A 122,520-nucleotide genomic window follows, 5' to 3' on the forward strand; every position below is an offset into this window, starting at 1 on the left:
TCTCTCTCTCTGTCGCTCTCTGAATAAAATATCACAACATATATATGTTTACTCGAAATTTGTAAATTTTTGTTTACATTCACACATATTATTTTTATAAAACATTCGTGCCCCAAACATAATATATTTTAACATATTAACATATGTGTCCCAAACATTTAGTGTTAGTTTAGGAACATTACATGTTTGCACTTAAATATATTGTGTTTAAAAATTGTGCCCGAAACACATTTTGTTTATATCGGAACATATGAAAAACATATTTTTCTAACAGTGTATGGTTAATTACAATGGAAACTATTGCTTTGTACATAACTGAGAAATACTTGTGGTACCACGTGAAGTGAACAGAATGCATGTTGTACTCTTTCTCTTATACTAAAATTTTTATTGTTGGTATTTGATAAGCAAGTGTTCTCTTCACTTCACTACTTGTGCTCTGAGAGAATGAATGTGTATCTACCATATTCGACAGCGAATTGCATACGTGTAGTGAAAAGTTATTCGATGTATTTTGCTCTTGATCATATTCCCTCTCTGCGTATATTGGAGTGGGATGATATTTATTTAGAAAACGTTTGAACAAGGCGACAAAATCTCAAAATATAGACTCTTGAGGCTACCGAGGTCATTAAAATCCACTTTATTTCATATTTTCATTCGTTTGAACTCAACTTTTCCACCTCGTTCAAGGGCAATGCACCCCATTGGCATGTAGAGCCAAATGAGTGTTTTTGTAGTTCACACTTTAAACTCACTTTCACTGCCAGAGGACTCCTAAACAGCCTTTTTGACTTCCTGTGAAATGTTTACGAAGGTAGCAGTACGCAAGATGGGAGAACACAACGTTGGGTTGGCGGCATTACAAGTTTGGCGATAAAATAAACGACAATTCTTTTTGGCAGCACTTGACAACATCTGTTATTTGGACTTAAGTTTCAAAAAATATATGGCCTCCAGGAATTCTTGCTCAGCACCAGGCAGAGATATTCACAAATGCTCGTTGACATCGGTGGAGCAAAGTTAATAAACCCCTTCTAATTGGGTAAAAATGCTCTGCGAAATTACAGTTATCGCTTATTATACAGGCAGCCAGCTTGCATGGTAGTCCGCCTAGCAGCCAGACCAAATGTGGCACCATGCAAATGGAATAAATACCGGCATTGCTATCGAAATGTTCCTTGGTTCTGTGGAACTTTTCACCAAATGAACAAAAATGTGTTGTATTTTCTTCCATGGAAGAGCTCGGATCGTTTGTGGAATGTGTGTGTGTGTGTTCTGAGAATGTTTGCATATTGCCAAAAAGAACCACCTCCGCCCCAACACATAAGCTACCATGCAAACATCTGTACCAGGAATGGGTGAAGACAGGGGCGAGCATCTAAATTTGTAGAGCACAATAGAAGGCAGCAACTCTGTTTCGAGCTGATAACTACTAAACCAATTGGTGGCGTGTTTAGCAAATGTTTGTTGTGAGAAGCTGACAAAACAAACACACACGTCCTATTGTCTTCACACACACGAACACACCCACATACATGCCACCCAACAATGTGCATACATCCATTTAATAGTTTCCAACATCGATGCAAGTCAAGTGCATAGACTGGCCATTCGAAGTGGAGAGTGAAATCGCCCCTGGCCTCACTCAACGCCAAGATTAATGATTAAATGAGGAAAAATCAAGAGAAATCACAAATTTATTTGTATTTGGAAAAAAAATATATCGATGAAAATGTTTCTAATCGGAATGGCTCCGTTTTATAAATATTTATTTTTGGTTATGTTAGCAAAACTTGGTGATAATTAAAAACTCTGCTAAACGTAAAGTTTTCGTGACATAAAAATTCATCAATATGACAACATCTAGAGCGCCGTGGACGCTCCATACAACCAAAAAATGCCTTCCTATTGAAGGAAATTTTTGGCAACCGATTATTGTTCCTCTTGCGAGGGCTTCTACAAGAATATTGTATCTGTTTTTGTCGATACATATAATATACCCTTGTTATGATTTACTTTCTTTATGAAAATAAATATCTGCATCTGGCTCTTTACGAATTAAACCAACATTTCAGAAAATTAATCTTTGAAACTGATAATTTTGTTGTGAGAGAAACTGACAACATTAACGAAATGTTTCATTAAAAGTGAGCCAATGAAACAAATTCGTTAATACAATACATTTTTTCGTTATTATAACGAATTTTCTGTTAATCAACGTAACGTTTCGTACTGTTAACGATTTATTTCATTGTATTAATGAACATTTTTCGCTATATCAATGACAAATTTTCGTTGGCTCAATTTTAATGAAGTTTTCTTTGTGTGTAGTTGAGAAAGTGCGAACAAATGTGCTCTCTTCTTCTGCCCTTTTTATTTCTTTATGTACATCCTATAATTAAAGGCCCTAAATTCAGGAGCAATCTCGTTTGAGGTTTAAAAACAAATTCTATACGAAACTCCGTTAAAAAGTATTTATAAAATATATTTAATAATTAATGCTGTATTTCCTACACCTGGTAGGTTTCTATAAGTTTTCTAGCCCGGAGCAACACTTCAAACGTCTATGTTAGAAATCCTATAAAAGAAAGCTGTAGTTGTTTTTGTTAAAAAAGGAAAGCCAAACCCAAAATTCATAATCTGGACACCATTGCTTGGGTATGCACCAATCCCTCAGGTACTGTGCCCTCACCTTTTCGCGGGCAATAGCAACAGACCAAACATTACGACAATTATGACTCTACGGCATCCACAACCGTATAGCAGGCTTTGAAATAATGTGTCACCTATAGGGGAGCCCATGCCATGGCACACTGTACCACGTGTTTTTCAGTGGCAGTTGTGAATTTGTTAACTTTACTGGTCTCTGTGTCGTCTTCTGGTTTATTTGTGCACACAAAATTCCACATAAGCATTATTTAAATGGCAGATGGCAAAAGTTGATGCTTTGATGTTCCCAAAGAGTTTTCTAGCTACCTTAAAAAGGCTAACAAGGAAAGCAACCAAGCAGCAAATCGGCCAAATAATCTGAATGTTTACTTTGAGCATAAGCCCAGGAAGGTCTCCTTCAGCAATTCCATTTATTATATGGACAAATAATTTTGCAACTTCAACGACGGAAAAACATCAAAGGTAGGACAACACAAAGGGCTTTCCGAGTCCACTGAGCAATCTCAATAAATGTTGAGTTTAAACTTGCGTGCAATATTTGCTTCGTATCTCAATAGGGATGATTCCGTGGTTATTTGAAATAATTGAAGAATAAACAAAGCAAGTCGGTGAAATGGATAGGAAGAAGAAACATAATAAAAAAACCCTAATACATTTATGTTTTAAACTATTTCGCTTACAGCACTAAGTTTGTTAAATCCAACATGTCTCAACTGTACACTGAAGGAACACACATTTTTTCTTTTTACAACAGCCAATAAAAGATATCTTCTGCATATCAGGTGATTAAAACCAGTATCGCCGTCTTTCTCTACAAATTCATTGTGCACTAATGTTCCCTTAATATCTCACTAAACTAAAACAAACTACTACTGACTGACCGGACGCCTTTAGATCTGTGTTGTAATAAAGTGATTCCTCACACCCAGAAAAAAGTGACCACTTCTTTAAGTTAAAATGAACTAATTGTGAAGAAAGTTGAACTTCGTATAGCGCCAAAGACATTTTTATTTGTTTGAACGATGCGATTTTCGTAGAAATTAGGTAGAATGCATTCCATATATTAGTTAACATTTTCCTTTATTTATGGACCACTATACTACAGAATGAAAAAAATTAACTGAATTGAATTCATATATGGAATGATTTTATTGAAGTTTTTTTCATTCATTTGGATAAATCTTACATATTTGTGGTGAACCTTTTACTTCACAATTAGACTGCTTACCTTCTTTTTTAAATACAGTTTTATTTATTTATATAGACAGTTTTTTCTTAAATAAAAGAGATGTTTTATTAATATATTAAATATTGTTGTTTTTTTTTTTATTTCAGCTTAAAACCATATATTGACTAAACTACAAGTGTAGCTTAACCAACAGAGGAAAAGAATGTTTGTAAAATTTATTTGGACAAAGCCCTATAGACTTCAAGATGGTTGGATGGACGCACGTTTCGGAATTACCACATTCCTCATCAGCATCCTCTACTTGCAGCAAAACTATCAACCAATTATCAGAATAAATTCAGGCAGAATATCAGAATAAATATATTTATTAAGAATCAACAGCATAGACTGGCCTTGAAATAATAGTTTATTATTTCACTATTTCCAATTTCCATGTAATGTTATCAACTGTAAAACGTAATGGTTTTCTACTTCTTGTTCCTTTCACTTTTAATAAGATACAGCGTAACGATTTTGTCCTCATTTTACAATGTCAATTCCTAAAAATATATAAAAAATCATAAACCATTTTTTTCACAAAAGGTTAGCGTCACTGTATGAATGTTACCTGATAATTGAAGATTTCAAAATGAAATTGCAGATTTCTGTTGATGTTTTCTTTCTTTATACACCATCACGAACATTGATAGACTTATTGTTTGTTATTTATGTTCAATAAAACGAAAATTTTTTTCGGTCAGTGAGTGGTTCATTTCAAGTTCATAATAAATTACAAGTATTAGCTTTGTGTTGTTTTATTCATCCCACAAAAATACATACGAAAATAATGCAGAATATGTTATATGCAAAAAAAAGCGACATGAGTTTACAGACTGAAAACTATGAAAATGCCAAGGAAAGAGAAAATAACTGATGTAACGATTCTTTACCATATTTTTATTTTATTAAGTAGAATTATTCAAGATGTAATGTTTGGTCTTGGGTAACCTTCTCCTTTTGGAGAGATTTTGCTATGTTCTCGGCTATAGTTATGTATGAGAGTATGTTGATGGCCTAATATACTCTCTGTAGGCATATTCAATAGTTCTCATAAGGCTAACATACTTACACTTGATCATATCGATTTTCGTTTTTTTTTCTTGTACCGTTTTTTTTTTTTTCTTTACTCACATGAATGAATGTTACGATTTCCATATGCCTATGATCATTTGAATTTTAAAATCTGAGAGACAAGTTGTAAAGAAGTGGTACAGTTCAATACATATAGAAAAGGAGGAAAGTCAATTAATGAAAGTAAAATTATTTCATCCTTAATATTTTCAATATTTACTGGAAATAAGATTAAATATTGTCATAAAAATGTATACAGGATAGAAAAGAAATCCATACGAAAAGTTATCCTATTAGAGGTAAGATTTCTGAGAAAAGGTGATAGTGATCTCGATTCTAAATTGTACTTTCCTAGACCAATCTCAAGATAGTGGACACGGCCTTGATATGCCTGAACTCGTGCCCAGATACACTGTTACGAATATTTTTATAACGCCCCTACTGTTTTAATGGAGGTGTCCAACATTCCCAGAACTGGAAATATTATTTCAATTTCGGCCACTTACAACATCATGAAGTTTTACGATCTTTCCAAACATATTGTAAATATAATCCAAGCCTAAGCAATTGGACTAAATATTCACGTGCTTGTTGTTCGGGACAGTCGCAATCAGGAGTCGATTACGAGACCTAGTCTCGACAAACATCCAGTTAAATATCTATTTGATTATTTTTTTTCTTGATTTTCTTTAATTAAACCTAACTTGTTAAGAAACTAACTTCATAATATTCCAAAATTATATATTCCACAAGAATTGATTAATACCATATAAACATATTCCATTTTCATAAATTAGACTTAGCTTCTTTTATGATTAAGTTTTTTTTTCTTTAGTATTCACTCGCAACATTGTTGTTGTCTTACAATACTTTTGTGAATAGCCACTTCATTCATATTTTAATTGCTATTCATTACAAAATTTACTATTTTACGCATTTGATCCCATATGCAAATAGAAACAACAACAACCATCTTCATCCATTGCTGGGCCCATCAATAGAAGCTGATCGTCGTTAAAAAAAAAGGGATCGTGAGTTATTATCGCAACAACAACTACTGCTGTGAGTACACTATTCGTATTCTCCTTTATTTATTTTTTTTTTTTGCTTTTCTATCTCTTTATCTCTCTATTTAAGTCATGTCAAACAAATATTGAAATTGTTTTCTTTCAATGTACTAAAGTGAATTTAAAATGATATACTAAGTCTATTTTTTTTAAGGGGAATGATAACCAAAACCAAAATGTGTAAGTAATTAGGTTCTTGCTACATTTAGGGGCAGTTTGGAAATCATGGGTACATCGACTGCCAAGGCGTTTACTTATAAGGGAGGGAAAAGTGTACCCCAAGTGGCCTAACATCTTGCCACATTAATCTGAATAGGTGCTGGTGTAATTTTCTGATATTGTACCTACTCTTGGTAGTTAAGGGCATGAGGAGTAGGTTATATGTTTACGCGTCATGGTCCCTGGGTCGAGAACGTCACTACCCCACAATGTGCTAGCTGGGAATGAACTTTCATGCCACTTAGCCCACATCATATCTGAGCTCAATTTTTATCATATAGAAATGGGCGGCGCGTAACATATATGGCGCCCAACGGAAACCAAGCACTTTTTATTCTATTTGAGGTCTTCGTTTTGATTGGATTTATTTATTATTTATAACAACACCAAAACATTTTTCTTGGCTTTTGTCCTAGTAAATGAAATTTTTTTTAATTTCCTTCTAGTGGTATTGTCATGACAGTGTTTTACTTACCAATCAGTGGTTGCTTCATGGCCATGAGTCCGAAATTTTGAACTATTAGTTTGATTTTTTTTTGTTGCCATGGTATGAATCTGTCTCATTTTCCTGGAATTACTTATCACAGGCATTGTAGACTTCCATAAGTCTAATTTGATTGCTTTGTTCCTGGAATATCGTTGCCAGAATAGGATATTAATCGAAAAGTAGATCCGATATTTAATATGATATGTTGATATGTCGATGCACTTTTTGCAGTAGCATAGAACCTTTTTTTTACTTTTTGTATGAAGTTATTATTCCCCTTGAGAATATATATATATATATATTAATTATTTCTATTTATATTATTCTATTTATATTTCTATTTATATTATTTTTTTATTATATTATTCTATTATATTATATTATTCTATTATATTATATATTCTATTTATATTATTCTATTATATTATTATATTTCATTTGATATGGAGACAAGAAGCTCGGCTAAAGGTGCCATTCGAAAGACTGGTACAAATAATGAACCATTTTTTTTTAACAACAGTACTCTTACTGATCAGAATGCTGGTTCTAGGAGGTCGAACTTACCTCGCGTAGTTCACTCTCCTCCTACAGGCAGGGACAATATTCAACAGCCGGCAAACTCTAATGAGTTTCAACCAAACTCTTCTTTTAATGATAACATTGATATGGAAAAGGGTTCTCGTTTTAGTTTGGGTTTGGCTACCGGACTAGCCGCGACAGGGATTGAGTCCGCACAAGCACCTGTCACGAAAGATATGAGACTTCCTGACCCGCGTCCGTCCCTTAATCGCTTGGCGGAGCTTAATGGCAATAACCCTGCCACAGCGTTTTCTCTTCCCGTTTGTGAAAGAAATACCCAATTTGAGTTGCGGAATCCAAATCGTCCATCGGAAGGGAACATCTCCTCCTCACATCCCATTTTGGGTTTACCCCAATCTTCTCAAAATAATCAGCCAGTAGAGACAGGAAATGGGGCGATGTTTGAATCGTTAGTTGCGTTGATCGAAAGATCAATGAGAGAAACACGGGAGGAATTTCGAAGGGAACTTGCCGCTGTACGACAGAGCATATCGAATAATAGAGATTGTAGAAATCAGGTGACGCAGGCATTTCTTCCAAACACAAGTCACGCACAATCAATGCCATCTGATATTGGAACTTCGCTTCATAATAGATCACTCGCATCTTTTGATTCTCATGTTGACTTGGAAAAATGGAGAATTTCTTATGATGGGACAGGATCCGTTTCGGACTTTTTATTTAAGGTTGAGACCTTATCTAACCGTTCGAAATGTTCAGAGGAATATTTATTGTCCAATTTTCAAATTTTTTTGAAAGGTAAGGCTGAACAGTGGTACTGGCGCTTCATGAGACAAATCGGTTATGTAACATTTTCACAATTGAGGCTGGCTCTCAATAAAGAATTTGGACATTTAGAGTCAGACCATGATATTCGATTAAAAATTTCACTACGTAAACAGCAATTCAAGGAAACATTTGACGACTTTTATACGGATTTTTTACTATTCAATTCTGAACCAAGGTCGTTAAATGATTTTAGGGATGCTGCACGGAGAGCTGAGAAGGTTCTTCGTGAAGGGAAACTGCAGGTACCCAATATAGTCAGTAATCGGAATATTAGCGAAGTTGAGGCGCCTGATGTGGGGGGGGATTTAGAAGAGGTTGATCCGCAATTAGAAGCGCTACATATTTCAAGAAGGGACACACACGATTATTCGTCTATTCAGTGCTGGAATTGCAGCTCTTATGGACATTCATACATATATTGTAATGAGAGGATTAATGAGCCGTTTTGTTTCAAGTGCGGTTATAAGGGTGTATTGACACCAAGATGCCCAAAGAGGCATAATTTTCAGGGAAACAGGAAAATGGGCGAAATGGCTGCCGGGGACATTCGTCCATCCCAACAAACCCCGAGCCTGAATTAAATACTTCTTATGACACTCTAGATGGTTGTGAGATTAATTCCGAGCAATCAGAAATGTTTAACTTTACTCCCCAAATCGGGAAGGTCTCGAAACGGATTTTGAAATGTAGGCAACGATACAATAAACGGAAATTTATACGAAAGATTCTTGAATCGACAATTATTCACGGTGATGACGATCGCCCATTCGCACGTGTTAGGGTTTTTGATGTTTTTCTGATAGGTTTGCTTGACTCAGGTGCGAGTGTTTCTGTGCTTGGCAGGAATTGCTTGTCGCTTTTGGAGGACAATGGGGTAACGTTCAGGCCCATCAAGTCCTCGGTGCGGGTCGCGAATGGGGCAAATCAGGACGTTGTAGGGTTCTGCACTTTGCCGGTACAATTCAAAGGTGTTACCAAGCCTATTTTGTTTTATTTAGTGCCATCCCTTCTCCAGGATGCTTACTTCGGAATAAATTTTTGGAAAGAATTTGCTATAGCCCCCGACATAGTGCCCTGCATTTCTGAAATTAATGTAGGGGTATCAGAGAGGCATGAACAGGAAACGAAGCTTCATAATCTGTCTCATGAGCAGAATTTAGCACTACAGAAAGTTATTTTGGAGTTTCCATCCTATGAGAAACTTGGACTAGGGTGTACCGACCTACTGGAACACCATATAGATACCGGGGACGCAGTCCCAATAAAATGCAAACATTACCCCCTTTCCCCCCCACGCCAAGAGGAGGCATATAGAGAGGTCGATCGACTCTTAGAATTGGGATTGATCGAGGAGTCGAACTCACCCTGGTGTTCTCCAGTAGTGTTCGTTAGGAAACCAGGGAAAATTCGCCTTTGCATCGATTCCCGCAAACTTAATGCCGTGACGAAAAAGGATTCATACCCCTTACCACATATTGGGGCATTACTAAGTAGGCTAAAAGATACATTTTTTATTACTGGTATCGATTTGAAGGACGCTTTCCTTCAAATTAAGTTATCTGAATCCTCTAAGGAAAAAACGGCGTTTGCAATTCCTGGAAAACCTCTCTACCAGTATAAATATATGCCCTTTGGCCTATGTAATGGCCCCCAAACAATGAGTCGTCTCATGGATAAAGTAATCCCTTCACGGTTGCGAGAGCATGTTTTTATCTATCTTGACGACTTATTGGTGTGCAGTCCGGACTTTGAGAGTCATTTGGGTTTATTAAGGGATGTAGCATCTTGTCTTAGAAATGCCAGGCTAACCATCAATGTTGGTAAAAGCAAATTTTGCCAAGAGGAAATTCGCTATTTGGGGTATATTGTTGGCAACGGGTGCCTTAAGGTTGATCCTGAAAAGGTTTCCGCAATTAGAAACTTTCCGCCACCGAAGACACCTAAACAAATCCGCAGATTTATTGGCATGGCGAATTGGTATCGCAACTTTATCGATAATTTTGCGGATTTGTCAGGCCCCCTTACCGACTGCCTGAAGAGTTCGAATAGACCATTTTCTCTTTCGGAATCCGCGAGGATTTCATTTGAAAGACTCAAGGAAGCCCTTACGACAGCACCGGTATTATCGCAACCGGATTTTGAACGTGAGTTCATAATTCAATGTGATGCTTCTAAGGTAGGCGTGGGTGGTGTACTTTATCAAATAGATGACCAGGGCAGAGAACGGCCGATTGCATTCGTCTCCAAGAAGTTGAATAAGGCCCAACAAAATTATACCGTTACGGAGCTCGAATGCATGGCGGCTATTGTCTGCGTTGAGAAATTCAGACCTTATATTGATGGGCTTCCATTCCGAATAATTACAGACCATTCGTCACTCAAGTGGCTTATGTCTCTTAAGGACCTAAGTGGACGTCTAGCTCGGTGGAGCCTCAAGCTCCAACGATACGACTTTTTAATCGAGCATAGGAAAGGAACCCTTAATGTGGTTCCAGACTGTATTTCGAGAATGGATTTGGACGAGATAAATGTGGACATTTGTCCTTTGGATATTGATCCTGATTCCCCCGATTTTGACGGGCCGGAATATGAGCAACTCAGATCAACTATACTGGAGCATAAACACTCATTACCCGATTTACGCCTATCCGACAATTTAGTTTTTAAACGAGTAAGGTTCAGAAAGGGGATCGATGGGGAAGAAGATGATTTGTGGAGTTTGTGGATACCGAAGTCATTAACATCAAAGGTGATTAGTGCGTCACATGATTCATTTGCATCTTGCCACGGCGGTTTTGAAAAGACTTTGTTCCGTATTCGCCAGAAATATTTCTGGCCATCCATGGTAAACGACGTAAAGTCATACGTTAACAGTTGTGAGAGGTGCAAGAGTATAAAGTCGTCAAATCAAGTGACTAGACCCCCAATGATAAACCAGTTCATAACCAATAGGCCCTTTGAAAGGTTATACTGTGATTTTTTGGGACCTTATCCACTTACTAAGGCAAGAAACTCGGTAGTTTTTGTTTGTTTGGACCATTTTACCAAATTCCTTTTTTTAAAGCCACTTAGGGCAGCTAGATCTTTAAACGTAATAGAGTTTTTCAGGAATGAGATATTTCCTACATTCGGGGTCCCAAGATACGTCCATAGTGACAATGGGAAACAATTTGTTTCCCATGATATGGAGGAATTTTTTAAATCGTATAGTATTGTACACATTAAAACCGGCTTCTACGCTCCACAGTCGAATGCGGCAGAACGCTCGAATAGGGAAATCATTACAAAGCTTAGGAATTTCCTCATTGACCATAAGAATCATAGTGATTGGGATAAATATATCCCCCATATACTTACGATTCTCCGCAGCGACTATCACTCATCGATTCAGTGTTCACCATATTTTGCTGCATTTGGCCAAAATATGGTACAGCATGGTTCATCATATAAGATTTTGGATAAACTCAATTGCGCTAGAGGTGAAGGTCTTACTGTTACGGATAATACCGATAGAATCAACGGAATTAGGGAGAAGATCCGCAAAAACCTGGACATTGCATTCCAGAAGTCTTGCAGGACGTATAATCTCAGGACAAAGCCCATTGATTTCCATATTGGACAAGTAGTTTTCCGGAAGAACCATATATTGAGCAATTTATCGAAAGGAATAAATAAGAAGTTTATGCAGAAATATCTCAAGTGTAAGATACGAGATAAGATTGGAAATGCGCTGTACGATATAGAAGATATGGGCGGAAGGTACGTTGGCAGGTATCACGCCACAGATTTAAGGATTTGATATTGCCCGGCTTTGTGGGTCGTGCCACACTTTTGGAAACCAAAATGGTTACAAAAAAATTGAGATGGTCATGAAGTCCTAGAATCTTCCTGTTCGTCATTAGTTATTTTGTAACTATGAACGAAGCAGGTTTGTAACGATTCTTTACCATATTTTTATTTTATTAAGTAGAATTATTCAAGATGTAATGTTTGGTCTTGGGTAACCTTCTCCTTTTGGAGAGATTTTGCTATGTTCTCGGCTATAGTTATGTATGAGAGTATGTTGATGGCCTAATATACTCTCTGTAGGCATATTCAATAGTTCTCATAAGGCTAACATACTTACACTTGATCATATCGATTTTCGTTTTTTTTTCTTGTACCGTTTTTTTTTTTTCTTTACTCACATGAATGAATGTTACGATTTCCATATGCCTATGATCATTTGAATTTTAAAATCTGAGAGACAAGTTGTAAAGAAGTGGTACAGTTCAATACATATAGAAAAGGAGGAAAGTCAATTAATGAAAGTAAAATTATTTCATCCTTAATATTTTCAATATTTACTGGAAATAAGATTAAATATTGTCATAAAAATGTATACAGGATAGAAAAGAAATCCATACGAAAAGTTATCCTATTAGAGGTAAGATTTCTGAGAAAAGGTGATAGTGATCTCGATTCTAAATTGTACTTTCCTAGACCAATCTCAAGATAGTGGACACGGCCTTGATATGCCTGAACTCGTGCCCAGATACACTGTTACGAATATTTTTATAACGCCCCTACTGTTTTAATGGAGGTGTCCAACATTCCCAGAACTGGAAATATTATTTCAATTTCGGCCACTTACAACATCATGAAGTTTTACGATCTTTCCAAACATATTGTAAATATAATCCAAGCCTAAGCAATTGGACTAAATATTCACGTGCTTGTTGTTCGGGACAGTCGCAATCAGGAGTCGATTACGAGACCTAGTCTCGACAAACATCCAGTTAAATATCTATTTGATTATTTTTTTTCTTGATTTTCTTTAATTAAACCTAACTTGTTAAGAAACTAACTTCATAATATTCCAGAATTATATATTCCACAAGAATTGATTAATACCATATAAACATATTCCATTTTCATAAATTAGACTTAGCTTCTTTTATGATTAAGTTTTTTTTTCTTTAGTATTCACTCGCAACATTGTTGTTGTCTTACAATACTTTTGTGAATAGCCACTTCATTCATATTTTAATTGCTATTCATTACAAAATTTACTATTTTACGCATTTGATCCCATATGCAAATAGAAACAACAACAACCATCTTCATCCATTGCTGGGCCCATCAATAGAAGCTGATCGTCGTTAAAAAAAAAGGGATCGTGAGTTATTATCGCAACAACAACTACTGCTGTGAGTACACTATTCGTATTCTCCTTTATTTATTTTTTTTTTTTGCTTTTCTATCTCTTTATCTCTCTATTTAAGTCATGTCAAACAAATATTGAAATTGTTTTCTTTCAATGTACTAAAGTGAATTTAAAATGATATACTAAGTCTATTTTTTTTAAGGGGAATGATAACCAAAACCAAAATGTGTAAGTAATTAGGTTCTTGCTACATTTAGGGGCAGTTTGGAAATCATGGGTACATCGACTGCCAAGGCGTTTACTTATAAGGGAGGGAAAAGTGTACCCCAAGTGGCCTAACATCTTGCCACATTAATCTGAATAGGTGCTGGTGTAATTTTCTGATATTGTACCTACTCTTGGTAGTTAAGGGCATGAGGAGTAGGTTATATGTTTACGCGTCATGGTCCCTGGGTCGAGAACGTCACTACCCCACAATGTGCTAGCTGGGAATGAACTTTCATGCCACTTAGCCCACATCATATCTGAGCTCAATTTTTATCATATAGAAATGGGCGGCGCGTAACACTGAGCGAACAAACTGCTTAGTTAGCTGAACTGACAGGGTGAGCGAAAAAGAACGATTGATGTGAACTAGTTCAGTCCGTTCATTTCAGTGATCTGTTCAATTGAACTAGTTCGTTCGCGAACTACCCAACTCTACAAATATTAGTACATCAAATACAATTATACTTTTTTCTGTCAATTAGGAGATAGAAAGTGAACTACTAACACCCAATAAATTCATTTATTACAAGAAATCTGTTTTCTTCGTGCCATTAGAAATTGAATATAATTTTCAAAATTTTAAATTCGCTCGTTTTAATAGAACTTCTTAACAAAATGTAGCTTATCCCAATATGTAGAAAATATTGGGATAAGCTACATTTTGTACCACATTAATACTATGATATCTCCATCACATGTTCGCATTAACTGCTTAAAACAGTTGTGGCAATTCTGGACCAAAACAGACGCTATTGTGTATTTTAGCCACGTAACACTACGCTACCCACAACAAACGCTAATAACTCTTATGTGAATCTAAAGCTTTCGTGAATCTCAACATTCATTCAACATCAACTTACACTGAAAAACAAATTGACCTAATTTGAAAGATTCAACAAGCAATTTTCTAGGACAGATAATTTAAGCAATATCAAATTCTTTAAAAAAAAAAGAAAAAATAATTAAAACAAAGTTCGTAATAAGATTTTTTTGTTAAACTTGCATGTCTTTGAAGAAGGGCTAATTCCTCTTAATTTCATGAAAAACGTTTAGTGAAAAACGTTTAGTGAAATATATCACACAAAAAGAGATTACAAATTCGATAAATGAGAGCTCTGTTAAAATTTCAATTTTTTAGAGCCTAGATTTAAGGCTGGAAAGCTACCCAAAGATTTTCTTTACTTTAAAGAAACCACATTTTTGTCTCGGAATCAATACCAAAATGGAAGATTAAATTCTTTTGGCACAAGTAAACTTATTTTTGAGTGTAACTGTGGAAATTAAATACACAGACACCCAAGGTTGATGTTGAGGAGCATGAACGACAATTTCCATACTTAATTTTCTAGTGAAGTGGATAATATTTAAGATTATCTTAGTCCAGCCAGGTATTTATGAAATAAAATAAATTACTATTTGACTGAATTGTATCTATGACACTTATGACAAATCAAAGCAGTGATTCTAATGAATGTGGAATGCGAGCAATTGGGCGCTAAACAAAATAAGACATCGAACCTAAGTTTATTGATGATGCAATGCTTATATTGGAAAATCTTAAAGTTATTCATTAAATAAAAATGGAAAATCTGTAATTTGTTATAGATTTTAATGTGTAACCCAAAGTAACGTTCTTTATTATTTTAAATAAAAAGAGGGGCGAATACATATGCAATTCCATGTCATTACTTCTGACAGACTTATACCCCACCGTTTCAGCTTCGAAATCGCAACAGTTAATTTAGACTGTCATATTTTGATTAGTTTCAGGGAATGTCACAAGGATTTACGCCCTATTATATTTCATGCCCTAAAATGTCTAAGCTTAGTTGTTCATTCCCGTTTCACCAAACAAGCTAAAATGGAAACAATTCATGAGGGTATTAAATTCACTCCTCTGTGATAGATAATGAGATAAATTGTGAATTCTAACGCCACACAATCACCCCAATTTGATGAAATGGAATCCTACGATCATCAACCAAAGTCAAAAAAATGACAAAAGGATGGACAAAGGCTAATGAAAATAGCGCAACTTACGAAGAGTAAAGCGAATGTATTGTTTCGTAATTTAATTCTTTTGTTTGCCTCCACCTTGGATTTTAACAAACTTTGCCCAACAATTGCCCATTGCCAGCATCACCTGAGCCTTGTTCGGTGGTCATTGTCCGTACCTGTGGAAGTTATACCAGCTCAAACAGCTTTTGTCCATTTGTTTACTCTTTGTCGTATTTACTGAAGTGGGTCGACAGGGAGGCAGGTAGATTGCTTCGCCTGTCGGCTTCTTCTATGCAATGCTGCAGACGATGTTTCAGGTTGCAACAAAGCACAATCTCATAGCACTTGTTAAACTCTCCGGACATGAGAGCCTTCCGGACAATCAACCTGCCAGACCTACACACAGTCAAACATTTAATTAAAACTCCTTTGAAGTTAATGATAATTGCCTTCTATTCGTAACAAAATGAGAAATCCTAGACAATGTTTACAAATAATTCCACTTGGAGCAACAGAAACAATAGGCTATTCCAAAGTGGATTCGATTTCATTGTAGGTCCTTGCCACATAACTGAACCAAACATAGAGAAAGAATCACCCATTTGCATTCCAACTTCGGTGGTTTGGTCTCACCTCATTTCAACTATCCTGACATTTACTCTTGATATGCTTCCATTTAATACACAGCTCGCATCACCCAGTTTCTAACCAAAAATAACACTGAAGCATTATTTGGTCATGGCCCTGCGTATTCAAGGAACAAGGTATTTACCCTTGTCAACATGGATAACTCATTCATTTTTTTTTTTTTGTTGAGACATGCTTTCCTTACGAATAAAACATCCACAGTCAGGACGACCTCTCTGAGTGGTGGCCTAACATCTACTAACTGGAGTAAATTCAATAAGAGTTTCATCTCGGCATTGTGAGTAAAGTGAATATGCTCAAATAAAATTTCCCACTATTTAAAAGCTCCCATTTGTATGCTCTCTCGCCAACCTTTTTTGGTAAGAATGAGAGTTGAGAAATTTGGGAGACACAATTTATGTGTAACAACTAGACCGAAGAGAGCGAGAGAGCTTTATTCATATCCTGCATCGACAATGTTATCAGAATAACCGACATTAAATGTTCTTTCCACCGCACGATTGAGAAATTATGCATGTCCTTAAGCAAAGGAGGTGACCATATTTTTGCCTTATCTATACCTACCTCAACAATTCCATAAACGGGAAGGGGGCAAATTCAACTTCACATTCTTGGGATAATTTCTACGAAAAAGGGAAATCTATTGTTCATGGCGTGTGCCAAAATATCTTTTTAATATCAAGAATGCTTCAAAATAATTTGTACATGCTGATATATGTACGTCTGTCCCAGAATTATTCATAACTGCCAGTCAACATTCCCCGATCGATTAATGATGTACGTTACAATTTCAATTTATTGAAAATTAACTATCATTGGAATATGAAATTGCACAATGGAATGGTGTGAACGAAATTGAAAATTATTGTAAAATGTCCACATATTTTGTTACTTATATGAAAACGTCTCTCTTTTGGAAAGAAAACAATTCATATATTATACCTCATTAAGCAGAGGCAGGACTACGAATACTTGAATTAGCTTACGCAACACTCGTGGAAATGTGGAAATTTTACATTCTCTGTTTGAATGTTTAAAATTTTCGTCCCTCAGGTGAAGTTGTATGTTCTTGAAGTAATGCAAATATTCCTAAATGTAAAAAACAACAGTTTTGATTTAAATAAATGATTTTTAAAATAACTTAATAGACATTGAATCCTTGGGTTGAAGCTTAAAAGTATCAAGTGTAGGCTAACACTTAATTTGAGGATGTTTTAAGTTTAAGCTGAAATCAAAACAATAATAATAATAATTGAAGAGGAAACCAACAATAAGAAAACAAATGAAGAAAGAGGAATCAATATCAAAATAAACCCAGTCAACTGCATTCAAATCGATAATTTGGCTATGGCAAAGGAAAAGTAAAATGTTTGTGCAAATTTATGAAGGCAAACTCCACAATTAAAAACCTTTTTTTCGGGAGGATCGAGTGTAATTCACATGGGGTTTAGTGAATTATCCGAATTTATTCTTATACTTGATTGATAGTTTCATTACAAGTAGAGGTTACTGAGGAGGTATGTGGAAGTTCCGAAACGATCGTCCATCCAACCATCTTGCAGTCTAAATACAAACACGAGCTTATTGGACATTGCTTACTTTAAAGACGTGAACTAAAAATGGGAAATTAAGTACACAGTTTTACTAAATTTGAAAATTGTTCATATTTTCCTAAACTGGGCAAGGATTATTTAGATGGGTTCATAAGGTTTTGAAATGAGTAAATTTTCCTTACATTATATCTATCTTGAACTTCATATAGCCCCAAAGATATTTTAAAAATATTTATATCCAATTTTTCCTTCAAAATATTAAATTTTTTTTAAACAAGAAAAACAAATATTATTTTTAATACACTTTCTTCAATTTGATAAAAATTATAATCTTGTTTATGACATAAATTTTTTTTTCCACAGATTTTGTATTTACACTAATGATTTTGGTATTGATTTTGAGCCAAAGAAGCGAGGAATTGAATTAAGAATACATTTAAGACACAATTCCGTATTAAATTTGAGTACTTGATTCTAGGAAATAAATAAATTAATCATTCGTTTTTTTAAATAAATTAATTCATTCGTTTTTTACCTTTTTCCTTCATGTGCTATCAAAGTCTCTCAACAAAATTTTAACGGCACCTTAAACTTCCAAATTCAGACTCGACTTCAAGTAGAAATTATGCTTTGTTTCAAATAAAAAGTCTTTAAAATAATGGATTTAAAAAACATATCCCATTTTTTAACTCTTTTTGCTTTGTAGCCAAGATTCCAAAAAGTCAGCAAATTTAATGAAGATTTCATTAATTTTGAAGATTTTTTTCAGAATTATTAGAGCCATGTTGACCTTAGTCAAAAAAAATCTTTTAAGTAGAGATTCACAGTTTTAAGTCGACTCACTTAATTATAATGACAAAGCAACTTCATTTACAAGTTTATCGACTTTTTTAAAATGAAAAAAATCTTTATATTAGAGAAATGTGCCTTCTATGAAAATCTTTGGCCTCGCGACAATTTTTTTCAGTGTAAAGTTTCTTTCATGGTGGGTTCACTTTATTCTGGGTGGACATACCACAATAATAAGGTCATTCATTTTTGTAGGTCTTTTAGAAAATTACAGTTTCTCAAAGAGGGGAAAAAAGTTCATTAAAAGTTCATGAGGGTCCCATTTAAATCTCCTTCAATACAAACCTTAATCTATCCACCCGCACATTTCAAACTAAAACTTTTGCCGACCTACCCCAATGTACATGTGCATGTAGCACAAATTGCAATTCAGGAAGCAATCTTCAATTCATGATCTCTCGATGGCTATAGCCAAAGATAACCATTTGGTTTATCCATTTCTCTATGGCCAAGGACATTTGGCGACCTTTCAAACGAACGTTTAAAGATCGCCACAAAGAAAATGGACCCAAAATGACTCTCATTTGCTTGCAATTGACAACATTAAGCACTTTGTTAGATAAGTATAACTTCTTGTGAGAGTGTGTGTATGTTTGTTTCTTTGTGTGAACATGTATACATGTGTGTGTGTGTGCGTGTGTGCGTGTGTATTTGGATGGGCTTTTGTGTGTGCGTGTGGAGAAAACGGAGAAGAACTAAAGTAGACTTTAGAAAAGCGTCGGGTTTGGCGAAACCACATCTTGGGGTAGCAATCAACAAATGTGATTGCATGGAAGACAATTTCCAGCTTAAATTGATGAGAGTGATAACAATCGACATTTGCTAAAACCCTTTAAAGACATCATCAAATCCTTCTACCAAAAATCCTCGTATCACAAAATCCTTTCGCCTTGTACGAATTGCTTAAGCTCATACATCCACATCTTTGACTCTTGCGTGGGCTACATCTTCTGAAGCCAGCAATACGAATAGACACAACAAAAAGTGAAAGGGATTAGACTAACATAGTGAATGGTAGGACGAAGAGTAAATGACGTGTGTGTGTAAGTGATGTAGGCAAGTAAAGTGGGGAGGCTATATGGAAAACGTTAAAAAACAACTGTCTACGGTTTATCCTGTCATTGTTGTTGCCAATGTTTGTATGCTTTTTCAACACGCATCACAAGCAGTGGGAGGAGGTATGGAAAGATTTGACACACACACACACTCGAAGACATGAGAATATTTTCCTTATGGTGGCTATAATTCATTTTTAGCAATTTACAACATATTCTGTATACTTTACCAATTCTCGAAGCTGATTATCATCAGATTTTCATTTCATCTTTTTTTTTTGGGTGATGAATGGTGTGGAACGGTGGTTGTATACCGGCCCAAGCAAAGGAGCTAGTGAATTCTTCGGTTTTTCATTGGGAAATACTTAATAAAATGCAAAAAGTAACAGGAAAATATCCTTTTCCAAACATGGAGTTCGTTGCTCCAGTTTCCTACATCCAGGTTCGTCTTTTTGCTTGTTGGGCGACAACTGTCTCCGCCATCTCCATTGCTTCCGCCACCTTACTTACCATCCTCGAGATGTTGTTGTTGTTGAGACTTGTTTGGGCTCTGTTTCGAATGTTTGTCCCGGCTATGTCCTCGGCGAGTGACTGTCTGTCTACTTGCCTGACTGACTGAATGACTGTGGGAGCGTATTGCTTGTAGTTATTTTCCAATATCTCCTCTTTACACAACTTTGACATGACGTGACAGTGAATAATTCTACACGTTGTGATGATGATTTTGTGTGCGATTTCCATAATAACCATGTCTGTTGTCATTATTATGATTATTTTTCATTTCCACCAAATGTTGGATGGATATCTAAAAATACTCCGACAACCATAAAAACTGCGGCTGGCGACGCCTGCGAGCGAGATGTGTAAAATGAGTGAAGACACAATTCGTTTGCTTTATGGGCAATGTTTCCGAAAGCAACTCGAGAGCATTTTGCACTTTATATCGAAATTGTTAATGGACTCGCACCCGTTGGATGGGTGAGCTCATCGATGGCGGGGGGCAGCATCTTAAAAGAGGCAATGCACTGAACACAGGTAGTATCAGTCAATAGCCATCTGCCTTGGGTTGTGGAGATATCGCTGACATCGTTGCGTAAAGCGTTAACACTAAACCCGATTGGCAGTTTACGCGGAAAAGCCGTTTTAATGGCTCCAAGGGGAAGTCACGCGTCTCTTTGTTTGTTTACAAGTTACTCAGGCAAAACAACAGACTGTGTGCAAAATACCACACAGGCTGGAGAATCTCAAACGCCACCCGCCAAAAGTTACTTGCTTGCAAGCCGTACCCCATAGTCTTCAAATCCGGCAAATGTTTATTTTCTTCGTTGCCTTCATTGATAGCACCAACGATGCGAGTGTGTGTGTCTGTGCGAGTGTTGGCGTACTCCTACATAGCAACCTTGAACAAAAATTCGTCCTTCGAGAGCCTTTTACCACCCTCCGACCATACATCCACCCATCCATCGCGGCTTCCTGCCATCCAGTCAGTCATTCCTTGTATCGGAAGTAATTACTTACAAATATTTTGCCAGAGGAAGTATAGCAAATTACTAAAGCCAAACTTACTTAGCATCGCCTGCCGCCGTTCCTGCTACAGCTTCTGTTGCAGACTCTGGTTGCTAAAGGCTCTACTCGTATGTTTAATATTCTCTCCATTTCGCAGTTATTTTCAATTTTTTTCCTGTTTTCGTTTCGCAAAAAATTTGAGGAATTTTAATAACACGACACATTACACGCATTGTTTTCGTTTGTAACCACTTGCAGCAGAGAGTGGATGGGGACGGGTGAAACAGTAGTAACTTTGAGGCACACAACACACATACAAGTAAGTCACATGCATGCACACCCACACGCATATACAAATAACCAAGTATGTGTTGATAATAATTTATTAAATTTGCGGCGGCTATGTCTCCACGTACATGCCAATACTCGGTAAGTAAATCCAAGAATGTGAGTACACTTGGCACGATTACCACAGGGCGCAAGTGTAATGCCATTCTTAATATATCGACTTGATGGACAGGTGCAATAAAATTCCTTGACGAAGAAGATACAAATTCATTACGTATTTCAATATTGAATAAAATGTCTTATTTAAGATATTTTCTAAAAAAAACACTCAAAGTTGCTCAAATAGAAGTAGCGTAGTGTCCATCAATAACAGAAGGATTCAGAAAATTCAAATTGTCGTAATAGTAGCTGTATTACAACATTAACTAATAAATCGCCACTTGATCTATTAGTTCATTGTATCCTGCGACAGAAACTCTCATGAGTTTCTCGTTTTCTTGGCGTCTCATGGGATCCTATCTTAATGCGATATCATAATACGTTCAAGTTAGTTAGAATAAATTCAAAGCACTACCAGTTTCAAAATGAGTGTGTTTACTATTTATTCTAACGATAACGGAGTAGCAATTCTTCAGCGAAAATATTACATTTATTAATTGATCATGTTTATCTCAACATTCATTTATTTATTTATTCAAATAAAAAATAGAAAAATCAAAAAATAAAATATTTTATTAAAATAAATTGAGCTTACATGATGCGCTCATTGTTTTACGAGTAAAATGGATGCACGATATAGATTTTAAAACAACGGAGAGGAGGTGCTTAAGTGTCATCGCCCTAATGCTAATGCCCATAGGTGACTCAAAGTCTAAAAAATTTTGGAGGGAAGCGGACCAACTTGTTATGCGGGCTTTTGAAAATGGGTCAATATAGATTTACATATCGATAGAAGTTATTCCTTTCCATGCAAATTGTGTAAAAGTCCTGAATACACTGAAAAAAAAGCATACCCGGTTCCAAAGACTTTGTCTTTACTTTAAACATGTTGGTATTGATTCCGACCCAAAGAGAATACAAGTAAGGATACTTTTAAGACACAATTCTCTTTTAAATTTGGGTTTTGTGTACTTGCTTCTAGGAAGCAAATTTTAATTTTTCGCTTTTTCAGCTTTTTTTCTTCATATGCTATCAAAGTCCCTTAAAAACGAGTTAACGACAACTTTATTTTCAAAATTAAGACTCGACTTCCAGTAGAAGTTGTGCTATGTTTCAAGTAAAAAACGTCTTTTAAATAAAGTGTTGAAAAACATGTCCTATATTTTACCGATTTGCTTTGTAGTCAAGACGCAAAAAGACAACCAATTTACCCAGCAAAAACTAGGTAACCACGTCTCATTATAATTGACATTACCAGGAGTAAAGCTGTAATTACACGTTGCATTATATTGCGGCGAGTTATAATGACTAACTTGTAATGACAAAAATAAATACTTCTCGGTAATTTTCGAATTGTTATTCTATAATTTTTAGGCAGTTGGCTGTTAACGAATTAATAAAATAGAATAAATGATGGTACCATTAGGTATAATTATTCACATAATTACACAAAAAATCAAAAAGAATATGTAATGTAACGGTAATTCTGAAAATTTTTCCGTTAAGAAATTTGTATCACAAATATTTCATAATAATTGTGTTTAATGACATTATCATATTATGTTTTAAATAAATGCTTTTTTATACCTCATTCACATTACACTTCCAAAATGCGCTTAAACTAAATTTCAAATGCCATTTGCCTTATAAAAAAGAGACTTAAAATCCACTTTTAGTAGATTTCGAACCTTATGTTAATTGGCTATTGGATAAATTATAACGTAATTCACGAATCCAACTCCCTTAAACAACCTACATTTATTTCTATTTTAAGTGTGAAATTAATTTGCATCTTATTTAGATTATTTATTAGATTTTTTGTTTATACAATATTCGTTTCTATTCAAGTAGTTCTTCTATTACAGCATCACTCGCCATATTTTGATCCATTGTAATCGGCGATAGAAATCAATATTTTCGAGATTTGGTTGCCTGAGACAATAAGTGGCTATTTTGCAAGCTTTGGTGTATCTACGAATAAGTCATTACATATTGGGTGATTATATGCTTTAAATGCACTACTTATTTTATGGCCGAAAGTATGCCTGGGGAGAAGTACTTTCCTTCTAGGACATGCGTATGTAAATGTAATCTTCAGCGATGCCAATTAATAAGTGGTTATTAATTTTTAAATAGGCTTACCTACAAGATTACCGGGTAATGAGAGTTTTTGCTGGGTAATATTTTATATTAAATATTTTTTTCAGTGTACCATTATAATTATCACAGATGAGTTAGTTGTATATGATCCCAAAATCTGCTTTTGATTCTGCTTTGCAAACACGCATTCTGACAGAATACAAATCCCTGTTCCATATGTTTCTAAATGACTTTAATAGTACATGAAGAAAAAACGAACAAATTCAAATCAAATACGCAAAACTCAAGATTAAAAGACAAGGTGTCCTTATTTCAATTCCCTGCTTCTTTGGCTCGGAATCAATTCCAAAATCATTAGTATACAGAAAAAATCTTTGGAACCGGGTAAGATTTTTTCAATATAAGAATAAAGGTTTTCCAAACAGTGCTGCCGCTCTGCTATTCCAAGTCCTTCCTCTTATTATTTTGTTTAGTGAATTACCCTAATCAGTTACCCAAACTGCAAAGTTCCTGAAATTATTATTCAAAGAGGGCTGGCATAGCGACATTATTTCCTCGCACCGTACTTATCAAAGTGGTGTTGAGGGTAATCCTATTTTTTTGGTTTTTGTAACATCAACAACATAAACACAAGGAGAACAAACAAAAGAATTATGCATTATGGGCATGTATTTGGTATATAAGACACGCACTCATCCATTCCCTCAGTCATGGAACTTGGCTTTTGACAAAATAATTATATTTCCGTGAAAGCTTTATCCGGAATGTGGCAGCAAATGGATTGTTTGTCCTATTGCTGGAAATGCGTGGGGCAGGGGAGTGTATGTAAATATGTTATCAAAGTCTGATGACATGACTCCCTGTGTAGGGAATAGCGTTTGTTTTCAGATTGAAGTGATATGGAAATCGATACCTGGTCCTGAGGAGAAAACCTAATATAAAATCTCGCAAAGTTGGGTTTGTTTTTAATTTCGGTAAGAAGTAACATTTTACCACCACACAACTCTTTCCCCCAAACATTGCCGATATTCTAAAATCAATTCAATGAATTTACGCTTCACATATAAATTCGATATCCCCAAATGGAATGGTAGAAAAGAATTCAAAGAAACCTTGAATGTTTAGCAAAGTAATGAAGATTTCAATCTCCAATGAAAAATTAAATCGTAAACAAATGGAAAGATATTTTACATAAAAAAGAAAGAACGAAATTTGGCTTTGCCGACAATGTGATACCTGGTCTACTGAATTAGAGCATCTCCTCATTCCTGCAGATGGTAGTTAATGAATTATAAGCTACCCAGCAAAAAATTTGGAAGTTCTTCTCAAGGCACAACTTTAAAAGAACTTCCAAAATGCTCTCCCAAAGATGTTCTTTGTTTTAACTGGACAGGAAGTTCATTTGAGTCTATTTCTTTATATCTCGCTTTTTTCATATTTTTAGTGGAATTTATTTTTCTTTTGTGTTTCAAATAAGTTAAAAACAGATTAATAATTAATAATTTAAAAACAGATTAATAATACAAATTATTTAAATTTAGCAGAAAACATGCTAAATCCTTTGTAGAAAAATGTGGAATTTTTGAAAATATTTGATCACAAAAGTTCCAGACAAGCGTTATAATGCATTAAAAATCATAAAAAATTTTAAAAATTATTTGTCAAAATATCACAAAATTTCTTAATTCCCATCCAAAACACTGAATTCGCCTCACACCTTAAGAAGTGATGCAAATTCAGTGCTGCGGCTGTTGAAATGGTGAACATCCGTCCTATGACAAGCCCATGTTAAATTCATCGCTTCTGCGTCAATTTGGCACCACTTCCGGATCCAAAAAGAACATTTTCACTACTTTTTTAGCAACGCTTATTTCGCTGGGTAAATATTCTACCATCACCAGTGATAAAAAAATATCTGTTATAACTAAAAATATCATGCCCAGCATTTATCTCAATTCTTTGATAAACTAATGACAATGTCTATACACTTAAACAAACAAAAAATTCAATTCCTGCAAGATTAAAAACTAAATTGAACAACATACTCCCTTCCATTCACCAAACATCATTCAATATCAACATCATTTTTAAATTTCCTGCAAGCGGATATAAATTTAAATTGAATTTGTGCTCTCTTCGGCAATGTCCTTCCTTACATTTATAGAGACAGAATGAAATATTAATGCATGCGGAATGCAGGAATGGTGCCACGAAAAAATATATGCTGCCAGCAGTGAGCGAAGAAGACGGACGAACAGCTTTTTCATTCATGTAATAAACTCAAAATGAAATTCAATTGTTGCAGCTAGTCGGTGTGTCGTAAACTGCCTCTGCAGCAGAAGTGGCTATAACAATGGGGAATCCCATGCAACAAATGAAGCTACAAACATTTCACTTACAACAGCCAAGTAATTGAAATTCCCATTCCAACAGAGAATTACCAAGGCCCATTGGCCCTTTTTTGCCCCATTCAGATCTGGCTTAAAAATGCAACAGTATTGTTGCTCCAACAATTGCAGCAACTTAACAAAAGGAAAGCATGGGAGAGAGGACTTTCTTCGTCTACACGCAATGGAAATTTCCCTGGATCCAATCTATTGCGAAGGGAATTCCCAGCTCATCATCTGGCCCCCTTGCATACAAATTCATTCGTGAGTTTCACCATTATGTCTTCACCTGACTCACATGCTCATTTCCAATTCAATGGATAATCATCGTGGATTATAATAGAAACATTCAAATCAACAACAACATCATCGTCAATAGAAACTGAAAAAGTTTCATCCACTTTTCACACCTCCCTACATCCCACCGCCCACGAACCCGTCCGACCATTGTACCTTTGATGAAGTAAACTTGCAACACTCTACTCTCAAATGCGCATCCTGCCGTAACATCTCAGAAGGGAATGGAGATTCCTCCAAGAGGATGCTTGTTGCGTATCACACACTCACATACACACACACATACTCCAGATTTACCACTCGTAACTCACTTGAGTCAATTCACTTCAGAAAGGGGGTGTGAATGTGGAAAATATGCCAGTCCAAACGCTCACTCTAAAGTGAACATCTAAAAGCAACAGAGCATATCCTCCTCTATATAGTGGTATGATACGTAGCATAGTGGTGTGCATCCAAAGGTTGTCACGAGACCATGGGCAGATTAGAATATAGTAATTTGATACTAAGTTGAAATTTCCAAAAAAGGCAAGTATGTGGAATCATGAATGAAATCACAAATGTATGAGGAGCACATCTTTTCGAATGTCCACTCCACCGCCCCCAATGCAAGGGCTATAGCTGAAATATTTTATGGTAATTTAATTTACATATTCAGAATATCTGTCATGACTTGTTTCGGTCAGAGGAAAAGTTCCAAGTTAGAATTGTGAAAATACTTGTCACACTCCATTAAAAATTTGCATCAGCAATATCAGCAAGCAAATGCCTGTGGGACTTTGAATAATGGTAGAATTTTGTGCATGAATATATGCAGGGATTAGAGAAACGGGGGGAGTTCTAGTTCTGAGATAATGTATATTGATGGATTAATCTGCTTCATCAACGAGACTAAAATTCAATTCTTTGGTACTGAAAAGCTCGGAAAGGTTATTCCATACTTTTACAATTGACCGTGTGTCAAATAATGTAATTTTGTGATGATATTGGCCGATCGAATTCAGCCTAGTGATCAATAATTATGTCACCATTCATTTTATTCATTCTTATTTCAATTTTTTTATAAAAGTGTGCGTTAGGTTTTTAGTGGCAGGATTTTAGTTCTAAACATCACATTTAGCTTTTTTTGTTTTTCATAACTTTTTACACAATTATATTTTATGTATTATGTGTTTTTTCACTTAGTGTTTTTAAAGTATGTATTAGCTAGTTTTAACATTTCAAGAAAATACCCTTAATCATTTGTATTATCTATCAACATATAGTGCGAATGGGATCGGTTTGAGTAAATAAATATGAATACACGCAAAAAATAAAACTTTCCTCCCAAACGAAATTTTAGACAAACAAAGTTCGTCTCTCATATGCTTTTCGCTGTAAGGAAGTTTAAAAACAATTTCATAACCTCAAAAAATGCTATCTTTTCTGAATAATTGCATTTTCCCTCACATCTTTCTCACTTCCACGAGGTTTTTTAGTTCTTAGCACCTTTTTCTGTAATACAAACAATGTAGAAGTAATTATTCGATATTATACATTTTTTAAATATTACCTTTCGCCTGGACGGAGAATCGAACCGCGGACCAGCGTTGCCAGAATTGTTTCACCAAAAACCGCTAGATTTGTACAAAAAACTAGCCAAAAAAGGCTAAAAAATGTTTAAAAAAATAGCTAGAAAAAAGCTAAATTTTTTTTGTATCAAAAGTCACATTTTTTATTGAAATTTAACAAACTTAAAGGCTTTATTTCACTTAAAATGCATGTTGTTTTAATTGTATTCATTTTTTTCCATTTCTGTGAGACTGTAAGAAAATCTAAGTTATATTAGCTCTGTTTGCGTACTCGATACATTTTGACAATCACAAATTTTTACTGGAAGTCCTTCATTTATATTTCCTAGTAAAAACTTTTTTCCCCGTAAACTTGCAATTATCAGCTGGTTAATTATCAACAAGTCCAATATCACATAGAGCTGCATTAGAAAATATCAATATATTTCGTTTTAACTGAATTAATGATAAATTCGTTATTCGAAAATTTCCCATACAAATCTATTGTTGTCCAATTTTCGTAAATGTAAATCCATTCCATGAATAAATAGCAGATTTGTTTTAGATTGCATTTTTTTTGATGTTAAAAAAAAATACCACATTCAAAACTTTATTTCCTTAATTATTTCTATGTTCGGTTCCAAAGATTTTGTACACTAATGATTTTGGTATTGATTCCGAGTCAAATTTTAATTTATTCGTTTTTTCAGCTTTTTCTGCATGAGCTATCACAGTGCTTTAAAAACGTGCTAACGACAATATTTTTTCAGTGTACAAAGCAATTGACATCTATTTTTTTAATTTAGTAATATCATAATAACTTTAGAATACGTATTATAATAACATAAAAAGGATAAACGAGTCAAATGCTACTATTCCTAATAATTTACTGACAGTTTATATAAGGAATTTGTATGGTAATAGTAGATTTAAAGTTTACGATAACTTTTATGAATACGAGGAAAAAACTTTACAACAAGGTGTATTTGCTGCAAAAATGCCCGCATAATGGCTGGAATAATTATTAAGGCTTCAATTGAGCTTTGAAATTTGTGGAAACCCTTATTCTGGCAGCAAGACTTAGATAAAAACGAAGTTTTATCCACATTTCAATAGGAACATGTCGAAAATAAAAAAGCTAAAAAAAGCTAAAAGGGTCATGAAACAAAGCCAGAAAAAAAACTAAAAGCTAAATGCTTTTTTTTTCCGCTAAACGTCTTCAAAAAAAGCCAAATCTAGCGGGAAAAAAGCTAAATTGGCAACGCTGCCGCGGACCATGCAATTTGTAAGCCAATACACTATCCACTGAGCTATGTTGTTTTTTTACTATGAACTGTAAAATGTGTCTTATTAAAGACTTAAAGTCAGAAAAGAACAGTGCTGGATATAAACGAAATGGACTGTGTTGTTGGTTCAAAAATAATTTTTTTTTATTATTGAAAAAATAAAAATGTTGTAACAAACGAATTTTTTTGGTGATAAAAGTTTAAAATTTTCGAAGCAAACTCTAACAAAAGAAAGACGTTTTCGGTGCACGTTCTCCAAACATGTTTTTTTCTTTGCGTGTATGAATAGAAGGATCCTTTTCTTATTTTTAGTGTGGTCAATTATCCGATCAATTCTAGCCCTCATTAATTAATTTAATGCACCAGTTCCAATATCAGCCAGCCCTACTGGGCAAATATTTCACTGAAATCAAAAAAAAATAATTGGTCGCCACAGTTTAATCACTGTTATGGAATGGTTAGCATGCCCGCCTTCCATACAAGGGGTCATGAATTCAATCCCGGTTTCGACCATGCACCAAAAAGTTTTTCAGCGTTGGATTATCTTCTCTAAGTATTGCGGGAGACATTTTTGAGTGTTTCAAAGTTTTTCTAAGTGAAATGCCGTTCGGACTCGGCTATAAAAAGGAGATCCCTTATCATTGAGCTAAACATAGAATGGGACAGTACTCATTGATAAGACAGCACACTTGTGGTATCACAATGAACTCAATAGCCTAAGTGAGCCTAAAATAACGGACTATCACTATAACATACCTAACCTTTGTTGTGTTAACGCTGCTTCTTTCAGGCTAAAAAAAGTCCTTTGGAGAACAGCATGATAACGGATATCTTTTTATATCTTTAAAGGGATAACACTACCAATAAAAAGAAACTTCGTTGGTTTATATTTCACTTGGAAGAAAACAATTATTTGTTTGTGAGTAAAACACACACTACACTCCTTTTTATTTCCTCCCAGGCCAAACTGCATTTAAATTGCGTTCCAAGCTTCATATATAGATAATACGAGATACCTATTTGTTAAAATAGGCTAAAATCTCCACATTTTCAATATGCAGATGTTTTTACTTTTGATTTTTTGGTTAATTCAGTTTCCCCTAGTGCTGTAGTGCTTACATTTCGAATCAAAGAGATAAGCCCCCCTGTCACTTATTGGGGAAAGTATTTAGTTCGTTAAATTCTCCCCTTGTTGCTTGAAATGTGAACGTATTTTTGGCACTTGTCAAAAAAGAATATCTATATGCTGTGGCACTGGAGGGGCAAATAACAACCTATGTTCCAAACAGGGTTGCCTCGCTTCCGATACCACTCCATTGTTTTATACCCACACTCACATTTACATACTCACGTTAGTTTTTGTTTTATTTTTTGCAAAGGGGCCAATTGCGTTGACAAATTGTGATGGCCCAATTGGAGATAAATATTTTATGGTATTCCAATGCCGAGTAAATCCCAGTGTGTATTCTCCCACACCCAAATATTTACTACAAACTGCCAGCTGAGTAAAATCATCGTATACAACCATACCTCAACACTTGCAGAATGTCCTTCAGCGCTCTCGTATATGTGTGTATGTGCATCATAGTATTTTTTTAATCGTCCTTGGGGGAGTTCTTTATCCTGTGCATTCGTAGTCCTGTTTGAGCCATAAACCACATTTACATTATGTGGACGTCGACTAATAATTCCATTCCAAGTAAAAAGAAGACTATTCTAGTTACAAATGAAGTTAAAATCCAGTTCGAATCAAAATTCCGTCCAATCATCATGACATCCACATCCGACTAACCAACATTTCATGTGGACAACCTTATCGTAATTAGGATAGTCAAAAAATCTCTATATTAAAACAAAACGTGAGATTTAAAAAAATGGGGTTTGTTTTTCTGATTAGAATCTGTTAACTGAACGCACCTATTAATAAACACTGAACTATTGACATATAGCATAAAAAAGTAGGTCAAGCCACAAAGATTTTTATATCTTGAAAAAGTCAACATTTCTTCAATGGAGGTTAATATCTCGTTACCTGGACTATGGGGTCGAAAGATTTTGCTGAAGCCTGAATCGTAAAAAATTAGCTCGACTTTCGAATTTGAACGAATTGAACTTTGAAAAACACTTTATATATGTTATTTGTAACTAAAGCAAAATTCCACGCATTATAACCCATCTCTAATTGAACAAATAAAACATAAGACAATAAATTTATCACGCTGCTGAAACGAGTCGAGCAAATTTGACACAACTCCACAGATCTAGTTAATACTGCAGGCATTTTAGTGATTAATTGCCTACAACCAGTGCCCGAAGAAGGTTGGATGCAATTCATTTCATGATTTCTCATGTCTGTCCAACTACCACTAACTTTCGAAGGAATAGTGCAATCGATTAAAGTAATTTTTGTGATACAGATTCCCATCAAGCAAAAGCTTTCGTAATATCAAACGAGTTCGAAGAAGCGCTAAAGAATGTTCAGTTGATTCGGTGTAAAATTTCATATGTTTCGGTGTAAAAATTATATGTTTGGAATTCAAATTTGTAGCACATTGTTTTTAATCAATCAATTAATTTTTTTGAGGGTGTAGTAACTTCTTTTAACGGAGTTGCATCCATTGCCTTAATATGAGGATGCCTTGGAGTACACTACATCAACAGTCTGGTAAGCAGGCGAATGTGTGTCAACATAAATCAAACTTTACGAACAGGACACCCCATATAGGATATTTCGTTCGTTTTGCAATCGCCATAGCAAAACGAGAAAGTAAATAATAAACGCAAACTACATGGACTTGTGTTTGCTTGCATTCGAATGCTTTTGCCTCACTACCATGTCCTTGTCAAAGGGTCATTGTGCCAGTGAATGAGTGTGAGTGTGATTGCCGACACACAGGCATATACATCCTCTCACACCAATCTGCTTTTCACATATAGTCAACCGTGGTGGTGCTTGGTTGATTTGCGGTGATACCCGCTGGGCTCATAAATTTCTAACAATCTACATTAAATTGGAAAGCACTTTATGGATATTGACCTTTCGTGATTTTAATGGAAATCCATAAAGTGGCCAGTATGTTAAGTTAATTTGTAATGGTAATATCTAGGAAAACGTTTGTCACGACATTCCGATCAACTTTTGGTGAAAACTTTAAATGTCTATTCGTGAAACACAATGACGACACATGACGTTATTCACGTAAGTCGTTATTTTGATTCACCTGATATTTCGACAACTGTCACTTGCAAAACTTTTATTCTTTGGCATTTGACAAATTAAAACTAAAAATGGAATCTTAAACTTCGTTATCTCTCGAAGAGGTGATCACAATTGGCCACCGAGTTCTTTGATTTAACACCATAGGATTTGTTCCATAGGGGCCACGTTGAAAAAAAGTATACGCCAACAGCCAAGTGTCCATTCAAGACATCAAAGATAGAGTTCGTGTGGCAATCGTGGTAAGGTCTTGCACCAAAACCTTCGAGAGTAACCCCCATATACAAAAAAGTAAACTTTAAACCCACTTTTCCCATATAAATTCGTTTGATAAACTATCAATATTTTTTTTTTTTATATGGACATAAATCTTTATGATTTTCTATGAACACCGAAACATTTCGTAAGACTCTTATCGTCGAGATAAAAATTAGTGATTGTTGTTTCCTAAAACTATGTTGTAATAGTTTTAGGAACGGTCGACTTTTAGCTCCGAAACTGCATAAATAAGTATCTTAAGATCGGTTCATCATTTTAGCAATTCGTTGGTGTTAATAATTAAAATTAATAAAATAAAAAATACATACATTCCTGTTAAATCTTGAGTGAAATTATAGTCCTTAAAATGAATTAAATAATTTTATTTGTTTTCTTAATTGGACAATAATCACGATAAGCAAATCCGAATTGGTGTAACTTCATATTACAATCTTCTTGCATTGTGTCACTTTTCGTCTGACTGGGAAATACAGCCTACCTGGTCTTGACCTTGTTACAATGGATTTTGCCATAGTCAAAAGATTAAGCGCTCCGACTCACCTTCTGTGTAACAAATATGCTTCGCGAAATTCACTTTTATGAGAGTATTTTGTTCCCTCAGCAAACTTGACAAAACGAAATGAATGTCGTCTTCGCACAAATAAAAGGATGAGCTGCACTAGTGTGGGGTAAATACGAATGACGGAGGGTTTTAATTATAAATGCTTTAAAAAGTTCAAATCTTAGGGGAGTTTTCGCCATCGTCAAAGCAAACATAACTATAAATGTCTTATGGAAGTCCATTGACAGTGGTTATAGGCTCGATTAATATTAGACTAAAACGGTCTTATGAAGGGAATACCATTTTATGTTTGCCTAGTTTTTATTGAAAAGGGAGTGGAATACTTCTACACACAATGATGCAATGATTAGCATGCATAGGGTCGCGGGTTCAAACCTAGTTTCGGCCAGACACCAACAAGTTTTTCAGCGGTGGATTTTCCCCTCTCAATAGTGCTGGTGATATTTCTGCGTGTTTCAAAGCTTCTCCAAGTGGTTTCACTGCAATGTGAAACGCCTTTCGGACTCGGCTATAAAAAGGAGGTACATTGTCATTGAACTTAACGTTAGAATCGGGCTGCCATAAGAGAAAAGTTCACCATTGTGATATCACAATGAACTGAATAGTCTAACGGCCGCACTAGGCAAATATTGGACAAAAAAGAATTCGTCAGCACAGCGAAACCAGCAAACATTTTTAGCTTATATTGGATGCATAACATCACGATAGGAGCGGTTTACGAAAACTGTATCCACATATCCAGAACCTAACTTAACCTATACAAATTTTTAAACTTATGGTGTTCTTCTAATACGGAAACGTATTTCAGAATATTTAGGACCAGCAAGTGTACAGAAATGCCTTTAAAACATAGTACATGCGGTACATGAAAGGAATCACAAAGTGGAACTTTTCACACACAGAGGAGGAATATTATCAACCCAAACATACTTCAAGAGTACAAAATACTTTCTCAAGGAGAATATGTAAAATATATAAAAATTTCAACCCGCTATCTTGTTTGTTTGGAAGTTAAACTACATTATTTTCAGGGTCATTGTGGACTTTTGCAAAATTTGAATACTACGTGAAATACAAATGCGGATGCAATAAATGATTATGTTGCGAATTTTAGTTCATTATATGAAAAGCTACCAATAATGATATGTTTTCTTTAAATTTAAAAAAAAATTTTAACATACTAATAAGATTTTTTCCTATAATAAAATTCAAATTCCTACAACTGTAGTTTCTTTTACACTATGCATAAAATGGCCATCAATTATACCTCGTTGGTAATAAATGATTTATTAAAAAATACGAAAATTCAAATATCCTTTTTCACTCTTAAGTTTGATCGGCAACTTTAGTAGCACTTGTAACACATGAAAAACTTAGATATGATACCATATACGTTTATACTACTGTCATACGAGCAGATTTCGCTTCTCACATTTCCCCATACGCGGAGATGTAAAGGACCCACTTTTTTCCTTGGAGCAAAACTAATTTAGAGAAATGCTAGTGGAACATTAGCAGCATTAACTGTGGCAGCAAGCAAAGTTGACAACATGGCAAATATGAGGATGTGTCATGAGGGGCTCGAAAAATGACTTAATGTGGTTCATGACAGCTGAGCATGGATGCCACTTTAATCTTGATAAATGATTTCTTCGTACACCCTCAAACGATGATGAACACACACAGCACATATGCACAAGCACCCATACATCCACACATCGCCGATTTCATTCAACCACAGATGAACATATTCTGCCAGCTGTGTTTCTTCCTGAAGTATCAACAAAAACTTAGTTTTCCCATGCAGTTCCTTACGAAGAGATTTTCTTAAGGCGACTACAATAAAACATAAACTCTTTCGCAGACTCCCACACTCGAAACCAGAATCTTCAGATTCGAAAAACTCTCATACATCCAAGCCGAGTATAAATTTGAGATTGCTTCATTTCTTCGCTGTTAATCAGGGTATTTAAATCATTTGCAAATGTTGATTCATGAAGTTGGAAATGTTTAACTAACTAACCCACCACAGGGTTATGTTCCACTGCACCAGTGTATACGGATTAACTCGACACAATCAATCGGTTTCAAAGAGGAATCAGTGTCAATTGTAACGATGAAGTCATGTAAGTCAACTGAAGAATTCAAGATGGGACGCAAAAATGAGAATCTTGTGTGTGTGTGTGTGTGTGATTTAAATTTTAAACCTTGGAGTTACAAATTGTTCTTTTTAACATTCGTTACAATGCCTTTCAAGTTTCGTATGAAGAAAATAAATCACTTTTCAGCTAGTGCTTTTTATAATTTATGTGACAGACATCCGCCGCATGAATGTTTGAAATTTAACAGCAACAAAAACAATCGAAAAGATGTCCCTTACTTTTAAACCGATTTCTGAATTTCTGATGAGGTTTCGAAATATCTTAAGTTTTAAAGACAGAATTACTGAAGAATTGTTTACGATTCGATTGATGGCAAGTTCAAATCATCCTTTAAAGAAATCCATTAACAAAACAATTTTAACAATTTTAGACGGTGACTACATTTACAATAAGATCATATCCAAGGATCTTTAAATAACTGTTTCGTTTCAGCTCAAATTCATATCTTATGCTACATTCACACGAAATTCTTGTGACACGCGTAAATCACGTGAGTCGTGCACAAAAACCAAAGCAACTCTCGTCAATGTACGTGAATGGGACTAAAATAAATATATCGTGCGTGAGAAATAAAATCGCATCGTGAATGTGCTTGAATAAAATTTCTGCAAAATCACGCATACGAAAAAAATCAAGATTTAATTCATACTCGTATGTTAACTGAAATTAATTTAGCTCTCGAACTATATACTATTTTTCAATTTTGTTCCCTTCACTGATTTCCGTTTGGAAAATGTCGTGAGTCTCGTGAATTTGTCGTGAATAGTGCGTGAGCGTGAGTCGTTAAAAGTAGTTCGTGCATGAGTACTGGTTTCCATTTCGAGAATGTGCGTGAGTGTTTAAATCCGAAACCCGTAGAGGATGATCATGTTATTTCTATTGAATATTATGATCATTGGTTGAACACAATCGCGACCCAAATGTAATACGCTCGCCGTGAAAATAGGATGAATCCTAGCATACTGCTATTCGAGCCTGATTTCAACACAAATATAAAAACCTACAATTTTGTCAGCGTATCAGGTATTTTTATACACTTGACACAATGAGGTAAACATGGCATTTATAAATGTCAACCAGAAGTGCAGACTAGACGGCATGTGTAGCCACTCCTCACATTGGCATTGTCAACACGAATTAAATTCCAATGAGCGCCTAATTGTTTTCGAGTATTTGCTTGTGTTCTACACTTTCACCACAAATAACTACCAGCCCTTGGATGCTTTGACGTGTGAACAAACTCTTGCATGCACTCTTCAAGGGGTGCGGTTGTGACGACCACTTACCGGAGTATTGTCCGGTGTACACTTAATTGCATAATTGCATTAGCTTTGTGCTTTGACATGTCACCAGTAATTATTTATGATCATGGAAAAGAGCTCCTTGTTGTGTGGAAAGCTTTATGGCCACCTCTGCTTAAGTGAAGCTGGCTGCATTGTTACTGTAATGCAATGTAGAGTGCAGCTAATATTCTGCAATGACTCCAGCCATCAGTTGAGTGTTGCTTTCCGTATTCTCCAGTGGTGGTGATAATTAGTTTCTTTAGTAACTCGGAGAACTCTCCGGGCACATTGAAAAGGGAGAAATTTCTATATGAAGTTGGGAAAATTTACAACTGGTTATCGCAAAAGGGTCAATCCAGCACTCCTGCAATTATGCAATATCTCGTAGAGTAAATCACACATACGTCACGTCTGAGCTTTTAGTAAAATATGAATATTTGTACAATAAAATGAATTCTTCAACTCAGGATATTTGCTTATATGTTTGCTAAAATAAAATAAATAAAAAATAAGGTGCTCTGGACATGATTAATCCATATCGACTGGAAATTTGGAACGTGTATGTAGTTTACTGATAGGACTCGATTTTTAAACTATTCTTTCGTAATTTATATTCATAATTTATTATGGTTATAAATAATATAAATAAATAACTAAAATAAATTTTAACTCTCTTATAGGAACTACGTGTCACAAAGTCACATCAACTCTAATGCCCATATTTCTATTAGTGTACAAATATTTGTATTACAGTCCACTTGAACGTACACTCACAGAAAACATACTATTCTCCGGTAGGAAAATTTAGACAATCGAAATTCTCCTTTGTTATAAAGTATATTTTAAGAATTAATAAACTTGAATTTAGGATCTGACGTCTTGCCAGAATGTTTATCAAATAACCCTCCCACAACAAACTTGCGTGAAGATTAAAAATTAATATAAATAAATAACTAAAATAAATTTTAACTTTCCTAATGGAACTACGTGTCACAAAGTCATACCAACTCTAATGCCCATATTTCTATTAGTGTACAAATATTTTTATTACAGTCCACTTGAACGTACACTCACAGAAAACATACTATTCTCCGGTAGGAAAATTTAGACAATCGAAATTCCCCTTTGTTATAAAGTATATTTTAAGAATTAGTAAACCTGAATTTAGGACCTGACGTCTTGCTAGAATGTTTATCAAATAACCCTCCCACAATAAACTTGCGTGAAGATTAAAAATGAAGGGTTCCACAACCTCCAATCTACGATTTAGGTTTTACATGGTTGACCAAAGAAATTGAAATGTCCTTATATGTACAGGGAGACTAAAAACTGCAATACAGTAAAACATTTCCTTACTAGACCCTAATTAAAGAAGGACGACTTATTTCTTAAATATTTAATTGAAATTAAATTTTATTATTGTTTAGTTAAAGGCAACACCGAAATTCAACCAATATTCATCATGAAAAGATTTGATTGGAAATATATGAGTCAGCTTAAAGACTACTGTGCCAATTGCACTCTGGCTGGTTTCAGTTATATAGCCAACAAAAAGTAAGTAAAATATGCAACTTCTTTCTCGAATGTAAATCTTAATACGACTATATCCCAAGCTTACATCTGATAGAGCGCATATTCTGGTTGATATGCGTGATATTATCAGCTGTGGGCTCATATACCCTGATAAGCCAGTACCAAAGGGACTTTAATAGTCGCGCTGTCAGCATAGTGTACGAGAGTTTACCATCCACTCATAAGATCAAATTTCCTACGGTGGCTGTTTGTGAGATGATGGACAAGTTTTTCGCTTCAACTGAGCTAATCAATTATGTGACATCGTAAGTCCTTTTCTTACCATTTATCTCCAGCAAATGGAAACTTGATTTTCCATTTCCTTGATTACACTCAGAAAAAAGTGACCCCTTATTTAAGTTAAAATGAACTCATTGTGAAGAAAGTTGAACTTCGTATAGCGCCAAAGACATTTTTATTTGTTTGAACGATGTGATTTTCGTAGAAATTAGGTAGAATGCATTCTACATATTAGTTAACATTTTCCTACATTCATGTACCACTATACTACAGAATGGAAAAATTTAACTGAATTGAATTCATATATGGAATGATTTTATTGAACTTTTTTCATTCATTTGGACAAATCTTAGATATTTGTGGTAAACCTTTTACTTCAAAATTAGAACTGCTTACCTTTGTTTAAAATACCATTTTATGTATTTATAAAGGGTGATTCTTTTGAGGTTAGGATTTTCATGCATTAGTATTTGACAGATCACGTGGGATTTCAGACATGGTGTCAAAGAGAAAGATGCTCAGTATGCTTTGACATTTCATCATGAATAGACTTACTAACGAGCCACAACGTCGAATTTTCAGTGAATGGGCCCTAGAAAAGTTGGCAGAAAATCCGCTTTTTTATCGACAAATTTTGTTCAGCGATGAGGCTCATTTCTGGTTGAATGGCTACGTAAATAAGCAAAATTGCCGCATTTGGAGTGAAGAGCAACCAGAAGCCGTTCAAGAACTGCCCATGCATCCCGAAAAATGCACTGTTTGGTGTGGTTTGTACGCTGGTGGAATCATTGGACCGTATTTTATCAAAGATGCTGTTGGACGCAACGTTACGGTGAATGGCGATCGCTATCGTTCGATGCTAACAAACTTTTTGTTGCCAAAAATGGAAGAACTGAACTTGGTTGACATGTGGTTTCAACAAGATGGCGCTACATGCCACACAGCTCGCGATTCTATGGCCATTTTGAGGGAAAACTTCGGAGAACAATTCATCTCAAGAAATGGACCGGTAAGTTAGCCACCAAGATCATGCGATTTGACGCCTTTAGACTATTTTTTGTGGGGCTACGTCAAGTCTAAAGTCTACAGAAATAAGCCAGCAACTATTCCAGCTTTGGAAGACAACATTTCCGAAGAAATTCGGGCTATTCCGGCCGAAATGCTCGAAAAAGTTGCCCAAAATTGGACTTTCCGAATGGACCACCTAAGACGCAGCCGCGGTCAACATTTAAATGAAATTATCTTCAAAAAGTAAATGTCATGGACCAATCTAACGTTTCAAATAAAGAACCGATGAGATTTTGCAAATTTTATGCGTTTTTTTTTTAAAAAAAGTTATCAAACTCTTAACAAATCACCCTTTATAAGCAATTTTTTCTTCAATAAAAGACATGTTTTATTAATATATTAAATATATTTATTTAGAATCAACAGAATCGACTGGCCTTGAAATATTAAAACACATTTTTTTCTTCTTCTAGTACCTTTCACTTTGAATAAGTTGCTGCCTAGCAATTTTGTCCACCTTTTACAATTTCAATACCTACAAATATAAACAAAAAAATCCTAAACCATTTTTTTCACAAAAGGTTAGCGTCACTGAATATTACCTGTTAATTGAAGATTCCAAAATGAAGTCGAATGAAGGGGTTGTTATTCTGCTGGTGTTTTCTTTTTTTTATAAACCAATTTTCAAAAAACGAACATTTTTCTCACTAATTTAAAATAACAAATATTTGATATATTTTATTTGTTTTTTATTATATTATTTTACTATATTATTTTTTAACAATTTCTCCGTATACCATAACAACGCTATTCCAACTAAAAAACAACACACGCGCAAACATGTCGATTACATCGATGACAGGTATCGATTACAGGTAGATAAAAGAAATGTAGGAAATTTTTCTATATTCTAACAAGTGTGTTATTCGTATGTATTATAAGCTTTCAATAATAAAGGAAGTCAGAATTATCATTTTATAAGAAATTTTACTAAATTTGAGGAAACTTGGTTTTAGTTCGGGTTTTGTTTATTTTTACGAATGCTTTGTTATAAGTGAATAAAATTTTCTTTTTCAGTAGTAAATTCTTACACCCAGCGAAGAAAACAGTATTAGTAAAATGCCATGCCTTATTCTAGTTAATGAACTATTGTCAACTGCTTTCAGTTTAGGATTTTTTTACTGAAACAAGTAAATTTTATTATTTCACACGAAGACACTTTTTTCTGGGTGTAGGTTTGTGAAAACCTAAGTATTTATAAAGTATTAGAATATTATGGTGAATATTTTATACCAAATACAAAAGTCCTTAAGAGATGAAATTATCGTCACTAACATGTATAAGTAATGCCTAAATTTTCACCTTTTATGCTTTCTTATAATTTGCATAAACCTTTGATGAAAAATCTACTTGAGTAGTACTCTAGTATAATTTATTGAAACGCATTTAAATCTCAACAACTTTTTATGTCACTAATATCTTTCAATTGGAATAATTAAAGGCTTTATCCAAGTACGAATAGTGAGGACTATAACTACGAAGTTGAAGAGTTCGTAAAAACAATGGTTTATCCACATCAGTACCGTGAAGGCTACATTGAACGTTGGTGTGATGACGAATGTGATTGTGCGAAGTGTCCTCAAAACGGCTTCCGAACTTTACATGAACAAGTGAGTACGGCCATTAATTCCACTCCAATTGTAGCCATTGAATCTACTAAATGAAATCTAATCAAAAATAAAGTCTTACGACTACAGATAACACAGGGCACCATAAATAAGATGATACAAATTTATTACCATTTTTGATTTCAGTTTGTAACAAAGTGTGAAGAGTTATTTGTGTCTTGCGAATTCTCTGGAAGACCTCTCGACTGTTGCAAGTACTTCCTACCTCTAACTACACCACATGGAAATTGTTTTATGTTGAATTCTCTTCTTAACAATAAAAAGTAAGACATCAACACATCCCAACTTTATTAATGCCTGGAATCTAATTGAATTCTTAAATTGTACATTCAGGGGAAGCCCAACCTGGTATAATAATGAAATAGACCCTCTAACGGATATAGCAAAAATGAAAATTGTAGTCACAAAAATAACACAGGTATGTTCGAATTCAGGAGATTTCGAAAGTATGTCACGTCACAAAGCTGAGTCAAATTTTTTAATCGGTTAATATCAAAAGTAAGCCCTATGGAATGCTAATCAAACAAAATTTGGAAACATAAAAAACTAAAACTTTACATTTTCATTGCACATTCTCAATCTCAGTGTGCCTCATTTGTTATGATGTGCATCTGTCGATCTGCTGGTTTACTCTGACTGATGTGTACTGAGTTGTTCTCATACCAATGGGTTTCCATTAGCCTCAAAAACTCATCATTTTGTCTTTACAGTTGTCTATCCTAAATGAGGAGGATGTACCTCACAATGCCCTACCAGGCTACAAAATTGAAGTCAATAAAAACGGTCAGGAAAAGCTTCTACAAGTTTTCATGCAGACGATGAGCAACGATCCTGACGTAAGAGAAATCGCACCCGAACACAGGCAATGTCGTTTTCCCGATGAATTGATTACCGACACTGCGTATAAAGCATACAGCTTTAGTACATGTTTTGTGGACTGCCATCGAGTGCACCAAATGAATGAATGCAACTGCTCCTTCTATACATTTTTACCCGAGCCAATGGCCAAATACCCTGACTGTGACCGGGCTGGGCTCTTGTGTCTCGAAAAACTCAGTTTGATACGCCCAGATGCTAGAAATCTTCTACCTTGGACGAATAGCAAGTACTCGTGTGAGTGTCTACCCTCTTGTAATGAAATCGACTTCAAAGTTGTATTCGATCATCAAATGGCGTAAGTATTTCGAACGGTGAACACTCTATGACCTATTGCCCCACTCTACGAGTTCTATCTCTTCAGATATAACGAGACCAATGACAACATGACTATACATGTTGTTATGCCCGAATTCGCAACCGAACGGTATCGGCGTCAAGCATTGCGTACTCGTCTAGATATTGTTGTCACTATAGGTGGCATTTTGGGATTATTTCTGGGCGCCAGTATTTTGAGCGGGATTGAATTCATCTACTACTTTTCACTGCGACTATGGAACAACTACCGAATGTCACAACGCCAACAGTAGTTCTGAATGAAAAAAAGAAAGTGTGCTGCATTTTTGCACTTAAAGTTTAACAAAAAATTAATTTAATTGCACAGTTAAAGCAAAATGGAAAACAATCTTCAAGCTTCTATGTTAATTTGTATATCCTCCTTTTCCGATTTTAATTCATCGAAATATATAATCTTGATTAAAGTGCTTGTTGCTGTTATTTTGGATTTTTTCCGTTTTATTCAGTTGCTGTATATACACTGAAAAAAAGCATACCCGGTTCCAAAGATTTTGTCTTTACTTTAAAAAATTTGGTATTGATTCCGAGCCAAAGAAGCGGAGAATACAAGTAAGGATACTCTTAAGACACAATTCTCTTTTAAAATCGGGTTTTGTGTACTTGCTTCTAGGAAGCAAATTTTAATTTTTCGCTTTTTCAGCGTTTTTTCTTCATATGCTATCAAAGTCCTTTAAAAACAAGTTAACGACGACTTTATTTTCCAAATTAAGACTCGACTTCTAGTAGAAATTATGCTGTGTTTCAAGTAAAACACGTCTTTAAAAGTGTTGAAAAACATGTCCTATATTTGAACGATTTTTTGCTTTGTAGTCAAGATGCAAAAAGGCAACAAATTTAAAGACAATTTCATTAAATTTAAAGATTTTTTCTAAATTATTAAAGTCAAGTTGACCTTAGCCCAAACATTTTTTCTTTCATGTTATGATATCCATTTTTAAATCAAATCACTTAATTATAAGGACAATACGACTTCATTGAAAAGTTTATCGACCTTTGGTCAAGGAAAAAAACTTTATACTAGAGAAATGCGTCTTCTATGCTAAGCAAAATTTGCATTCGTATTTTAAAGACATGAAATCTTTGAACTCACGACAATATTTTTTTCAGTGTAGTGTTTAATGACGAATATTTAGAATATATATTCGTTATTTCACTACCACCATATCAATATAATTAAGGAGTATTACACATATTGGAAGTCTCGCGATTCTCGCTTTTTTCGGGGACGTAGTGAATGTCTACTTATGTGGCTGATTAAACACCCCCACTTAAAATCTTGAGTGCCGCTATCGGAGAATTCGCTACATTATCGATGACCATTAAAACACATTATATTTGCATATATTAAGGCACAGAATGATAAAAATATGCCAGCTAAACAATATACACGTCGTTCCAGGTATGTTTTATATGGAAAGAGTTACAGTTTCTTCTTTCGCCGTTCCATTGATGGTTGGAAGTGATGAGGCTGCTTCCAAAATTTAAAGTGACGAAACCTTGTTTAACAATAATATATGTATGATACGCTGTATTTAGTTTAAGCTTAAAAGAACATACATTTGGTAGTATTTTTAACCGTCAGTTTGCGAATATTGCGAGGTTTCTTAATTAAAATACAAATTGTAACTTCCTCTTTTGTCAACGTCAGCCGAAGTATCAACATTGCTCAAAGGATTGTAAAATAAATTGTACTTACAAACCTTAACTTGGTCCCGCTTTTGTTTTTCTCCCCGCTATAGGTAATCATTTCCTACATTGCTCGATAGTATTTGTATTAGATTTCTACTCTCTGAAATCTACGTGCCTAAGAAGTCATTAGCTATGACTTCTCCCTTTTATTTTGTTAAAAGAAAGTGCCCAGCCACTTTCTGCCAAGTTTTTAGTTTTCTCTTTTTTAGAGAAAGTCTCATACTACTTCATGTTTTTTCTATTTTCTTCAATGAGAATTCTTCGAAATTAATGAAATGGGTGACTTTTTGTATCTTTACAACAAAGCAAAAAAGTGTTTAAATTTTTTTTTCGTCACTTTACATTAAAAATATTTTGTACGTGAAACATAGCATAATTTTTACTTTAAGCGGAGTTTGAATTTGGAAATTTTGGTTGTCGCTAACAAACTTTTAAATAAATTTGATATCACATGAAGAATAAAGCCGAAAACATGAACAAATTTAAATTTGTTTCCAACAATCAAGTACGCATAACTCAAATTAGAAACAGAATTAAGTCTACATACGAGTAGTATCATTATTTCAATTCTCCGCTTCTTAGGATTGGCTCTTTAGTGTAAAGATAAAATCTTTGGAACAGGGCATGTTTTTTTCAATGCACCAATTGAAACACTACAAACTAAGTATACTTTTTATCAGCTTTCTTGTCCTGTCTTTAATATGGAAGTTTTTAGAATTTATATCAAAATGTTAAGTATTCCTGCCGGTAAAAGTGTTGAGAAAATAGCCTCGAATATACTGAACTAATTTGTAAACGATGGAAGCAGTTATACACTCACTGCAATTTTGTTTCCCAAATTTTTCTAAGTCACTTTTTATAAAATCACTTTATTCCGCATATGACGCAATGCTAGGAAACCACAAAAACAAATGACTCTATTATAATATTGTATAATAGCGGATGTTTGTTTGTTAAAATAAACGAAATTAAAAGCTTGCATGAGATTTGTTTATTTTGATAGAATTTTTTTCTTGTCGAATTTCTTCCCAACTGGTAATGCCCAATGTCAATCGATTACTTCATACATTACGTGACGGTGCCGATTTTTTTTTAATTCACAAATGTACATTAAAATAACCACCAGCCTCTTTTTTAAGCGTATAGAAGTACGAGACTAGCGACATTAAAAATTTATCTTACAAGCTGGTAGAACATAAGTATCCTTGGACGAAATTAGCTCCATCATCAACTCGACAATATGTATTCAGCGGGTTAGTTGGTTAATATGATAAAACTTGACTTCAATATAGTTCGAAAATAGTTCTCATATGTTCATCTGGTACCTCGCTTTATTTTGGTCAAAATTCGCTGTTTATGAATCCTGGAGCCCCCTAAACTAAACTTTAATTTTTATTGACAGTCGCAGTATGTGACGCATATAAGAACAAAAGTTTTTTAAATACCCCATACTTTTTTACACAGTTTTCTTAGGAGAATGTTTTTTGCATTCTTATAACCACTATCTACGCAGAAAAAAAGTGTCTCGTAAATTGAGCAGATTTTTACAATAATTTATTACAAGAATTTTAGTTCATTTTTCGTATCTTCAACGAAAATTAACTACTCGAAAGGAAATTTGAAGTAGCAATCGTTTAGTTCATGGCCTACAAAATACGATCGAAATTTCCTTAAAAATTTTCTTAACTGGTAGCTAAAAATTCTTTCGTCATATTATAAAACTACTTGTGAAATGTAAAGTACTTTCTAAAAAATACTCGGAGGTGCAATTTACTATACGATTTTTTTACGAAAATTGAACTTGAAAGCGGATAGCAATTTCTTTCTGGCAATTCCTATAGTTAATAGTAGTTGGTAAAATATTTCTCAACGAAATATTTTTAGTTCATATGTAATTAAATTTATAGACATTTTCGTCAAAATGGGTAGATAACATTTCATGAAGTTTTTGTTAATTTTAACTTAAAAGTTTCTTCGTTTTTAGACTGATATGTATTTACGAGTATTGTTGTTAGAGTAAATTGTGGACAAATGCCTTGAACTAATGCATATTACAGAGATCTTTCTCGGCAAAGTGGTATGTTATTAATGTAAAGAAGATGTTACTTGAACTTTGTTTGAGAGTGAGAGCATGCATTGAGAGCAATGCAATAACTAGAAATCGTAGCGAGTGCTGGGGATGTTGTCTATATCTGAGCGTGGGGTTGTTTTTATTTTTGTTCTTTCAGTGGTTTGTGTGTGTGTGTTTGTTATTCGCGGATGGTTAATTTGTCTGGATGATGTGTTGTTTTCAATGAAGGCACATGTGTTTTTTGTTGTTGTAGGGCTATTTTGGTTTTGTATTGTTTTGTTTGGCATGCTTCAGTTGTTGTATAGTTGGCGTTGGCGTGGGCTGTTGCATCCTTTTAGCAGGTATGTAACAATGGAATATAAAGGTATGAAATATTTTGGTTTTTTTGAGACATATATTGGTGTTTGTTTATTAAACCTTTTAAATGAAAGTTATTAATATTTTAGCGATAAGATGTACGATGGTCGATGGTGATGATCGGTAGCTTAGAAAAAAGTTATTAAGAATGTTCAATATTTAGGAAAAATGCTGAAATGGAAAGTATAATGAAATTGTTTTGGAAATATGTATCTAATTTAATTTTTATTATTCAATATAAAAAATAAATATACAATTTCAGAGTAACCCCAGATGAATTTGGAAAATTGTTACACCTCATCGTATATTTTAATCATAAATTGGTAAGTATGATTTTTAAAACGTGGTTATGTGTATTATTATTTGTTAATTATTTTTTTGGAAGCCAGTGTAATGTTTTTCTTTGTTGAAAAAAATATATTTAATTTCAGAGCAACATTCTGACAAAATCTTATATTTCTTCTCACCGTATAATTTAATAGAGAATTGGTAAGTTTTCTTTTAAAAATTGGCTTTCTTTTAACTAGAATATTTACGTTTTTATGACCTTTTCATAATCAAAATTACAGGTTTTAAATACCTTTTTATACCCTTCACCACTACTGTGGTACAGGGTATAATAAGTTTGTGCATTTGTATGTAACACCAAGAAGGAGTAATCATAGACCAACCTTTTAATATACGGATCGGCTTAGAATTAAATTCTGAGTCGATATAGCGATGTCCGTCTGTCTGTCTGTTGATGTATTTTTGTGTGCCAAGTACAGCTCGCAGTTTTAGTCCGATTGTCCTAAAATTTGGTATAGGGTCCTGTTTCGGATCAAAGACGATCCCTATTGATTTTGGAAAAAATCGGTTCAGATTTAGATATAGCTGCCATATATATTTTTCACCGTTCTGATCATAATTGGCGTGTATATCAACCGATCTTCCTCAAATTCCGAACATCCGAATATTTTGTGAGTCTCGAAAAACTTGCAAAATATCAACCAAATCGGTTCAGATTTAGATATAGCTCCCATATATATATTTTACCCGATTTACACTCATATGACCACAGAGCCCAAAGTTTACTACCGATTTTCGTTAAATTTTGCACAGAGTGTAGAATTTATATTCTCCCAAGGCTTGGTAAATTTGATTGAAATCGGTTCAGATTTAGATATAGCTCCCATATATACCTTTCGTCCGATTTGCACTTATATGGCCTCAAAAGCCATAGTTTTGTCCTGACTTACTTCAAATTTTGCTCAAGGAGTATGTTTAATAGCATAGGTAAGTGTACCAAATTTGATTGAAATCGGTTCAGATTTAGATATAGCTCCCGATTTACACTTATATGGCCCCAAAAGCGAGAGTTTTGCCGTGATATGCTTGAAATTTTGCACAAGGGTTAAGTTTAATTATACTGTTAGGTGCGACAAATTTTGTTAAAATCTGTTCAAAGTTACATATAGCTTCCATACATATCTTTCTGCCGATCTTCACTCCTATGGCCCCATAGGCCAATCAGTTATCAGTCTATCAAATTCTGTCCAGATCGAGTGATATTTAAATGTATGTATTTGGAACAAACCTTTATATGTTATATAGCCCCCAACACATTTGACGGATGTGATATGGTATCGAAAATTTCGATCTACAAAGTGGTGCAGGGTATAATATAGTCGGCCCCGCCCTACTTTCGACTTTCCTTACTTATTTAGTATTTGTTTAATCAAAAATTTTGGAAACCAATTTAATATTTATAATAATATAAATATAATAATATTTAATTTCAGAATAACCCTTTTACAATTTTGAAAAATTTTTATTACTCCTTTGCTTACACAGAAAAAAAAGTGTCTTGTAAATTTAAGGACCATTGTAACTTTCACATAGTTCAACAAATTTACTGTAATATAGTTCATTTTTCGTAACCACAACGAAAATTAACTTAGCTAAAGGAAAACTTATAAAAATTCAGTAAATGTTTTTTAGTTCACTAACTAAGAAATGGGAAGGATTTTTCCTTAAATAAATTTCCAACACAGAAGTTAATGCATCGTTGATTCTATTATAAAAATACACGGACAATATAAAAATCTTACTACGAAATGTGGACAATTTACTAAGAAAAATTTTTGTATGGAAAAAAATTTTTGTAGTAAAAATTAACTTAACGACATTACCGATTCGTACAATGGCTAACTACAGATTATTTCCCTTTTTATTATAAGTTGGAGTGTTTTTCCTCACATTGAACATTTTAGATAAAGTAGAATAAAAAGTAGTTAATATAATCCTTGACGGGTGTATATAATTTTTTAGAGATTCCTCATAGATTTGGTATATATTTTACCTTAACTTATAGATAGAATTCCAACTAATCAATAAACGTGCTACTGCAAAATGTGCGTGCATCATGTGAGGGAGTTTTTAGAGACATTTTGTGTATATCTCGTATGATTGTTTGTGTTTGTTATTGCGTCATTTATGCTGTTGTTGGTTGTTTTGATTCTAGAGACAATGGAATGTTCCTTGTGTGTTGTTTGTATCTTTTGTGGTGAGAGTTGTTTTCTTGCAATAGCGAGATCAGAAAGGGATCGTGTGTGTGTGTGGAGTTGTTTTTCTTTACGGTATGTATCCTTTATGACTATTTGTGTCTTTGAGTTTTATTGCTGCATTCAGTTCTGTTGATGCATTTATGAAGTGCACACGTGGATTTAATTTTGCAAAATTGTACGTGCGGTATTGGTGTTTATTAATGAAAATATATTTTAGAAACTGAGAAGTGAATGATGTGATGTTAGAGTAATCAAAAACGCTTTTTATCGATAAAAAACAAATAACAGATTAAGGAACTGTATATTTCTGTTAATAGTTTAAAATTAGTACGGATTTTTAATTGATTTACATAAAAATATACACATGAGTGGTAATAGGATGATTTATATTCTACATCTGGATCACAGGTTGGAGATGTAACAATTGTTTTTGAATCTATATTTTTTATGTTACAGCAATTCCTACAGGTGAGTACTAAGTTCGAGTTTAGCCGCTAAAATTAAAAAAAAAATCACTAAGAAAAGTATAAAACTGTACGTCTTCGATACAAATTTACATAAAACTTGATGGAGAATAGCCCAAACCAAGTTTTTTATAAAGATAATTTTTATACCCTCCATCATAGGATGGGGGTATATTAACTTTGTCATTCCGTTTGTAACACATCGAAATATTGCTCTAAGACCCCATAAAGTATATATATTCTGGGTCGTGGTGAAATTCTGAGTCGATCTAAGCATGTCCGTCCGTCCGTCCGTCCGTCTGTTGAAATCACGCTAACTTCCGAACGAAACAAGCTATCGACTTGAAACTTGGCACAAGTAGTTGTTATCGATGTAGGTCGGATGGTATTGAAAATGGGCCATATCGGTCCACTTTTACGTATAGCCCCCATATAAAGGGACCCTCAGATTTGGCTTGTGGAGCCTCTAACAGAAGCATATTTCATCCGATCCGGCTGAAATTTGGTACATGGTGTTGGTATAAGGTCTCTAACAACCATGCAAAAATGGGTCCACATCGGTCCATAATTATATATAGCCTCCATATAAACCGATCCCCAGATTTGGCTTGCGGAGCCTAAAACAGAAGCAAATTTCATCCGATCCGACTGAAATTTTGTACATGGTATATGGTCCCTAACAACCATGCAAAAATTGGTCCACATCGGTCCATAATTATATATAGCCCCCATATAAACCGATCCCCAGATTTGGCTTGCGGAGCCTCAAAGAGAAGCAAATTTCATCCGATCCGGCTGAAATTTGGTACATGATGTTGGTATATGGTCTCTAACAACCATACAAAAATTGGTCCACATCGGTTCATAATTATATATAGCCCCCATATAAACCGATCCCCAGATTTGGCTTGCGAAGTCTCCAAGAGAAGCAAATTTCATCCAATCCGGTTGTAATTTGGAACATGGTGTTAGTATATGATCTTTAACAACCGTGCCAGAATTGGTCCATATCGGTCCATAATTATATATAGCCCCCATATGAAACATTCTCCAGATTTGGCCTCCGGAGCCTCTTGGAGGAGCAAAATTCATCCGATCCGGTTCAAATTAGGAACGTGGTGTTAGTATATGGTCGCTAACAACCATACCAAAATTGGTCCAATAACACAAAAATTGGTCCATATCGGTTCATAATCATGGTTGCCACTAGAGCCAAAAATAATCTACCAAAATTTTATTTCTATAGAAAATTTTGTCAAAATTTTATTTCTATAGAAAATTTTGTCAAAATTTTATTTCTATAGAAAATTTTGTCAAAATTTTATTTCTAGAGAAAATTTTGTTAAAATTTTATTCGGTTCATAATAAAATTTTCATCATTTTCAAAATTTTATTTCTATAGAAAATTTTGTCAAAATTTTATTTCTATAGAAAATTTTGTTGAAATTTTATTCGGTTCATAATCATGGTCGAGCCACAAATAATATACCAAGATTTTATTTCTATAGAAACTTTTGTCAAAAGTTTATTTCTATAGAAAATTTTGTTAAAATTTTATTTCTGTAGAAATTTTTGTCAAAATTGTCTTTCTATAGAATATTTTGTCAACATTTTTATTTCTATAGAAAATTTTGGGAAAATTTTATTTCTATAGAAAATTTGTTAAAATTTTATTTCTGTAGAAAATTTTGTCAAAATTTTATGTCTACTTTGTCAAACTGAATTATATACGTATTGGATCGATATTTTTTGATTTAATATATACCACGTATGGACTTACATACAATTTAGAAGATGGTGTTAGGAGGTTTTAAGATACCTTGCCATCGGCAAGCGTTACCGCAACGTAAGTAATTCAATTGTGGATGGCAGTGTTTAGAAGAAGTTTCTACGCAATCCATGATGGAGGGTACATAAGCTTCGGCCTGGCCGAACTTACGGCCGTATATACTTGTTTGATTTAATATATACCACGTATGGACTTACATACAATTTAGAAGATGGTGTTAGGAGGTTTTAAGATACCTTGCCATCGGCAAGCATTACCGCAACTTAAGTAATTCAATTGTGGATGGCAGTGTTTAGAAGAAGTTTCTACGCAATCCATGATGGAGGGTACATAAGCTTCGGCCTGGCCGAACTTACGGCCGTATATACTTGTTTTATAATGGATTATTAAAGAAAACTTATCATGAAAATTTCGATTTTAGCCGCTAAACTCGAAATTAATATCCACCTTAAATATTAAATGCTATACTGAAAAGTGGAAATTATGTCTAATTTTATAATATTTTTTATTTCAAATATATTCTGAGAATAATTTCAATAACGCCCCATTAGTCCATGGATGTGATTCTAATAATGTACCTACTGGATGGATTTTTCAATGTGGTAAGTTTTTCTATAAACGGTATTTTGTCCGTTTTTAATAAAACCAAAATTTCAATTTATTAAAAATAATTATTTTTATTTGCAGGTAGACAGGCCTTGTAATGGTAATTTTTTCGAGTATTCTTACTGTTTAATGCTAACTAAGCTGACATCTTTATTGGCTCTAGAAAATACTCTTGAAGGCCGTAAGTTAAAAATATGAACAATAGAATTCGATAATATTTTTCTTATATTTTGTATAACTTTGCAATTTCAGATGCTTATAAGACAAATCCGCCCAACAAAAGTTAGCCAAAATCGATGAAATTGGACAACAATTCAATGAAAATAGCAACTTATGCCGCATATATCTTTCATATGGATAGAAAACATGGACATTTAAATTAATTAGTTAGTCCTAATAACATTGAATATTACTCTTTTGAATAAGCAATTACTAACTACCGACAAGTAACTGCATCCAACGTACGAATAAAAATATTTCCTTTATTGTATATCATAAGCCATAGTTTTGTGTAATATAATAATAATTTTTTGAAATAAAATGCTGGTGGTTATAGAAAATTGACTTGTTTTGTACGAAAAATTTCTTAGTTGTATACAGGCTTGTTGTACCTTTCATTCCTCAATTTCTCTACTTTTTGGAAAATTATACCGACAAACAGCTTATTTCAAACCAATTTCTTAATACAAGTTTCCCAAAAAATTGTTCATTTTTCCGGATAGCAGGAATATTTTGAATTAGTTTAACTATATTCTTCCCGCAGCATAGTAATAATGAACTAAAATACGATGCAATACATGAACTAATTTATAAGAAAATCATGAACTTATCTAGATGAAAAAAATCTTTGGCGCCAAATCATGGTCATTCTTACTATGGGTTAGTTCATTTTTCATAAAAAATAGTAAACTTTTTTTTCGGTGTATAATTTGATAGTGAATTGGTAAGGTTTCTTTAACTTTCTTTTAACCAGAATATTATTATTTCTTTAATTAGATTTTTTGGAAACCAATTTAATGCAATAAATAAATATTTAATTTCAAAGTAATCCAAAACGAATTTGGACAACTTTTTATATTTCCCCTCAGAGTACAATTTAATAGAGAATTGGTAAGTTCTATATTAAAACTTTGGCTTTTTTAACTAAAATATTTATTTTATTATGTCCTTCAGATCAATAACAACACAGTTTTGTAAGTCAATATAGCTTACTTCATTATTTCTCTAATTATTTCTCTAATTGTTTCAGGTACAAATTTTATGAGATACGTTTACCTAAGAAAAATTGAATTTCTTACACCATTTTATAAAATGCCGCCTCATATAAAGAATTTAAAAATTATATTTTATTACATGGTGTTAATTTTTAACAATTTTCATTACTTATTCCATTTTTTCAGCAAGATATCTGAAAAATGTACTAATGATGAATACAAACTAAGGATAAGTCAAAATGTCCAAACAGCGAGTTAAAATAAACTACTTTCTTGTTCCACGTGGCCGTAATTTTTATTCACAAAAACCATTGTATTAAGAACTTTCTTCATAAGTTTTTATAATGAAGTACGTTTGCTTAAAGAAATTTTACTTTCAATGTATGAAGATTTTCATAATCGTATAGCGGTTTGTTTTTCCTTTAATTATTTAATTTCTCTGTATTTTGGAAAGATTTATTTAAAAATAGTTTATTCGTCGACATTTTAAAGAGAATGTTAACGAAATTATATTATCGGGTTTCCCAAAAAAGTCAAGTTAACCAAATGAATACAGGTTTTTTAACTTGGTAGGTGTATATGTATCGTATGGTGGTGTAAAATTGAAATAAAATACAATGCCATAGATGAACTAAAATTTAAGAGAAATTTAAACTTGATAAGCAGAAAAAAATCTTAAGGGCTTAATCATGGTCAATATTACTACAGTTTAGTTCATTTTGCAATGGAAAAGGGTTCACTATTTTTTCAGTGTACTGTAGTTATATTGTGTGTAAATGAGAATAGGGTAAATGAATTACTGACATTCTTTTGAATTGTATTTTTTTCAAAAAATTCCCATAACACTAGTTTACACTGAAAATGTACACTTGATTAGAGTCGAATTTATGTATTTTGATCTGCTGAATTCAAAAAAAAATTTTAAAATTTTTATGGAACAGTTTTTGAGATATCCCGTTATTTTTAGTTTTTCGCTCTTTTTTCACTAAACAAATTATATCTCAAGTTAGAATGATAAAAATACATAAGAAAAGATGCCTCTCATCAAGTATCCATGAATTTTTTTTTGTAAACTAGTGTAATTAATGAAATATTTTACCGATTCTCAAAAGACACTTCTATTTTTTTGCATCATCCCTAAGATATATTTTATAGCAAAAATATTATTTTAAACATTTTTTATTATTTTTTAATTCAAATAAACAAAAAGTGGAAAATGGTAACCTAGGTTTTAACGGTGGTACTCCTTTAATGAATGACGTTTAATAATAATATACGTTCTCGCTTGTTTCCATTTATTGAAAGGGAAGTTGATTGCTCCGGAAGTGAAAGCAATCGGAAACCCGTTGAATTGAGCTGTGGTCGAGTTACTGAAATATTTTGTCATTTAAAATTAATCCAATACTCATTTAACTCAAGCTAAGTGTCCTTTAGTATTGAACCACAGACACACTCGTTACGCAATAATTTTACCTCATCACGATATCGCTTGACTGCTTTCGGCATATGCGTAGAATTTATATGCGACGAATGCCCACAGGATAAAATCGCATGAATGCCATCACCATACAATAGAAGAAATTTTCCAAACAAGCAGTCAAGCAGTAATTTACACCATCTGTAATTTATTATAATTTACTTTAGGGCTTTTGTAAAAGATTTTCCACAAGCTTAACTGATATGAAATACTTATTTGTATTAGGTGGATTCGATTAAACAGAAAATACATGCTAGGAACACAATATTTTTTGCATTTCATCATATTTTTGTTTTTAATTAAAATTGCTTCTTTCACATAAATGAAAATATCAATCAACAACGTTTTGTTATTTTGAATGTGTGAATTTTGTGATTTTTATTGCGTATAGAATCCCACAGGAAATATTTTTGATGAATCGAATTTGCAATAAAAAACGGAATGAAATAACCGCAATGTACTTCCAACAAAAAAATAAAACCTTGTGGTTTTTTATAACTCGACACTTCCTTTATTGATAGTCATTTTGTCGCTTTATGAAATATTTCTAAACATTCCACATACAAAGAAAATTTAATTAAAATTTATCCGATGACATTTTTTTTAATTTTCAGTCAATTATTATTCTATAAAAGACAAAGAAGATTAAGAAACTTGCTCAATAGAGTCATTGAAAAGAAAACGCCAGATACAAATCTATACACGCCTGACTGTACATGTTTCAGTTCGGGCGAATGAACCTTTCCACAGCCTTTAGTATAGATCTGGCTGGGATATATAACTCAATTATGGGTCCTTTATGCTGACTTCTTATTGGAAAAACATCTAGGAATTGTCGTCTTACAAATTGAATCATCTTTAGTCCCATTGTGCATCATCTCTTCATATAGCTCCAAGTCCCTTAATCTTATTTTTATGTCGTTTTGTTACTGCAGTGATGCAACAAACGAAATTTATTTTTAGAAGCTATTGCTCAATTTACCTTAGTGGTGACAATCGAACAATGCTTCTCTTTATTCAGTCAACAGCAACTTGCGTGTTAGAGAAACTGGTTTCAAGGAGACAACAACAATTTTTTTTTTTGATAAAACGAAACATTTTCACAAGGCAATTATCGTTTATACATTTTGTTATAATAATTAAACTTCCCGTTATTATTACGAATCTCTTTCATTGCTTCAATTTGTATGACACATTTCGACACCAACCTTTCTCTTTTGGTGTAGGAAGTACGTTTCTGATAGATTTGTAACTGTTACCACAGTTGGAAGAAAACTCCCGCATGATATTACAATACACACCAAGTACAACATCAAATTTGTTTCACTCAAATATTCTAATTTTTATTAACCGAAGCATGTCCAATTCATCACAACATTTTACTTAAGCTTCTTTCCATAGACACATTTGTTGATGTTGGCGTCATATTCAGACTGCTGGGGACAGGATCCGTGAACAGGACGATCAGCTACGCACTTCTTTGCCGAGTTCAAAGCGAAATTGGAGGGACACTGTTGACCAGCAACTACAGCCAACAAGGCAAAGACGACAGCCACAAACCAGGCGAAATTCATGTTGATTAGCTTTAAAATGGGACAAGAGATCTAAGGTTAGTCACAGACAATAAATATTCACTGCAACGGAGCTCACTCACTATGTTTGTTTAATAGTTTTGCTACTTTCGAATTTCGGAGACCGACTAAGCGCTTGAAGGTCTTGTCGACAATTTTAAACACTCGTGCTACAGTTTCGATTTCTAAACTTCCATCTTAGATCAGAATTATCACCATTGCGACAATATGACCCTTTTTGACATCGAGCAACACATATAGAGACAATTGTTTAAAGCGTACACACACACATTGAAATTGAAGCGTATGCCTACTTGTGTTATTCAAGTAAATGAGATTCAATGAATGAGATTGGCCTCATTTCGATAGAACTGCTTGCTTCTAATCCGACGATTACGCTATCAATATTTGTTATTCTATGGAAAAAGTTCAGCTTGTGTTTTCAGCAAACACAAATTAAATAATCAGAAGTTATTTTTAAACATGCTTTTCATTATGGAAGTGGTGAAGAGCAATAAGAAAACATTGAAAACGCATGATTAGGGGCTGAACTTTACTTATCTTAAACATGACACAGCATTCAAGGGTCCCATCATATTAACATATTGTTCATGGGTAACCACTCAACAACTGTCTTACACACTACAAAATATGGAATCCAAATGAAACTATTTAAACATATTCAATTAATCATAGAAATTAGTTATATTGAAATGAATTCAATTACAAAATATTTTGTGCAATTAATGTGCTGATTGAAGACAGCATGTGAATGAATGTATTGAAAGTACACTTCAAAACTTAGGGCGATGCAGGATAGTATATTTTTGTATACATTCCACCTCAATATATCCTATCAATTACTAACCACTACTCTCTAAGCTACTAAAATGTACCAAAAAAAGTCACTCTAATGCTAAATTTAACGTATCTTTTTGTTTTTAATCCAATTTAATTTTTTTACTTTTGAAATTGTAATATTTTGAAAATTTGAAATTTTCCAAAGTCCAATGCAATAGTGCACTTAAAAAGCCCCATTCGTAATTATAATTGTAATTTCGTAAATAATAGTTAAGAAACATACCAGGTTATTAATTTTGTTTTTTCTTGGTACAAATTGGTTCAAGTTACGCACAACATTTTTTTTCTATATTTTACATAACATCTTTTTATTTTTTATTTTTGCTTTAAAAAAAAAACATTTTTACACAAACCCCACTATGATGGACTTGCCAACGAGTCCCATAATCATTTACCCTAAATTGACATGCCATAAAACATAAAAAGATTGATTATTAAATTAAATAGGATTTTTATTTATCAACATTGTCTTATTTTAACTCGATCTGTGAAGAATATGAAACAAAAATAGTTACACGGATTCTAATCACGACAAATGAGGAAGAAACACCATTTTGTAGAAAACTTTTACATTGGGAAGCTAAAGTTGCTGGAGTTTTTTTTTGTCAAAAATAATATTTTGCTCTAGGAGGTGGTCATACTTCTTCTCTTATATTTATAGAAAAAATGGTTCCAATCCTGCTTATTACTTTAATGGTCAAACCGGTAACCCAAACCCATTTGTATACCATAAATGCTGGAAAAGACGAATTTAGAATTGAACTGACAAACGAACTTTGTAAACTTTTTAATCAGATTCCAAATTATTAATAATTCTCACATCACATGGTGAAATTTTCAAATCCTGCACAAACCGTTTTCTCCGTTTCTAATTATATCAACAATTTAGCTGAAGGACTACAAACGAAATGGATGCAATATGGAAGAAATGAAATGCATTCTTCTTGTCATACAATTTGTTTTAGCAAATCCAATTTTAAAGCACAAATTTTGTTGCATTTAATTTTCTATTTTGAACTGCATGCGATAGCTGTAGCAGCACTGGTAACATGGTAAGACCATTGCAAGGTCAATTTGATATCAATGACAAATGGCAAAAACTAAAAAGTATCCCTTGGGCATATTAGAAAAATTTCTCTATGGACTATCGTGTCGAAGAGACGTGTTGGGCAAACCTTCTTATCTTTGAACCCAATATTGTTGACGATGCCAAAGCAGTGCAATTGCTACTTTAGAGAATATAAAAAGGGAGCAAACAATTCCCTTTCCCGATGTGCTTTATGGCAACCGCAAATGTTATGTGAATAAGTTAATATTTTATTTGACCAAACTTCTGTAAACTACAAAGTTGTATAAAATGAAACAAAAAACGAGGCGTTGGCATGGATGGGTACCGATGGCCACTATACTGCACCCCTTTATGTTTTCACCCTCTCATAGTGAGGCAGATAAATCATGGATTCATGCTGCTTGCCAGCTTCACGGTTTGTGTTTTGTTTCAACTCCCCTCTACAGAAATAATTAAAAAGTTTCGTAAACGACGTTCCCCCACACAATGGGCAAGGGGAGGACTCAAGCGAATTTATCTACAGCATATCTGTAAGTAGAGCCAAAAGGATTTGAGGGGAATGAAAAGTCCTTGACTGCAAACTTTTTGAGATCACATAGACTAATGCAGTTGCAACAAATACAATAGAAATTATTCTGCAGACACTTCTATGCTGAAAGCGGACTGGAGTACAGCTCGAAACTGGGGATTGTAATAAGAAGCAAAAGGTCTACTTTTTCATTTTTTCAAAGTTTTTAAAATTGACTCTGTAACTCTCGACTTGCGATTTGTTAAAATTAAGAAAATAATCGAATATCTGGAATTAAATAGACTTTAAAAAATAAGTTTCGCTGTTTTCATCCCTATCCAAGATTCGTACACGACGTTCCCCCACACAAGGGGCAAGGAGTGAAGAGGACTCTAGCGAATTTATCTACAGCTATCAGTAAATAGAGCCAAAAGGATTTGCGGAGAATGAAAAGTCCTTGACTGCAAACTTTTTGAGATCACATAGACTAATGCAGTTGCAACAAATACAATAGAAATTATTCTGCAGACACTTCTATGCTGAAAGCGGACTGGAAACTAGGGATTGTAATAAGAAACAAAAAGTCTACTTTTTCATTTTTTCAAAGTTTTTAAATTGACTCTGTAACTGTAGACTTGCAATTTGTTAAAATTAAGAAAATAATCGAATTTGTCGAATTACATAGACTTTAAAAAAACATGTTTCGCTATTTGCATCCCTATCCAAACCATGGAGTTTTCTCCGCACCAAATACTGAACGAGATGTTCCCGATAGAGGGGTGAAGAGCGAGCAACCATTGTAAATTGCAAATCTTTAGCGGGTAGAAGCAACTGCATTCGCATTTTGTATCACTTGTATCACCTTAGTTTCTTAAGTGTTTTGTAGGTCAAATTTTAACTTTGAATTTCTTAACTTATATTGCATTCTTGTTGGAGAGTATGGGGATTGGTCAGCCAAAAAAGCTGAACAATTAAATTGAACTCATGAGTTATTTCACGAATAGAGGCACGGCAATATCAAAAGTCACGTTAAAAGTCGTCCAAGTGCATATCGACATTAGAATTTCATCTAAATTGGCATAATATTATTTACAAGTATCATTTAATTTAACCGTAGAAAGCTTAACCTACTGAAAGCCACGGATACGTATACGTATGTTTAGCTTAGGTCAGGTTAGGTTATGTGGCAGCCCGATGTATCAGGCTCACTTAGACTATTCAGTCCATTGCGATACCACAGTGGTGAACTTCTCTCTTATTTAGTTTAGCTTAAACATATATATGTGGGACGTACAATAGTTTGTCATCATGTGGGCAAAATTTGTGGATATTTGTTTTAAACTTTTGTATACACCGATTCTATATACAAATCCTTATCATTTAAACACGTTTCTTTCTAAACTTTTATTTATTGTGTAACAAAAACTCGCATTTTCGATACTCATTTTCATGAGGGGGAGCGAAAAAGCTGTCTAGGGTTAAGACTCTTTTTTAGTCAACATTGCCATGCGGTGTACCAAAGAATGAAAACGAATACTCAATAGAGAGTATATCCCGATTTGTTCTCATATTGGGATATAAAGTTTGGGCGCAATCATAGATTAAAGATGGTTCAAAAATTGCAACAAAATGCAATTTTGTGCGGATTTGATTTCCAATAAGCGCCAAATTGCCTTTTTAATTCCTTTAAAAAAAAATGCACCAATTTGGTGCTTTCTGGCGTTTTAATTTAGTGCTTTTGGTGCTTTTTTCAAAAACTTTTCATACAACACTTCAGATTAGACTGTCAAAAGCTTAAGAAACTCAACTATATTGCCAAATGTAGAATTTGATTGTTATGAAGGTGGTATTGATGCTTTCTTTAATCACACTGTTAGATAAATATGTTTTTCATATGTTCCGATATAAACAAAATGTGTTTCGAGCACAATTTTTAAACACAATATATTTAAGTGCAAACATGTAATGTTCCTAAACTAACACTAAATGTTTGGGGCACATATGTTAATATGTTAGAATATATTATTTTATTCAGAGAGCGACAGAGAGAGAGAGAGAGTATAGAGAAAGAAATAGAGATGGAAACCGGGAGGATTTACGAAAGATATCAACATAACACAGCGAGAGCATCAAAAGAGAGCAATTTCTGTGAAACCACTTGTATGTTTTTTCGGAAAACTGTGTTATGATAAGGCCAAAAATTTGATATGCTTAAGTCTAAATATTATTTAATATGAATATTAGAATGAGTATTCGGAGTAAAGAAAATAGACATTCGGAACCAAGATAATAGACATTTGAAAAAAAGCATGTGTTTTCGCCTTGAGAGCAGCATTTTATGTATGTGTGGACCAAAGACAATACACCTAAGGAAGATGCGAAATTGGCATGCGTCACACCAAATGTTGAATTGACGGTGTTAGCACGTATGGCTTGTAATTTTTTTTTTGTTTTTATTTTTTAAATGAAAAACTTATGGTGTTTTCTTTTCTTGTAAAAAATGCACACTTTTTTTGCATTTTGCCCGGAAAATGTACTCTTTAGATTCTTATCTAAAAAAACAGGCAAAAGTGCGAAAAGGCTTCGAATTCTGTTGTGAAAATAGCGCCACCATTAGAGGCAAATTACGGGCATTTTCAGCACTGCCAACAAACGAGAGTGCTGCGATTGCCCTGTTTCCTTCTTTGAATTCTTTTCTGCCCGCTGAAATGATAGCATTTTTTAGGTTGCTGGTAACATTTTAAAAATGCGCATTCTGTACAGACAAAATGAAGGCAAAGCACTTTTTTCAGAAAAGAAAACACCATTAATTTTCTTAATGAAACAATGTTAAATTTTAGGCAACAACAAAAAAATTACATTTTCCCCTTTATGGACATTTATTTCCTGCACTTATTTGTCTATGTCAATACTTGTCGTATACGCGTTTGGTTCGATAAACGAAAATTATGAAACTAACACCGTAAATGGTTTGATGTGCTCAGTAGCCAATTTCCCATCATCCATAGGTGTATTGTCTTTGATGTGGACATGTGTTTTGTTTATCATTTTGGCATTATGGGCAAAATTTTTTCTTGGTTCGTTAAAAGAAATCGGAACGTACGAGGAGTAAGTCAAAATATTCAGGCAAAAGAAATTAAAAAACGGTGGAAAATACACAAAAATTACAAAGGGATCTTCATCATCTTCAAAAATTACGAAAGGGCACTATACTCTTTTTAGAGTTGGGACAGTAAAATGAAAAAAGGAGGAAATAGTGAAAAATTAAACAGTAACACGTATAAAAACAAAGTTTAGTTACTCTTTATTAATAAGTAGTCCAAGAGGAGTTGACGGACACCTTCAAATATAAAAGCGGGCATCAAGTTCGAGTTTTGCAGCTAAAACAATTGAAAAAGATTATTTTCTTTAAAATGAATTATTAAAGAAAAGGTAAAAGGGGTAATTTAGAGCGATAATGCCATCTTAATACTGGCCTTAAAGGTAAAAATGAAATTAAGTACAAAACACGATAAGTTTAAAATGCATTTAAAATGGCGTTAAATGCTAGTAAAGAACTGTTCACGTCTAAATAAACTTTTATACCAAAAACCGTTTTTTGTTACAAAATTGTTATTTTTGCAATAAAAAAAAATAATATTTTATCCTAAAGCTCAGTCAATTTCCTTTATATCAAGCACTGTTTCTGACTGTAAATCTTTAATAACCCACATTTCGAAGTTTCATTATAAAAATTTAATACAATATAAATATAAATGTGTAAATTAAAAAAAAATTGGTTCGATCGGAGTAGGGTTGAACCCACGACCCTTTGCATGCAAGGAAGATATGCTAACCACTCCTCCACGTGGCCAACAAATATATGTTTCTGTTAAATAATGTTATGTTTGCATGGACTCGTGGGAGATGCAAACTATGGTGACTATAAGAGCTACGTATCCCAGTGGATAGTGTGTTGGCTTACACACTGTATGGTCCTCGGTTCGATTCTCCGTCCAGGTGAAAGGTACAATTTAGAAAATTCATAGAATTGAATAATTTCTTCAACATGATTTGTATTGCAGAAAAAGGTGCCAAGAACTAAAAAATTTCGTGGAAGTAAAAATTATGTGAGGCAATGAGCACAATCTTCTTTGTGGAAAATTCTTCCAAGTATATAATCTTTTTGGGCTCAAAATGCTTCCAACCATATAATACGTTCACATAAAACAAACGTATTAATGTTTCGACAGTATTCAATAATATATGTGCTTCCTGCAAAATATGTTTGGAACATATGTTAGAGAAGCGATTTTTTTTTTTTTTTGAGGGTGTAGATAAATTCATTTTCTCCAATGAAAAACATATTTTGAAATTACTGATCAAAATGAATTGAATGGAAGTAAAATAAGCATTAACGTTTATAAAGCTGTACACTTGGATAGATACAATTAAAAATGCTTCAAATCCGTACTCAAAAGTTCTAAAATACATTTTTGGAAGTTTTGTTTCTTTTTGTTTTTTGTTTTTTTTTTTTTTTTTTTTTTGTTTTTGGTAGTACATTGAGTAGTTGGAGTAGTTTTTATGGTGAGAACTGGTATGTTAGAATTTAAAACATATGTTTGCGAACGGTAGACGTCAATGAATATTTTTGTATAAGTAATAGATACGCCTGGGTGTGTGAAGAAATACACATTTTATTTTATTTTCCTACCAAAAAAACAGCTTACGGTTGCTGTTGTATTTCTAGTAAATAACGAAAATTGATGTACTCATCAACATTATTTCCACATAAGTACAGCACTTAAATGATCTAACAACCATAAGTGTCTCAAATAACCAGAAATGCAGTTTGGTATTTTAAAAGCTATGAACTGAAAGAAAAAAACTTACATGTAAAGTACCAATTCGATTTAAAGAATTACATAGAAAACACTAATTATTAAACTAATTATAAAAAATATACCCATGTTTGTCATGGGTATATTTTTGTAACACTGTTATATAGGAATAAAGTAAAACACAAAACTACAAAAATATCGTCCGTGGAAAATTACCGTAACACACAAAACCAACTAAAGGATACAAGCATAAAAAATTAATAGATAGTTTCAATTTTGTGTTTGGTAAGGAGAGGAATGGACATGTCGACGGCAACGGTAACTCTCAGTGTATGTGTGTTTTTTTTTATCGGAAGATAACATAAAGTTAAACTCTTCTTTTCTCACCCGCAGTTTTGGTTTTGTTTTTGTTCCAGGAATGATAAATGATGTTGACGAAAAAGTACTAAAAATGTATTAAAAATTTACTTTTCGAAGCTAAAAGGTGCTAAAATTACATAATATCCAATTTAAAGGCTATTGTAAAAGCATACGTATATTTAAATCTAGACCGATTTGGACAACTTTTTTTAGTTTTTCTAAAAAAAATCTTATTTTGCAAAATTTTATTTCTGCAGAAAATGTTGTCAACATATTATTACTATAAAAAAATGTGTCAAAATTTTATTTCTATAGAAAATGTTGTCAAAATTGTATTCCCATAGAAAATTTTGTCAAAATATTATTTTTATAGGAAATTTTGTCAAAATTTTATTTCTAAGAAAATTTTGACAAAATTTTATTTCTACAGAAAATTTAGACAAATTGAATTTCTATAGAAAAATTTGTCAAATGTTTTTATCAATAGAACATTTATGAAGAAGTACCTGTTTGCAAAATCCAACAAACAAATAATATTCCTCTCAAAAATGTTGAGATCCTGTAATAAAAACTAAAATAACCTCATTTGGAAATAAAGGGTGATTCTTTTGAGGTTAGGATTTTCATGCATTAGTATTTGACAGATCACGTGGGATTTCAGTAGGGCTGTCACTCGGGATAAATCCCGTCCCGAAATCCCGGGATTTTCGGGACGGGATTTATCCCGAATCCCGGGATTTTTTATTTTGAATCCCGGGATTTTTCGGGATCCCTAAAAAATAATACCAATGTGATAAAATTGTGGTTTTTTAAGATTGTTTATTAATAAATTGAAGTCTTCACTCAGTGTAAACGGCCCTTAGATTTCATAACCGACAAATTGAGTTAATAAACATCTTGAGTAAGAATTTATTATACATGAGGTATACTAAAGAGCACAATTTCATCAAAAATCGAAATAAACGAGAAGGACCTTTGAATAATGAGTTCATGTGAAATGGAATTCGTGCCACATAAAATAAAAAGCAATGATAAAAGGTCCGTCGAAAATATGACAAGATCGCGATTATCTGACAAAAATTTGGATGCTGCGATATTTTTACTTAAATCGAAGTACAAAAGGATTATCACAAGTATACGAAAATACGCCTAATCTAACCTAATCCTTAAAATGTTTGCTGAGTAAGATTGCGATAAGAAATGGCTTTTTTCATTTATTTTTTTTTTTCGCTAAGTATGATAGCAATTTAAAATTGCTTTTAAATTTACTCTTATGTTCTTTTGTTGTTAATAAAATTGAATTAATTAAATAAATTGGTTTAATGTACAATAATTTTTTGGCGCTGTAAATTGTAATTAATTAAAATATTTAAAGAATCCCGAAAATTTCGGGATCCCGAAAAAAATCTCGAAAAATCCCGGGATCCCGGGATTCAATATTTTGATATCCCGAATCCCGGGATTTTTAAAAATCGATCCCGAACGACAGCCCTAGATTTCAGACATGGTGTCAAAGAGAAAGATGCTCAGTATGCTTTGACATTTCATCATGAATAGACTTACGATCTGCCACAACGTCGAATTTTCAGTGAATGGGCCCTAGAAAAGTTGGCAGAAAATCCGCTTTTTTATCGACAAATTTTGTTCAGCGATGAGGCTCATTTCTGGTTGAATGGCTACGTAAATAAGCAAAATTGCCGCATTTGGAGTGAAGAGCAACCAGAAGCCGTTCAAGAACTGCCCATGCATCCCGAAAAATGCACTGTTTGGTGTGGTTTGTACGCTGGTGGAATCATTGGACCGTATTTTTTCAAAGATGCTGTTGGACCCAACGTTACGGTGAATGGCGATCGCTATCGTTCGATGCTAACAAACTTTTTGTTGCCAAAAATGGAAGAACTGAACTTGGTTGACATGTGGTTTCAACAAGATGGCGCTACATGCCACACAGCTCGCGATTCTATGGCCATTTTGAGGGAAAACTTCGGAGAACAATTCATCTCAAGAAATGGACCGGTAAGTTGGCCACCAAGATCATGCGATTTGACGCCTTTAGACTATTTTTTGTGGGGCTACGTCAAGTCTAAAGTCTACAGAAATAAGCCAGCAACTATTCCAGCTTTGGAAGACAACATTTCCGAAGAAATTCGGGCTATTCCGGCCGAAATGCTCGAAAAAGTTGCCCAAAATTGGACTTTCCGAATGGACCACCTAAGACGCAGCCGCGGTCAACATTTAAATGAAATTATCTTCAAAAAGTAAATGTCATGGACCAATCTAACGTTTCAAATAAAGAACCGATGAGATTTTGCAAATTTTATGCGTTTTTTTAAAAAAAAAGTTATCAAGCTCTTAACAAATCACCCTTTATGTTTATTTCTTCAATGTCCGCTTTTTATAATTTTTGGAGTTGAGTTAATATCTGAAAATAGTACCAACTGGCTCGCGGTCGTGCGACGGTGCTTTTGGCAGTCGAAATGTATCAAAAAAGCACAAAAGTGTCAACTTTATCACCCTGTTTTGGTCCCCTTTAATAACCCCAACACCATTGTAGATTTATTTTGCCGCTCTTCCATTGTCAACGATGTTGATGCTCTGTAAATCCTCTGCTTTATTCACCACTATGTTCTCTCACATTTGTTTGTGGTGAACACTGTTAAGTGAATTGAGTTGAACGGTAGACCACAAGCAGTGTTCCCAGGTGATTTTTGAATCTTCCCCCCAAATCTTAAGAAAAAACCCTAAATTGGTCTAGACTTTTTTCACAAACCACCAAAAATTTAAGAATGTAAAAAGTACAAAATGGGTTCCCAAATTTCGTGAAAAACTCCTTTAGTGACACACTTTAAAATTTAATTTTAATAAAAGAATATAATAATATGTCTATCAATATGTTTATCAAACAAAAAAATAAAAAAATAATTTACTGTATAATTCTTTTAAATCAAATTAATTTAAAAATAGGTTTATAAAGTAGAAAAAATAAACAAAAGATCTGTAAACAAAGACATTTTTCCCCACAAAGAGGCTAAAATTTACAATCGTCTGCCGTTCCAGTGTACAAATTGTAGGTGTATAGTTATGAGACCCATAATTAAATGAAATTTTAATTCTTAAAATGCTTTTGGCTGCTAAGTTAAAATACGATTTCTTAATTTGCTTTTAACGGTGTCAAATATTAAAAATGTTCTTTCAACAGAAGTAATTGAAAAGGATAATTAAAATAATGCTAATGAATACTTGCTGATATTTAGGAACTTCGGTTGACTTCCTGCATCTTGTTTCTCCAAATTCATGACAGAATTTTTCCAAATTTGGTTGAGAATTGCTCTTTATAAGGTCTAAGATATTTTTTACCCTCCAAAAATCCCCCCAAATAAATGTTACCCCTAAAAATCCACCTAAACGTGAAAACCCCCCTAAATTCGGGGGGAAAACCCCTAACATGGCAACACTGATCACAAGCAATGTATACTCAAGCTTGTGTGTGTGAAGAAATGCACACCTTATTTTATTTTCCTACCACAAGACAACTTGTGGTTGATGTTGTATTCCTAGTAAATAACGCAAAATTTCGTACTCACTAAAATTACTTACACAAAAGTACAGCACGTAAGTGATCTAACAGCTATGTATTGGACAAATTTCTCCAATAACAACAAATTTATGTAATCATTTTAAAAACTTTAAACAGTAAACAAACTTACATGTAAAGCACCAATTGGATTCATACACGTTATTTGGCGAGTATGTTTGTCATGGGTATAGTTTTTTAACACTGTTATATAGTCCACATAAGAAATAAAATACACACACACAGCACTACAAAAATTGCAAATTTTCATAACACACAACACGAACTGCACGATACGAGCATAAAAACCGAACTGTTAGTTTAGTTTTGGATGATAATAAAATAACCTGTTAAGTAAGGAGAGGAAGCGGATATTCAACGCTCCCTCAATGTTTGTTTTCTTTTTTTATCGAAAGAGAATAAAAAGTTGAGCTCTACTTTTCTCATTCGCATTTTTGGGGTTTTTTCTCTTTTATAATGCACATCAAATTCGAAGACGGTTAATTTTTATTTTATTACATTTTTAACTATATTCACAAAGTATAACAAATTTTAAGACCAGTGCCGCCAATTTTGCTGATTTATCGGCGTTTTCACGAATTTCTCTCAAACAAAAGAAAAATGTATATTTTCCGATTTTTGACTCTAAAATGACGATATGAGCTCCATTAAAAACTTTTTACTGGAAATCGTTCGTATACACCGAAAATCCAACAAAGAGAGAGAGGAGAGAGATTATATTTCACAGTTGCCACATAGAGAAATTGCAAGTTTTTGCTAGAAATTTCTTCCCAGTGAAAACTTGCAAAACGTAGCCTGCTGGTCGGGTGGGGCAGACTACATCATACCCTAAACTAACCTGTTGAATAAAGCCGGGAATATACAGAGCGTCAAGCAGCTATTCTGAAACTCCGTTGAATATAGAAGACCGCCAACAAAATCTATAATGCTAGTGAGAAAACTAGAACGTTCATCTCTTGTTCTCTTACAAATATAAGCTGAGAATCTTCCGGCTCCCTTTGATTGAATTTACATACGTGTAGATCCGCTTTCCATCTATAACTAACAGTTTTTTCATAATAACAAGCAAAGAAATACAAATTTCTGGAGCGAACATGATCTTCCCGCCTGAAGCCTTTCTAAAAAATGTTTTTTGTTTGTATAATTTCGAAAGAGCTATTTTTGCTGGGCTTATAAATAATAATTGTTTACAAGAAAGAACGCATATAACAAACAAAATTGTGATTTTCTCCGACTTTCTTTTCAAAACAAGCCTTAACCAAATTAATGACATACTTTGTTTGAGATTTGAGATTTATTTTGAGAACATAAAGAACAAATTGGCCAACATCCCAGCAAGAATGTTCTTTTTGGATCCGGAAGTGGTGCAAAATTGGCGCAGAAGCGATGAATTTAACATGGGCTTGACATAGGACGGATATCTACCATTTAAACAGCTGTTACACAGAATTTCTATCACTTCTTATGGTGTGATCCGAAATCAGTGTTTTGGATGTGAATTAAAAACTTTTGTGATATTTTTACAATTATTTTTTTTTTTTAATTTGTAATGCATTGAACAAATTGAAATGCATCGCTACTCAATACGAGGGCAGTTCGGAAATTTCTTTGCCTAGCACAAAAAGCGCGGTATAAACAGAAAAAAAGTTAAGTGTTTTTGAAACTTCCATCTCTGTTATGAACACATGTTAAATTTTGTTTCGATCTGGCAACTGCTTCATATAGAAACAAGTGGTCAAAACGGACGCATCCGCAATTTTCTTACAATGGAAAAATTAGAAATGCGTGCTGTCATTAAATATTTACATACAAAAAGTTTATCGGGACAAGAAATTCATAATGATATGGTGAATGTATTAGATGAAAGTGCTCCTTCATATGCAACAGTAAAAAATTGGGTTGCTGAATTTAAACGTGAATTTAACATGAACACATGTTAAATTTTGTTTCGATCTGGCAACTCCTTCATATAGAAACAAGTGTTCAAAACAGACGCATCCGCAATTTTTTTACAATGGAAATATTAGAAAATTGGCGCAGAAGCGATGAATTTAACATGGGCTTGACATAGGACGGATATCTACCATTTAAACAGCTGTTACACAGAATTTCTATCACTTCTTATGGTGTGATCCGAAATCAGTGTTTTGGATGTGAATTAAAAACTTTTGTGATATTTTTACAATTATTTTTTTTTTTTTAATTTGTAATGCATTGAACAAATTGAAATGCATCGCTACTCAATACGAGGGCAGTTCGGAAATTTCTTTGCCTAGCACAAAAAGCGCGGTATAAACAGAAAAAAAGTTAAGTGTTTTTGAAACTTCCATCTCTGTTATGAACACATGTTAAATTTTGTTTCGATCTGGCAACTGCTTCATATAGAAACAAGTGGTCAAAACGGACGCATCCGCAATTTTTTTACAATGGAAAAATTAGAAATGCGTGCTGTCATTAAATATTTACATACAAAAAGTTTATCGGGACAAGAAATTCATAATGATATGGTGAATGTATTAGATGAAAGTGCTCCTTCATATGCAACAGTAAAAAATTGGGTTGCTGAATTTAAACGTGAATTTAACATGAACACATGTTAAATTTTGTTTCGATCTGGCAACTCCTTCATATAGAAACAAGTGTTCAAAACAGACGCATCCGCAATTTTTTTACAATGGAAATATTAGAAATGCGTGCTGTCATTAAATATTTACATAAAAAAGATTTATCGGGACAAGAAATTCATAATGATATGGTGAATGTGTTAGGTGAAAGTGCTCCTTCATATGCAACAGTAAAAAATTGGGTTACTGAATTTAAACGTGGTCGACGAATAAAAGTACGTGAAATTGCTAATATCATGGGCAGCTCAAATGATCGAGTCCGTTTAATTTAGCATGAAGAACTACAGATGAAAAAGCTTTCTGCAAGATGGGTGCCGCATTTGTCGATCAAAACCGCATAAGAATGAACATTTCTCAAGCTCGTTTTAAGAGAAATAAAATGGATTTTAAGCGTCGTTTCATAACTGTTGATGAGACATGGATCCACCACTATACTTCAGAGACAAAAGAACAATCCAAACAATGGACTGAAGCTGGAGGAAGTGCCCCAAAGAAGGCAAAAACAATTCAATAAAATAATGTTTCGTCAAGACAACGCACCAGCGCACAAGAGTGTTTTAACAATGGCTAAAATCAACGAATTAAAGTACGAGTTATTCTCCTGATTTAGCTCCCAGTGACTTTTACTTGTTCCCAAATCTAAAAAAAAAATCCTTGCTGGCAAGCGTTTTACCTCAAATGAGGATGCAATTACAGTTGTAAACCACTATTTTGAAGACCTTGAGGAAAACTATTTTAATCAAGGGATAGAATTGCTAGAAAAGCGTTGGACTAAGTGTATTGAAGTTTCAGGAGATTATATTGAAAAATAAAAATATTTTTGAAAAACTAACTATTCTCTTTCATTGATAAGCTAAGAAGTTTCCGAACCGCCCTCGTAATTTCTCAAACAATTTTCGATGCGAGTCAAATTAAAAATTAAAGCCCTAAAATTACCCTGTTTTGCCTTTTACTTTTCTTTAATAATTCATTTTAAAGAAAATAAACTGTTTGCAATTGTTTTAGCTGCAAAACTCAAACTTAATGCCCGCTTTTATATTTGAAGGTGTCCGTCAACTCCTCTTGGACTACTTATTAATAAAGAGAAACTAAACTTTGTTTTTATACGTGTTACTGTTTAATTTTTCACTGTTTCCTCCTTTTTTTCATTTTACTGTCCCAACTCTAAAAAGAGTATAGTGCCCTTTCGTTATTTTTATGGAGATCACTTTTTTTATATAGTTTCCACGGTTTTTTTTTTTAATTTCCTTTGCTTGAATATTTTGACTTACTCCTCGTACGTTCCGATTTCTTTTAACGAACAAAGAAAAAAATTGTGCACATAATGCCAAAATGATATACAACGCACATGTCCACACATACATAAAATGCTGCTCTCAAGGCGAAAACACATGCTGTTTTTTTTCAAATGTCTATTCTCTTGGTTCCGAATGCCTATTCTCTTTACTCCGAATACTCATTCTAATATTCATATTAAATAATATTTAGACTTAAGCATATCAAATGTTTGGCCTTATCATAACACAGTTTTCCGAAACAACATACAAGCGGTTTCACAGAAATTGCTCTCTTTTGCTTCTCTCGCTGAGTTATGTTGATATCTTTCGTCAACCCCCCGGTTTCCATCTCTATTTCTTTCTATATACTCTCTCTCTGTCGCTCTCTGAATAAAATATCACAATACTCGAAATTTGTAAATTTATATATGTTTACATTCACACATATTATTTTTAGGGAACATTCATGCCCCAAACATAATATGTTCTAACATACTAACATATGTGTCCCAAACATTTAGTGTTAGTTTAGGAACATTAAATGTTTGCACTTAAATATATTGTGTTTAAAAATTGTGCCCGAAACACATTTTGTATATATCGGAACACATGAAAAACATATTTTTCTAACAGTGTATAATTCGATTTCATTCCAGTTGGTGTCATAAAACTGCATTAATTAATATGCGGGCAATTTGAAATTTGGAACGTGCTGGACCGCGTGTTAGAATAGTATTCAAAAAATATCCATTTTAAAACTAATAATAGGATGTAAATTAAACTGACGATGTGATTTTCATCCAGAAGTTGTTGAAATGGAATAATATCAAGTTTTTAACAAATTTCATTGGTTGCACTTTGAAATGTTTCTGGAAACTTTTTCTTGTCGATAAACCACTCATCCAAAGATTCTAGTTTTCTCAAAGAGTCAAAGAGATTTAAGTTTAGTTACTTCTCTAAAGTGTTGACTTAATTATTCATATTGACTTACCAATTATTATAAACTATCTGAAGCAGTTCCAGCTAACTGTCCAACATTTCTTCATCACTCAGCTTTTTAATGTTTTCAAGAACGTAAAATCCATAATTTTAGTTTTCGGCAAAGATATATACATTTAGTGACTTCCGTAAAGTCTTAGTTCATTTTTTTTTCACTTACCTATTATTATAAACTATTTGGTTTAAATTCAGTTATTTGTCTAAAATTTTCCAATTTTTTATTTTTTCCAATTGACCACGAACTTAGTTGCACAAAGAAGTATTGAAAACCACATGGTTTTCAATACTTCATCCGTTGCATTTCAGTGTAGTGTTTTGTCAAAGTTTTCTCATATTATCTTCAACACCTTTTCAAAGATTTCGTCAACATTTTGGCAAATTGGAAGTAATGCGCAAACAATTTGAAGATGTATTGAAGTTGAGCTGTTTCAAGTCAAGTTGAATTTATGCTGAAAATTATATTTACCCTCAAACTGAAAAGTTGTTGCATTTGAAAAACGCTCATCCTGTGTATATTGAGAATTATTATTGATAGGACATAATCCACCGCTGAAAAACATTTTAGTGTTTGTATTGCTGCATGTTGTAATGGTTCGTTGACGTCTGTCAATTGTTTGTTTCTAGTGCTGCAAACCAAAGACGTTCATTTTAAAGATAATGCAAATTCATTTTTCCAGTAGGGATATTTTTGGCCACACAGATGTCGCTCACAATTGAATGAACCAGGTTTATTTCGTTCCAATATATACAATTGAGTGAAATATTAATGAAGGGTTGTATTCTTGATTTTCGACAACTAGTTGAACAAATATGTAGGAAATATGTCCGTGCAACCTGGTTGTATAGCATTGTTGAAACGTAACGCATATTTTTTCAAGTTGTATTGACTTTTTCGTAACGTATATCACAATGATACATAAATAAATTTAAATGATTGTGAAAAAAACTAAATTTGTATATAATTAAAAAATACTTTTAAATGTGAATTTATTTCAAATAAATTCTACAGGTGTACAACTTTGAATAGGAAACTATATTTTTACACGGATGTTTGGCTATAAACATTATATGTTTGGAAAACAAATTTTTAAACACAATATTTTTGAGTGCAAGCATATAATGTTCATAAACTAGCATAACATGTTTGGGACATATATGTTAATATGTTAGAACATATTATGTTTGGGACATAAAATGTTTGTAAATATAATATGCTTGGAAGCAAACATATATTAATTTAGAAATAGCCTATAAACATATATGTGTTTAGTAGCTTGGAGCGCTATTTAACAGGGAGCGATATTGAATTAAGTTGGTGGTTGTTGCTTGTTATTACAAAATTAACATTTTATTTTTCCTTGGGCAATTGATCAGCTACTTCTTTGATCCTTACAAACTGTGTGGTCCGCTGTTCGAATCCCCGTCCGGCAAAAGGTAAAATTAAAATAAAAAAAAATCATAAAATTGAATAATTTCTTCTACAATGTTTGTATTACAGAAAAAGGTGCTAAGAACTAAAAAATCTCGTGGAAGTGAGAAAGATGTGGGGGAATATACAATTAGGCAGAAACAAAATTTTGAGCATTCAGGTCGAAAACCTATGTTGTTAGCACCTATATTACCTGTTTATTTTCATAATTCATTATGATTGTAAATATATAAATAAATAAATAAAATTTTGAGCACAATATTGTTTGGGAGAATTTTTAAGCATATAATATTTTTGGGTGCAAAATGCTTCCAAACATATTATATGTTCAACATATTATATGTGCTTCCAAACATATTATTATATTGTTTTTTGGAAGACAACATTATTGAATTTGGATGCAAAAATACAAAATGTTTGGAACTTAGACTACCCAAACATATATTGTTTAGACCAATATGCTTTCAAACATATTATATATTGGAAGAGATCAAACATATAAATGTTTGGGCAATACCCAAAAATGTATATGCTTGAAGCAAAATACGTTTGGGAGTATATGTTACAGAAGCGATTTTTTGTGAGGGTGTAGTTTTTGTAAGAATGCCCATTTACTAGCGACGTACCGTAGTGGTCTTAAGAAAGCTATATGAAATTGGACTTTAATTTATTTTGTCATATTTTTTTTCTTCAGTCAGTTGGACTAAGTGTTCGTTAAGTATGATAGCAGTTGTTATTGGTTTTTAATTAATTTTTGTGATCGTTTATTTTTTTGTTAATAAAATTGAATTAAACTATATTAGTTTAATGTAAAATTTTTGTCGTGTTGCCCATTGTACGTAAAGAAAGGAAATTATTTCAAACAAGAAAAAAATCAATATCAAGAAATAAGAATTAGAGCAGAGTTATAAAAAAGAACCGCAAGTTTTATTTTCCTTATACAAGGCACAATACTTATCAAAGCTGGTGATCTGTCTGCTTCGGTGTCCAAAAAAAAAGAAGAATTTAAAAAATGCTGAAGTAATCTCAAGAAGCCTAATGTTTCTATGCTAGATTCAAAGTATTATTACAGTGAGAGTCAACAAAAAATAAAAATTATCCAGCATATCAACTCATATAACACATTTATCCCCTCACTCACCATCGGTACCATAGAAGCTATTTGTTTTTTAAATTGTATAATAGTTTTTAATAAAGCTATACCGAGAGAGTAAAGTTGTAAATGTACTATATGCAAAAACTAGCAACAATATAGTATGCAAAAGCTTTGTCTGTACTGTTAACTCTCAGAGAGCACATGATAATGACAACACTAGTGATATCAGAAATATTTATATGAGAAACAAATGATTGCAAAAAGCTAAGTTTGTATTTTGAAACGATCAAAGGTAAGAATAAAGGAAATTATGTTAGTTATGTGCAAACAGACAGATTTACACTCATGTTGAATATTGTAGCATAATTAGGTAATTTTGAATTAAATAAACAACTTAAAAAATAAGTTTTGTAAATAAAAACAAATTATTAGAAAATTAAAAATGTTGCAGTAATTATAAAGAGGAATATGTTGGTTTTTTCACCAACACCCATATAAAAAATCAAGTCCATTTCACGCCGATTTACTTGAAATTGTGCACAGAGAATGCTATACATGTCTAATTTGATTGAAATTTGTTCAGATTTAGATATAGCTGTCATATATATTTATTTATTTTATTTATTCAGTCATCAATACAATGGAAGCCAACAAAGGCCTATTATACATGTGTTGTAGAAAGAAATCTATATGTAGAATACATGAAAAGCTTAAAAACTAAAGTATTTCATAATTTTTATAATTTGGATGGCTCCCTGAACCGATTTTTTTTGAAAATCAATAGTGACTGTCTTTGAGCCAAAGTAAAACTATGTGCCAAATTTGTGGACGATCAGACATATACTGCGAGAGGTACTTTTTTTTATTTATTACTACAATTTTACATGGGTTTCACAATAATACATGAAGACAGACAGATGGACATCGCTACATCGACTTAGAATTTAATTCTAATACGATCGGTTCACTAAACAATGGGTCTGACTTTTCCTTCTTGCCGTTACATACAAATGCAAAAAATTTTGGCAGGGAAAAGGAGGCTATATCAAGAAATCGACTATGAACCATATTTCCACATATCTCTTTGTAGTCCACCATAACGATTGTCTATTCTACATTAGCAACATTATTCCATAAGTGCGGAAACCCAGCTTTGGACTAAAACAATAATTTGACTTATATTTTCATAGGCTTCAATTTTTACGATGTTTTTATTTCCACACCCAGAAAATCTAAATAAATAACCAGATGATGGCATTTGAATTACTAGAATTGCCATTTTGTAAATGAAGATACATCTATATATCACGATGCCATTTATTTATTTAGTTTTGCTTCTTCCTCTCACACATTTTTCTCAGACACTCATTTTTCAATTGTCGCAGCAATATCCAGATTTTTCCACCCGGATGGTGCCTCTTCCAGAAGAGCTTTGTTTGCGATACTATCGAGTTCCTATAGGAAATATCATTGATTAGCATGAAGTTGTAAAGAAGGACTACATACATTAGATGATTTTACCGACTTTTTTTCAACGGCGAATGACAATGTAATGCATTGCATTGAACATGATTCCAATTTACGCCAGCCTCAATAACTTAAGCATGAGGAGGATAAACCTTATTGGAAGACATTTAAGGATCACCACGACTTGTACATATTATTCTGGGTTTTAGGACAACTCAAGTTTAGCCTTATGTCTAACCAAATAGATGAATTAATATGAAAATAAAAGAAATAATCGAAATAAAGAGAATAATCGCACAATCAGTGTAAAGGAAGGTGCCCTTTACACTGATTGTGCGATTATTCTCTACGGTCGGATAAACCCTGCGACACAACACGTTGCGGCGACAAATCCGATTGTATAAAGTCGTGTTCGGCTGTCGCGGGGACGTGTTGGCATAAAATCAAAACAACTTTAATTTTTTCTGGTTGGGTGGTACAAATCATTGAGTGTAAGGGGATGTTCGACAAACATTATCAAAGACAAATTTATTTTTACATTAAAAACAGGCATTTCTGCAATGAAATTAATGATGGATCGCCAATTCTGGTTGAAAATTAAAGAAATATATAAATCTAAACAAGTATTGTGGCAAAAACGTGGAAAAATTCCACTTCCAATCAATGGGAAACCAGGCGACAAGTATTTTAAATTCATCAAGTAATTTGTAATATATTAAATGTGGATTACTTCAGGAATCATTGTTTTGACAAATATACCAGGATTTTTTTTATTATTTTCTTCCATTTTTTCAGTAAAAAATGGTTTCACCCATAAATCTTCGTACAACTTCATTGTTTGTTTATGCTTCTTCTTATTTTTTCATGTTGTCATCACATTTGTTCGTGCAGTGTAAGGGCAAAACTTGAACGAACACACAACGAATAGACGAACCTCTGTCGGAGTGTTTATCCGACCGTCTAAGGTCCGCTTAAGCGTCAGTTTGATTGGCTAAGGAAACAAACAAAAAACTAAGCATTATGTGTGCGAAAAGGAGATGGTTGATATTTTTTCAAATTCTAATATAAAGTGAAAAAGAGACACATAGAGTAATGCTGGATTCGAACATGCTCAAAAGAAATGAACTTTTGAATGAACAGTGTTGTCGTAGTACAATTTATAAATACGTAAATATAAAAAATCACACATCAGAAAAATGAGGTAAAGGTTTTGTCTAATTTTTTATTTATAATCAAGGCCAATTGAAAATCAAATACATCAAAAAATTTTCGGATATAATTCAATGAAACTAATTATATTTTAGTTATTCAAATCTGGAGATAATTTTATTCATATTATATGACTTTTTCTTCACAAGTCGTTGATTGTTTACTAATATACGTAAGCAGTATATGATAATAATAATGACAGATAAAAGAATGCAAAATTATAAATGATTTCCTACATAGCCAGCCTTTGCCTTTCAAAGCAAATTTTATCTTACAAAATCATTATCATACCGCAGTTTATTAAAACTCCAATATGTAAGAGGAAGTTATACTTTGTAGTAAATTTTGCATTCCTTGACAATTCTTAATATTCATTTAGCTTATTGGTTAGCAGTTTGTGCTAATAAATTTGTTTTGTCATTTGCAGAAATCAATTTTACAAAATTTCATAAAATTGCTATCTCGCTTTACAAATATGTTTGCCCAATTTTGTAAAGAAATTCCTAAAACGGCAACACTGCCATTGAGTGCAAGATCAGAAATGAACTTTTCCAATGAGTGAAAGATTGGACCAATATGCAACGACGACATCTATTGGATATTGCCAAATATGTAAGTGCGACATCTTGTTATATACGTCTTTGTGCAAACGTACACATTTTAGTTGGCAAATCGATTTTGTAAGCTGCGCCCAAAACTGCACTTTATTGTTTATTTTTTAAATCACAACTAAGTCTCGATTCAGACAGCGACATCTAGTGGTGAATAGTTGACTTTTAATAATAGTTACTTAAGATTATTAGCCATACGTCTAAAATGTATAATGGTACCTTTTCTGTGGTAGATTCTTCAGTAATATGCAAATATTTAATGTGTAATTCTATATTTGTCAAATAATTCACTTTAGGCAACAACGGCTACCACTAATTCTAGCTGAGTGACAGACTTAGTAGAGGAGCAATTTCGGTCTGTGATTGATAGACCGCCGATTGGAGATTAGCGGGATAGATTACTGTATTTGTCTCTGTTTAATCACAATACTGCACACTGCTCCACTATTCCACTTGGCTGTTTTGTATAGTTACGAAAATATTCAGGCTGCAGACGCCTACTTCCCAAACACGTTGCCGACTTTTTCTAGAATTTCATTTTATGAATAGCTCGCAACATATGGAGAATTCACTACAATCTTGCACATTCTACCAATCACTCAGATGAAATCTTTTGGTTTTATTTTTGACACTTGATTGTACGTACACTTGTTTCGGCTCACACAAACTCCCCAAAACATGCTCATCATGAATTTAATACGGCAACAGCACAGAATAATCCTTGCAAATGTGTTAGCATTCCTTCGTTTAGCTCGATTTTATGAATGCCTTTGGCATAATGAAAGTTTTTCTTTTTGTCACAAACTACAAGGACAATACCGCCATGAAAATGCGTTTCTGTAATACTCCCAACGTCCTTTACCCATAATGGATGAAACTATTGCCACTGCAATGGAACATTATCTGCCATTTTATCTTATCACACTCTCCAACTTCGAACTGGCGAATAAAAACTTAAGCATCCGATGTTGGGTTTCTTCTTCGCAATAGGTCCGTGCTCGCAGACATGCATATCCATGCAAAAAGCGAATAGTTAAAGTTTCCAACAACAGTACTAAGGCCTGCTTCAACGAAGGCCTCAGTTAAAAATTTGAGTTCGAACTCAAAGATACAGTAAAACTTTAGCCTAACTAAGATTTGATGATATTTGCTTTACTTTTTTGTTAATTTTCTTAAGATGGCTGGTTTGTGGGTAGATTTACAAACAATTGGTGGTTTGATTAAAATAGAATACTTTAGCGTTATTTTCTGTGAAATATATCAATTTGGAGGTCTCTGATGTTAAACAAAATCGATTTTTAACAAAAATGTTACACTAGTTTACACTGAAAATGTGCATTTGATGAGAGGCGATTTATGTATTTTGATCTGCTGAATTCGAAAATGAAGGTTTAAAATGTTTTCATGGAACAGTTTTTGAAATATCCCGTTATTTTTAGTTTTTCGGCCGTAGCCAAGCCTTGGCGGACTAAGAGACACACATTACTCGAGACATTTGTATCTTGGCACTCACTTCATACCGGTAAACCTTATACGAAGAACTACAACACTGTCATCAGCTGTTTAAACGCAATCGCCAAAATCACATAGCCATTAGTTTTGCGTAATTTTTTTCACCAAAGGGTTCGATCTTTTTCGTTTCATTCCATCAGAGGAACTAGTATCATTGTATCATTCCACTTAGTCAATTTAAATAAAGTGAATCATTCCGCTGTTGGCTCTCTGTCTATAATAAGAAGAAAATAACTTAGGAACTGTAGGAGCGAAAGTGACAGAACTAGCACCGGTCATTCCATTTGATATATGGTTTATTCGAACTAATTCGTTCCGGAACGACACAAGACTACTGATGAGATATTCTACATAGAACACCAGTGCAACGACATTCTGGATAGCTCAGAAAAATGTTGTGTCCAGTACTAAAAGAAAATAAGCCTATTGTACTTCAAATCCATTTTATGAATGCCTATCGAAATTGGCTATAAAGGAAACTTTTTTGTTACGAATTATCCCTGAATGACGTGATTTTCATAATATATTGAAATTATCGTGGTGACATGGAATTAATTCAAAATTTCTCAAATTTCAAATTTTAATTAATAGTTTTCAAACCAACAAGTATGTTATCGTTAGTTTAACATATTTAATTTAGAACATTTTCATTAATATCTTTTTTGTTAAGCTTTTTGTTTATTCAAAATCAAAAATTGCTACTAGGACATTTGTCTCAATAACTTTGATTGTGATTAGAATTCATTAATTATTAAATAAAAACAACTAGGTAAAACTATTATTTTAATTATAATCAACAATAATGTACGCTGCTGAACAAATGTACCTAAAAATTTATGATTGCATTTTTTTCTAATAAACTTCTGTAAAAATGATTTTAATGCAAATAAATAACTATCTAAATGATATGTTAACGACGATTACTGAAACATTGAAGAATTATTTCATGCAAAGTAAAACTGTCTAATTATAAGGGCAAAGCATTAAAGAACCATTTTCTGTTTGTGAAGACAAAAATCTTTGAACTCATATTGTAAGGATGAAATATCCTTTTACTTCCGCCAATATTCTTTTATTATAGGACCACAAACACACTTTTTTAGTCATTTGTTTATACAAATTTATATCATAAATAGACTCAGGAAAAGAATATATGACGGTATTGTATTGGTTGCTGAGATGGCTTGATTCCTTTAATTCCGCCTCTGTGTGAAACACATATCGTTGAAGAAATGACTACAAGCACTTTAACAAATACATTTTGGGACAGGACTATCGCTTGGCCAAAATCGAAAGTGTGACCATATTTTTCTGGTGCAGCCAATAAAATCTTGTTAGCAAACTTTTGGTCGTCCCAAGTCCTCGGGCAAAGGGGCGAGGTAATGTGGTTCTACATTGTTCAACAACAATGTCCCAACTTTCTACTGAGTGAATACTTACTTATGCCTTTTGCTTTTGTGGGATCTCTTTCATCACTTGCGTCTGGAACATTGCCTCATAGTCATAAGTACATAGTCATTCATATAAAAAAACGAGATGTTGCTTCATACTTCTGCAGCAAAAAGAAAATTAGTTTTTCCCACTAACAGTTTCGGCTAAAATAATGAATACATCATAGGTTGATACATGAATACATCATAGGTTGATACATAAATTGAGTTAAACATTGTTAAAATGTCTTTTACTATTTTCAGAAAGATTATTTTTTAATTATGTTTTGCTTTTCCCCTATAATCGTTTTTGTGTTCTTCAACTACAACCAAACAAATGTATGAAAAAACATGATTTATTTTAAAAAATTATAACTAAATGATTTTAGTTTTGTCAAATTTATTTATGTCTTAATTTATAATTATTGCATAATGAGGCCAAGGTTGAAATTAGTATTTATTTTACTCATTTAACACAAACCCATTCTATGCGGCCTAAACAGTGGCATCATTCATTTTGCCTGCACTGTATATATGAAAAAAACCAGAGTCTATTTTCAGTTACAATGATATTCTTTGGTTGGGAATTTTATGCACACAGTATTTCGTCTCATAGAGTTGAAAATATTTAAATACATTGTGAATTTATATTGTGTATTTTATATGATAAGATTTTTTGTAAATGTTGGTATTTTAAATCTCGCTTCCGCATCATGATCATCGCCACCAAAAACTTAGTTCGAATCTCTGAAAACTGCCCATCACCAAAGTCCAGAATAATTTTTGTCCCATAGAGAAATGTCTGAAGAATCCACACTGAAAAAAATATAGTCTTGAGTGCAAAGATTTCTTGTCGTTAAAGTACACACAAAAAAAAAATTTTTGATTTCAATCACGAAAATCGCGGATTCAATCATTTTTTTAATTGAAATGTCTTCAATCACGAAAATGATAGTATCAATCACCCATTTTGATTGAAAACCAACACGATTTTCAATTAAAAATTTAATTGACTTTTGTCACGGAATCAATTAATTGTGTGATTGAATCAATTAAAAACGTGATTGATTTTTAACATAAAATTCAATCACAGTTTTAATTGAATCAATTAAAATTTTAATTAATTTCGCGACAAAAAACAATCAACTATTTGATTCATTCAATTAAATAATTAATTGAAATTGGCTATAAATTTCAATCAAAAAATGTATATATTGCGACCCCAAAATCGTATTTAATTTTATTTGAAATAAAAGAAAATATGTGTTTCTTATAAAACATATTTAATATTTTATTATTTTTTGAATTATGCAATAGACAAATAAATTTGGTTCTTGTCATTTGTGGTTTGTTCTAACATAACTTACAAATACAATTACATAAATTATATAAATTATTATCTTCCTTATAATAATAACCATGTTAGCATGGTCCTTCTAATATGTAGATGCGCCTAGATTTCCAATAAATCAGTAGCCTGTAAGCTAAATTAGTTTTTCTGAAAGTAAACAGAATAATTCGAATTTAATTTTGTTAAATTAAAAGTTAATTTTGTTAAACATTACCTGCATAGAATATCAAGTTCAATTCTTAGTTCCAGGTTGCAGATTTATAATCTTCTTTTGCAGTTGTAGTCTTTTAGCATAAAAAGGTGTATTAAGGAGCTCGGTAATTTAATTTTAGTAACAATTCCTTTCCAAAATTTCCGCACATTGAAATCGTCTATTAAAATTTGAACCAATCATAGACAAAAATAATGGGAAAGCAATGTAATATTTGGTATTATATTGATGATACTTTGCAAATTCTAAAAATAGAAAAAATATATAAATGGGAAATACATATTTTTATTATTTTCTGATATTTTTCATATTTTTAAATCCAAAAGAAAGAACGTTTTTACCATTACATAATTCAGCTCATTAGTTTATATATCAGATATACTGCTCTCTACTTGGGTTCAAACTGAAAAAGGCAGGTAAAACAAAAATACAATTTAATGCCAACGCCAGTTCGCAACTTCAAGGTGAATCTTCCAACAAACCCATACCGCTCTTGGTTTTAAGAAAACTAGGAGTGAAAAAAAATTATAATTTTAAAAGATCAATACGGTACCCACTTTTTTGTTGCAAACATATTCTTACATATTTGATAAAATGATGGAGTTGATGGGATTGATTTGTCAATTTCACGAAATAAAATTGGTTACTAAAAGAAATGAATAAAAAATATATTATTTTAGTCCGTTTAATGTAAACAGGCTTCAGTGGAAGACGGTATTCACATTTCACAATTTCTTACCTTTAATAAACGTAGATTGTTTTCCATTTTTACAATACCACAAAACACAAACACAGGTAATTTCAAATGCGTTCTCTCATATATTTTTTCAAACCTTTACCACGTGGCCATTTGTTGTTGCACACTTTATTTATTTCAACCCTTTGCTATGATTTGTTGTTGCGTTCAAAATATTTATGTACACATTTTCAATGCAGCAGACAGAATGTCGCCAATTATGTTTTTCAATTTACGCGAAAAACAAAAACCCTACCGTTCGTTACAAGTTACTTCTACAGACTGATCTCTCCATCATACAATGTTGAATAAATACCCATTCTCTTGTTCTCTTTTCGCTCTTTCCATTGCTCAAAATTATTCAATTTTAATCACAAAAGTGATTGGATCAATCACATGTGTAATTGGAAACGGAAAAAATTTCAATCACGTTTGTAATTGAAAATTATTTCCGAATTGATTAACAAATTGATTGAATCAATTAATATTTTAATTGGAAACGTAACAAATATCAATCATTTTTTTAATTGGGTTTTATTCGGATTTGATTAAATAATTAATTGAATCAATTAACATATTAATTGAATCCGTTTCCAAATTCAATTAAGTGTTTAATTGAAAAAATGTTGGTGATAATTTTTTGTGTGTATGAATGTGAGTTTTCCTTAGCAGAGAATAAGGACGAGCCTGAATTTGGAAATTTAAGTTTTGATAATACGTTTTTAAAGACCATTGATGAAAAAAGCAGAAAAACACGAAAAAATAAAACTCTGTGTCTCAGCATTCCGTACGCAAACCACAAAGGCCATCACGTCTTAGTTCATTGAAATCATTGGTGTAAAGACAAACCCCCATGTTCAAAAAACTTAACGTAAACGTTGAACCTACTTTCACTACACAAACTCCTTCGATATTCTGTCAGTAAATTGTTTTCAATATGCAAAACCTCATTAACGGATACCTTTTGGACTCGATTTCTTATTATAACACTAAAATCATAGAAAAGCACTCTGATATATGAGTCGAGCCCACTGTGGTATCGCTTGTACATGTGTGGTAAGATTTTAATAGAGTCTGCTTCAACAGATTACCATCGGAAATTATGCAAGACAATATTCCTAAAAAATTCCTCCTCTTTGAAAGCTGACAATATTTTTTTTAAATATCCATTACGTACTTCATATTCCTTACGTACTTCATACACGTATCACTCAAATCCAAGATAGCCCTTATATAGGGTAGTTAAAAAATGTTTACCTTTTCGAAAATCTTTAGATTTGAGAGAGATTATTCCGAGACGAGCATTTGATAAACATTAGCAAAGGGAAAATTTCATTTTCATCTAACCACAAATTCATACTTTCGTTAGTTTGGAAACGCTTCACTATGCCTGGTGGAAGCCCTGGGCAACATAACGCTCTGGTAGTGAGGGAAGACGATGCCTTCACAAAGAAACTTCCGTTTCTGTGAAAGAACAAGACACAATTGAAATTATGTACGCATTCGCTAGAAGCCGCCGAAAGGAAAAAGTTTAATTTGAATTATTTTGCAAGGACTAAAATTATGCTCGCAATTTTGCGAAGACTTGCCCCAAGCTGTGGTAGATCCATTTGGGGACCGAAGAATGGTTTCTTGCTTTTTTGGGATACTTTTTGTTATGCAGGAGTATTATTATTATTTTTTTTTTTTTTTCATTTATATTTCTAGTCCTGTGAGCGACAATGGGCGATGTCGTACAACGGTTACGAATGCGAAAACTTACGATGACTCAAAGACGATGATATACGTGTTGGTATTTATGTATGAGTGTTTGAATAGAGGAAATAAGACATAAAGTCCCTCCATTTGCCTCCGCCATGAATAACTTGCTGTTAATAACCGTACGCGCGTTCCCCCACACCCACCGCGTTTGTTGTTGCAGTAGCAACAGCTGTCATCCGAAAATTGAGTTTTCGTGTAATTTTCGTCAAGTGTCGTTGGCATGCATGTGGGTACATGAATGAATGTCGCGACGCCGGCATGAGGAAACGGAAGTGGAAGTGAAAGAAACTGTAGCAGTAGAAGTGGATTATAAACAGCTGTTTTTAATTGCTTTAGTTAAATTGTAGCTTTGTGCCGAAGCTACTCCCGTTTGTGCCTGCACCAGAGCGAAAGCGTTACCCAGAAGCATTGTCCTTTGCATTGTGTTTCCTTTTTATGCGAGAGTTGGTGTGTTGGTGTTATTATAAAGTTTTTCCCCAAAACACACACACACAAAACTACAATGAAGCTCCTGCCAGGATGACAGGAAACACTGTTGTTCCGCTTAGAGTTGAGTGCTGGAAGCCCTCCTTCCGCATCCCCTACAACATGATTTGTTTTCATTTCCTCAGTATCAATCTTGTTCATTTGCCTCCGGCTCCTCTTGTCCTTTTGCGTTCAAACCAAACTTTTTTTTGCTACACTTGTGGCTGTCATACCAGTCAAATTGCGGCTTCTAAAGGATTTTATGGCATTTCTTGTATTATTCCTTCTTGCGATGCTCAACAGAACACCTACAGATTTACACCTACAAATGCGCTTAAACCTTTCTTCTTTCACTCAAATGGACATAAAAGATGATAACATAATGAGTAATGGGTGGGGAATTGTAGTTATTATTACATAGTTTCGACCATGGAAATCTGTGCAAGCGAACATTTGCCTCAAACACCATTATAGTGGTATTACGCATTAAGTGGTATTACGAACACCTTTGCTATAGAGACAATAAGACGTTTGAACTCTATTACCTCGAACCTAAGACTATGAAGGCGGTTTAACGCGATAATACTATAGTTCTCTTAGATTTCAGCTTCGAGCATAATATTAATATTAGGGCTGTTTTCTTTTAGCACTGGATGCAACATTTGTATGGGCTATCCAGAACATCGTTGCAGTGGTATTCTATCCAGAACATCTCATCAGTGCAAGTCGCGCCGATGTTGCCAGATTGTATTTTGATAAAGTGACGCTTCTTCGATTCAATTCTAATTTATCGAAAACATGAAATTCAAAGTGGTACAGTGTCATAAATAATCGCAGCAGTAAATATTTGTTACTATTTGAGCATTTCATACATTACAAATGCAAGATTTCACTTCATTTTTGTGATTGTTTTTAAACAGCTGGTGATAGTGTTGCATTTTTTTTAGAGATGTCCTGTACTCTGTTTCTTTTAGTCCTTTACGGCTTAGGGTATCAGTGCTAAAAGAAAACAGACCTATTGTTACGGCTTGTAGTACACTAAGCGACACAATTTGTACACTCTTAGAAAAATATGTTTTTCATATGTTCCGATATAAAAAAAATGTGTTTCGGGCACAATTTTAAAACACAATATATTTAAGTGCAAACATGTAATGTTCCTAAACTAACATTAAATGTTTGGGACATCTATGTTAATATGTTAGAATATATTATGTTTGGGGCATGAATGTTTCATAAAAATCATATGTGTGAATGCAAACATATATAAATTTACAAATTTCGACTAAACATACATATGTTGTGATATTTTATTCAAAGCGACAGAGAGAGTATAGAGAAAGAAATAGAGATGGAAACCGGGAGAGTTGACGAAAGATATCAACATAACACAGCGAAAGAATCAAAAGAGAACAATTTCTGTGAAACCGCTTGTATGTTGTTTCGAAAAACTGTTTTATGATAAGGTCAAAAATTTGATATGCTTAAGTCTAAATATTATTTAATTTGAATAAAGAGTATGGACATTCGGAACCAAGAGAGTAGACATTTGAAAAACAAACAGCATATGTTATGTATGTGTGGACATGTGTTTTATTTGTCATTTTGGCATTATGGGCACAATTTTTTTCTTGGTTCGTTAAAAGAAATCAGGGGTCTTCATAAAAATAACGAAAGGGCACTATAATATTTTTAGAGTTGGCACAGAAAAATGAGATAAGGAGGAAATAGTGAAAAATTACACAGTAAAATGTATAAAAACAAAGTTTAGTTCCTCTTTTTTAATACGTAGTCCACGAGGAGTTGACGGACACCTTCAAATATAAAAGCGGGCATTAATTTCGAGTTTTGCAGTAAAAACAATTTAAAAAGTTTATTTTCTTTAAAATGAATTATTAAAGAAAAATAAAAGGCATTTTAGAGCGATGGTGTTAAATCCTAGTAAAAAACTGTTGACGCCTAAATAAATTTATGTTTATATTATAAAATTATTTATGTATGTTTTTACTCGACTCCACGTTCTTCTTTTTTTAGAGTTTTTGAATTCCTTCCAAATTTTAAAGTTTTGTACCAAAAACAGTTTTTTGTTACAAAATTGTTATTTTTGCAATAAAAAATAATATTTTATCCAAAAATCAGTCAATTTTGTTTATATCAAGCACTGTACTGACTATAAATCTTTAATAACCCACATTTTGAAGTTTCATTATAAAAATTTAATATAGTATAAATATAAATGTGTAAATTAAAAAAAAAAAGTGTTCGGTCGAAACAGGGATTGAACCCACGACCCTTTGCACGCAAGGCAGACATGCTAACCACTGCTCCACGTGGCAAACAAATGTATGTTTCTGTTAAATAATGTTAATGCTCGTGGGCGCTGCAAACTATGCTATATAAATGTAACTTATAACGATAATTATCTACTGGTGACTATAACAGCTACGTAGCCCAGTGGATAGTGTGTTGGCTTACAAACTGTATGGTCCTCGGTTCGATTCTCCTTGCAGGCGAAAGGTAAAATTTAAAAAAAATTATAAAAGTGAATAATTTCTTCAACATTATTTGTATTACAGAAAAAGGTGCCAAGAACTAAAATATTTCGTGGAAGTGAAAATTATGAGTATGTTAGGGAATGAGCACAATCGTCTTTGGGAAAAATTCTTCCAAGCATATAATATTTTTGGGCTCAAAATGCTTCCAAACATATAATATGTTCACATAAAACAAACATATTAATGTTTTGGCAGTATCCAATAATATATGTGCTTCCTGCAAAATATGTTTGGAACATATGTTAAAGAAGCGATTTTTTTTTTTGAGGGTGTACTTACTTATAATGTACATATAACGCTATATCAATGGAAAAGTGTTCTTGCCTCAATTTTAATGAAGCTTTCTTGTGTAGAATTAATTAAAAGTGTATAGTGCGATTTCTTGGCAGATATGTGATAGTATTGTTGAAATTTCTTCGAATTGAAATATGAAGGAAAATTGAAAAAATTGGAAAAAATTTTCTTAAGGTTTTGTTGTTTTTCGATATGATATCCGAAATACAGAATAGCATCACATCTAAGGTTAGGTTAGGTGGCAGCCCGATGTATCAGGCTCACTTATACTATTCAGTCCATTGTGATGCCACAGTGGTTAACTTCTCTCTTATCACTGAGTTCTGCCCGATTCCATGTTAAGCTCAATGCCAGGGATCTCCTTTTTATAGCCGAGTCCGAACAGCGTTCCAGATTGCAGTGGAACCACTCAGAGAAGCTTTGAAACACTCAGAAATGTCACCAGCATTACTGAGGTGGATAATCCACCGCTGACAAATCTCTTGGGTGTTCGGTCGAAGCAGGAATCGAACCCACGACCTTGTGTATGCAACCATTGCACCACGGTGGTTCCCATCGCTTCTAAAGGGCCAATGCAAAATCAATGCAACAAAATAGCCCCCACCCTATAACAAGTCCATCTAAAATTTGTTGCTTTTGGTCTGATTTTTCCCCACTTCCGCATCCAAAAAAGTATATTTTCATTTTATGTTTTGGCGACACTTGCTGATAATACATTATGTTAACTATTTTCCGCTATTTGCAATTAGGACAGCGACATCATTACTGTTTCTATGGTAAATCCGATTTTAGCCAAGCCATTATCATCCGATCGGTTTAAAGTTGAGCAGATAGTTTCCTTACATTTGATTTATCGACAAACCCACAAACAGCATTCACCTCAATATTTCTTCATGGAAGAATTCATTTGAATTTTAATTTCTTAAGATGTCCACTACTGACAGCTTGGACATATTTAATCTTTCCCAAAAATCCGTATGCTGTAGTGGTCCGTCCACGTTATGCATACAATAGTAAGTCACATTCATCCAAATATGGATATCGACAACGGAACATGCATGTACGTCCATTTGAATGAATCGATATGCACACGAATACTCAAACCTAGTCCAGTACGAGAAAAGTGCATTGAATCAAACCCCAACCCCCACTCAACTGCCAGAACGGCCAAAGCAGAAAAATCCGCTCTACGTCATTCTATACAATACTCTCCGCCATCAACACACAACGGCATTGAATCACCGCAATCATGCGGACTATAGTGACCTAAAGTGAGATGCGGGCGGCAGGATTTTTGTTTAAGCTCAACGCACCACAATGTTAGTGTATTCTGCATCTTGGAATGCCACGTATTCCTGCTATAATTTACGGTGCCTGGCTGCTCCCAATCTTGCGTAATAATAAATGTCGTAGCGCACAAAGTAGTCGAGTGAGCAAAGCTTTCGATGTTCATGTCGAAGTTTTCATCGCAGCACATTGTGATGATTGTTCAACTGACGGCCACAAGTCCAATGTTTGTCTACGTTCTGTCCATCAAACATAGCGAACAAACGCAAATGCATTTGATAGGCCCAACGAAAAATTATTGGTACAAATGTCTATGCACATCGATAATTTGCAGAGCTGGCAAAATTAAAAAAAAAATAATATTTGTAAAAATAATATTTGGGTGAAATTTCCATGTTCACTGACCACTGATTTTAAATCGGCTTTTGTCGATTTCGGGATTTTGATGGGAAATTTGCGGCCAATTTTCCTTAAAGTAAAGAACATTATTTTTGATATAAAGATATAATCTTTAAAATAAAAGATATGTTGGATCTTCAAATTAAAGATAAAAAACATCAAATGTAGGCTATGACTTACTTTTTTTCAATATACCACCAAAAGAGAATGAAAATTCGAAAAATCTTAATTCATAGATTTAAAGCTATATAGCTCCGTAAGAATTTGCCAAAGAATATTTGGCGAAAAAATAACCACAAACACTACTTCTTTCTAACTGATGTGGTCCAATCTGACCACTTTTTGAGAATTCCACAAATTCAGCGTCTGCAACAAACTTCCATCTTAGCCATGCGATTAACCCACCTACAATGACAACTTAGCAGATTTTTTGATTATTCATTTGTCATTGTGACGTGGTAGTTTGTGTAGCCATTGCCATTATGGCATCAGGTGGACCACCAAAATTTTTTCCGGTAGTTTTTTCTTTCCCTCTTACTGTTGTTTTACCTTCGCAACTGTCAATGTGTCAGTCAAATCAATTCCACAATTAAAGTGGATGGCTAGTGACATCCATGCCTTTGTTATCATTTACATACCCATTGAATGGCCTATCCCCAAAGAGGTATGAATAAAAAATCGGAAACTTTGTGGGACACCAAATTTCTTCTTATTACATAAATTAGGAATGAAAAAGAATGTAACGACTTGGGTTGGGAACAGGAGACCGGAAAATGGAAGCTTTAAAACGAGAGATATTTAATTGTGTTCCTTGTAATAAGAGACCTAAGGAGCTTTTAAACTAACGCATATACGTAGCTCTAATTTAAAATAATACATCGACATATGAAACATAGCAAAGAATTAAAACAAGCAAGTGCCGCATACAATTACTTGGATGTGTGAATGATGGTAAAAAATTTTGAGTTGACTTTAATTATAAGATTTCTTGTGTAATAAGCTTCTAATTTTTGTGTCATATAAAATTATTTTTAGTAGTTAACTCAAGAATATATTTTTAAATTAGAACGTGATGATTTCGCACAATTGCGTCGCAATTTTAACTCATCCGGAAATGCTATCTATGATCGTATGGTCAAAAGATTTTCGCAATTACTTTTATAATTTTAGTTGATCTTATATATTTTTATGCATCACCGTATTTCTGAAATGGCGAACACTTTTATCATGGATATTCTTAAACAAATTTATTGTAACCAAGTCGTAAAAAAAGTCTCTCCTCGAGGAGCTAACCAACAACATGGAAATGTCTTATAAATACGCTATGTACATATAAGGGGATATAAAAATAAGGGAGGATCTGTATGTTCCAGATCATCAATAAACAAATAATACGCCTCCTCCCAAAATAAGGTAAATGATAACGAAGACATAACGAAATGCTCTTTGGAGTCATTGAAATACTGGTGTGACAATTTTCAAACAGGGTATTTCTGGGTGTTGTACAAACATTCCCATGAGTATGTCAAAAATATCTAATATTTTACATGCACGCACAGAAAAAACATGTTTCGACATGGTTGCCGCATACATTTAATGCTTATCTAGAGTATGTAATTTTTATAAAAATAATTTTAGAGCGGAGAAAAATATATGTTGGCAATAAGCATTTAAATGGTTCTCAAATGCCGCAAACATGTTCTATTATTTAAATGATATAATTTGAGACCATTACATGGTCGGGAAAATCATGTACCTGACCATTCAATTTTTTTACTTTTTTGCAGAGAAAAAAGTATTTTTATAGGTTAGGTATAAACATGTCTAGAACCATTACATGGCCATAAAGACCATGTATATTTTTTCGTGACCATCTAATTTTTGCAGAGAAAAGAATTTTATAAAAACATTGAGTAGGTACACACGATTTTCATTTTGCGCGTCAGTCGCGTGTCGATTGTTGCTCGGAATGAACGGAGAATACGGAATTAATGTGTTTTGTGTTAATTTATTTATTCAGAAGAGGCACGTGGTTTTATGTGAACACAAAAAAAGAAAGTGTAATTGAAAAAAATGACCTGGTTTTTGTTCTGCATTTTACTTATGGATAATTTATTTTTATTTGCAGTTACATGATGCCTGCATTTTTAAATTTGATGGGCACGAAGTAAATATGGAATGATTACTTATTGTTGAAATTGAACCAAAATAGAGTGTGTAAAAATATGTGATGTTTGCTTGCTCGACATTATAAATACAAATAAACAATAAAATAATTTATAAATAAATAAAAACAAATAAATAAAGTTAATTTTGTGTTTTCTTTTCTCAACTGGCGTCCTTTTTTCGACGACGAAAAAAGTTTTTTCATAAAGATCAAAACATTTTAGGTTGTGACCATGTTCTTTTAACTGGAAGAAAAACATTTTTTACGAATATTATAACATTTTAGATCGTGACCATTGTATTTTGATTCAAACAAAATTCTTTTTATCAATATAATAAGATTTTAGATGAGTACAATTTTATTTTTCTTAGAACCATATTCACTGAGCCAACATGGTTGCAGGTGAAAATGTTACATGGTCGCCGCAAAAATAGCTCCTATCATATTATTTTGCTCTTCGAATATGATTGTGACAATCATGTTTCTTCTCTGCGTGTGCGTATATTTAATATCTGTTGTGAAGCTGCCGAATGTGCAATTCACTATTTTATCCTTATTGAGCATGTGATATATAAAAAAGCATATATGATTTTTAAATTCAACAATTTTCTCAAATAGTAACTTCACACATTTCACTTGATGCTACCAGTAAACGGATATCGGATGACATATCCGATTTGTTGAGTGGTGGAGATCTGTAGCAACAACACACTGCAGCAACTTTCAATAAACTTCTAGTCGCCCGTCCAAACAACGAAACGACAATGCACAAGGTTGCACGCGTTGCTAATTGAGTTTATTAAAGGCCCAACTTGCCGCCGTCTTTATGAAGTGACGTTAGCGCCTTGGGTGGTTATTATCTAGCAGACTGCGAAATGATGTTGAATGGTTACAGCACGATAAAGTTTGGCGACTTTTCAAAAACGCCCTGCTACTTGACGGAACAAAGTTGTGTTCATGTTAAAATGTTTTCATATGAAATCTATAATCTTGTACATGCGGAAAAATGCAACCAAAATCAGGTTGAATATTTTATATAAATTACTTCATTCAATTTAAGTAAAATAAGAAAAGATATTCACACCTACCATTATAGCACATAATGCACTTCTCTCAACTATACAAAAAAGTTGAAAAAAGTATTGCACGTTGGCTTGATCTTCAACGTAAGTGAGTCTCTACCCATTAAAACTCTCAAGTTATTATCGAGTTTCATTATCAATCGGTCAGTCAGGCTTCTCCTTTTGGGTTTATTTGAAAGGTAAGATATATGAAAGATCTTATCTTTCCCTATCCCTATATACCGGCGAAATGAGCACTACAAACGCTCACCTAGAAGTTCATAACATAATATAGACAAAAGCAATGACAAACAAAATGTATTTCATGCTTAATATCAGTTATCAGTTAATATATAAATGACTAATATTACGAAAGTCGTAATAGTTTGTAAAGTTTCTCTGATCATTTACTTTTGTGTACTAGTAAGGAGGATTCAGTTCATACAACATTTTGAAACTCATTGTAGTCGTAACGATGAACATGCAAACTATCACACCATCGTTAGTGATATAGTACGCTACTCTGTGTTGTCCCGTAGGAATCGGGTCAATCGAACTCTCGACTGTTTATTTTTTCTTATTTATGTCATTTTAAATATTTTGTTATTTAATGTTACTAATTAGTCACATAAAACAATCAACTAACAAAGGCCACTAACTCTTATTTGCAATACCAGCATACATACATATATACATATGTAATATTATCTCCTTCGATATGTGCCACTGCATGGCGCCAATGCATTTGGACGCGAGCAAATCAAAAAAACATTTTGCGTGCATTAAGAATAAATGTCCAAAATAGGTAGTCGCCTCAACCACAAGCCAATAGAATCACACGATGATGTTGGAAATACACCGCAGACAAACCAAATCTGAAGACAAACTTAGTCATTACATAATCTGCGGCATCATGAAAACATGGGGATTTAGTCGTGTTTATGAATGTTGCTACACATGTATTCACTCACCGAAATAAACAATGCAGTATTTGTGTTTGTACCAGTGTTACCAATGTGTATTTAATACGGAACGCTATATATTTTAACGGGACAAGTAGGTTATATACAAAAATATGTTTAGATAAGTAGATTTATCTTTTTTTTTCGAAAAGAATTTATTCAAAATTGATAAATCTGTTTTGTTTTGTTATTGTTGGGTTTTTTCTTTAATCATTGTTGCTACACTTGTAGTTTAGTCAGTGCATGGTTTTAAGCTGAAATCAAAAAAACAACATTGATAAATCTGTCTAAATAATATTCCTAAATTTGCTAGTAGCTTTACTGTCCCTTGAAAATTTGTCTTTGAGAATTTATTAGCACTCTTTCAAATAATTTAATTCCATAGCTCTAGCCTAACACGATCTAGAGAACGTATTGTATTCCCAACAATGTCTAGGCTTACTTCTGGAGGAGTCTAAACTTTCGGAAGCATACTTTAATGGTGGCTAACAATCCCAGTTGGTAGAATTCTACCAAAAATTTTAGGTTTTGTACTGTTTTGTAGATTGCCAGAATTCTTTAAGTTTTTGGCAGATTTTACAAAATATTCCCCTCAAAGGAAGAGTTCTCGTATATTATTTCCTTAGGAAATTAACGTATAAGAACCAAATTTGATTTTAACAATCTGTTAAATATAAGGTGTTTGGTACAACTACACAAAATAATTTACACAAAAGAACCTGAATATCTTTACAATCGATTAACATTCGCTCGATCTAACATAGGAATGAAACTCATAACTCCAAGAGCTAACAGCTTAATATCTGAAAGACAATTCTACATTGACAGCATTTGTCTCTGAATCAACTTACCTCCCACCACACAACGCATAAGCAATTTCACATCGTTTAAAAAAGAGCTGTTTATTGTTTGCAATAAATTGCAATGTTAAAATCAAATATCGACCAGCACTAAAAATTATAAGATTTATCTTGTTCTGCTTGGTACAACATATAAACCAATAAAATCAAAGTCATCTCTCCCCGCCAGATATACACTAAAGACTATGGAAAATTGCATTAGCCTGCAAAGAAACATATGTCTAGTTAGGCTTGTGGGATTGGTATCTGGCGTTTTCTTTTCAATAGCTTCATAATCAATCAATTCCTTAATCTCCATGTCCAATAAGCTCGTATTATAATTGTAATGACAATAGGGAAAGTAATTAATTTGTACAAAAACCAGCCTTCATTGATATCAGGCTAACATAAAATTAAAAAAATATTTCGTTGGAAGAATTTTTTTCCATATCAAAATTTTATCAAAAACATAAAAATGAAATTTATTCATTTAAACGAAATTCGTGCATCAGATATTATATAGTAGCTACATATAATTTCGAAAGATATTGTTCTCTGTTAGAACAAAATTACCCTAATGCTAAAACTGCATTTTTGGAAATTGTAAAAATGTTTTAAATAAAACAATACGACCAATAATTCCCCGTAGGTCGTAGAATGACTTCCCAGGGAAGTGAGAATAAAAATATAGTAAAATCTCGGGATCTCAAGTGTTCGTTTAATTTCGTGAACGTACGTACTTGAAGTGTGAACGCCGTTCAATAGTTTTTCCATGGTTGTCCACACTGGCATTTTATTAAAACTAGTCCTTTTATTTTGCCAATGGCAACACTAATATTTGGTTAAACTGGCTGTTTGTCTAAGCTAGTTCAATAAAACAATGATGACAGGAAAATTGGTTTCATATGTTACTGCTATCGAAAACTGACATGTCACGCGCTGGCAGGCAATGGTGCGGCGCCAATCAACTGCAAAAGAAAACAATAAAAATATCTACCAAATATTTCATTATTTATAAATGTCCTCCACAATGAAATTGTTTAATTAACTTCACTTGGTAAACGCGCATAAGATTTCTCTAGATATTAGACCCACATGAGTTTATGTTTAAATGGAATTTGGAACCTCTGCATCTTGTGACTCTGATGGTAAATTCTAAATCTTTTCAACTGTCTCGATAGGGAATGAAGATAGCAAAAACGTTTCCCAATAGCCCCATGTCATCACCCTTCATAATGTGGCTAATAAACCAAACCGAAATTGTCGTAGGCTTTGGAATTGTGGCCACACGCGTACGGCCACTGGCGACCAATCTCATAAATTACGGAACGTGTAACTTATTGTGCCAGACTGTCAGAGGTTAATGTTATGCAAGAAACGTTAAACGTTAGCGTTTTGAATGTTGATTTGCGGCCGACGGCTAACTTGCTGCTGCTAAACGTGTAGATGATACCCGTGCATAACTCAATATTCGACGTTATGATAGGACCACAAATTTGGTTATTAAACCACCATCAGTCATCCCACCATCTCCCCCCTTGATACCATGCACCTAGTGTCGACTAGATGAGTGCGCTTTTTGACACTCAAGAGCTAACCAAGAGCAAAAGTCATCATGCACCATAGACCATGTTGCATCGATATCCTTTTATAGCAAAGTAAAGTCGACAATGAATACCAAACCGATGAAAAAGCGCTGCTAATCTGTGTGAGTCGATCTTTTCATCTTGCCAAAAACCTAACATCAGGCACACACTTGCGATCGATTTACGGTTCACTGTATTGACTCCACGTGATTATGTCGGAGATGGCGCTGAGTAGATGTTTGTCTATGTCCCGTCCGCTTGTTTCCTCTGTCTGTCTGTTTTCTCGAAGTTCGAAAGATTGTTACCCAATGCGGTCAGCACGACTTGGAGTAAAGTGACGCCAGTAAACCAAATATGATCAGGAGTAAACACAAGGCAAGTAGAATTGATGGTTATGCTATATTTCTATACACAGTGGACGAAATTTTTTCAAGCACACGCAACCTTTCTACTGTTAACTTGGATATGAGGTATGAACTTGGGAATTTGAAAATATTGTTTCAATCCAATCTGAACTATATAGTTATGTATTTCTCTCGGATGTATAAGACAAAGATTCTCCAATTTCATTCCACTGGGCCTAAAACAGACTATATTAAACTGCGATAAAAGTAAAAAACTAATGTTTTATATTTTATTTAATTTCTCTCGATGGAAAGAGACTTCCAAGGTATAACTTATAAGGACATGAAAAAGATGCAAAAATGAAGTACTTTCGCTTTATCATAAGTCCATGTGAGTGTAAAAATTATATGATTGGAACCCAAATTTTTTTAAGAAATTATTTTTAAGTGCAAGCATATAATGTAAACTACCATTTCTACCAGTGTATGCCTAAGGTGAAACATAATATGTTTGAACAATACAAACAATATTTTGTGTGGATCAGTCCTGAGAATATATATGTTTGAAGCAAAATGTGTTTGGGGTATATGTTACAGAAGTGAGTTTTTGAGGGTGTACCTGCAGATTACAATTTCACCATCCAAACCACTTTTTGGAAATACTTTTTTACTATGACATTTTTTTATTTAATTTGTTGTGCAAAATTTCGAACAATTGGGGAAATTTGAACTTAGTCAGAATAAAATCTTTCTAATTTGAGTACGTTAAAATTCTTTTCACATATAAGAGATATGTTACACTAGAAAATCTAGAATAATACAACATTACCCCACTGTTCTTAACCACGAGTGATTGTGGCTTTGATGACTATGGCGACTCTTATATTGTCTCTATTGCTATAAACACGATACACCAATTACAAAATATCAAATATGACTATCATGACCAACAATATTGTTCGGTTAAGTAAATGTGTTATCCAAAAATATTAAATCATATACATTTTGGAAATTATAATTACACAAGAAAACACATGAAATTTCTAGAATATTACTACGGCACTATAGCACTCAGATTCACTTACTGAGACAATCCATCCTTGGTTATGGGCAGAGATGGTCCAAGTAGCAATTTTGTGGGTTTTCTATGTCAAAAAATTGTAAACGTCAAAAACGTCATATACCTGTATAAAACGTAGTAAATGTAATTAAATTTGATTTCAAAAACTATTTTTAATACCCTAAGTTAATATTAATTTTGTTTTTAGATTTTTTTCATAATATTTTGAAAATGTTACTCAAAAGCAATTTGCTGGCATAAGCGTTTGAATGCAGCTCGTTTTCAAATTGCTTAAACTATGAAATTTGTGTCAAAAATCGGATTTAGGTACAACGTGTGTACATACAAAATACTAACCACGCAGATTTAAATTTATTAACAACTCCGATTTTAATACATATATGTGAAATTCAACTGGCAGTAGTACGCCTATATTTAATTTTTTTTTTTTTTTATAACGAAAAGGCATTCTCAATTCAAGTTCTAAAAAACGTATACTGTACACTAGATAGGGTCGCGAAAAAAAGTTCATGCAGTCACCCCCCAGTTTTGTAGCATATTTGAAGACAATTTCAGAACACTAAAAGTTTTTTTTTCCGTGCACCCTACGACCCCCCGAAATGCAATTTACTGTACTGTGTCGTCATTTGAAGTCCGATCGAAAAGAAACGCATATCGTTGTTCATGGTTGATCAGGGGCTATATTTCGTGCATTGGTCATTTTTGACTCCGACGTCAAATTTGATTTTTAATTTTTTTATTTCGCTTCGTATACCCCTATGATGCCCATTTCTTATAACCATTATAAAGATCTTATCAAAATATGAAACTTTTGCTTTGGAAGTATTTAATTATATTCATAAACAAAAAAGTTACAGAGATTTTAAAAAGTCAATAGGTCACCCTACACCATCAAATAGCTTTTGCTGTGTTGTCATGATATCCGATCGAAACCACATGCACATCGTTATTCACATCTACGAAATTAATTTGAAAGGTATTTAATATACACAAACTGTTTATCTGTAAATTTCTAACCGTATCATTGTATACATACTCGTTGTGTGCACTACGGCATTTTCTGCGTTATGCAAAGTTCTTGTGTTTTTGCTTGAACAACTTGAGAGCCTACTGTTTTAAAATCTAACAATCAATCTAACAATAAAAGTAAGTGGTAACGGAATTGTGGAAAATTACGAAGATCGTTATGCTGCTTACACATTGGTTAAATTTCTGCCTTTCAACATCTGACTACGCCGTATTTTTTTTTGCGTTTTCTTGTCATCTTCACAATGGTGAGCAATGTTGTCACATGAGTAAATACTTTAAACAAGAAAATATTAGATTAGATTTGAATTTGATTTGAGTACATTTCATGTTTATTAATTGTACAATTTTATTATGCGGCTAACAACTTTTTAGAATTAATTTATAACAAATCCTGTCTAGAATCAAGTTTACTATGTTATTGGCGACTTTTAATTTTGGATATTATATAACCCAATCGTTTATCGTCTGTAACATGACTAGTAGATTCATTTTTAACACTTGCGGTGCCTGCTTTCTTTAAATATAAAAGGAATTCAATAACTTGATGATTTGTTGGTAATTTAGTTTTGTCGATAACCCGAGCTTCGAATTTCATTTTGTTTTCACTTTTTTCAAATACTATCAACAGCCTTCTCTCACAAAAATATGGACAGACTTAAGGAATCATGTAGCGAAAGTGTTTGTTAGATTTTTTGCTAGAACAATTTGAGAGCCTACTGTTCTCAAATTGTTCTAGCAAAAACACAAGAACTTTGCATAACGCAGAAAATGCCGTAGTGCACACAACGAGTATGTATACAATGATACGGTTAGAAATTTACAGATAAACAGTTTGTGTGTATTAAATACCTTTCAAATTAATTTCGTAGATGTGAATAACGATGTGCATGTGGTTTCGATCGGATATCATGACAACACAGCAAAAGCTATTTGATGGTGTAGGGTGACCTATTGACTTTTTAAAATCTCTGTAACTTTTTTGTTTATGAATATAATTAAATACTTCCAAAGCAAAAGTTTCATATTTTGATAAGATCTTTATAATGGTTATAAGAAATGGGCATCATAGGGGTATACGAAGCGAAATAAAAAAATTAAAAATCAAATTTGACGTCGGAGTCAAAAATGACCAATGCACGAAATATAGCCCCTGATCAACCATGAACAACGATATGCGTTTCTTTTCGATCGGACTTCAAATGACGACACAGCACAGTAAATTGTATTTCGGGGGGTCGTAGGGTGCACGGAAAAAAAAAGTTTTCGTGTTCTGAAATTGTCTTCAAATATGCTACAAAACTGGGGGGTGACTGCATCAACTTTTTTTTTTGCCTTAGGCCGTGACCCTACCTACTGTACACCCTCAAACAAAATCGCTTCTGTAACATATACCCCAAACACATTTTGCTTCAAGCATATATATTTTCAGGATTGGTCCAAACAAAATATTGTTTGTATTGTTCAAACATATTCACCTTAGGGCATACACTGGTAGAAAAAAATTTTAATGACATTTTCTTTGTGTGGATATATTTGTAATGCGTCAATTGGTTACTACGATTATTTTACTTGCAGTATACTCACTAGGTCTCTCTTTCTAAGCACATATATGTTTATAGGCTATTTCTAAATTAATATATATTTTCATCTAAGCATATTACATTTACAAACATTTTATGTTCCAAACATAATATGTTCTAACATATTAACATATATGTCCCAAACATGTTATGCTAGTTTATGACCATTATATGCTTGCACTTAAAAATATTGTGTTAAAAAATTTGAGTTCCAAACATATAATTTTTACACCCAAACATATGAAAATCAGTCTTTTTCGTCCGGGTACAAATAAACGATTTTAAAAAAAGTATACTGTACAAATTCTTATATTGTACAAAATATTATATTAACGTATGGTAAAATACGTCGTAAATGTATGTCAAATACCTTACAGTTTACGGCAGACCCTCTATTCATCTACTGGATCTGTTCATCTACTGGAAATTCGCTGGAAACTGGGCGCGATGTTTTATTCGACATTCACGAAATTCTAGTACGTGATTTTATTCGCATTATTTATCGAAATAATTCGAATATATGTACTAGAATTTGGAGTTTGACTGAAGAATCGGTTTCGCCTTCGACCAAAAGTTGATAATCGGCCTTTGTCGTGATGAGTATGTGCTTATAAATTAATTTATATAGAAATATTAAATACTGGACATTAGCAGGGTATTAGAACCAAGTCCATAGATAGAGTCTAAATTATGTGAAGTATGATCGGATCTACATAAACCATACATATAACGAACGAAGTTGCCTAAATGCCATGTGTAGTTTACTTTCTCTCAAGGAATCACAGTTTGCAAAAAATTCGGATCCATAAATTAGACTACACTCTCACAAAAAATCGCTTCTGTAACATATACTCCCAAACATATTTTGCTTCAAGCATATACATTTTTGGGTATTGCCCAAACATTTATATGTTTGATCTGTTCCAATATATAATATGTTTGAAAGCATATTGGTCTAAACAATATATGTTTGGGTAGTCTAAGTTCCAAACATTTTGTATTTTTGCATCCAAATTCAATAATGTTGTCTTCCAAAAAACAATATGTTATTATGTGAACATATAATATGTTTGGAAGCATTTTGCACCCAAAAATATTATATGCTTAAAAAAATCCCCAAACAATATTGTGCTCAAAATTTTATTTATTTATTTATATATTTACAATCATAATGAATTATGAAAATAAACAGGTAATATAGGTGCTAACAACATAGGTTTTCGACCAGAATGCTCAAAATTTTGTTTCTGCCTAATTGCATATTCCCCCACATCTTTCTCACTTCCACGAGATTTTTTAGTTCTTAGCACCTTTTTCTGTAATACAAACATTGTAGAAGAAATTATTCAATTTTATAATTTTTTTTTATTTTAATTTTACCTTTTGCCGGACGGGGATTCGAACAGCGGACCACACAGTTTGTAAGGATCAAAGAAGTAGCTGATCAATTGCCCAAGGAAAAATAAAATGTTAATTTTATAATAACAAGCAACAACCACCAACTTAATTCAATATCGCTCCCAGTTAAATAGCGCTCCAAGCTACTAAACACATATATGTTTATAGGCTATTTCTAAATTAATATATGTTTGCATCCAAGCATATTATATTTACAAACATTTTATGTCCCAAACATAATATGTTCTAACATATTAACATATATGTCCCAAACATGTTATGCTAGTTTATGAACATTATATGCTTGCACTCAAAAATATTGTGTTTAAAAATTTGTGTTCCAAACATATAATGTTTATAGCCAAACATATGAAAAACAGTCTTTTTCATCCGTGTAGTTATCGGGAGACTTCTGCAGGAAAAGTCTAATCTCCTTGTGTACGAATGAGTTTTCCATAAATCACATAATATTGAATGTATCTGTCCAACAGCTGTATTCACATGAATTGACAAAACCAAAGTGATATCTTCTTTTGTCGGAAGTAAGTATTGTTTTATCTGAAAACCGCAGTCGATTTCGTTGACGTCCAACGCTGTACTTTTGTGGAAAATTAAGGATTGAATGTCATGTTTGCATTCGGCGAATGACGTATCCTTATGGACTATTCGGGTACACAACTATGCATTTATTCTATAAGTGTTTCAGACTTTTTCAGGAATTCAAAGATTTGATTTTTCTTCGAACAAGATTTTGTTTCATATGGGAAGAAAGATTTTTATTGCGTGTACAATCACCTCCGTTCAACTTTATCTTTTTCTTTCATATTTGTTTCCAATGGAGGCATATTTGATTAAATTTCACATGGTTTCAGTGCTCATGCTTTGCCAACGATATGAATAAAAAATAAAACATTTTCTAATTAAGATTTTTAAAATTTCAACACCCAAATCAATGCAAAAGTAGGAATATCCAAATACACAACATGCCAAAGTATAATGTTAAACATTGGACAGAGCTTTTTATCTCACTGCTCAGTTTTTTTTTTTTTTTTTTTAAGAAAAATCTAAACGAAAAGTATTTCAACTTATATTTTATTCAAAAGTGGGTCATTGATTTTGTTTCATCCTATTCACCTGTTTACCATGCTGGCCACCCAAAGACTTCTGGTGTTAACTCGTTCAACCAATACAAATCTCAGACATATCCTGTGTTTATTGTTTGTATAATTGGGACTTGGCAGGGTCATGTCCATCATCCCCTTGGACAGATTAAACGTTAAACTCGCATGTGAAATTAATCCCCAAACGATTCGATTTTGTTGAACGAACGGAAAGCGAAACATGAAACCCGCAATCGTGACATTTGTCGCTTTTTATTATTGTCAATAAAATGTGGGTTGTGCTGCAAACAAGCAATGATACATCACAATGTTGTTCCACATGTGGAGTTGCAACTGCATGTTGCTGTCTCCAATTTCGGACTGGCCGATATGTACAGCACACAATTCATAGTGTTGTTATTAAACAGACACATTCACAGGAAAAAGAACGCAACTGCAATTTTAGTTAAATGAGCTACGAAATCCTTCCAACAGGAACTAGTGTCGTAAATCTGATCCATTAATAATTCCTAAGAGCCAGTAAACAATGTTTTAGTGGATGAAAAAAATTCTGTTGATCAGATTTAACTTTTAGTATGCATTGTTTAATAGATATACTTACTGGAAAAAGTTTGCTGGGCAACTGCAGGTTTTATGCATTACAAAAGATCTAACGAATACTGAGCTTCTTTGAGTCATACATCTGAAAGATAAACTATAGTTATTACTTGCATTAACTAAAGCAAAAGCGAAATACGACATTTTCAAATTGTTGTCGAATAATTTTAATTGGCCCATTGTTATCTTCTGTCGTTGACATTTACCATTACTATGAGCGACAAATGCAAATTATATTAAAAAAAAAAACAACACCCTTCCAACCACCAAAGTAAAAGGACTGGCATGGCTACAATAAATAGGTTTAAATTTTCATTTACACATGAAGAAAATTTCCGCTTACTTACCGTTCGCTAATTGGGCGTAACTGTTAGTTTCTTTACAATTATGGCCGAAGAATTACTGCCGCTTCCTTATCAGTTATTTTTATTTCTACTATTGGTTCTAATATATAAAATGGTGCAACTTTTCTTCTAAACAGACACAATTTTCGAATGAGTTGCCAGGAAATCATACTCCTTTTGTTAGTTTTTTTCTGGTTGTTCAAAAAGTTAAATTGTTATGTAAAACAAATCTTGAGTTACAGTTTTTAGTTTTGCCGTAAATAAATTCCTTTTTACTCCAAAAATATTTCTGTTACGTCAGGCGCTCCTCTTTTCTGGAAAACGAAAAACGTATGTCAATGTTACAAGTATGACAAATTTTTATCGTTCGTGGTTAAAATTAAACGACTTGGAATATATGCAAAAAATTTTAATTTTTTTCTGTTGGTAGGTTCGCCAACAAAACCGTTTCGGCGAAAACCGACAGAACAAAAATCAGCGAAAATGAGTTTTGAACGCTTCATTGTAAGTAATGCATGCTGTACTTTCAGGTTGATGACAATTTTCATGTTATGTTTTTTTTTTTGAAATATTACGGTAATTGTTATAACATTACTATAATTGTTAAAATTGTTAAATCTGATGAATCCTTTTCCAAAAATGAATCATTTATATCATTCTGAAATATACACAAAAATTTATTTCTTCTTAGAGTTAATTTTTATTATTAAAAACATATCTTCCACTTTAACATATCATAAAAAAAAAAACATTTTATTATTATGATTTTTTAATTTTTACCAATAAATCTTAAAATATTTGATATTTGCGAACTTTTCGAATAGAACACAAAAAAACACAAAATTTTCAATATCAGTTTTCCAAACGTTTTATTTAGTTGCGATTAAAGACTGACAAACGGTTTCTTAAATTCCTCGAATAATTTTGAAAGTTGCAATGGTCATGGAAAAAGGAAATTCTCATAATATACCCAGCAGCGTTGCCAAAAAAATAGCTAAAAAAAGATAAAAATAGCTAGAAAAAAGCTAAATTTTTTGTATCAAAATTAACATTTTTCATTGAAATTTAACAAACTTAAAAGCTTTATTTCACTTAAAATGCATATTAATTTAATTGTATTCATTTTAATTCTACTTCTGTGAGACTGCAACAATATCTAAGTCATATCATTAGAAAATATCAATATGATTCGTTTTAATTGGCTTAAATCCGGCGAATTAATGATAAATTCGTGAACGTGTACATTTTTGCTAATTTTACCCAAGAGAGTAAAACCCATTCTTCCTGTCTTGCAAGTTTATACTGAATAACTTTTATTGGAAAATTACCCAAACAAGCCTATTGTTGTCCAATTTTCGTAAATGTAATTCCATTCCATTAATAAATAGCAGATTTGTTTTTATCGCACATTTAATAATGTTTTGATCCTATCAATACGACATTTTTTATTGTATTTTTTTGATGTTAAAAAATTATACCACATTCAAAACTTCCTTATCCTTAATTTTTTCTTGCATACACTTAAAAAAATCATGCCCGGTTCCAAAGATTTTGTACACTAATGATTTTGATATTGGTTCCCCTTCAAATTTGAATTTATTCGTGTTTTCAGCTCTTTCTTCATGAACTATCAAAGTGATTTAAAGACGAGCTAACGACAATTTAAATTTCCAAATTCAGACTCGACTACAAGTAGAACTTATTCTATGTATCAAGTAAAATACGTTTTTAAAATAAAGTATTGAAAAACATCTTCTATTTTTGAACGCTTTTTTGGTTTGTGGTCAAGATACAACAACTCCACAAATTTAAAGAGTATTTCATTAATTTTTCAGAATTGATCCTACCCTAACAAAATTTTCTTTCATGTAAAGATACCCATTTTTAAGTTGAATCACTTAACTATAAGAACACTGACAAAAAGACTTTGTCGACTTTTGGACAAGGAAAACAGTTTATATAAGAGAAATCCACAAATGGTAAGGACATGAAATCTTTGGCTTCGCGACAATATTTTTTTCAGTGTAAAAAGCAATTCACATCTACTATTTGAACTTAGTAATAACATCATAACTTGAGAATATTATAATAACATAAAAAGGACACCATAAACGAGCCAAATGCTAATATTCCTAATAATTTACTGACAATTTATCTAAAGAATTTGTATGGTAATAGTAGATTTAAAGTTTACGTTAACTTTTACGAGTATGAGGAAAAAACTTTAAAACAAGGTGTATTTGCTGCAAAAATGCCCCGCTAATTAATGTTTCAATTGAGCTTTGAAATATGTGGAAGCGCTTATTCTGGCAACAAGGCTTAGATAAAACGCCGTTTTATCCATATTTCAATAGAAACATGTCGAAAAAAACCTAAAAATAGCTAAAACGGTTATAAAAAAAGCCAGAAAAAAAGCTAAATGCATTTTTCCCCGCTAAACGACTTCAAAAAAAACCAAACCTTGTGGGAAAATATCTAAATTGGCAACGCTGATTCCCAGAATCACAAATGAATTTTTATATATAAGCATGAAAATTACAAATTGTTTTTGGCCCTGACAAGATTTTTTGGTCCATTGCACATCCAAAAATAATAGAAAATTACAAGATTTCATTGTTTAGGTTGTTTTCAATGGCAATAATGGAATAAAACGGAGGAGTTTAACTATTTCACTTTTTTTTCTGAAAGCACATTGGCACTTCTTGCCAATGAAAATTAAAAATGAAATCAAACATTCCTCATGTCACCAAATCGAAATGAAGGCTCGAAACCCCCCTCGCTGGTATTTCCAATGAACAACATCTGCTGTGCCAGCATTTGCGTATTTCCCTTTGCAAAATGACAATAACAATAAAATGCAATAAATGCCGATTACCCCAATTCTTGCACCCTGTTGTTTTTGTACTTATCAAGCACTACGATTCAGTTATTCCACTACATCCTTGTGCGACTCTTCAATGGCTAATGGATGAAACAGCTTGTTGTTCTGTATGAGCGTCAACCTGCTTTGTTCGCATCTTTTGGGTTTGGTGGCTCGTCTTGCTCCAATGACATCGGAAATCGGGGGGATGCAACGCTTCACTTTGTTCTTCAATGTGTGTATCCTTTTCTGCTCGGCGGTTAATCGAAAGAGAAAGTTTATTAGTTGAATAAGAGGTGCCAGATCGAATAATAAGCCCACCTGGAATAGAAAAAAATGGTGGACATATCAAGAGGATTTCACCAATAAAAATACACTGAAGACCTACTGAAAACAATAGTTTGCATTTGTTGCATCTAGAAATTGCACCAAACATTTTCAAATGAGTTTGTCCAAAAGTATGCATAGAAAGTTGAACTACCTCGGGATGCGTTATAAAGAAAAAATAACTAAAAATATAAATTTTGGTAATTTAGAGAAAATGAAATGTCACCAGCATTACTTGGAGGGGATAAACCACCGCTGAAAAGCCTTGGAGGTTCGGTCGTAATTAAGATTAAACCCATGGCGCTTGATATGCAAGGCAGGTATGCTAACCAATGCTCCACGGTGACTCGCAACCAGGGAGATATTCGTTGGTCTTTCTCTAAATATCTGGTTTTATATTATTTTAAGCTTAAAATATTAATTGATAGATCCCTTTTCGATGAAAATTGCTCCACTTATATTTATTTTCAGGAACTCTTTCTTAACCTATATGGCAATACCAAAGGCTACCTGAATTCCGCCAGACTATTGCTTAGGCCTGCATTCAGCAAATCTGATGACTTTCATCGTACTCACAAATAAACAGAGGGACAGGTCTTTTGCATGATGGCATCATCACATCACATTCTTTCCCTTTGATCAAACATTTCATTGAGGTTCGATTGCTATTGATATCTGGTAAGAGTACGCGACAATGTATCTTTTAATTAAAATACGAAAGTGCTGCAGCTGCGATTTTTGCAAATGAAATATTACCATTATGGTGCTAACTAGTCCTCGGCAAAAGCACCGCAGGAATTAATATTATGAGGCAAACTCAATTGAAATCTTCAACAATTGCCTTGAAATGGGTTTGCAACAAACATTAATCGATGGTAGGCAAATGAGATTATTTTTGATTTCATTCCATGTATTAATATCATGGACAACAAGAAAAAAATCTTATAGTTACAGTGCAAGATTTGTAAGTATAGAATTAATAACCAATTCGGAAATGTTTTTATAACTACAAAAAGGAATCATAACAAATTTCCATGGATCCATTGATTTTGCCTATGACTTAAAGATTCCGAGACGCGACTGTACAATGACTTCTAGTTGTACATCGAAAACACAGGAGACAGAAGAAAAAGTTAAAATGCTTTCTTATGAAACACGTTAAAGCACACAAAGAATTATCTTCCTGCGAAACGAAAGTTGCCTTCTTACAGTCTTTATTTATGGTAACCATTGCTACGTTTGTCTCTCTGAATGAAACAATTTTAACGGGAAGAGAAAATTTCGTTGGTCTAAAATTTCGTTTTCAAGAAAATAAATGCATTTTCCGCACACAGAGAAGGAATGTGATCACCCCAAATATGTTTCAACAGCAAAATTTTATTTTTGGACGGTGGACATCGAACATGTTTGTCGCAACGATTTTATTTTCTCGAAAATTATGTATTTGATATCGGCAACCATGTATATGTTTGCCGAGAAAACAACATTTTTGCTAACCGTCCAAAAATAACAATTTAATGTAATGACATACATTACAAAAAAAAAATAATAATAAAATAAAATTTCTGTGTATGCGCTTTTTACATTGTTTTAAGCTACAGCTATAATTAAATCATTTTAACTTTTGCTCGCAACAGAACTTTGTCTAAAATTTCATTCGGACACGAGGTGTTTTTTTTTAGATTTTTAGATGTGCGAACTGCCTAACACACATGAACCTTAAATCATTTCACTTCCACACCTACTAGATGACACTCCATAGTCAATGTAAATTATGACCATTTCGCTGACCCACTGAGACCTACTCCACAAAAACACCAGTGGCATTCCGCATTCATATAAAGGCCTTATCGTCTGCATTTCAACGACAATTGATGTTCGTCAATAATACAAAAAATATGCTTTCCTCTCTCACATTTATGCTTCACAATCGATTGTGAATCACTTTTAGCAACCATAGGTTTCTTGGGTACCTTTTCCAGAAAGAAACGGCAGAGAAAGTAACAACAACCAACCATTGCCGACCATTGACCTGACGTCATCCATCGATTCATAATACCTGAACGAACTCGGGTAGATCCGCTAACTTGTGACAAACAGACGTACAGTTTTCATTTGGCCACGACCAGTGGACAGTTATCTGGACGAACATTCCTTCTCATGATCGGTGAGAAAATGAGAAATTACATTTTTATGCTAATGTCCCATATCGCCAAGAAAAACGCACGTACATTGTACAGCGATTTGAGCTTGAATCGTTTTTGGCATTTGGGAAATGTCTCTTCGTGCTTGATGCAAAGCCTTTGTATGCCCTTAATTGGCATTGTCTGGTAATGACTTAACTTGGTTGCAGTATGGATGTGCAGCAATTCGCAAACGGGGGTAAAGTCAATCAATACCCAATGGTATGGATATAGCTCCCACATACATAACTGCATCACAAATTCAATGTGGACCGATTTCATCAACAAACAAAGCAAATGTCATTACCTTTGGTCTTCAGCCGCAAACATCTAAAGCAAATGTAGGAAAAGGTTTTTGTCCCTACCTCAAGAGGAAAACAATGGAAGAATAGCCCTCGTTACGCAATGCCAGACATCAAGTTTATATCGGAAAAAGTAAGCAGATTAAAGTGCAAGAAGGTTTAAATCATATACCACCTTGTTCCGATAATTGCAGGCACCTCTTGCATTCAGTCTCACACTAAAATATTATACACTTCACCCTAACGAAAATTTAAACGGACAAAGGTTCTCTTGACATTTAATGTGATTTCTGTGGAATAAAATAAAACTGAATTGAATGCTACTAGCGACCGGTTGCCTTTTTGAAGAGGAATTGATTCCATTTTCCCAATACTCTTTAGTATGTGTCAAATTGCATTAGGATAGAACAACAAATAGATGGACAGAGGCAATCTGTGGGCAAGGACCAATAGATGAAAGTTATTAACCTTGCATTTACATAGTAGTCATAATTGATGTTTCCAAGTGGCCAATAGATTTTTCCAAGTCAATAGAACGCAAAAAAATCAAACCCAAAGTGCAACAAGATATAAGAAATTCAAATATGTACACCACATATCATCTCATATAGTACACTCAATATCGTTTCAATAAAAAGTGAAATTTTTATGAATCCATTAAGGAAACAATGTAAGCCGAAGATCCAGTATAAATCTCTCAGATTTTCGACTTTTTCTATAAAATTAGCAATACACCGTGTATAAAAGCCTAACGATTACTAAGACAAACCACACACTTTGTTCTACTTTTTGAGTTTACTTCTTTCCATGGAGAAGGCATATTGTGCTGCAAGGGGGGGGTGTAAGCAGACGTTATTTTACAAATTTAAATAAATCGATTTTAGATGCAAAATACGTTTCATCATTAGACGCATTTGGCGGAGACTTTGTTTGCCATTTACTTCATCCTCGGCAAACGTTTCAATCGACGTCTCACGCACTTATCTATGCGACTATGGAACAGCCAACACCAACCGCCATTATCGTTAGCACCGAAAGGTATATGCACACCAATAAGCCACCAAATCCAAAAGCAAAGGCCAACTGTAATCCAATCGGAAACGGAGACGGTAAAGGCAACGAGAAGCGTGTCTACCATAAAGCACTGCCACATAAAATAAAGTAAAGTCATTTAAGTCAATTTGGAGATTTTTTCCACTGCCGTTTGTTGTGGGGCTGACTGCCGCTGTGGCAGGCCGAATCGGTGTCCTCCATGGCGCATTATTTGGCGCCAGCACTTGGTGGCTGGGTTTTGATCTATTTTTCGCATTTAACATGATAATTTAAAGAGTGAGCTTACACAAAATCACCATGTCTCTAGTATTTGTGAACATTTTGTAATTGGCATAAAATGTCAATTGATTGTAATGTTCGTTGTAGTAACTTCGTCATACGATGGTTACAAGAACAAAATTAGCTTTGAGAAAACGTGGAAAAGAGATGTGGGTGGGGGGCAGGAAGTGGAACAAATTAAAGGTAAATGTGTCTATTTGTATTAAATTGGCCAAGTGTAAAGTTTCATAGACTCGGTGCATAGTGATTCAAGGTGATACAATGGTTATTGTGTGACCACCAGTTTGTGTGGTTGATCTTAAGGAAATGTAATAATTTAATTAGATCGCTTTTGTTACCATAGTTGCCACAAAAATATTATATTTGCAAAATTATTATATGGAATTATTTTGATACAAGCTTATCTTAAAATAATGCGGCCTTCGGAGAATCTGTTACAATCGTGGAAATAAGTTAAAAGTACACGGATAACAGATATGCTTTGGGTGTAAAAACAACATGGTTGCTACGAAAAAAATTAACATATTTTGGTGTAGATATATTCAAAAAGTATAATAGTATTGGTTTGCTTTGTTATTGTTGGTTTATTCTTCAATCATTATTGTTGACAGCAACTAGAACAGTTTGTAAAACTTAAACGCAAGCATATTATGTTTCGGGGAGGAACATTTGAAAAAGTAACAAATATGAAAAATAAACATAAACCATAAACATTTTTACTGTACCTTTTATACTTTGTTCATTTTGTCAATAGGAATTTCTCAACTGGCAGTGATACTGACGTATAATTCGATGTTTAACGTTTAGCTGCGCAAGGCAGTTTCTGCACCCAGAGAAGAAATATGATCACCTCAAACCTGTTTCAAGAGCACCATGTTACTTTTTCACGGCGACCATGTGACATTTTGGTCGCAAAAATATTGTTTCTCGTCACACATAACATGCTTTCCGAAATCAGATATATTATTTCCGAGAAAATATCATGGTTTCGACAAACATGTTACATGTTTTCCGTGAAAAAGTAACATTGTGCTCTTGAAACATGCTTGGGGTGACCATATTCCTTCTCTGCATGTGTAAACTGATCCAAAACACTATATGAGTTTTGTTCCACAAAATAGAGTAACAATAAGACGAAATAAGTTAGTTGCAAATTAAAAAGGAGAACATGTATGTAATATATGGTATAACACAAGGCAATTTAACATCTTCTCCGCTCATCCAAAAAGGTTTAAAGGTAAAAATGTTCAATTTAATATAAACTTGATCGAAAAAAACTTTAGCTATTACCCACCTTCATGTGCAGGTGGGTGATGAAAGAGTGGGTTGGTTGAGCTTTGTCACAAGACAATAAAACATTTATTGAATTTAATCGAACCACTTAAGAAGAGAAATAAGCAACTACACAACCCCACAAACTGATACACTAACCGAAATTACTGAAGTGTGGGCTTACCACAACGGAAACTTGGGAAGAGTATGACATATTTTGGTTGGTTCATTTCACAATACATCCAGCATTAAATTTGTTCGCCCGATATACCCACTGATAATGTCATGTTCTGTTTCAGTTGCAGTTGAAGCGTAACATTAATTTGGGCAATTAGTAGTATAGAAATAAGAAGATGGCATACCAATCAAAATTCAATTTCAAATTGATAATGAACTTTTGACAATACTAGGCTTCCCATTTGTTAATAAGTTAACACAGAGAATTTATTGAAATAACTATACATTTTTAATATGACGTAATATATTTTTTCACTCGCACGTGGGTAGTCCGAGAAGTACATACCCTACAAAACATAACACTCCCGGAAAAAGGTGCACAGAAACAATTATCGCCAAAATATTTCCAATTAAAAAATTTATTGAAGTTGAAAAAATTACTTCCAATTAAATACACAATGAAACATTTTTCGGAAATGATTAGTTTCTATATACATTCTATTCCGTACTTCATTCAATTTTGACTCTAGTCTAAAGAAAAAAACAACCAATCAGAAATGATTAGTTTCTATATACATTCTATCGGAAAATTCATAAGAAAGTATAAAGTCTTGTACAGAAAAATTATTTGATCTAAAAGCAAAATAATTATAAATTATTGAATTAAAAAATTGATTTTTTACTAAAAGTAATTAAACTTTTAATTGAACCAATTGAAAAATTAATTGAAGGTGCCGAAAAAATCAATTAATTTTATAATCAAGTCTCTCTTTTATTTCTAATTCATTTTGTGATTGATAGTATCATTTTTGTGATTGAAGACATTTCAATTAAAAAATTAATTGGATCAATGAATTTCATGATTGAATCCAAAAAAAAAATTGTGTTTAACGTTAACGAGAATAGTCTTGTTTTGTAATATAGAAAATACATTTACCAATGCGTACACGGAAAAACAAGAATGCCCGGTTCAAAAGATTTTTACACTTATGAATTTGTGTTATCAAAGCCCATTTAAAACGTGTTAAACATAACTTACAATTCCAAATTCAGTATTGGCTTCAAGTAGAAATTATGAAGTTTCAATTAAAAATATGTTTATATTAAAGTCAACAAATCTAAAGACAATTTTATTAATTCTAAAGAATCAGTATTATTAAAGTTAAGTTGACCTTAGTCGAACAATAATTTAAATCGAATCTCTTAACTATTAGGATAAATTAGATATCATAGAAATGCGTCTTCTATGGTAAGCAAAATTCGCATTAAAATTTTAAGAACACGAAATCTTTAGTCTCACTACAATATTATTTTCAATGTATGTACATTTCATTGTATAAATTTTGTCTAAACACTTCTTAATTTATTCAGTTTTTTTTTTTTCATAAAGTCCTATAAAAGTCCTTGTTAAACAAAACAAAACTTAAATTTGCAAATTCAAAACTGACATAAAGCATTGGCTCAAGTCAACAGCGTCTTTAAAATAAAGTCCACAAAAACGTCTGCTATTTTCTGTTTTCTATCCTTATGGTCTTGTTAAACAGCTGAATAGAGTTTAAGGACGATGTCTATAATATTTAAGAAAACATCAGAGAATCTTTCCACTGTTCATTCATGAGATTATCGCACACTAATTGTAGTGATTTATATCATATTACAGACCTTATACCAGAATGGGTACAGTCAATGAATCCCTTTCATCATACCACTAGCTTAAGACAATATATCCTCCATGTAACATATAAGCTTTTAAACCCCATTTTTTCTAGATCTTATGCAATATTTGAATAACCCTTCTTTCAGTTTCAAATTAAACATAATAAAACTGTAAATATCTTTACCGATCAAAGCTCATATCCCAGGCAAGTTCATTCATTCATCTGCCGTCCATTGATGTCTAAGAATGCCACTAATAAACGGGATCACTCATAAGTGTGAGTAGTTCAATTGCCTCTATTAGCCCGTCAACAGAAAGCAAAATAGACAATCTGACCCTATTTGGTGTGCTTCGATAGACGGCACATTGTCCGAGTTGAAGCACTTCTTTTGTAATCAGTTAAAAAACCAGTTGGAGCGCTTATTTTCACTGCACCATAATTGGGCATTGGTACTACCTCGATTATGGCGTCACTAAACTCACCAACCGTCGCATTGCCTTATTTGTCCAAGTGATAAAGATTTATCTTTAATAGCGCTTTACTTTAGTATATTCGCAAAAAAATTCTAAAGAACTTAAAAAAAGATCACATCTTAAAGACAAATTCTTCTGCTAGGTTGCCACAGTGGTTTGCATTCTAAATGTAAAATACTTCAAAACGAAAGTTTAAATAGAGAATGGTCTCTTTTTATACGGTCCTCTTTAGGGTAGGTATTCTCTGTATTGGCCAAGAGGATATCTAAAAAAATTAAATTATTTCTTTTGAAAAATTCCTTAATGAAAACAACTATATCATCAGGGTATGTCAAATGCCGTCAATTTCACATCGACGAAAATAGTTTGTTCACCAGAATTATTTTATCTTAGACGGTAGCTTTTTAGCATGAAAAACAAAAATGTTTTCTTTCTGCAGTTAAAGGGACATGATTAACTGGGAGAAAATATTTTTGTTCATAGTGATAACATTTTAACATAATCATAACCACCATCATTCTTTTAAACGAACAAATTTCTTTTCTTCGAGATCATAACATTTTAGCACTGCGTTCTCTATGCGAATAAGTTTATGGTATTACTATCTTTCGTATGTGGAATAAATAATCTGATTTAAATCATTTTGGTTATCAATTTTTCGACGCTAAGAACTTTTAAGCACTTTTCACAAAACATTTTAACACGTGTACCGTAAGAAAAATATGTTCCGATATAAAGAAAATGTGTTTCGGGATGTGTTTTAAAACACAATATATTTAAGTGCAAACATGTAATGTTCCTAAACTAACACTAAATGTTTGGGACATATATGTTAATATGTTAGAATATATTATGTTTGGGGCATGAATGTTTCATAAAAATCATATGTGTGAATGCAAACATATATAAATTTAAAAATTTGTAGTAAACATACATATGTTGTGATATTTAATTCAAAGCGACAGAGAGTATAGAGAAAGAAATAGAGATGGAAACCGGGAGAGTTGACGAAAGATATCAACATAACACAGCGAAAGAATCAAAAGAGAACAATTTCTGTGAAACCGCTTGTATGTTATATTGTTTCGGAAAACTGTTTATGATAAGGCCAAAAATTTGATATGCTTAAGTCTAAATATTATTTAATTTGAATAAAGAGAATGGACATTCGGAACCAAGAGAATAAACATTTGAAAAAAAACAACATATGTTTTCGCCTTGAGAGCAGCATTTTATGTATGTGTGGACATGTGTTTTGTTTATCATTTTGGCATTATGGGCACAATTTTTTTCTTGGTTCGTTAAAAGAAATCAGGGGTCTTCATAATAATAACGAAAGGGCACTATACTCTTTTTAGAGTTGGGACAGTAAAATGAAATAAGGAGGAAATAGTGAAAAATTGCACAGTAAAATGTATAAAAACAAAGTTTAGTTCCTCTTTATTAATAAGTAGTCCACGAGGAGTTGACGGACACCTTCAAATATAAAAGCGGACATTAAGTTCGAGTTTTGCAGCTAAAACAATTTAAAAAGTTTATTTTCTTTAAAATTAATTATTAAAGAAAAATAAAAGGCAAAACTGTTCACGTCTAAATAAATTTATGTTTATATTATAAAATTTTTTATGTATGTTTATAGTCGACTCCACGTTCTTCTTTTGTTAGAGCTTTTGAATTCCTTCCAAATTCTAAAGTTTTATACCAACATTGTTATTTTTGCAACAAAAAAATAATATTTTATCCAAAAATCAGTCAATTTCGTTTATATCAAGCACTGTTACTGACTATAAATCTTTAATAACCCACATTTCGAAGTTTCATTATAAAAATGTAATATAGTTCAGTCGGAGCAGGGATTGAACCCACGACCCTTTACATGCAAGGCAGACTGCTAACCACTGCTCCACGTGGCAAACAAATTTATGTTTCTGTTAAATAATATTATGTTTGCATGGGCTCGTGGCCGCTGCAAACTATGCTATATAAATGTAACTTATAACGATAATTATCTACTGGTGACTATAACTGCTACGTAGCCCAGTGGAAAGTATGTTGGCTTACAAACTGTATGGTCCTCGGTTCGATTCTCCGTCCAGGCGAAAGGTAAAATTTAAAAAAATTTATAAAAGTGAATAATTTCTTCAATATTATTTGTATTACAGAAAAAGGTGTCAAGAACTAAAAAATTTCGTGGAAGTGAAAATTATGTGAGGGAATGGGCACAATCTTCTGTGGGGAATATTCTTCCAAGCATATAATATTTTTTGGCTCAAGTTGCTTCCAAACATATAATATGTTCACATAAAACAAACATATTAATGTTTCGGCAGTATCCAATAATATATGTGCTTCCTGCAAAATATGTTTGGAACATATGTTAAAGAAGCGATTTTTTTGAGGGTGTAACGGCCATTTTCATGTAGCTTCGTTAGACTTTAACTGCCAGTTAACAGAAAGTAAATTCCAAATATCTTCTCTCCGGTTAACTTTAACTGAAAAATTTTCGGCGGGTAAGTTCCTAACTGGCTTATGGAATATACACGCAAGATTGCAGCCCATAATACGGTTTAAAAGTTAGTTAACGGAGCACTAACGGAGCTTCATGAAAATGGGCGTAAGTAAGACATTTTGTAACTTCGTATAAGTTTAACATAAAATTAACGCGAAACGAACATGGAATTGAATATGAAAAATTAACAACAAGATAATCCTGTAGAATATAACAGAATAGCTATCAAAGCTATTAGCATTATCAATTTAGATACACTCCAATTAGATCATTAAATTTATTAGATCATGAAACATATGTATGCGGCCAACAAAACATAAAGTAACCATTGATATACGAGGTCAACACGAGAAGAATCAGTGAAATTAACAAGTTCTTTTGTCAATGGTAAATTGTAATTACCGATTGTGGAATAAAGGTTGAGTTACACATAATCCGTGCGTTGATGGAAGGGTTGATATTTTTCAGTTTGAAGCACTCTAACCAAATCTTTTGCTTTCAAAGAGAAAATTCAACTCTTCAATCAACGGACGCATTAACACATGGTATGTAACTCAACCTTTAAGAAGCAATACCTTTTTCATGTGTACATTGGTTACTTTGAAATTTCGTGCAGTTACACAAATCTCACGTGTTTACCCTGATGGGGATGTCGAAAAGTGAGTCTTTCATCAACAATCTCTTCGTCAAGTATACAGAAACTTTCAAATACAATATATAGCATTTCTCAGAATTGAATAAATTCAAGCATCAAATTTTCTAAAATTTGAATAAGTCGAAATGTACATAATAAGCAACGAAAATTTCCTTTCTGGATCCGGAAGTGGTGCAAAATTGGATCAGAAGCAATGAATTTTACATGGTCTTGTCTTGTGCGGAAGTAATCTTTTTAGATATACGCTGCATTGGTTTCATATTTGTTCTTCATATGCGATATTATTTAAGTATTTCGTATTGTAGGTTAAATAATAAAAACCACAAAAAATTGCTTATACTTTAAATGTTATTTCCTGACAAACAAAACTATACATTCAGATACATTAATAAAATATATTAAAATACAAATAAGCCTGCATCCACTTTTGCACTTTATGTATAATACATCAAAAACAAATGTTTATTATCTAGCCCATAATCCTTTGTTACTAATTACGGGTTTAAAGTCTTGACATATAAATCTTGGCCTTCAATATAAGCAGGACTTCGTGCTACCTGCACTCGTACTTTATTAGAAGCATAAAACAACAATGTTTATGATTGTTGCGTGTTATCCATCATCTAATGCGAAGGTTAAATTCATTAAATTGTCAAAACATGGAGAGTGATTCATTTCGTCGTTCTGGCAATAACTCATCCATATATCATTTTTGCAGCAATACTCATTCAGCAAGATTAATATTGACCAACATGTTCAATTTTTTGATTTAAAAAAAAAAGCCCTGTACAGGGTGTAAGGCTAATAAGATATGGAAAATATACCGTTGCTGCAACATGTTGTAACACTAACCAGAAGAGAGAAAAAGCTAGTGAGAGAGGAGCGCAAAAAGTTATAAAGACCAAAGATGGAGAAAATAGCAGCCAGTCATTTCACCAGACTAACTATCCAAATGCTGGCTGTGTTCACCCACACGCTTACCAAGGAAACGATTGCGCTTGCTCACCCCACTACATTCGACAAAACTTACGTTTACTAGTTTCATACGTCTTCGAATCTACAGTCAGTGGGTTTCTTGGTCTGATTACAACAATAAACCAGTAGCTCTATGGATGACGTTACTCTTTTAAACGTCGAATAAAGTCATCGACGACTATATGGGGTTTTTGTTGCTCTTGCCGAAAGCAAATCGTAAGCCATTCGTTCAGTCAGTCATTCATTCATTAACCGGAGACCAGACAACAATCGATCCACCGACTATAAACACTCTAGGGGAGAAACATAAACAAACAACAGCACCGGACATGGTTGAGTGGGATGGGATTGGTATTCACTTAAGAGTTAAGTCAAGATCAAAACGCCTTTGTACAAAAACCTCACCAAACCAGATTAGATGAGTTAATATGGCAACGTCAACCACATTTCGTTACCCAACAAACTACACTTTAGAATTCATATGCTATTTTCTTAATTCGTCCAGAAGGCGGGTACTTAGTTTGAATGAAAATGTACCTCTTCTCGATAGGGTTTCTTTTTTAAAAGAGTGAAGAACTATGATTTTCACACGAACTTAGTACTTGCCTCTCGATTTAAAGTGAGGAATTTTTTCTAGGAAAGTGGGTTAACATAGTGGAAATTGTCTAAAATTTAATACTCATTAAAATTACCCAAAATTTTTAGAATTAACTACTATGAAGTGGATAGAAATTCAAAAAAAAGCTCGTCACAATTGAATACCAATTTGACGTAACGAAACTTATCCTCATAAATATTACAATGGTAGTAGCAATAAAGTAAATAAAGACGTATAGCACATTCAGCTTTTTCAAAATTTGTCAGGTGAACCTTTTGAATTTTTGAAAACTCTTACCCAATTTTTGATTTAATGACCATTTTTGGCAGAACAGAACATCTACTGTTAATTGGTATGTGTTCGGGTATGTGTATGTGTACATTTTACAACAATTATTTATTTACAATTTATTAAATTATTATTATTTTTATTTATTTACAAATATTATGTTTGGGACATAAAATTTTTTTAGATATAATATGTATGGGTGCAAATATATATATTAATTTATAAATTGCCTCTAAACATATATGTATTTCGAAAGAGAAACCGAGAGAATATGCTGAAAGTAAAAAAATGGAAGTAACAAATTTGGACCTTAAACACACAAAGAAACTTTCACTTAAAGTTTTTTCTACCAGTGTAGTACGGCGTTCTCACCAAGCATGTTTTGGGGTTTGAAATGTTTTCCCTTTTTAAGCATTTCAAAACGAGTCGTTTCCCCATACAAAAAATCAAATTCAAAACACAAGTTTTCCTCCAAAACACATCAATTTTATAATGTAAACGCCCTAATTTGGAATATGCTCTGACTGATCATACTCTTTTAAAAATATATGTCAAATTATTAAAATAAATTTCATAGAAAAACAAGTGAGTAAAGTAGAAAGTCGGGCGGGGCCGACTATATCATACCCTAAACCACCCCCAGTGAATTAGTAGATATAAGTTTTTGGAGTTGACCCGCATTTCCTTATTTATGAAAATTAAGGAGTACATTTTTTTTTTATTTCTTAAACATACCACAACTGCTTAAGTATAATACTACGACTAGTCCTTAGTATATAAGACTAACTAGTAGTTTTTTAATATATGTTTAACTATGAATGGGCAAATCTGCAAATCTGCTCTTCAGATCTAGAGGCTTATACCGACTTAGTCTTCGGGTTACATTGGCTTCTAAAAAATTAGGAATTTCCGGATTTATGTGATGGTGCAGACGTGTTTCATAGTTGTCTGCTACTTGCTGAATTTCTTCTCTTACAGTGTTGATTTTCAGATCCCTATGTAGATCACTGTTCCTTATATACCAAGGGGCATTTACAATATCTCTCAAGATTTTGTTTTGGAGTATTTGAATACCTTGAATAATACTTTCTCTAGCGCATCCCCAGAGCTGGATACCATACGCCCATATTGGCTTTAGGACTTGTTGGTATATCATAAGTTTGTTTTCGATGGATAATGATGACTTTCTACCTATCAGCCATTTCAACTCCCGATATTTTAATTCAAGGGCTTTCGTTTTATTTGATACATGGGTTTTCCAGTTTAATTTGCTATCTAGTGTCATTCCAAGGTATTTTGCAGAGTCAGCTACAGGTACTTGTTGGTCTTTTATGAAAACGGGTTTATATTGTATTTGTCTTTGCGTGAAATCAACGTGAACAGATTTCGAACTGTTTAAGTTAAGTCCCCATTTGTTCGTCCATGCATCTACTTCCACCAGGGCGTTTTGTAGTTTCAATGTTGACGCTTCATTGCAATTTCCTCTAGCTATTAAGACCGTATCGTCGGCGAATGTCCCTATCGTACATTGTGAATGTGAGGGAAGGTCATATGTATATAACAAGTATAAAACTGGGCCCAATTTTATACTTGTTATATACATTAAGGAGTACATGTTTATTGCAATTTTATCACAATCTGAACAGAAACGCCTAATATTAGGAGCTATATTTGGTTTTAACCTACAGAATTAGGTTAAGTATAGTGACAGCCCGATATACCAGGTTCATTAGACTATTCAGTCCATTGTGATACCACAGTGGTGAACTTCTCTCTTATCACTGAGTGCTGCCCTATTCTATGTTAACCTCAATGACGCCTAATATTAGGAGCTATATTTGGTTTTAACCTACAGAATTAGGTTAAGTATAGTGGCAGCCCGATATACCAGGTTCATTAGACTATTCAGTCCATTGTGATACCACAGTGGTGAACTTCTCTCTTATCACTGAGTGCTGCCCTATTCTATGTTAACCTAAATGACAAGGGACCTCCTTTTTAAAGCCGAGTCCGAACGGAGTTCCAAATTGCAGTGAAAGCACTTAGAGAAGCTTTGAAAAACTCAGAAATTTCACCAGCATTACTGAGGTAGGAAAGTACATCGCATGAAAAACTAGTGTTTGGTCGAAACTGGGTTTGAACACACGACCCGGTGTATGCAAGGCGGGCATGCTAACCATTGCACCACGTTGGCTCCCACCTACAGAGTTAGTTGGCCACTAATATTGAGTTCAATTAAAAAAATAGGAGATCGCTCAATTAATGTGTATAATGTAGCCCAATTTGTGAAAATCGGCAACATATGTATGTAAAGGGTGGTTAAAATTTCAAGGGCCGATGTTGATTCTGAATAAAACACAAACTATTTAGGAAATTATTGTAATTTTATTTTATTATGATATATTGGTATTACTCAATTATGTATGGAACAAAATATCGGTCAAATGGGCGCCGCGACCTCGTTGGCACACCTTCATCCGATGGTCCAAATTTTCGATGACGCTGAGGCATAATGGAGGTTCTATGCCGGTAATGTGAATTGTTGCTGGCTTATCGACGTACACCTTTGCTTTCAAATAACCCCAAAGAAAAAAGTCCAACGGTGTCAAATCACATGATCTTGGCGGCCAATTGACATCGCCATTACGT

The 122,520-nt window shown here is 33.3% G+C and overlaps 2 protein-coding genes and 3 long non-coding RNA genes across 6 annotated transcripts; 1 reads left to right on the top strand and 4 right to left on the bottom strand.

Moving 5' to 3' along the window:
* The first annotated feature begins 36,787 nt into the window (after window positions 1–36,787).
* ppk15 (pickpocket 15) lies at window positions 36,788–42,799 on the top strand. Its single transcript, XM_075288662.1, has 9 exons — window positions 36,788–36,929; window positions 37,383–37,496; window positions 38,130–38,256; window positions 38,316–38,540; window positions 41,024–41,192; window positions 41,337–41,473; window positions 41,544–41,628; window positions 41,921–42,384; window positions 42,451–42,799. The coding sequence occupies exons 1-9, from the start codon at window positions 36,788–36,790 to the stop codon at window positions 42,674–42,676; spliced, it is 1,689 nt and encodes a 562-aa protein (XP_075144777.1). The 3' UTR covers window positions 42,677–42,799.
* Window positions 42,800–55,973: 13,174 nt separating this feature from the next.
* Window positions 55,974–56,469, bottom strand: LOC142219905 (uncharacterized). Of its 2 annotated transcripts, none has more exons than XM_075288673.1 (2): window positions 56,311–56,469; window positions 55,974–56,239 (listed from the first exon to the last, which is right to left on the bottom strand). In XM_075288673.1, exon 2 carries the CDS (start codon window positions 56,228–56,230, stop codon window positions 56,036–56,038), a length of 195 nt encoding a protein of 64 aa, XP_075144788.1. In that variant the 5' UTR covers window positions 56,231–56,239; window positions 56,311–56,469; the 3' UTR covers window positions 55,974–56,035. The 2 variants fall into 2 exon arrangements, with proteins under 2 accessions (XP_075144788.1, XP_075144789.1); XM_075288674.1 differs by having other exon boundaries at window positions 55,974–56,260; window positions 56,311–56,394.
* Window positions 56,470–76,122: 19,653 nt separating this feature from the next.
* Window positions 76,123–76,635, bottom strand: LOC142236950 (uncharacterized). The gene is made up of 2 exons (XR_012722273.1): window positions 76,372–76,635; window positions 76,123–76,320 (listed from the first exon to the last, which is right to left on the bottom strand). It is a non-coding gene; the product is annotated as an uncharacterized LOC142236950 (long non-coding RNA).
* Window positions 76,636–103,273: 26,638 nt separating this feature from the next.
* LOC142219907 (uncharacterized) lies at window positions 103,274–104,205 on the bottom strand. Its single transcript, XR_012717820.1, has 3 exons — window positions 104,061–104,205; window positions 103,923–104,003; window positions 103,274–103,830 (listed from the first exon to the last, which is right to left on the bottom strand). It is a non-coding gene; the product is annotated as an uncharacterized LOC142219907 (long non-coding RNA).
* A 112-nt stretch (window positions 104,206–104,317) lies between these two features.
* Window positions 104,318–107,437, bottom strand: LOC142219908 (uncharacterized). The gene is made up of 2 exons (XR_012717821.1): window positions 107,138–107,437; window positions 104,318–104,576 (listed from the first exon to the last, which is right to left on the bottom strand). It is a non-coding gene; the product is annotated as an uncharacterized LOC142219908 (long non-coding RNA).
* Window positions 107,438–122,520: the final 15,083 nt, after the last annotated feature.

The sequence above is a fragment of the Haematobia irritans genome, chromosome 1, assembly GCF_050003625.1.
Source record: "Haematobia irritans isolate KBUSLIRL chromosome 1, ASM5000362v1, whole genome shotgun sequence".
Classification (NCBI taxonomy): domain Eukaryota; kingdom Metazoa; phylum Arthropoda; class Insecta; order Diptera; family Muscidae; genus Haematobia; species Haematobia irritans.

Coding starts and splice junctions, on each gene's coding strand:
- LOC142219905 (XM_075288673.1), bottom strand. CDS start 56,230: ATGAATTTCGCCTGGTTTGTGGCTGTCGTCTTTGCCTTGTTGGCTGTA.
- ppk15 (XM_075288662.1), top strand. CDS start 36,788: ATGGAAAAGAGCTCCTTGTTGTGTGGAAAGCTTTATGGCCACCTCTGC. Junction 36,930..37,382: donor TCAGTTGAGTGTTGCTTTCC/GTATTCTCCAGT, acceptor ACTCTCTTATAG/GAACTACGTGTCACAAAGTC. Junction 37,497..38,129: donor AGAAAACATACTATTCTCCG/GTAGGAAAATTT, acceptor ATTATTGTTTAG/TTAAAGGCAACACCGAAATT.